At 43.8% G+C, this 144,179-nt stretch overlaps 1 protein-coding gene across 5 annotated transcripts; it reads left to right on the top strand.

Annotated features, from left to right (window-relative positions):
* The first annotated feature begins 34,167 nt into the window (after positions 1–34,167).
* B4GALT5 (beta-1,4-galactosyltransferase 5) lies at positions 34,168–99,719 on the top strand. 5 transcript variants are annotated; one of them, XM_077832626.1, is made up of 11 exons: positions 52,939–54,704; positions 55,191–55,403; positions 55,584–55,667; positions 78,410–78,544; positions 87,391–87,504; positions 88,798–88,922; positions 89,915–90,031; positions 90,612–90,799; positions 91,213–91,335; positions 92,248–92,349; positions 96,593–99,719. In XM_077832626.1, the coding sequence occupies exons 3-11, from the start codon at positions 55,661–55,663 to the stop codon at positions 96,738–96,740; spliced, it is 1,059 nt and encodes a 352-aa protein (XP_077688752.1). In that variant the 5' UTR covers positions 52,939–54,704; positions 55,191–55,403; positions 55,584–55,660; the 3' UTR covers positions 96,741–99,719. The 5 variants fall into 5 exon arrangements, with proteins under 5 accessions (XP_077688751.1, XP_077688756.1, XP_077688752.1 ...); XM_077832627.1 differs by having other exon boundaries at positions 55,587–55,667; XM_077832629.1 differs by lacking the exon at positions 55,584–55,667 and having other exon boundaries at positions 52,943–54,704.
* The last annotated feature ends 44,460 nt before the right edge of the window (positions 99,720–144,179 follow it).

A 144,179-nucleotide genomic window follows, 5' to 3' on the forward strand; every position in this document is an offset into this window, starting at 1 on the left:
TATTTATAACTGCAACATTGTTTTAAGAGCGAAAGAGCTTACTCAAACCAGCCAGGCCTGAATTCTATTAAGGGGGGTTGAGAAGAAGCCCTTAGGCCTTCAGCAGGGAGACCTCGACCCTTATGGCCTTCCATCCCCTCAACTTAACTAGTGGCCATTCCCTGGGGTCTCCAACATCACCCTTCTACATGGGAGTCGAGCTCGTGGTGTAACCACACAGCTGGGGCTGTAAGAACGCACTCAGTCTCTTCAGCCTCACCCTACAATTGCAAGTGCTGGCAAGCAGCGCCGCGTCAGCTGACGGTGTGATGGTGCAGCCGGGCCAGCGTGCTGTGCCCTCACACCGCATCTACAGGTAGTGCTGCTGCCTAAAAAGACATTTCTGCCTTGGCAGGTCTTCTTATGCTGTGACCCGATTCAACGATTCCGAAACGCCATGTGGCTGGAAGTGTGGCCATGTCTCATTTTTGACTGATCACGGTGACATTTTGATGTAGTGATTGGTTCGGAAGCACCACTGAAATTATCTCGATGTTATCCAGGCTTGACAAAGCCCTGGCTGGGATGATTTAGTTGGGGTTGCCCCTGCTTTGAGCAGGGGGTTGGACTAGGTGACCTCCTGAGGTCTCTTCCAACCCTCATCTTCTATGATTCGGTCACTGACATGTGATAATCCATTATTTCAAAATGTCTTCATGTTGTGTCAGAATGGTTCTTTCATCCTGATGCTAAACCAAAATGCAATTGTCTCCAAATAGTATTGTATCAAACTACCCTCAAGCTGAATCAGAATGCTGTGTCTCAAAATCAGTGTCAAAACATACTTGGATGAAAATGTCTTTAACTCATAAAAATATCACCAAATTGTGCCCCAAGAAAGGGAAAGGACAACTGAATGGGAAAGGCATAAGCCTGGGACTTGGGAAATGCAGTTTCAGTTCTCTGCTCTCCCACACACTTCCTGTGTGACCTGGGTCATTTAGCTTCTCTGTGCCACAGTTCTACATCTGTAAAACAGAGATGATAGTGCTTTGGTGTTGTGAGGATAAATACATTAAAAATTGTAAGGAGGTGAGATACTACAGTGTAAGTACTAAAATAGATAGCCATGTTATTCCATTGTAAGGCTTTTTTTCAGCCCCTGCAAGGAATCTAAGAACCTGTCACTTTCCAATATGAGTGCCTCAAGAAAATGAGTGGGTTTGTGCATACAGGCATACGTGCCTGCATATTTTGGGTGCATTTTTGGAGGCCCTTTTGAACTTGTAACCCAAGTTTAATAATTGGGATTATTATTCATTATGCACATAGTAATGTGTTAGGGTTTTTGCAGACACTTACATACTCACTTTGTATATGTGTTTGTGAATGTTATGCTAACTTGCATCAAAATGTAGGTGTGTTTAAAAAAAAACGTTAAAACTGGAGGAGCTGCTATTCCTCCCTCCCCCATATTAGGACCATGCTTGCAATTTATAGAAGGGTCATGTTTGTGATATGTCAAGCTTCCTGTCTTTTTCTGGTCAGATAAACAGCCACAACTCTTCCTGTAGATTCAACTTTGGGTGGCTATGTGGTAATATACTTCTCTAAAGCTGATGGATACGATCAGTGGAAGAGTTAGAGACACCATAAGGGTTCATATGCTACCCACCCCAGAACCTTGTGCAGTAAGCATACCCAGAGAAAAGGGGACATGGGTAGGGCTGTTGTGTGCCCTGGTGATGTGCCTTAGCTGCTGGAATGGTCCTTGGGAGCCATGGGCAGCTGGCCCAGCATAAAGCATCTTTCAGTCATCCAGTGGCCCTAGGATTGGTGTGGAACAAAGGTATCTTATAGCCACTTGTGCCCCTTCCCCCTCCCTGCCACCTGAGCTGTGCCTGGTACAAAAGGACAGAGTCTTGGACCTAACCATGGTAGTCTGAAGATTTAGCTGGAATTTACTTTTTTATGATGCTTTTTTTAGGGTTATTATATTTCCTGACTGGTGTGATCTAGTCCAGTAGCTCTGAACCTTTCCAGACTACTATACCCCTTTCAGGAGTCTGATTTGTCTTGCATACCCCAAAGTTTTACCTCACTTAAAAACTACTTGCTTAAAATATCAGACATAAAAATACAAATGTGTCATAGCCACTATTACCGAAAAATTGCTTACTTTCTCATTTTTACCATATCATTATAAAATACATAAATTGGAATATAAATATTGTACTTACATTTCAGTCTATAGTATATAGAGCAGTATAAACAAGTCATTGTCAGTATGAAATGTTAGTTTGTACTGACTTCGCTAGTTTTTTTTATATAGCCTGTTGTAAAACTAGGCAAATATCTAGATGAGTTGATGTACCCCCGCCCACTCGTAAGACCTCTGCATACTCCCAGGGGATACTTGTACCCCTGGTTGAGAACCACTGATCTAGAAGCTCCACATTTATTTGTTGGCTTTGCTGAAGAAATGAGCCTTTAATAAAAAGGGGATTGTAATGTGTCTAAGGTTCAAGGCCAGTAATAGAACGGTTTATAATATAGAAGGTCAGTTTAACTCTAGCTGCTTGACTCAGCTGGGGCAGAAGTGGGGAACGGATTGTGGGGCAGGGAACCAGAGGAAATGTATTGGTTCAAGAATTTGGGAAGGGGAATAAAGGGGAGGGGAGTTGGGGGACCTGGACTGAGAATAGAGAATCGGAGACACATAGAAGGGTGGCATGGAGCCATGCTCCCAGCCTTGGTATGGGTGGACTCTGAAGGAAGCTGAAGGAGGCGATGCATTGGAGGAGGGCAGGGTGTTGATGTGGAATGAAAAGAGGGTTACAATGTGGGCAGGGGACCCCAGGAGCATAGGAAAGAAGGGCAAGGAATGTGGGCAAGGGAGATGGACCTGGAAGGGGGTACAGAGAACCAGGGGAGGCATATAGGTGTTTGTGTATGGGAACTGAGGAGACATAGATGGAGATAGGGAAATGCAGAGAGTTTATAGTTTCCAGGGCAGAACTTGAGCAGTGTAAATTATTATAGCTCCATTGAAATCAAGTCTCAGCCTTCAAATCTATAGACTGCTAGCATAGTTATCTCAGGTGATTTCATTGGTACATCTCTCAGACAGCCAGGACCCAAACCATATAGGGTTACAAACTATATAATGCTCCGTGACGATGGTGGGAACAATCCTCATTTCCTGTCCTTGATTCATAGACGGAACATACCACAGTGCTTGACATTTTGACCTAGAGACATCACTGAAGGAAACAAAAAACAAACTTACTGTCAGTGACACTCAGTAACTGAACCAAATACTAGGCTGGCATAATTGCACAGATGGGCTCTTCACGGTCTGAGAGCACTAGCACAACACAAACTGATCATTTTTTGCAGGAAGACTTTCTGCAGACTTTTCATTTGTGGTTTTTTGATGTGTGTCTAATGAGCATCTGCTGGCAAATGTGTGTTGAAATGTTTCTTTTAAAAGATCCCAGGAATTTCATAATTGTTTAAAATTCATCCAAAATGTTGTGGCTGTAGGTATCATTGTATATAATCTTATTTCTTAAATAATACAGAGTAGCCTAAATAAATAATTATGATTATAATTAAGAGCAGACACACATGAGTAACTGACTATATGTTACCCGTGTACGGGAAACTTGGGAGAAATAATTAATCTTCAGGTCTAAGGCAAATTCTCTTCTCAGTTATACAAGTGTAAATGTGTAGGTAACTAGCTGCAGTCAGTAGTTACTTTAGATTTACTCTTGAAGAAAGAAAGGATGGTCCAGTGGTTAGGGTAGCAGCCTTGGGCTTAGAAAACCTGGGGTCAAGTTCCTGCTGTGCCACAAACTTCCTAGGTGACCTTGGCCAAATCACTTGGTCTTTCATGGCTCAATTTTCCATCTGTAGGATGGAGAAAATAGTACTTCTCTACCTCACAGGGAGTTGTGTAGATAAATACATTAAAGATTGTGGTAATTGGGGGCTATAGAAGAACCTGAGATACGCTTACATCAGTGAAACTAATAACTGAAGTTGGGCCTTTTTATCTAATATGTTTATAAGATGTTCTTTACCATGGTATCTTGGCTCTGCAATGGGAAAAAATAAGTGAAAGGAATTACTTTCTTTGAGTGAAGATAAGACAGGGATCAAATTTTTAGCTGACCTCAAGTCAGCTTCTGATTTTGGGTGCCCACTTTTGCACATGCAGGACAATGGCTGGCTGTTGGAGCTGCATGTGAAAAATGGGATGCAGGCCCACTTTGCAGGCAAAATCAGTTGTGTGTTCTAAAGAGGATATGTAATATCAGAACCTAAATGCACCTAAGATGGTCCATGTCCCTTGCTTGCATGTTTGTGAGTTTATAGAAGGATTATACCAGCAGTGCTCTAGCATCCGTCCTGTTGATATAACGCCTTCATCTCAGAGGTGCTCAGTGCCCCAAGATGTGTTCAACATTTCTCAGGATCAGGCTCACAGCAGCTCCTCAAATGCTGTCAGATCCATGCCAGACACAGTGGATGCCAATAAACTGTTGTGAAATTACCTGTTTGTCAGAAGATCATCTGCTTGCGGTCCCTTATTTTATTTCCCCTCTACACTTCAGAATGGAGTTGAGGAGAGAGAACTCATTGTACACTGAGTGGACTGATGATAAATGACCTTTGCTGTCAAACTCAGGATATGTATTAATTATAGAGAGGAAGGCTAAGCATGCTACTGAAAGGGAGAGGAAGAGACAGCCATGTAAAATACTTGCTTTAGGGCAGATGGGGAGGATTCTCTCAGGCTGACTGATAAAATACTGAAAATTATTTCAACCCCTTCACATAACAGATTTGTTTTTAGATCTTCTTAATATGTCTTAATCTTAATAAAATATATTTGGAAAGATCTGAGTGTGAGCCATCAGCAGATAACACCTCTCCTGCCCCCTTTTTATTAGTTACTTGGAAATTTTTAGGTACCTTGGAATCCAGTAGTGTATTTGCTTTTCATTTAATATTTGTATATTTTAAAGTGATAAATCCTGAGTTTATACAGGACAGTTGTAGATGTAAATAAATCACACCTTATGGGTTGTGGGCAGTGCTGGGCAGAGTCAACACTTTGACTGTTATCAGTCATAAAAAAATAAAGAAACTGACACAGACCCAGCCCAAAAGGGAGGGGACATTGTTCAGGGATACTGTCATATCACTCCCTTGCTGGCAGGCTCAGCAGAATGGCCAAGGACAGTGGGCCATGCAGCGTGAACTTCCCTCTGACCATGGTCAGGGTTGAGGCACGTTAATTAAAAAGGGGATAGTATAGGGAAGAGTTTATTGGTAGTTGGCTGATGGAATGCTGCATAATCCATGTCTTCAGCAGCCTTTTCCCATCTTCAGTTGGAGTGCAGGTCTGATTGACCCACTAAGGGATTTCACAGGCTCATTTCCTCAGTCTCCATTGTAAATACCAACTATTAATAATAATAAAGTATATACTTATAATGCGGTAGAACCTAGGAGCCCCACTCAATGGTGAAAGCTCCATTGTGCCAGATACTCTACAGCCAGTGTATAGAACCCAGGTTTTCTGCCTCCCAGGCCAGCGCCGCATCCACTGGACCGCACTGCCTCTGCTAGTTGAGCATTGTTACAAATGGAGTTAGGTCACTTATGTCACGGTGACACAGCAGGTCAGTGGCAGAGCTAGGAATAAGAACCTCAGTATGTTGACTCTTGCTCTAACTACTAAACCACACACTCTCTCCCAATTCCTTTTTTATTAGAGGACTTTTTTCCCCCAGGGCACATCTCTGAAGCTTTCACCAGTAGAATGTCCTGCTTCTTAGGCATACAAATCACTTCTAATACGCTACACACAGGTCCTATTTTACATTTAGAGACATCACTTCCCAACACTGTGTGGCCTTTCTTGCCCTAAATAAAGGTCTAGAATAGGGTTCTTGCTTTCTGGAGCTGAGATAGAGGGAAACATGCAGATTTAAGGGACACACAGATTGAAATCCAGAGTGATAAAGGCTTAGCACTAGCAATAGGCAGAGGCCACTCATGACAATCTGACATCCTAGGCAAAACTTCAGTATGCTACCCCCTCCAGCTCTCTAGAACAGAGATTTGCAGAGGTTGGACTTACCAGGGGCTCGGGATGGGGAGGAGGGGTGCAGTGAGCCTTCTGATGGCTCAGTGCTTGTGGTAGGGATGCAAGGGGGGAGGGGGTCAAGTTGCAGGTTGTAGCACCACTTACTCAGGGTTGGTCAAGCTCCCCCTCTGTCATGACAGTGGGCAACCAGGCAAAAATTGAGTGAGTGGCATTCTGACCTGGCAAATGGGGTTGCAGCACCACTCAGGTTTGGCCCAGCTGCCCTAGTCACCCTATGCAGAATCTGCCACCCTAGCTAGCTGCGTAGTTTGCCTATAGGTAGAGCAGCCCTGATCATAGGTCACAGTTGATTTAATGAAACCAATAAACATGATGAATTAAAATGGAATAGAAACTATGTAGCTAGGCATTCCAAAGCTGAGATATTGTGTAGAGGTGATACATTCATGGGGGACTTTTAAGAAAGAGGAAGGGTTGAGGTTATCCAGTTATAGGACTATTTCCTTGGCCAGATGAGGGGATCCTCCTTGCATTCCTTTCTTCTGAGGGAGAAGTGGTGTCAACTAGTCTCATTTGTTTTCACCTCTGTAGTGTAAAAAATGAGCCCTCAGTTGGGATCTTCCAGCAACCACTCCTTTTCTTTTTGCCAAAGCCTGAGTTCCTGCCTCAGGGCCTGATTCTGATCTCACCCCCTCATCTCTGAAGTAACTAGTTAGGAGTCAATGGAATTGTGTCTATGGGAAGCTAGTGTAAGTGACTGCAGAATCAGGCCCTGGGTCTTTACTGAGGCAGCCTTCCATTGACTTCAATGGGAGTTTGTCAGAGAAAGGACTGAGCAAAATCCGAGTCAGTCTCAGGATTTGGCCTGGTGTTAGAAGTTTCATTCCCCTCTGCTTCACAGGATTACTATTAGTTTTAAGTTACTGCAAACCTAAGAAATCTGCAGTGTCACCAAGACATAGACTTAAATGTGTTTGGTCAGCTTAAAATGTCCTTGTAAACTTGATAGTTTAAGCATAGATCATGTACTATAAAAGTAACATTCAGAGTTTATTCCTGTAATTGCACATTGGAAAGGAAAATCTAGTTTGCATTGTAACAAGGCACTGTATTTAGTGAACTCTAGCCTTTAGCAACATTCAGCAGCTGTGAAGAACAAATTAATTATACTTAAGACTATAAGAATCCATGCACCTTGGTATGCAAGCTGTGGTGCTAATGCTCTTCCTTTTGAATTGTTACTGAACCAGTGGCTCACCATGACCTTTGGAGGTGACCACTTATAGATTCATAGATGTTAAGGCCAGAAGGGACCATTATATTAGGGTTATCATATTTCAGCAAGGGACACTGCTGGAGGGAAGAGAAGCTGGAGAGGAGGTACATTTGGGCAGTGATGGAGGGGTGTGTGTGCTGGGAGAGGGCATTTAGGGAATGCTGGAGGGATGTGTGTTAAGAGGAGGTATTTGGGGGGTACTGGAGGGGTGTGTGTGTACTGGTAGGGGGTATTTGGGGGGTGCTGGAGGGGTGTGTGTGTACTGGTAGGGGGTATTTGGGGGGTGCTGGAGGGGTGAGTGTACTGAAAGGGGGTATTTAGGCGGTGCTGGAGGGGATACCTGTGGCATCACACTTGAGGTGGGGGACAGTGTCATAGACCCTGTCACGGTGGTAGGGCAGCTGGCGCAGGCCCAGGACGCAGCGCCAACCCATTAGTTAATGCCTCCCTGTGGGCTTCTCCCCCTCCCCAGGGTGGGGAGCCGGGGCCTGGCTTTGTCGCCCCTCCAGGCCAGACTCTGAGGCCCCGCAGTGGGGCAGACAGCCTGGCCAAGAGGCATTTGGCAGCTCCGCTTACCTGGTGGGCTGGGCGGGGTTGGCACGGGTGCAATCCGGCAGCTGTGGATGCAGGATCAATCAGGGCATGAAGATGGCTCTTTCTGAGCTGCAATGTCTGGAGCAGAAAAATTCCAAACATTTCCATTCTTTTCAAATACCTGCTCAGATGGAGGGAGGAGGAGGACGAAAAAAAAAAATAAAATCATGTTTGGCAAAACCCAGATGTTTGATAACTACATTATATCATCTAGTCTGACCTCTGGTATGTCATGTTAACTCTCATCCAGTTATCTTTTTATTGAGCTTAATACCTTGGATCCAGGGGTGAAAGTAACTTAAGGGACTTATCGGTCCGCAGGGTGGCTGGGGTCCTGAGCAAGGTGGAGGGCTCAACCAGAAGGGGCAGGCAGAAGGGGCAAGGCTTTGGCCAGACTCCCCCAGCCAGCCCTTCACCATGGCCTGGCAGCGATTTAAAGGTCCCAGGGCTCCCTGCCACCAACCCAGCACTACGCTGGGGCTCCGGCAGCGATTTACAGGGCTGGAGCCCTGGGCCCTTTAAATCACCTCCGGAGCCCCATGGTAACAATAGGGGCAGCCAGGAGCCCTGGGGCTCTGGCGGCGATTTAAAGAGCCAGGGCTCCGGCTGCTGCCGGGAGCCGCAGGCCCTTTTAAATTGTTAGGCCCCGGGGAACCTGCCCCTTTTGGCCCCTCTCATCAGTGGCCCTGCCGGTACATACTGGCTTACTTTCACTTCTGCTTGGATCGGACTAAAATATAATTTGTGATTGGTTAAAGCATATCTTCCAAAAAGGCATTCTGTCTTAATCTGAAAACGTCAAGAGATGTAGAATCCACCACTTCCCTTGGTAGTTTGTGCCAGTGGTTAATCATCATCACTGTTAACAATGTGTGCATAAATTTAATTTGAATTTGTCTGGCTTCAGCTTCCAGCTGTTGGTTCTTGCTGTGCCTTGTGTCCATTCAAGATCACATGGCACTTGTGATAACTGTCAGAATGTTAGCTATGGTGTCTTGACCAAATTCCAATATGGATGATCACACTCTGCCTCCCTAAAACTCCCAATGAGTTTTTAATTGGCAAATGATATTCCACATATCCTGTCCCATCTTTTGTACTATTGCTGTGTGTTCTTCTGAGTACAGGGTGTCAAATACAATGGTGACAAGAGCAACATAATGGATAAGATGGGTAGGTGGATAGATAGGCTAAACATCCACAACCCCTATTGACTTCATTTGGAATTGAGGGTACTTAGCCTCTCACAGGAAGTGCTTTACATCTTGCAAGTTCCTGAAGAGCTGACCGTATTTCAGTAACAAATCAGTTTTAAGGTGCCTTGAGCTCCTTGCATAGGAAGATGTTATATAAATATAAGATCATTATCATACCAGATTAGACCACATGGTAGGTTCATGTGGTCCAGACTCCTGTCTCTATCAATACCTGATGCTTCTAAGCATTAGGTTTTCTGTTTTTGTAAAACTTAGCAATTTGGCAGGGGGATTCTTAGTGTTTCAATAAAAAGTATTAGGCCAGAATACAGTGGCCGGTGCTGTATAAATATCCAAGACAACTGGAAAGATATGCTGGCCTTGGGCCAGTGATGAGCTGCCAAAAGCTAAAGAACCAGTTCCTTCACTCGCTCTGGGTCTTCGGCAGCACGTCCTTCACTTGCTCTGAGTCTTCAGCAGCACGTCCTTCACTTGCTCTGGATCTTCAGCGGCACTGAAGGACCTGCCGCCGAAGACCCGGAACGAGTGAAGGACACACCGCCGAAGCGCCGCCGGGTGAGTAAAAATTGCCTAAAGTTAACCATGTGCTTAAGTGTTTTCTTGTTACAGCATTCGAAAGCTTTCTAGTTGCCTCACAGCACACTGTCTGGTTCCTTGTATTCTTTAACAACCGGTTCTAAACCGGCTTCAAAATTTAACTATCAGTTCGTGCGAACCGGCTCCAGTTCACCACTGCCTTGGGCCACATATAAAAGTTCTATTAAAGGAAAAGGGAGTTGTTTGCATGGATCAGACAACACAGAACTAAAAATCTCCTTGTAGTAAAATCTGCATACTAATAAACATGGGGAATATATTCAACAATAAACATCAAGAAAGATGGGATCTATGTAGTAGCTTGATTGTAAAGTATTGCAATGAACTGGAGTGTGAGAGTGTATATGCTCTCTCTCTCTCTCTGCTGGAAAGAATCAGAACTGATTAGCTGTGTGTCACAGGCCCTATATTGATATACTAACTAATAAAGTTTCTCGGACTCAAGTGCGTGAATCCTATGTTTTTGAAATAAGAGGACCTGGGTTCTATTCCCATTGCTATAAAATTCAGAATGGTGGTTGTGAAGCCCTAAGTCGCTAATGGTTTGTTACAGTATCATATATATTGTTTATAGCTTGGTAGTCTGAGTAAGTATTTTATTTGTTACATGTAACCCTACATCCAAACTGAATGGGTCTGGTTTTAGTTATGTTTCATGCTGGGAAATTTCTGGTGGTTAATTTTTCTGATGGATATGTGAAGCTGACTAATCCATTAGAACAATCTTAGTCTGCCTGAGCATGCAGCCTTGGATGGAGTTACACATTTTATGTTCTAGAAAATGTATTTTATGTTCTAGAAAATTGCAAATAGCTTTTTGAAAACATTCTCATCACCATCCACATTAAAAGCAATTAACTTCCCTCATAGTGACACTTCCATGCAAAAAATATTACACAGTATGTCACCAAAACCTGAGTGCAGCCAAGTAAATCATTAGCGACAATAACTCTGGGTTTTGAACCGTAGTTCTCCAGATGAGGTAAAAATCATTTCAAATACAAGCAACCGTAGCAGCTGTGTTCAGAGCAGGGCAAAGATCTCTCTAGCTTAACATCACCTTTTCCACTCTGTTATGCTTTCTCCTGCAAAGATTTTGGAATTTGATATTTATAGAACAGCAAAAAAAAAAAAAAAAACCACCTCCTCCGCCCCTGCTAATATGAACAATACTGAGCAAAGGAGGAAAATAAGCAGGATTCACTTGTAATAAACTAAATATAGAAAGAAAAGGAGGACTTGTGGCACCTTAGAGACGAACCAATTTATTTGAGCATGAGCTTTCGTGAGCTACAGCTCACTTCATCCTGAAGTGAAAGCTTATGCTCAAATAAATTGGTTCGTCTCTAAGGTGCCACAAGTCCTCCTTTTCTTTTTGCGAATACAGACTAACACGGCTGCTACTCAGAAACCTAAATATAGAAAGAGGAGGTAAAATCTCCCTTTTGGAAAAAAGTAAAAATGCAAATGGTACTTAATGCTGGGAATAGATAGGAATTAAAGGTAGAAGAAAGAACCAAAAAATTACCCTTAGGGCTTTTCTACGCCAGAAATGCTGTCGGGCAGGGGTGGCCAACCTGTGTCTCCGGAGCCACGTGCGGCTCTTCAGAAGTTAACATGCGGCTCCTTGTCTAGGCACCGACTCCGGGGCTGGAGCTACAGGCGCCACTTTCCAATGCACCCAGGGATGCTCACTGCTCTGCCCCAGGCCCTGCCCCCACTCCACCCCTTCCTGTGCCCTCCCCTGAGCCTGCCAAGCCCTTACTCCTCCTTCTCCCCACCCCACCCCCCAGAGCCTCCTTCATGCCCGGAAACAGCTGATTGGGAGGTGTGGGGAGGGCTGCTGGTGGGTGGGAGGCACTGGGAGCAGGGTTGGGGGAGCTGATGGGGGGGCTGCTGACATATTACTGTGGCTCTTTGGCTCTGTACATTGGTAAATTCTGGCTCCTTCTCAGCACTGCAGCTGTGCCCCAGTGGTGCTTCAGTGTAGATACTACCTACATCGATGGGAGGGGTTCTCCCATCAGCATAGGTAATACACCTTCCTGAGACACAGTGGCTAGGTTGACGGAATTCTTCCACTGACTTAGTGCTGTCTACACCAGGAGTTAGGTCGGCTTAAGTATGTCATTCAGGGGTATGGATTTTTCACCTAGATTTTAGTGTAGACCAGACTTTAGGTTTGCAGTAGTCCACATTGGGGATAATCAGCACTCTTAATTGCTAATTCATCAAAGCAAAGCATTTAAATCCCACTAAAGTCAATGGGTATGTCTACACAGCCCACAGCAGCGATGCTTGGCTTGTGTCAGCATCAGATTATAGCTGTGTGTAGACAGTGGTATGCTTCCACTAAAGCCCCAATTCAACAAAGCTCTTAAACCCATGTTTAGGACCCATTGTGTATATCTTCACAGTCCATGGCAGTGAGCCTCCTAGCCCAGGTCGAAAGACTCTGGCTTGTGGGGCTCACGCTAATGCTCTAAAAATAGCTGTGTAGACAACACTTTGAAGTTGTGTCCCCAGGCTGGAGCTTCAGTTCTCAACTTAAGAGCATAAGAACGGCCATACAGTCCAATGTTCCATCTACCCCAGTATCCTGTCTTTTAACAGTGGCTGGTGCCAGATGCTTCAGAAGTAATGAACAGGCCAAGACAATCATTGAGTGATCCATCCCCTGTTGTCCAGTCCAAGCATCTGGCAGTCAGAGGATTAGAATGCCCAGAACATGGGGTTGCATCCCTGACCATCTTAGCTAATAGCCACTGATGAAACTATTCTCCATGAACTTATCTAAATTATTTTTTGAACGCAATTATACTTTTGGTCTTTACAACATCCTCTGGCAATGAGTTAAACAGGATGACTGTGCATTGTGTGAAGAAATACTTCCTTTTGTTTCAGAGTAGCAGCCGTGTTAGTCTGTATTCGCAAAAAGAAAAGGAGTACTTGTGGCACCTTAGAGACTAACAAATTTATTTGAGCATAAGCTTTCGTGAGCTACAGCTCACTTCATCGGATTTGTTAGTCTCTAAGGTGCCACAAGTACTCCTTTTCCTTTTGTTTGTTTTCAACCTGCTGTCTTTTAATTTCATTGGTGAGCCCTGGTTTGTGTGTCATGTGAAGGGGTAAATAACACTTCCTTATTCACTTTCTCTCCACCATTCATGATTTTATAGACATCTATCATATCCCCCTTAGTCATATATTTTCCAAGCAGAACAGTCCTAGTTTTTTTAATCTCTCCTCATACAGAATTAGTTCTATACCCCTAATCATTTTGTTGCTCTTCTGTGTACCTTTTCCAATTCTAATATATCTTTTTTGAGACAGGGCAACTGGAACTGCACAAAGTATTGAAGGTTTGGGCATACCATGGCTTTAAATAGTTGCATTATGATATTTACTGTCGTATTATCTATCCCTTTCCTTTTGGTTCTAACATTCATAGAATCATAGAATATCAGGGTTGGAAGGGAACTCAGGAGGTCATCTAGTCCAACCCCCTGCTCAAAAGCAGGACCAATCCCCAACTAAATCATCCCAGCCAGGGCTTTGTCAAGCCGGGCCTTAAAAACTTCTAAGGAAGGAGATTCCACCACCTCCCTAGGCAACGCATTCCAGTGTTTCACCACCCTCCTAGTGAAAAGTTTTTCCTAATATCCACCTAAACCTCCCCCACTGCAACTTGAGACCATTGCTCCTTGTTCTATCATCTGCTACCACTGAGAACAGTCTAGATCCATCCTCTTTGGAACCCCCTTTCAGGTAGTTGAAAGCAGCTATCAAATCCCTCCTCCTTCTTCTCTTCTGCAGACTAAACAATCCCAGTTCCCTGAGCCTCTTCTCATAAGTCATGTGTTCCAGACCCCTAATCATTTTTGTTGCCCTCCGTTGGACGTTTTCCAATTTTTCCACATCCTTCTTGTAATGTGGGACCCAAAACTGGACACAGTACTCCAGAGAGGCCTCACCAATGGCGAATAGAGGGGAACGATCACGTCCTTCGATCTGCAGGCAATGCTCCTACTTATACAGCCCAAAATGCCATTGGCCTTCTTGGCAACAAGGGCACACTGTTGACTCATATCCAGCTTCTCGTCCACCGTAACTCCTAGGTCCTTTTCTGCAGAACTGCTACCTAGCCATTCGGTCCCTAGTCTGCAGCAGTGCATGGGATTCTTCCCTCCTAATGAAGGACATAAATCCACACCGTGTAGAGGTCAAGAACAGGAGTTTATTACGTACAGCGCTGATGGTGTGTCACCTCGCTTATTAGGCTCAGAGACACTGTCAATCAATTGATTACAATGGAATACATGGATTTTCCATGGGCAGGGGAAAGTGAAGGGGTAGGCAGTCCCACACCCCCGGATTGGTTTAGCTGCAACGCATGATAGCACAGTAGCCAATGGTCAAAAGGTTACGTAATGTCTCCGCCCATGATCTCAAGTTAACAAATTAACATTTAGCATTTAATTAGTACTTTAATAAAATGTATTAGTATAAAATATGTTGAATTCTGATTTGGGGTCCATAGGAATGATGTAGCTCCTTTGATTGTCCAACAGATAGTCACCCAGTTTTGTGTTCTTATGAGAGGTTCTGGTGACCTTAGTGAGAGAGTGTAAGAGACCCTGTCAGCTATAGACTATCGTTCCTTTCTTTTGCATGTTAGCACCATCTCCTTCCCCATGCTTAAAGATGCAGGAACTCACCTACAGTCCAGTGTGGGAGGAAGGCAGCTGCCAAATGTGGGAGACTTACCAGCAGAGATGGGCTCAGGCTCAAACCAAACTCCAGATCATACTCCAAAACTTTAATGGTTCCCTATATTGCACCAGTTTTCCACAGGTTAACTACATTGACTTCAGGGCTAACTGAACATCCCAAATCCAAACCCACCAGATTAGAGTTTTGCAGCTAAATCCGTCTCTGTAGGTCAACATCAGAACGCCTGGAAAATGAAATATCTAATGCATATGCTAATGCATATTTATTAACCCCCCATGTATAAAAAAAAGGTGGGGGTTCATCTGAATAATTTGAAATCTTCTCTGCCCAAAGTGCTTTTGAAAGTCTTATAGTTACTTAATTGAACTACTTAATTACTTAATTAAATTAATTGTGATCTGTTAAGAGCTGATATTGTGCTTCTTGTACAAGACATGTTAAGAAAATATCCCAGGACAGTGTTACACCCAAATATGCAAATGTATTTGTATATCTAACTTGTAAACACAAATGACCAACTAGCAAAACTGTATGAAGTGTTCATTAGAAATAATTAATTTGGCAGATTTAGACCTTCTTAATGCTTTATTTGTTATTTAATTAATAGAGTTTAGGAACCATGTTTGAGCGTGTTGGCTTTTTGCTAACTATTCATACTGAGTATTCAGAGTTTACTGTTCGAGCTAGGTGACTGGCCTGCAAAGTTACATGATATGGTTTCTGCCTTCTGACTGGGTGACCCCAGGTGAACAGAGAGTACTCTTGATTATTAACAGCTACCTGTATTCACACAAATAACACCCCCCCCCCCCCCCGCTATAAGTGTTTATGCAGACACAACACAGCTGCGTAATGTTAGTAGAAAAGCAGACAAAAAATGGTCTGATTGTAGCTGGATCAAACTGAGCTCTGGATTTAGTGAGCATACTAATAAATATTTCTGCCTATTGTTCTCAAACTCTGGTTCTGTGTAGAACACAGTCCTCTGTGCTAATATGGTTAATGCTGTAAGCAACAGCTTATCAGATGCAGTTAAGCTCTTTATTTTTTGTACTTGATTCTTGAAATCTATTATGCACATTCTTCTGCTTAAAGCCTGACAAGGTGGTTGCTGTATAAATGACACCTATATATTTGGAAGACTTCAGATTTCTGACGACAAATTCATTTAATCCTTTTAATATTCTGGCCCATTTGGGGAGTTAATTAACAGGATGAATGTAAAAAGAAAAGGAGTACTTGTGGCACCTTAGAAACTAACCAATTTATTTGAGCATGAGCTTTCGTGAGCTACAGCTCACTTCATCGGATGAATGTGGACTCAATTTTTCTATTTCATGTGTATCCAAACAGGAACTTTCTTTTATTATAAGAGTGCCCACTAGCACTGCTGTATTTTAAGGTTTTTTTTACCAGTTCTGTGATAGAAACCTCATATTTCAGCATTTGTTGCTAGCCCATAAAAAACACTCAAGATTTAAAACTTGATGTGAAAAATAATAATAATCCAAGTCTTTGTTTTCAAGTCACAGGAGAGCAAAAGCAATGAGTTGCCGAGTTCAGGTGTTTCTTTTATGCCACTATTACTCAAAAATGATTTTGTCATTTAAGCTGATATGGCAGAGTCCTGTCATTTATAATGCACGAGTCCCTGGGGCTATTTTTTGCAGGAGGGGAAAGTGGCAGAGTTTATTTTGTCTAGAAGGGTGGGTCATTACCTGGCCCAAATCCTGTTTGATTTATTTGCATAAATAAATGTGTGCTATTGGGCCTAATCCTGCTCTGTTTGAAACCCATAGGGTTGGGTTATGATTGTGTACTACAATTCATAGCAAATGCAGTACTAGCCCATACAGAGATAGCATGGCCTGTTGGAGTGAGCCCAGCACTGAGAACAAGAAACACCTGCTCTCTAATCCCAGTGCTGACAGTGACCCCCTCTGTGGCTACGGGCAAATCACTTAACATCTCTGTGCCTCATGAAGAAAAGGAGTACCTGTGGCACCTTAGAGACTAGCCAATTTATTTGAGCATAAGCTTTCGTGAGCTACAGCTCACTTCATCAGATGCATACTGTGGAAAGTGTAGAAGATCTTTTTATACACACAAAGCCTGAAGTGAGCTGTAGCTCACGAAAGCTTATGCTCAAATAAATTGGTTAGTCTCTAAGGTGCCACAAGTACTCCTTTTCTTTTTGCGAATACAGACTAACATGGCTGTTACTCTGAAATCTGCGCCTCATGTTGCTCATCTGTAGTTATATTGCAGGGTGTAGTGAGGATTTGTTTTTGATGGTGAAGAGCACTACACAAGTGCTAAGGATCTCATCCCACACCCACTTTCCACTGCCTAGCTCCACCCAGTGCTTCCTTTTGACTGTTCCCTCCTCCCACACCCAACTCCATGCTTTCTTTCGTGCACGCCTGTATGCCTGGAATAGCCTCCTAATTAATGCTTGCAAGTGTCCTCCCAGTCCCATGAAGGCCTACCTAGTGTCACGGAGTCACCAGGCTGATGCTCTGGAACTACTCCATACGAAGCCAGTCAGGACTGGTGTAGCATGCATCCTCTCTCTTTGTCACCAGGGCAAGAAACTTTTGTCACCAGGGCAAGAAACTTACCTGGCTTTGACCTTCCTGGATCTGACCTCAGAGCATTCAGCATCCCCTTCCTCAGAAAGGCACTGCTAGCAAGTTTGGATCATAATGTTAGAAGTCCAAACCTTGGGCTATGCCCAAAGAATATACAATGCAACTCAGGAGGAGGTGTGCAAAGTGGCTTTATGTCACCTTTGTACTCCTCTGGTCCTGGGCCAGCTGTTCACCTAAACTCCGCTCTAATTTGTGCCAGATGACCAAAGATAGTGGTCAGGTGGGTGTAAGGGTGGCCCAGCCATACCTCTTTGCCTTTGGCCACATCCTCTACATTGTATGTAAAGGCCGGGGAAGAGTGGTGTGTTCTGAGTTTGTACACCACCTAGCACAATAGGGCCCTGGTCTGTGACTGTGGCTCTTAAGCATCAATGCAATACTACTAATCATAAAACAATAGAAACTGTGTAAACCTGTGGAGGATCCATCTATGCTGGAGTGATCTCCCTAAGGCTGTCTATAATGGCTTTAGAGTCACTTTGAGCCTGTGGAGTTGTGCAAAGTGGCCACAGCTCAGCCCAGGATCAGGGGTTATTAAAAAAACAAACCAAATATTACCAGAAATGTTTTGGTTTTTAAATTCAAATAAAAACATTTAAATGTAGATGTTTCCCTGCTGTGTTTTTTCAGTCCAGCTTCTGTCATGTTGCACTAAAGGGCTTGAGAACTGCAAAGTGAAAGTGATTAGAAATAAAACTGAGGAATCTAGTTTAACCATACCAGCTCAGTGAAAACAGCCCGCAGGCTAAGATAAGAGGAAATTGCATTTTAATCATTATTTCCATTTGAAGCGCTAAATGACATGGTTCTCACTTTTTTGTGCTGTGGGCCACTTCCTAAGTTTCAGACCATTTTTATTCCCAGCCCCCATTCTTGACACTATACCTTCTGTGTGACAAGTGGGGAGTTCAGTTACATGAATAAAGACTATGAGCACAGAGTTAAGGAGACAAGATGAAAATGAATTCACTTCAACACAAGGGGTGCAGGAGCTTGGTTACATCTAAAGACAGGCCTGAGGTGTGAAATTCAGAACTGGATTCCAATTCCCACATAGTTTGAGACTGTTCTGATATGGGAAGTGATATGCTGCCAACAGTTAAACAAAAGACTTCCTTCCACAAATATTTCCCCCACTAGCCTGTATTTAACGCCTTGCTTCAGAGGTGAATGATCTCACAGGGACAAGACATGAGTGTTCACAGAGTCTAGTTATTTGCCTTTCCAATTAAATAAAACCACTTTCCTAGAATCATAGCCAAGGAAGGAAATGTCTATACTTTGCTCCTGAGAAGTAGGAGTATATTAATAGAATAAATCAGAGTTCAACTGTGGACAGGAGTGAAAAACTTATTGAAATATAGGAATTACCATATCAGATCAGACCAGTGGTACATTTAGTCTAATAACCTCTCTCTATCACTAGCCAAAACCAGGTGCTTCAGAGAAAGATGTTAAGAGCCTCTTAATAGACAGCTATAGAAGTTAGTGTGTAATCTGTGCCATGAAGGATTTATATCCCATATTTTTTTAAAAAAATCTTATCTAATGTAACAGTGAATATTCTCATTATCCATACAAATGTCTGATCTTCTTTTAAATCCTACAAAGCTCTTTGAAACTAAGAGCTCCACAAATTAACTTATTCCCCCGGAATAGCCTCTTGGTCATATATTATAGAAGGTAAATAGGAGTGCCTGATTTATTAGGTCTATTCAATTCATTATATTGTTTACCTCTATCGTGTCCCCTCTTATTCATCTCCTCTTTAAACTAAAGAGCTCCAATCTTTTCATGTCTCTGACAGTTTCTATTGCCTATCTTTGGACCGTTTCTATTTTTTGCTATATATGTGCATATATATTTAGCTAGGTTGACAGGAATGGAGCATTCTAGGTGAGGGCATATAATTGATTTATATAATGGCATTTTAATATTGACACGATTATTTTTCAATCACATTTTTTATACACTCCAACACTTAGCTAGTTTTGACTTCCACTGCTTACCAAGCAGAGGTTTCCATTAAGCTTGTCATACTTACAGGGTATGGTGAAATCCTGAAATTACCAGTAAATGGGAGTTTTGCCATTGAGTTCAATGGCGCCAGAATTTCACCTCTGGTCTTATTCCAAGTTGTTAATTTAAAATCCAGCAGCAATCTGAGTTGTCCAAATTTTTTCCTTCCAGTGTACATTGACTTACATGATTCAACACTGAGGGATTGTCTACACTTACCTCCGGAGCGATCGATCCGGGGGGGGGGGTCAATTTATCATGTCTAGTGAAGATGCGATAAATCAACTGCCGAGTGCTCGCCTGTCAACTCTGGTATGCCACTGGAGCGAGAGGCACAGGCAGAGTCGATGGAGGAGCATCAGCTATCGACCTACTGCAGTAAGTGGATCTAAGTATGTGGACTTCAGCTATGTTATTCATGGAGCTGAAGTTGCATAACTTAAGTCAATCCCCCCCACCCCCACCAGCGTAGACCAGGCCTGAGTGTTATCTACCACTGTGTTGCCTATTCACCTAGCTGTGTGAGGTCCCTCTGAAGTTCCTCACAATCTTTCATAGGCTTCACTATCCTAAGGAATTTTGTGTCACTTGTAGTTTTTGCCACCTTACTGTTCACCCCCTGTAAAGGTTCAGATTTACCCAGCAGCACCTCCTGCTGGTAGTCATCGGGAATTAACTTGCCCAGCCACTGGAGCGCCCTCTGCAGGCCGGTGATCCACCTTACCGCCAGCCCCCATGTCCCTCTCAGGACCCAGAGCTCCTTTCCCTGGGGTGCCACCCCCCCCAGGACTACCCCCAAACTCTAAGGTTCTGGGTCTCCCCACCCAGGGGAACCCCCACCCTCTAACCCCACCTCACCTCAGTCTGGGCTACTGCCAGTCCCCACTTAGCCCCTTATATCAGGGGCTGACTGCAGTTATACGCCACTCATCACAGGCAAGGGGGTTTTGGACCTGCTGCCTCTGCATACGCATGGGCTGTCCCCCTGCACCTATTCAGCCTACAGCCTGAGGCTTTCCAGGCTGGAGCTCTCAGCTCCTCTGGCCCTTCCCCAGCCCTGCTCCAATCTAGGTGTCCTGCTCAGTACCTTACAGCCAGGCCCTTCTCCCTCACAGCCTCTTATATGGGCTAGCTGGGCCTGACTGAACTGGCCACAGCTGCAGCTGCTCCCTTAATCAGCTCCCTTAATTACCCACAGCCCCAGCTCTCTCCCAGGGCTGGAGTGGGTGATCACCCCGCTACACCCCCTTTCAGAGATCATTAATAAATATATTAAACAATACTACTCCTAGTACAGAACCATCTAGCACTCCACTGTTAAGCTTTTGCCATGTTGAAAATTGACCATTTTTCCTAATCTTTCTTTTTCTATTAGCCAATTTCAAATCCATGACAGTACATTACTTCTCATGCCATGACCACTTCGTTATTTAATAGCTTCTTGTGAGGGCTTTGTCAAATGCTTTTTGAAAATCCAAATAAACTATAACCACTGGATTTCCTTTATCCACTATCTAGGAGAGCCTGGAGTGTTTTCCCTTGGAAAATGTTTGAAAATACCTGCCATCTGGTACAATCTGATGCAGTCCACAGACAAGAGATTTTGCTCCTCTGAGGCATTTTTATGAGCTTCAGGGTAAGTCATCTCTTGTAGGGATAAATTAGCAGTATCCAGAGAGGGGCTAACACCATCAGAGACAGGCAGTACTGATATGTTTTCACAGCAAAAAAAACCCCTGCCTCAGTGAGTCTTAGAGTCCAGGTCTGCAGATGCCAAAAAATAGCCGTGTAGACATTCGAGCTCAGGCTCTGAAGCCCAAGAAGGTAGGTGGATTTCAGAGCCCAAGCTCCAGCCCAAGCCTGAATGTCTACACAGCTCTTTTAGTGCCATAGTTTGAGCCCAAGTCTGTAGACTCGCTGCCACAGGTTTTTTGTTTTTGTTTTTATTTTGTTTTTTGCTGTGTAGACATACTCAGAGAAAGCACCTCAACCTTTTGAAAAGGTCAGCAACAAACTCTTAATATTTTGACCTATCATTCCACAGCTAATTACTTCAAGGTGAAAATGTGTCTCTTTCAAAACATTTTGACTAGTATTGTCGTCTTGGGGGGGGGAGGGGGTGGAATGTGACACCCGTGGCAACTCAGAAAAAGCCAGCTCTCCGACACTCCTTGGGAAGTACATGGTATAAGAGTCATCAATTAACCAATGCCCATTTCTGCCAGACCTGAAGAAGAGTTCTGCATAGCTTGAAAGCTTGTCTCTTTCACCAACACAAGTTGGTACAGTAAAAGATATTACCTCACCCACCTTGTCTCTCTTCTGTTGATGTCAGTCCTGATCTTTCAAAGGCACCTTAAATTTATACATGTGACTAATCCCATTGACTTCAGTGGGATGGCTCACATTCCTTAAATTAAGCACGTGCATAAATTCCATCAGGATCAGGGCCTTAATAGTCTCGGTAGAAAGCTTAGCAGGTGGAGTAGTCAGAAAACAGGTCTGAACCAGTTCCTCCTGCAAAGAGAACATTTCAACTCTGATGTTCTTGCTGTTGAATTATTAAAACATCTTAATAAATACTTACGTGCTTCCAGTGTCTTAACTATTACTCCAGACACAACAACATTAAATAAATTAGCAGTACACCTAAGTGCTAGTCCATACCCAGCCTTTAGTCTCATGCTACCTAGGTGTGATCTTAGTATGAAATTAAGCACACACCCTGTTGTGTCTTTTATAAAACTTGTAAAGTTAGATTCATGGCTGCATCAATAATTATTTTTCAATGGTCCTGCATGAAGAGCCATATGCTATATATTTATGCTGTGCACTGTGTGTATATGTGGCTGTGTTGGTTTAAAATGTATACATTGCTACCACACACATATCCTTATGGGCCAATCCTGCTGCTACTGAAGCCAATTATAATACTTCCACTGACTTTAAATGGAGCATGATCAGACCTATATGTTGCAAAACTGAGTATTTGAAAAATGGGAAAAAATCATTAAGTTTTTTTGACTGAGGTTGCAAAATAAAGTGATCAGCTGTAACTCTCAGTCACTCCCTGCATGGCACAGCTATTATCACCTACCATATCTCTTAAATACAATATTTGAGAGCGAACATAGGAAGAACTGCAGGGAAAATGAAAGTGCAAACTAACTAGTACTGAATAACAAAGGGTCTGATGCTGAGAGATACTGACCAACACCAGCCTTACAGGGGAAGTGCTCTCTACACGCACAGGATTGGACCACTAGTTAGTCTCCTCTTTGACACCTGAATTGAAAGTGCCAGGCTCTACAAAGATACTGGTAAAACTCATAAAATGATAGCTGGACTTTTAATGTCCTGGCACCATTCTGTAATTTGTAGAAGCTGGCAGAACAAATATCATCCCCCTAATCTGGGTACCAGTTCCATGCTAGGGGTCTGTAGAAACAGTCAGAGGCAGACTTTGATAAATTTCCAGCTGATCAGAGATTGGACTGTCATTTAATGAGTACTTCCAAAAAGTGCTGTTAATTTTTTTGCAGGGGTGAAGGAGTGCTCTGAGAATTCTACCTTTTTTCTTCTATTTCTTTATGGCCACACTATACTATCCTTACTCATGTTTGGTAGCATCTTACTTTGCAAATAGTCCCAACTGACTTTTATAAAACTTCACATGGTGTCAGATTCTCCTCAATGTCCTTGTCTTTATTAGGAAAAAAAGGTGTGTTCTTAACTTAATGTTGCTTACTTGAGGTAACTTACTTGAGGTCAAATTCTAGTGAAGCTAAAGCAGTTTGTAGTTTTCACATGAGTTAGCAGAGTTACTGTATCGCAATTTGGCTTTCAAATTTTTAGCCCCAAATTCTAAGAATTACCCACGAAAAAATATGCTTGCACAATTGCATGACTAATCTGCATTGGCAGTTGTTGCAGTTGTGTGCATATAGTGATGGTTACTGTGCAGGTAAACATCCAGTGAGAAATCTAAACTGTCATTTGCCTGCATTTAGCACAACAGAGTAAAAAACTGCAGAAGTCCCATGTTTGGTCACGCTCACACTTTTTCATGAGCAATTGTGTAGGTGCAGTTCTGAAAATTGTGCCCCTAACTCTTGTCTATGTTGTCTACAAACTTTATTTTTGTTCCTTATCTTTTCTATCCCTGTACATGCAGTCTACAGCCTCAATTATACACCCTTCAGATCTGGACTGTAACAAGTCAATATATTTGTATGCAGTTTGTGGAACTGACTGACAGAGTCAAAAGGCAAATTTGTTATCCCTTTCATTGCATTGTCTTTTATTCATAAATGATTGCACTTTCTTACACATTTTACGGGAGGCAACATGTGGGAATATTGTGCCGAGTTCACCTCTGTATAGTTCTATGCTGCTAGCTGCTTCCTCATGCTCCAAAATGTCAATCTGTTCTGGATTTGCACTCTACATTCACCAGTTTATCATTAAACCTGTGTGTTTACTGACACAATAGAGTACATTAAGGGCTGTTTGTTCAGGGCTGTTACCACCAAACTAGCTGGTACCCCATCCACTGTGGGCTAGGTGCACACAATCAGACAAGTTTCAGAGTGGTAGCCGTGTTAGTCTGTATCAGCAAAAACAAGGAAAAGTCCTTGTGGCATGTTGTTTTTACAATCAAACAAGGCTATTAAGCAGGGATGCTATTTATTTTGATAAGGACAGACAGCGTCTGTTTCGGCAGGCAGTGATCCAATTGAAAAAAGACATCAGGACTTCCTGCAGAAGATGAGGCTACCCAGGGCTACCTGCAGAATCTGCACCTACCTGGCAGACATAAGATTGCTAAGCTGGCCTGGAACAGACACAGGTGCAAGATGAGAGACAAGCGTAGCAGCTCCCCGTAAAGTAGGGTTTCTCAAACTTCATTGCACCATGACTTCCTTCGGACAACAAAAATTACTATATGACCCCAGAAGGGGGACCGAAGCTTGAGCCCACCTGAGCCCCACTGCCCTGGGTGGGTGGGGCGGAAGCTGAAGCCCTCGTGCTTCGGATTCAGCCCAGGCGGTGGGGCTCGGGCTTCATGCCCGGGCCCCATCAAGTCTAAGCCAGCCTTGACAACCCCATTAAAATGGGGTCACAACCCACTTTGGGTTCCCAACCCACAGTTGGAGAACCACTGCAGAGGTATCTGAGGAAGAGAAAAGAAACAAAGGGCCCTTCTCCTTGGACCCTGAAGTCCTAGCCTTTCCCCATTTCCTCCAGCATTCACCACCTCTGAGATGTCAGCTCTTTCTAGCTGACAATTCTCCAAGCTCTGCTAAATAGCAGGAAATGTCCTACTGTTGCCCCAAAAGATGCAGAGCTGAAGAAGGGGAAATCACAGTGCAAGAGGAATTGAGTGGGAGCAGCAGAGCGTAGGAGAGGAAGGCAGGGCTGCCAGCAGGATGTCTTGCTCACTGGACATTAAAATTCGTATTCTCTCTGCTTCACCTAGGTGAAACTCCCTCATCTCTCTGCCTTCCTCCTTCTCCATTCCTCCAAACCCCTTTTCTGTCCCCCTCTCTGCACTTGCTCTTCACCTTTCCTTCTCATTTCCGTATCACCAGAACACTCCTGCTTTCTGCCTTCCCCTTTCCATCCATCAAGCAACAAAATAAAAGGAACAGATTAAGAGCATTGTGTACCTTGTAATGTGCTTCTCCCCCTCTTCATGGAGTGCTGCCCCCTCTCCTTAGAGTATTTTGAGTGTGCTGCTGGTGGCTGTCCTTCATAAGCACTTGCTGAACAGCGTTGCACCACTGCTCCTCCTATTATGTGCAGTGTAAGAGCAGAGAAAGACAGAGCAAAGTGGAGGAACAGCAGCACTGCAGGACAGGCCTATATCACTGATGGGGTCTTAGCAGCACTGAGTCATAAACATTGAGAGGGGCAAGAGACATAATTTCAATCAGTAAATACTTTCAATTTATATTATACCTTCCAACCAAGTTTCTCAAAGGAAAGGTAAAGATTATTATTGTCCATTTACAGATTAGTTTGTGACTCATAGGGTTATTCTTAGTGTGGAAGTCTCCAGACTAAATATAATTATTTTTATTTATTTTTTATTTATTTGTATTCCTGTCACCCCAGGAACTCCACCTGAGATCAGGACTGAATAAAGGCTTGCCTACACTTAAACGTTTTGCTATTCTTACAATACCGATATAGTTAAAGTGCCAGATTCCACCCCCTAGTGTGGATGCAGTTATGTGGTATGAAAGTGCTTATACTAGTATAGTTTACTCTGGCTCAGGAAGGCCATCTCTGCACTAGAAACAAATGACCGGTATAGGAATACCAGGGTACTATATTGACAAAGCATTCCTGCCTACAGCTGCAAAACTGCATGTAGTAAATCTACCCCTCATGAGCAAAACAAGCTATACCAGGCATAAAAGCACAGCTTTGCTGATGTAACTACATCTACATTAGGGGCTTCTGCCAGCACAGCTATGTCAGTCAGAGATCACACCTCTTTATACCCCAGAACAACACTGCTATGCCAGCAGAAGTCTGTAGTGTAGGCATAGCCTAAATGAGAAAAGCTATACCAGTATAAGGCACTTTTATACTGGTATAAATATATTTACACTAGGGCTTTTACCAGCATCGCTATCCTGGCAAAAAAATTACACCCTTACCCAACGTAGTGGTTCTGGTAAAACTTTTTAAGTGTAGACAAGCCCTGAGAGATTGTCACTGCCCCAAAGAGGTTACAGTCTAATTAGACAGTGTGTAACATACAAGCCGGGTAATCAGGATGACAGTTTGCAAACATCATGTTTGTGTCATCATGTTTTTGTTGGTTGGCTTCATTCTTTTTCGAATTATTTGGATGGAGTTTTGCTGGGGGGAGGTAGGATTAGCTAACCACACAGGCAAAGGGCAGGAGAAGGGACATTGAAGAAGGCCTAAAGAAATGGAGGGAAGGGTTGACTGAATAGACTGGGAAGTGAATAGACTGGAAAGGCTAGGGCAAGAGGGAGCTCAAGGAAATAGCCAATCAGCAAAAAGGAAAGAATGTCCAGAGTGAAATCTGTAATAAGCAGCTGGGCTTTGGTGACAACATCAGTGTCTGACCAACCCTACTACAGCTGTTGTTTCTTCTCCTACTGGCTGTTTCTTTCCCAATTAAACATATATGCAGGCTAGAAAATTGGTGGCAACAGTGTATCACTTTTGACCTTTCCCCAGGCTCATCTGGACCTGGCAAGAAAGTAAGGAAATACAGTAACAGGAAAGAGGTCCCAGATTTGTTCTCAGGCTCTGGCACATGATTCACCTGGTTGGCAGGGCTCACTCTGTTCTGCTCCAGGAATTAGACAAAGGATGTCTTGAAAGTGCTGACTAGATGAGAGTTTATATAGTTTTTTTTCTAAGCTCAGCTGGAGTGAATTGTCTAATACCTTGCTGTTTCAGACTTTTAAATTGGGGTGGGATTTGGGCCTCTGGGTTGATATTTTTTTTTAGGGAATTTAGTGCTTGATTGATAGCCCTGGAGACTAAAGGCCCCTGTTGATCCTCACAACAAGTGTAGCATGGGCAGTAGTAATGCCAGCTTCCTTATACTGACTTACCCATGTGCCCCAGCCCTGACCTGAAGGCCCCTCTGGAGTCTGGTCTACACTAGGAAAATGAGTTCAATTTTCCATTCTGTTTTGATTAGAAACTTCCATTTTTCTATGAAATTATTTTTACCTTATCCTCCCACACTCCCTTGCCTGTTTGTCTTTTTCATCCACCTATCGCATCCTGTCTGACACCTAGATCGTTAGCATTCTGGGACAGGGACTGTTTTCTCTGGTATTTGTTTGTACAGCACCTAGCATAAGGGGACCCTGATCCTTGAGTGGGCTTCCTAGGAGCTGCTGTCATACAAACTAAATAAATAATAACTTTATTACCGTGCCTGCTCAAGACAACAATGGCATGCAACCTGCTGTGACCACTGGCTCCGTTCTTGGTTTAGCTCCTGTGCAGCTCCACTATGGCTGTAATACAGGCACTATGGGCTAGATAACGCATTAATAAGAGCACCAATGCTTCATGTACTATGGAACTCCTTCCATTGCTACCAGTAGAGAACCTCCATTGGTGCTACTACAGTGAAAGGAGAACCTTAATAAACAGCCTAACAGACACCACCTGATGAACGCATCCAGCACATTTTTCCAGAAGACTCACATCAACTGCCTGTCTATTTTATGTTTGTTATGGGTACCCTAATCTGTTCCCTTTTTCAGATGTGCTGTTGGCCTGTTAACCCAGCCTTGCAGAAAAACATCTCCACACAAACTAAAGATATGACTTGTCCCTTCCATTCACTCTCTGAGCTGAGAATACTGCTCCCCTCATCCCCATTTTTCTCAGTGAAATATGAATTGCACAGAGCACACACACGTAAACTAATCAAGGAATCCATTTGCAACCTGAACAGTTTTATGATTTAGGTCCAATCCACTCTGCAACTTAGTGTATATCTGTGTTGTAACCTAGTCCCCTAGCCCAGCTTTATGTAGTGTAGAAGGGGTCTTTTCTCTTTTTCTCATGTAGTGCCCTTTCCCCCCACCCCCAAATCTGGATGCTCCCTGGATGCCATGAAGTGCTTGTTTACATGGGGATTTATAATAGTTATTCCTGATTAGTGTGGATGCTTTTATATGGTGACATGCCACCAAGCACCCTTGCTTTCAGACCCTGCACACTATTGTAATAATATTTGACAGAATATGCCTTGTGAGGTATCATTTGAAAACTAACTCACTGATAATTAATGTTCTTTTGTGATGTATATACATTATGTGTATTAAGAATTATGAATATATGCTGGAATTTTGACTAAAGTATGGTATGTCAGTGGACAAGGGGTATCAGAGGGTTAGCCATGTTAGTCTGTATCCACAAAAACAATGAGGAGTCTGGTGGCACCTCAAAGACTAACAGATTTATTTGGGCATAAGCTTTCGTGGGTAAAAACCACTTCTTCAGATGCATGGAGTGAAAATTACAAATACAAGCATAAATATACTGGCACATGAAGAGAAGGAAGTTACCTTACAAGTGGAGAACCAGTGATGACAAGCCCAATTCAATCAGGGTGGATGTGATCCACTCCCAATAATTGATGAGGAGGTGTCAATACCAAGGGAAGAATTCCACCTGGATTTCAACAATTTCTACCCCACCATCAACCTCAGCCTGGACCAGTCCACACAAGAGATCCACTTCCTGGACACTACAGTGCAAATAAGTGATGGTCACATAAACACCACCCTATACCGGAAACCTACGGACTGCTATTCTTACCTACATGCCTCCAGCTTCCATCCAGGACACATCACACAATCTGTCGTCTACAGCCAAGTTCTAAGATACAGCCATATTTGCTCCAATCCCTCAGACAGAGACAAACACTTACAAGATCTTTATCAACCATTCTTAAAACTACAGTACCACCTGGAGAAGTGAGGAAACAGGTAGACAGAGCAAGACAGGTACCTAGAAGTCACCTACTACAGGACAGACCCAACAAGGAAAATAACAGAACACCACTGGCCATCAGGTATAACCCCCAGCTAAAATCTCTCCAGCACATCATCAACGATCTACAACCTATCCTGGAAAATGATCCCTCATTCTCACAGACCTTGGGAGACAGGCCAGTCCTCGCTTGCAGACAGCCCTCCAACCTGAAGCAAATACTCAGCACTGTAGGGGCAGAATTTTAGACTTACACTGTAGGAATTGATGTATAATTTGATTTCATCCTGCTAGTCACCCCATTTGAATAGCAGAAAGGAATGACCCTCTGGGACTATGAGATTCTGTTTTCCCATATGCATTACAAATTGGTCCCTCTTTAGTTCTTTATTTTAAGGTTTAGTTAGTAAGAGACAGGATTCTGTATTGTGTCTATGTTAAGTAGATTAGAGGAACACTGAAGGCCTGGGTCTCAATGTAAATTGTCTTGGTTATTGATTGTAAAACTTAGCAAGGTTTAATTTGCAATGCCTTTTTGCGCGATATAAAATACTACTGTGTGTATTCTCAAAGTCTCTGTAAAAGACTGTTTGGTCTCTGTAAGAGACTGCTTGTGTGAATGAGGAATGCATGCATCAGGAAAAGATAAGGTGTGAAGGCCATCGTTAACCAGATGGTCAAGAAAGGAGGAGCGAAGACAGTTATCGAGATTCGTTGACGCCAAAGAACCATCAACACGTATCCATGATTGAGGAAGGGCAAATTGACAACCCTGAGGTGAAGGCTGGCACCTCTAAAGACAATTAATTCAATTGAAACCAGGACAGGATGACACTCTCAGAGGTGTTTTGGAATGCTAACACCAATCAAGGAGTAACCGGTCAGAAACTGACCCAGCAAAATCTATAGACTTCAACAGAGAAAAAGGACTATAAGAATAAGATGCTTTGGCATGGGACTTTGGGTTCATCTTGCCACACTCCAGGAGCATCGGATCGCGACTGACAAAGCCCTGCTCCCCTCTGCAACCGATCTGGCTGGCCACTAGATTGATCCAGACTCTGGACTGGTAACTATAAACATCAACTGGCAGGACCCTGTGTGTGTGTGTGTGAGATTGAAAAGCATATGCTAACTGCTGTATTCTCAATAAATGCGGCGTGCTACCTTCTTCCCTATAAAGATCCCGTGTGCTTCTTATAAGTATAAGATTTTTGGTGGAAAATTGCCAAAGGGGGAAGAGTATATGTGCTGTAATTATTGACAATACTGCTAAGTGATTGATCATTCAGGTGTGCACACCCCTGGTCATAGAGATACCGGGCAGTGAAAAGGGAACCAGGTGTGGTTAATATTGTATTCACTGTTGGTATTTTATGAACTGAGAATTTGTATGATTAAGATGTATACACACCCTCGGTCATAGAAGGGCTGAGAGACAGGAGAGAGGTTTAGCATCCCTCCCTCCACCCCGACTGCTGGGGGGAAATAATTGGAGGTGGGTATACCCCCGGTCGTAGAAGTGCCGGGCAATAGGGGGAGGATTAGAGTCCTTGCTCCGGCCCATCTGTCAGGGAAAACTATAAAAACCATAGGTGCATACACCCTCGGCCGTAGCAAGACTGAGCATAAGAGGAGAATTTAGGGTTTCTTGCTCTGCCCCTGGGAGGGATTTTTATATTTGGTGTATGAACTCTCGGTGGTAGAAGGCCAAGCAATACAGAGGGGGACTTAGCGTTTCTCCCTCTGGCCCAGAGTGGGTTAAGATAATAAGCCCCGGCACTGGCACGGGCAACAGGGTGAAGAAAGGAATTTGTAAGCCCCGGCACTGGCACAGGCAAACATAAGATCTTAATTAAGGTAATTAGAAATAACAACCAAACACCTTAGATCCAAAATGTTCAGATGAAAAGAGTCCCATAAGGAGAATACTCAGGCAGAACTAAAAAAGCTGCCGGGTGTGCAAGAGATCATTCCTTTTAAACAAATCTTGCAGAAATTTGGCCACAGCCCATGGACAGAACAAGCAATAGCCAATTTCCACACAATAGCCGACTTAGAAGATAAACTGGCAAATATTTGTTGATTTATAAACCTTTAAATCCAGCAAAATTAAAAACCCTTTTTTATATACTTAACACCATTATAAATGCTGGAGGCAAAGCGGGGTTTGGGGTGGAGGCTGACAGCTCACGACCCCCCATGTAATGACCTTGCGACCCCCTGAGCGGTCCCGACCCCCAGTTTGAGAACCCCTGTACTAATGTGATATATGCCATCATATGCCAGTAATGCCCCTCTGCCAAGTACATTGGCCAAACCGGACAGTCTCTATGTAAAAGAAAAAATAGACACAAATCAGACATCAGGAATGGTAACATATGAAAGCCAGTAGGAGAATACTTCAATCTCTCTGGATATTCAATAACAGATTTAAAAGTAGCCATCCTGCAACAAAAAAAACCTTCAAAAACAGACCTCAAAGAGAAACTGCAGAAATGCAATTCATTTGCAAACTTAACACCATTAATTTGGACTTGAATAGGGACTGGGAGTGGCTGGCTCACTACAAAAGCTATTTTCCCTCCCTTGGTATTGACATCTCCTCATCAATTATTGGGAGTGGACTACATCCACCCTGATTGAATTGGCCTTGTCATCATTGATTCTCCACTTGTAAGGTAACTCCCTTCTCTTCATGTGCCAGTATATTTATGCTTGTACCTGTAATTTTCACTTCATGCATCTGAAGAAGTGGTTTTTTACCCATGAAAGCTTATGCCCAAATAAATCTGGTCATCTTTAAGGTGCCACCATACTCCTTGTTGTTTATGTCAGGGGAATTGTTAAACAGGTCTATCAAAGGAATGTGTATTTGATTTTCTGACAAGCCCAATATTCAGACGAAGATAATGAAGGTCCATTTTAACACATAAGCAGTAGACAGACCATCAAGACAGCAGGGGGAGAAGATGGCAGGAAACAGAACAATTTGCATTTCAGCAAACACAAGGAGGGGAAAAAAGAGCATGGAACTTCCTTCACCGCCAGACTCCATGTTGTCTTCCTCACTGCTTGAATAAACTTTACTTTGAGGGGTAACTCTCAGAAGAATCCATTTCAAAGGTTCACTGGTCTAAAAAGATATGGGATCTGAATCTCAAGTGATAAGCAACTGAATCAACTGATTGTATACTATGTTATGGTATTATAAGAATGAGGTCTCTTCTGAAAGCTAATGACACATTGGTGATTAATATAATTGTGAAATGTATGTAATAACACTATGTAAGGATTATGTATAGCAATGGATATTAGGCTGTACAATCTGCCCAGACAGGTGGGAATGTCAAAGCTATCTACCTGTCTCTTATGTAAATTAAGCATGGTGGAATGAGAAACAATGGAAGCCCCATTTACACAGAAATCATACAGCAGGATGGGAAGCTCACAGAAAGGGAAGAACAGCATGAGTTCATCCTGCCACTTGAAAGAACTGAACTTTGGAAGATATAAGCCAGAAGAGAAGCCATCTTGGGCATCCATCACTAGACAGACAGAAGAGGCCAGAGCTCTTGCAAGCTGAGAAAGATGGATCCTTCAAAGAAGGGGGGAGGAGAGAAGCTGAACTCTCTGGAACTGAATATAGGTGAGAAATTGGCTTAGGGAAAGATCTTTCGTCTGCAAAGACCAGGGAAACCAACCCCATTTGCTTTGTGGAAGGTCCTGACTGACGGAAAGTCAGCCATGGCTGAGAAGAAGAATGACTAGTGAGAGAAACCATCTTGAACAAAGCCTTTATCTTGCTAGATTAAGTATTAGACTTTTAGATGTGTGTTTTCATTTTTATCTGCTTGTAACTATTTCTAACTTTAATCCTTTTATGTAACATCACTGTCTCCACCTATGTCTTATTGTTAATAAATTTGTTTTATTTTACTATAATCCAACTCAGTGCTGTGTTTAAAGGGAAGGGTGTATTTACCCATTTAAGTTAATAAGCTGAGATGTGATTTTATCTCTTTACAGGAGAAATGAATCTTATTATTTCTTTGAGCTGTTCAGGAGACGGCTGGATACTTCAGAACACATGGTTTGGGGGAAATTTGGGACTCAGAGCATGTTGGGGCCATCTTGCTAGTTGTTACCAAGGCTGGTAGAAGGCAGAATGAGGCTGTGGGGCTGTAGACAGGCTGCTGAAGTCAGAGTTACTGGACCAGGCTGTTGAGCCCACAGAAACTCAGGGTGTGACCTGCATTCTTGTAGACTGATTGTGAGTGGCTGAGGCTGGGAGCTCCACTTCAGCAGCAAAGCACTGTTAGGCATGCAGGGTTGCAGGACAAGTGGTGACACAGAATCACAGAATATCAGGGTTGGAAGGGACCTCAGGAGATCATCTAGTCCAACCCCCTGCTCAAAGCAGGACCAATCCCCATTTTCTGTTCCAGATCAACTTAACAGCCCCCTCAAGGATTGAACTCACAACCCTGGCACAACCCCTCACTGCTCTGGATTGCATCCCTGGACCCTGACCGGACAGTGAAAGGAGGTAATCGGGAATAGCTAATAGTTAATCTGCTTTAAATTCACATCCTACTTTATTCTGAATTAATTTTCATGTTTACACAAACCAATGTAATACGAAGGCAAAGAGCGCACTTCTATAGTGTGAGTAGAATTGAAGTGTAATTTGAAGATGCTGCAGTGCGAGAGGGTAATTTTCAGCCACTGTAGTGTGAGTGGGAGAGAAGGGTAGTTTGTATATGTTTGTAGACATACCATGGGCGTAACAGTGTAAAGGCCAAGAGGAGCGGACACGTGCATGCAGAAATGTGAGGGAAAGAAGAGAAGGATACTTTTCAGAGGCTCCCTGGGTGCTGTATTGTGAGTGGGAACAGAAGAGAAATGACAGAGGGTACCTCGGTACTGCAGTGGGACTGGGAGGGGTGGGTAAATTGCAGGTAATTCCTGAGTGCTGTAGTGTGAGCATAGGATAATGTGTAGACTCTCTCTAGGAGCTGCAGCACAAGTGGGGGGAACTGTATGGGGCTCGCTGGATGCTGGAGTGAGAGTGGAGGAAACTTAGCAGATGCCTCTGTAGCTCAGTGATAAGTGCTGCAAAGTGATTCCCCCCCCCTCCCCCGTTTTCAAACTATAATACTCCCAGAGTGCTACAGAGTGAGTAGAAGGGTGTTTTCAGGGAGTCCCTGAGTTCTGCAGTGTAAACTGAGACTAGTTTGTGGACACCAGCTGGGTGTTTCAGTATGAAACAAGGGGTGTTTGCAAGTGGTTCCCAGTACTGCAGTGTAGTTAGAAAGGACTTTGCAGATGGTCCCTCTTCCTTCTGCAGAGTGGGTGGAGGGGCGCTTGCGGCGGGTCCCTGTTCTGCAGTGTAGCCGGAGCGGAGTTTGCAGACGGCCCCTGCTCCGCCTCCTCCCCTCGGGCCCCGCCCGCCCCGCGCGCTGGCCGTTCCGCGGGGGGAGCGCAGCCGGCTCCTCATTCATGCGGCGGGGCTGGGAGCTGGCCGCGGCGGATCGCCCGTAGAGCGCGGAGCCCCCCCCCCTCCCCGCCTGTGAGCGGCCCCGGCGGCGCTGGCCTCGGGCGGGCGGATCGGATCGGGGGCCATGCGGTGGCTCCGGGGGGCCCGCGGGGCCTGGCGGCTGCTGCCGCGGCGCTCGCTGGTGGCCCTGCTCTTCCTCTTCTCGCTCTCCTCCTCCTTCCTCTACTTCGTCTATGTGGCGCCCGGCATCGGTGAGAGGCCGCGGGGGGCTCCGGGGGATGCGCCGGCTCCCTCAGCCGCGGGGCGCGCGGGCGGCCGGGCGCGGCCCCTCGACGCGCCGGGCCGGGCCGGGCCGGGCTGGGCTGGGTGGGGGTTCGCGTATGGCCCTGCCCCTCCCCCGCTCTTGGGGGCGGGAGCGGCGGGCGGAACCGGTGCCAGGCCCGCGGGATCCGCGCCAGCCAGAAACTTCCAGAGAGCCCGGCCCGTGCCGCTGGCCAGCGAGGCTCGTTCCCCCTCGGAGGCCGTGAACCCTCCTCCTCCTCCGGCCAGGTTCCGAGGCCGCCCGGCGCTGGGCTGGCCGGCACCTGGCGCCGCCGGGGGTGGGGGCGCGTAGGGGACACGGCTAAACAGGCGGCTTCAGGAGCGGGGATTGCCCCCGTAGTCTCCAGACGTCGTAGGGAAAGACCGCAGAAGCGGGTGGTTTCTGCTCGTACAGTTTTAGCCAGGGTTAGCTAATGGGGTGACAACGCCGGGAGAGCAGGAAATGCTCCGTAATACGCCCGAGAGCTTGAGGTGGGTGTTTTGGTTTTTTTTCCCCCCAAAATAGAAAAATGACACAATCTCTATGTCCGGTGTAGTCCCTCGTGCCAAGGGGCAGGGGAGAGCATTGGAAGAGGAAGCAAGTTTGTAAAGCTGATGAGCAATGACACCATTTTCCCTTTCAAACTGCGGTCAACCAAATAGCTATTCGCTTTAGAGGCACCTAGGCTATGCAGTTAGACTATTACTAATTCAGTCTGGTGACTGAGGGTCTTACTGCTAACTGCTGAGTTATGAAAATGGTAACTGTTTTTAAAAAATCAAGAATGCTGTATTATCAGATGTTCTCCAGTTGATTAGTTGGACAAGTTTAGTTTCTAATCCAGTACATGGTATACTAGGTATATTTTATGAAAGAGTTAACTTGTTTTTTCAGAGACTGCACCACATCCTGATAAGCCTTTTCTGAGAAAAGGAATCTGGGCAGTTTTCTTGGGTTAGAGCAGGGGACCCCTCAGGCGAGATTATTGTATGGGGGATCGTGAGCTGTCAGCCTCCACCCCAAACTCTGCTTTGTCTCCAGCATTTATAATGGTGTTAAATATATAAAAAACTGTTTTTAATTTATTGGGGGTGGGGGGTCCACACTCAGAGGCTTGCTTTGTGAAAGGGGTCAGCCGTACAAAAGTTTGTGAACTACTGGGTTAGAGTTATCCTGTTTGTGCATAAGCTAGTTCCACTGTCTAGTGCAAACTGTTGATCTGAAACTGAAAATTCATGGTGTGGGTTGCACCTTCTAATGTTAACAGCTTGAAATCATGTTAGAAATGAAATGCAACCAGTGTGCTTAACTAGCAGTTCTGAGAGTGTCCTGGGTTGATGGTCAAGCTTGCTATAGAGATTAGTTATATAATGTTAGTATTTTCATCACCTTCAGCATACTTTAGAACACCCACTATTTCTAACACGCAGAACTGATCCGTTTAGGTTCTGTTGGTATAATATGAAAACTGGAAGGAGGGAGATATGTTCCCTATGTGTATTACATTTAGTAGCTGTAAATTAAGTCTTGGAGACTTCAGGTGCCTAATACAGCATAGATTCACATGAACATAAATTTGTATAATTAATCCATTATTTTCTTTTTTGGTTAAAATGCAGTTTGGTTTCAGCGATTAAAAATATTTCTTGAATTGGTTTATGAGTAGATCATGAACTTTTTGGTAACAGAATATGGAAATCAAAAAAAGCCCATGTATATATAAAAACCTGTAATGCGAAGTATGTGTCATGCATTATTCCAGCCTTGCAAAATTCTACTTTTTCCTCTGATCTAGGACAAATATTTCTGAATTCAGAAAATGTTCAGAAAAAATTTAGAATATGTTCACTTACCATCAATCCACCTTACTAAAGGATGGGCTGGTAAATACACAATTTTCCAAGACTGCATTACTTCTGTTCCAGTTTCTGAACTCTAGTTGAGTCTGGGCCCTCATTTATGGCCTGCTATGTGTTCAATTCTGAAGCCACTAATTTCCTGATTATTGGAGAGTTCATTGTAAATGAGTTAAGGTTTATCAAAAAAGCGTTAATGATTTAAACTCCTTCCAACAGAAACCTTCTCCTCATTCTTAGAATGTCTCAGTGTGAAGTTTCAGAGCTACAGCTCACGAAAGCTTATGCTCAAATAAATTTGTTAGTCTCTAAGACTAACACAAGTACTCCTTTTCTTTCAGTGTGAAGTGTATACTGTCCTTTAAGGAGCTAAAACTTCCCTCTTGCTAGTCAACCATAGTGCACCACATGCATGCATGGTGGAATGGGCAGCCACATGCCAAAATGCAATGGCGAGTAAAGTACACCCAAAATGTTGTCTGAGTTCCGTCAGAATCCTTTAATCTCCTGCCTTTTTCTACAACCTTATTCTTACCCAGGGCTTGGGTAGTAATGGTGGCCTATCTCTGTATTGTATCCACTGTAGACATCTGCAGTGCTATCTGAAAGTTTGGTATGCACATTTACCAGCATGGCTTTATTGACTTGGCAGCGAGAGCTAATGCTCTGAGGGAGGGGAGTTCTGCAATCCTTGACAAATTATAACATTCCAAAGTGACAATGTGGAAGCAATAGAGAAGTACTGTCTAGCTCTTATTTGGGGAGAGTCTGAAGTGATGAGGAAGGGCTTGGGGAAAGTTAAGATTGCTGTGTCTCTAGTTCTTAAGTAACTGTGCTGTAGTTCTTAATAGCTCTGCTGAATGGGGAGTGAGGTGGAACTGTAGTAAACATTTTTATTCTGAATGCATCCGATGAAGTGAGCTGTAGCTCACAAAAGCTTATGCTCAAATAAATGTGTTAGTCTCTAAGGTGCCACAAGTCCTCCTTTTCTTTTTGTGAATACAGACTAACACGGCTGCTACTCTGAAACCTGTCATTTTTATTCTGTAACTCTAGCAATGTTTGAACTATCTGAGGCTTTCTTTAGCAAAGCAATGAGCTCGGTCTGTTTTTTCTTACTCTGTGAAGAACCTGGAGAAGTCTCTGTCCTAGTTCTAGCCCCTGTTGGATGCCTCAGTCAGGAGAGGTTGAAAGAGATCTTTCAGCCAGTCAGCTATAGAATATAAAAGGTGGGGCTGATCTGCTGAACGTTTAATCCAATACACCTTTGTATCATTTTGTATTGTTGTAGTCTGTATTTGAATAAAAATATAAGAGTAGAGTAACCTGCAGTCTTGACCACAAATTCTAGATGGCTGGTGAATGCAGATCCTTTTAGGGAAGGAAGCGTTCTGTTTCTCTTGTTCTTGCTGTCTTTTCTGAAATGAATCAACGTTTTCTGCAGATGTTTCCAGGTTGTTTATTATGAGTGTTCAGGCTTGGATTCCCAGTTTTCAGCTAGGGAAAAAGAGAGCAACCCTGCTCTTCGGACAGAACTCCAGGTTCATTTTTATTATCTTTTCTTCAGAGGAAGTGGAGAAACTCCCACTTCTAGGGGGTGACTTCTGGGTTCTACTCAGTGTGTACATTCACTATCTGCATCTATAAACAGGATTTTAAGCGTACAATGTTGCACATACAGTACTTGTGCTTCTAAACTCCTTTGTTTGAAGTGCCAGCCATCTGTTTACATTGGACCATAGTTTTCTTCTAATGAGACCTATTATTGCAACATAGCCTTAAAACCCCAAATCTTCAGCCCAATCCAACTTCCCTTGCAATTCTGAAGACTCTGTCCTTAGAGTTGCTTTGATTTGTGGAGGGAAGCATATTCAGTGGTTCCAGTCTAAACACTGCAAGAAATGTTCAGATCTAACATCCACTATAGCTATCTCCCAACTGGCAATTTGTAATTCAACAATACTAACTATATGCTAGTGGCTGTAGACAGAACTTGAGCTTCTTTACCTGCTCAGAGTGACAGTAGTAAAAATACCAGCATCCAGTCTACACTGGTGCTTTCACTGTTAAACACCAAAGGAAATTTTTTTAAAATTGTGAGGTGTACAAGGCCTTACAGGATCAGGTCCAAATAGCCCACTTCTCTGCTGCTGAGAACCAGTAATTCCCCTTGACCTCAAAGAGAGTCATGGGTTCTTAACTCCTCACAAACTAAGTCGTCTTGTCTGTGCAGATTTAGTACTGATCTATTTCAGTTGGGCAGGGTGTGATTTTTGTAACTGAAATAATTAAATCTGTACAATTCTATGTGTCGATAAATTTATACCTGTGCAGTTATCTTATGCTACTTTAGCTTATTTCCCTAAATTTACAGGAATAAGCTACATCAGTATAAGGGTACTTATAACTGCATCTTTCCTGGGGAAAGGGATGTGGTTGTGTGTTTACCCTGGTTTTAAGCCAGTATAAGTAAACAGTACAAAAACTATGTAAACTCATGATCTGATCCTGCATCATCGTTGTTGACTGGACCTGCTGGCCTCAACTGATCAAAACTGCAAACCTCTTACACTTCTTGAACCTGAGAGTTAAGTTTTAAAAACAAGAATTAACTGTACAGGAACTGCTCACTTAAAGTCGTCCCAGTTAACGTTGTTTCATTTCTACTTTGCTGATCAATTAGAGAACATGCTCATTTAAAGTTGTGCAGTGCTCCCTTCTAATGTCGTTTGGCAGCCGCCTGCTTTGTCCACTGCTTGCAGGAAGAGCAGCCCGTTGCAGCTAGCTGGTGGGTGGTTGGAACCAGGGTGTACCGGCAGCCCCCCCATCAGCTCCCCGCTCCCCTGAGTTCCGAAGGGGGTCACTAAGGGCAATTGAGGGTGTCACAAGGCATTAAAAATTGTATTGAATCTAAAGCAAAGAAAATTTTATTTCCCCTCTCCCTCATGCACTGACCCTTCAAGATCAAGTATTTCTGTCAACCTTTTGAAACATGCACACAGATTAATTGTACAGGCTTATTATTTATACATTTTTGACTTGTACAGTAAATGTGAGGGGTCCACACAAATATTGGACTTTGTATAAAGGGCTGCCAACCTAGAAAGTGTGAAAAACACTGTTCTAGATTAATTCCAAAATCTTGAGACAAAAAGAATAATTCATTGGCACTAATGAGGCTAATAACCGACTAGCATCCTCAGCTACTGGACCAAGTTTTGTAGAAAACAACAAAATTCTGCAATTTGCCTACATTAAAGCAACACTTAACAGTTGATCACATTTTAAAACCACGGGTAAGGATATGCCTAATTCTATAGGAGATGTAAGCCCATGTGAGGGGAGGGGGGCAGTATTGTCAATGCCAGGGTCAAAAACCAGAAAGCAGTCTTTTGGGTAGGAGAGGTTTTTTGCCCATAAGCTGAGTGCTCCCCCCCCATATTTTAAGATTTTATTCGGTCACCTATCACCATAGTATCTAATAACATTCAAGGTAATATCAGCAGAAATAGTGAAGTTCCTGAGGTGTCTTCTCTTCCTCTTTCTCCCTTTTTGGAGTGACAATGGGGGAGTCCACTTATTTGTCGTCATCAACATCATATGTGTGCAGGGAAGAGTTTTGAGACTTTCTTCTCCAGTTGGTCTGGGTGGGGAGTCCTGCCTGGCAGCAAGATAAAACTGTTAATGTAGTCTCTTGCTGTTTTGCTGTAGCATGAGCTGAGGACCCCACCTCTGACAATGTGTGACCTCCCCCCCCCCACCCCCGAAACATCTCAGTATTTGTGGGATCACCCTCATGCATCTGGGATACTAGGTGAATGGGTGCTTTAGAAATAAAGGTAAACCCATCCTGTCTCCCCTGCAACTAAATAGTCACTGTCTGAGATGCAAGAATTACTTGAGAGAATTTGGTAGGATTTGAACCCTTCTCACCCTCAGTGCAAGGAGACACGATCCAGGAGGTACACTTCTCTGCTTTCTCCAACCCTTCATCTCTTCCATCCCCAACCATATTCTTTTCTTGCATGTTACTTGGCTTCCTATAACTCGCTCTCCTGGTTGTCCCCTGGGATCCCTCTGGGTGTTGCTGCCCTCAGTGCCCATTCTTCAGGCCTCCGCCTTTTCCAATTGCCAGAGAATCTTAAGATCTCAGTGTTGTAACCCCCATCTGTTAAACAGGTATCAGCCAACATTCTGTTTATGCTATGGCTAGCAGGAGGGCAGGATTAAACTGTAAATCCTCCAGCTAGCACCAGTATACATGCAAATTAGGTGCACAGCTGTGCATATGTTAATGCAGGAAAGTTGTTGAAAATTTCACCATTTAGCCTTAACTGCTCTAAAGAATTCTAATGAAAAATGTCCACTATTGTCGCTAGTACAGCTGCACTGGTGTGAGCCACACTGTGGGACTTGGTGTAGATGGGCTGCTAGTACAATGTCAGTTAGATTTGCTCTGATTAGATTTAATTGAGACAATGGTGAAAAAACTAGGGCTGTCCAACTATTGAAAAAGATAATCACAATTAATCATGAGATTAAAGAAATAGTTGCTATTAATCACAGTTTTAATCACACAGTTAAACAATAATAGAATACCAATTTAAATTTATTATAAATGTTTTTGAATATTTTTGAAACTTTCAAATATTGATTTCAATTACAACAGAATACAAAGTGTACAGTGTTCACTTCATATTTTTATTACAAATATTTGCACTGTAGAAAAAGTGCAAGCTATAAGTCAAAGCATGAAGGGGCATACGAGTGTTTAACATATCTGGCATGTAAATACCTTGCAACTGTGCTGCGTGAACATCTGTTCTCCCTTTCAAGTGACATTGTAAATAAGAAGGGACAGGAGTGTCTCCTGTAAATGTAAACAAACTTGTTTCTCTGAGTGGTAGGCTGAACAAGAAGTAGGACTGAGTGGACTTGTAGGCTGTAATGTTTTACATTGTTTTGTTTTTGAGTGCAGTTATGTAACAAAAATTCTACATTTGTAAGTTGCACTTTCACAATAAAGAGATTTCACTACAGTACTTGTATGAGGTGAATTTAAAAACACTAATTTTGTTTTTTAAAGTGCAAATATTTGTAATAAAAAGAATATTAAGGAAGCACTGTACACTTTGTATTCTGTGTTGTAATTGAAATCAAAATATTTGAAAATGTAGAAAATATATATAATTTAAATTGGTATTCTATATTGTTTAACAGTGCAATTAAAACTGTGATTAACTAGATTTTAAAAAGTCACGATTAATTTGTTTTGTATTAATTGCTTGAGTTAACTGCAGTTAATTGACAGCCCTAGAATAAACTATTGCTTGTAAAATTTCCCTGGGCCTAGAGCAGACAAGGCTTCAGTTGGCATGTTCATTGACATTCTCCTGAATTGATAGGACAAGTCACACTTCTTTGGTGCTATTTAAGCTTGTTGGTGTGTTTGCACATTGACAGTTTCCATCACAACCAGAAGAGCTAGATAACTGTCTTTAGCATTGTCCTTTCCTTAAGCTATTTTGGAAATATCTCACTGGTACTGCTCAACCAATGGGAGTAACTGTGGGAGTGAATTTCAAGTGACTGCCACCATTTTAGGCAGTGTCTAACCCCTCTCTGAACAGATCTACACAACCATGGTTGTCTATAGTGATAGACTCAAGGAACTCAATCTATTTAGCTTAACAAAGAGAAGGTTAAAGGGTGACTTGATTACAGCTGATGACATGGGGGAACAAATATTTGATACTGGGCTCTTCAGTCTAGCACAGGGGCAGGCAAACTTTTTGCCCTGAGGGCCACATCTGGTTTCTCAAATTGAATGGAGAGCTGGTTAGGGGTGGCTGTGCCTCCCCAAACAGCCAGGCATGACCCAGCCACTGCCCCGTATCCGACCCCCCACCCACTTCTTGCCCCCGATGGCCCGCCCGGGGACCCCTGCCCCATCCCCACACACCCCTGGTCTTGGTCTCCTGACTGCCCCCGGACTCCCCACCCCTAACTACCCCCCGTTGCCCCATCCAACCCCCACTCCTTCCTGACTGCCCTGGACCCCTCGCCCCTAACTGCGTCCTGCCCCTAACTGCCCTCCCCCCAGGGCGACTGCCCCTCCCCCCCGTTCACTGTCCCCTGACCGCCCTAACCCCTATCCATGCCCCTGACCACCCCCCAAACTCCCCTGCCCTCTATCCAACTCCCCTTGCCACGTTACCGTGCTGCCTGGAGCACTGGTGGATGGCAGCGCGGCTGCACCAGGACATGCAGCCGCGCAGCACAGAGCCCGGCCTGACCTGGTGCTCTGCAGCCCCGCCGCCAAGCGCTGTGGGGAAGAGGGGTCAGGAGCGCAGGGACTGGGCAGGACAGTCCTGCGGGCTGTAGTTTGCCCACCTCTGGTCTAGCAGATAAATGTATAATGTGATCCAGTGGCAAGAAGTTGAAGCCAGGCAAATTCAGACTGGAAGTAAGGTGTAAATTTGTAACAGCAAGTGTAATTAACCATTGCAGCAATTGATGAAGGGTCGTGGTGGATTTCTCTGTCAGTGAATTTTTTAAATCAGGGTTGGATGTTTTTCTAAAATGGATGATCTAGAAATTATTTTGGGGAAGATCTATGACCTGTGTTATACAGGAGGTCATACTAGATTATCACAATGGTCCTTTCTGGCCTTGGAATCTATGAATGTGATTTAAATGCTGACAGCTTGGCTAGCACGTACAGTTTTGCTGTAATAGTGGGAAATCCTTAAAAGAACTTCAAGCTGATATTGTAGGCAAAGCCTAGGGAAATTAAAGGTCAAATCCTGTAGGAAACAGCCAAACTTGTCAGGTATCCATGGGGAACCTGAAGTTCTTGGGATTTGGGTTTGACCCCATTTTTCTTCTCTGAACCATAGGTAGCCCCACCCTTTCCTGTTTTTGACAAAACATCCTTGCTCGTGAAACTATCTACTCTCCTTAGCATCCTGCAAGCTAGAGCCTGCACAGAGTGAAAGAATGAATGTAAACACACCCAACCTCTAATTCTCCTTGGTACTTGAACAAAATACTCCTCTGTGCGTGAGCACACGTGTTGAAATAAAGTCTGCCTTCCCGGCCCACGTAAGAACTATTTACTTCTGCTGATTGCATAAATGCAGTGGGTTTCCCTCCGACCCCAACAAGCCTGTGAATTTTTATGTTGTTCAGTGCTTCCTGATTTCACTGTCTTGTTTCTGGTTTGGAAAGGGTTATTAGAGAGAATATCACACAACCATTAATTGCCATTGTGCATTATGCCTCATGGTAAACTGAGTGGCACTCTTAACATGGATTGGTTGTTAAAGACAGAGTTTCAAAGGCCCAAAGAGCTGCCATTTCATATCTGGGCTCCTTACTGAAACAGCAGTCTGTTTTTATTGACTTATGGTAAAACTACTCAGGACAACAAATAGGTTAAAGCAGTGGTCCCCAACCTTTCTGTTGTGATAGCATATTCATATTCCCAGAAGAGTGTGGCAGGCACTGGACGACCAGCCTCCGAAATGCCCTCGAGAAGCAGCATCATCAAGAAGCGCCGCCGCCGAGAAGCAGCGGCATTTCAGTGGCAACACTTCTTGGTGGCGTTTTGGCAGCGGGTTGTCCGGTGGCCACGCTCCCTTGTCAGTAGGCAGGCGCACATAAATGCCCCGGTGGGCGCCATGGCACCCGCGGGCACCGCGTTGGGGACCACTGGGTTAAAGGGATGCTATTGAGAATCATAGGACGTTTTTGGTTACTTTCTTAGAACATGTCTTATTTCAGGGTCTTGCTGATAACTTCAGTAAGGGCCATAAAGCAAATGTGGTTTAAATCACAAAATGGAACTGCACTGGCTTTAACTGTGCAATAAACAAAAGAACCACTCATCCATGTCCTTCAGTCTGTTCCCAAAGTTCTGAAAATAGGGTTTTCCAGCTTTGTTTCCAAGTCTATGCTTGCGTCCTCCAATTAAGAATAGTGCACAGTTTCACAAGGACACATGTCCAGAAGTGAATTTGCATAAATTGCATACATACACAGAAGCCAACACTGAAGCAGGGAGTTGTAAATCTACACAGAAACAACTCAGAAGCACATAGCTTTAGTTTGAGCTAAACAGTTTCATTTTAAGTTTTAATCTATATTGCCCTGGGCGTTCCTTAACTATCACATTTTTGGTAGCTTGTTGAGCCATTGCTGTAGAAATCTGTGTGGTTTTTATGCTATAGTCATAGTGGCTAGTTTAGCTCTCCTAAAAATGTAGTCCTCTTGCAAATGCAATTTTGAAACAGGAATTAGGGAGTAACATCCAACTTTTTATCTCAGTTCAAAATAATAGCTGTGCTTTCGCAAATTGATTGTGGAGTCAGTTACTGTTCATTTTGACCATTTTCACTTAGGAATCTCCAGCAACTTGTTTTTGGTTCTCTTTCAGGATTGTTGCTACATTGACTTTAATACTTAGGAAACGGAGGCCTTCACACCGGAATTGTGGAGTGCCTTCTGTATTCCAGAAGTGTTTTTCTTCAGATTTTACCTTTGACAGGAGGTTTTTTCTTTAAACCTGGGCTTGCATTGGGAGTCTCATTTGGCTGAACCTGGAAATGCAGAGAAGCTAAATCATTGGGTAAAAAAAGCCCTTCTGTCTAGTAGAGTTGTAATTCACTTTGGTTTTACTTCCCCAAATTGTTAGTGGATAATAGATGCCTGTTCCCAACTCATCAGTGGGGACTCTGGTTATGGTAAAATAACAAGAAACTTGGTTTTGACATGGTAGCAAAATTCTTGAATGCATCTTCTCTTCTCTCCCCAGTGCTTAGACATTTTCTCTCAATAAACAGCAGTGCAATAAAAGGGAATCTAAAATGACACAACTGCTACTAATGTGTCATTCTACATATTGCTCTTAACCTGTTGTCCTTCCCTGTAAAATGTCTCACTTGTTGTCAAATGTGATTGATACAGTTTAATTGTATAATGTATCATTTTGACAAATCTCAAATGCTTAGCAGTTAGTGGTGGAAATGTTACCATAAGGTGGTGAGGGAAGCTGGGCATAGCTGAGAAGACTTGGAGGGTTGTGATGGTAAGCATTGACATTGGAAACAGCTCAAGAGCTATTAGCAGTGGGCAGTGTGGAAAAGAAAAGGAGTACTTGTGGCACCTTAGAGACTAACCAATTTATTTGAGCATGAGCTTTCGTGAGCTACAGCTCACTTCATCAGATGTGGAAAAGGTGGATTGTAATTTGAGCTCTGTTTCACAATGGAAGACAGTAAGGTGGGCGGAGTCCTACAGAGAGGTGGTCAGGTTCAGCCCCTTCAGAGATAAGTGAAGGTGTGAAAGAAGAATACCAGAATTACTGCAGCAGAGAGAGGGATTGCAGAGGGAAGGGCCTCAGACATCAGTGATTTTTTTCCCTCCAAGTGAGAAGCAATCTCCAGGAAATATATACGAGGCAAAATAAGTAATGAAGACACAAGCAACGCTTGAGCATCCTTTGCCCCATGGGCATCTGCCACTCAGTCAGTAATTTTGTGTTAGTTTATTCTTCTGATTTGCCATGGTCACAAATGTAGATCCTGATTAGCTGACTCCCAGCAGGTATCTTTGATCACTACCTGCCTCTCTGAAAAGAGTTAAAATAAATAAGACCCCGAGCAAATCAAACAAAAAGCAGTGTACCCCAAACAGTTTTTATAACCTGATAAAGGAACAGAGCTAGATTTCCATGAACTCCACTGGGGATCTTACTATTGCCAGATGTTACTGTAATGGGCAACAGTATAAAACTCTTAGAATGCTTGAGTAGTTTTAAATGTTTGGTTTACCTAAGCGCGCTGCTCAGTGGTAGAATTAGATCTACTGTGTTAAGCATGGCATAAGACTGATAATAAACATGATGAATAATCCTGTTAGCTTTTTGTCTCAGAGATTAATTTTAGGACTAAAGATTCTCTGCTCTTAAAGGAATATGCAACTAAGGAGACCCACTTCAGCCATCTCTTACTGTGTGGTCCGAGAATTGTCTACACTACAGCCATATTTACACACAGTTTTTACAAGCATTACTTCTGCAGTCAGTGTCTAATACCCAAGTGACAGAGGATGTCAGGGCTACAGCTCGCTCTCTCTCTTTCTTAACATGCATTAGTTGAGAGCATTCTTTTTGGCAAGGCTAAAGACTTGCATGTTTGGATACCATTCTCAGTAAAAATGTAAGTTACTGTTTTTTATATGCCTGTTAGGTATCAGTTATGTTGAACAGTTATCTGACTGGGATTGCTGGTTTTAGTTATTTCTGTTGGGTGCTCAGTATTGTAGGTTTAAACAGTTTAAAAATAGATATTCATTATAGACAACTAAATATTGACAGATTTTATATGTGCTTGTATACAAATGCTAGAAGTCTAAATACTAAGGTGGGTGAACTTGAGAGCGTGGTATTATATGAAGATATTGCTATAATAGGCATCACAGAAACTGGATGGAATGATGATAATCAGTGAACAGTATGATACCAATGTACAGAATATATGGGAATGACAGAGTAGGTCACGCTGGTATGGGAGTGGCACAATATGTGTAGGAAAGAAGAGTCAAATATAATAAAAATCTAAATGAATCAAACTGTACCATAGAATCTCTATGGATAGAAATCCCATTCTTGAATAATAAGTGTATAGCAGTAAGAATATAGTACCGATGACCTGATCAGGATGGTAACTGATTGTGAAATGCTCAGGGAGATTAGAGGGGCTACAAAACCAGAAAACCCTGTAATAATGGGGTCTAAATTAGCTGTTATCACTCAGGAAAGAGATCTTGGAGTCATTGTGGATAGTTCATTTCAATGTGCAGTGACAGTCAAAAAAAACTAACAGTGTTATGAACCATTAGGAAAGGGATAGATGATAAAGCAGAAAATATAATGCCACTATATAATTCCATGGTACACCCATGCCTTGAATACTGTGTGTAGTTCTGATTGCCCCATCTCAAAAAAAAAAAAATAAAAAAAAAAATTAGAAAAGGTACACAGAAGGGCAAAAAAATGATTAGGGGTATGGAACTGCTTCCATATGAGGAGAGATTAGAAATGCAGGGACAGTTCATTTTGGAAAAGAGATACAAAAGGGGGATATGATAAAGGACTATACAACCATGAATGGTGGAGAGAAAATGAGTAAGGAAGTGTTATTTACCCCATACACAAAACACAAGAGCCATGGGTCCCCCAATGAAGACAGTAGGATTAAAACAAATATAAGGAAGTACTACTTCACACAATGCACAGTCACACTCTGGAACTCATTGCCAGGGGATGTTGTGAAGGCCAAAAGTATATCTGGGTTCAAAACAGAATTAGGTAAGTTCATAGAGGATAGATCCATCATTGACTTTTAACCTAGATGGTCAGAGGTGCAGCCACATACTCTGGGTGTTCCTAAACCTCTGACTTGAAGAAGCTGGGACTGGAGGACAGAGGATGGATAATTCAATAAATTGCTCTGTTCTGTTCATTCCCTCTGAAGCATCTGGCACTGGCCACTGTTGGAAGATGGAATACTGGGCTAGATGAACCATTGCTCTGACCCAGTATGGCCATTCTTATGTTGTTCTTTGCTGTATTCTCTCCATGAGGTGGAATTTGTGCAGGCTAATAGAGAAAGCCACAATAACTTCCTGTTTGGTGGTTTTTCTTGTAAATCAGTTAAGTGGATCAAAGCCTTATCACAACAATATGCAGTGGGCAAAGCCTTATATGACACAAACATTGCTACGATCCAACCAGTTGTAGGGTTGTGCTTGGCTCTCTGGTAGTTGCAAAATGAATGAATAATCCAGTAGAAAATGTCATGATGTCAAAACAGTGGTTGAATCCATCATACCATCCAGGGATACATGCCGAAATCAAATTAGCAACATGCCAAATCACTCTCCAACCAAACTAAACAAACATGGATTACTTTTCTTCTTGAATGCTGCCAGTTTTTGTCTCTAGTGGATTGAGAAATCAACTTTCTGTATCCTCCATGAACAGCCTATCACAAGTAGTTCAACTCTGGAGATTGATCATAGGCACTAACTCCATGGGTGCTACGGGGCTTGAGCTCCCATGGGGAAAAAAAATAGTGGGTGCTCAGCACCCACCAGCCACAGCTGATTGGAGGTGTTGCTAAACAGCTGATTGGAGGATCCCAGACAACTCAGGTGGCTACAATTGTGGAGACAAAGGGTCTGGCAGCTGCTGACTTGTTTCCTGAGCCCATTGTCTGTCTTTTTCAGGTGGACTAATTATTGTTAACTCAGACAGCATCTGAAGCAAACACTGCCTAGAGACTAGGTCAGAAGGGAAAGGGAGATGAAAATATATAGGGATCTGTATGTGTGTTGCAACTTTTCCCATGTCAGTGCTGTAATGTAGGCAAAGTTTAACTTCCAAACACAGCATGAATCTTTAAGAGCTAAGCAGTCTGAAATTGCTGAGGGTGTCAGTTGCTGAATATGGAAGTGAGTGGGTGCGATTTTTGAGGTGGGAAGGCCACACATGCCCACATGTCAATAGTAACACATTTACATGCATTTTGATCCAGCGGATGTTTTATGGAATCTCTTATGGGTTATTCCTCCAAGCACAGTGCTTACACAGGTATTCTGATAGAGGAATAGGGTTGCTAAGGGCAAGATAAAAATAATTGTCACTGAACAATTTTACTCATAAAAGGCCACTGTGTGTAGAACTAACTTCCTGATTAGACTGAGCTCCTTGGAAAGAGATGTTTCTGTACCAGGTTTTCCATCTGGCTAGTATATTTTGAACAGTGAAGCATTTGTGTGGTGATAATACTTGAACATCTTCCATATAAAGAGCTCAAAGTATTTTATGAATGGTAAATTTCAGAGTAACAGCCGTGTTAGTCTGTATTCGCAAAAAGAAAAGGAGTACTTGTGGCACCTTAGAGACTAACCAATTTATTTGAGCATAAGCTTTCGTGAGCTATAGCTCACTTCATCGGATGCATGAATGGTAAAGTAATTCCTTCCTTAGAGACATCCTGAAACTTATCTTTATTTTTACAGTAGGCTATTGAAACACAAAAAGATAAATTGAGTTTACCAAGAGCACATATGGTAGAGTGGAGAATAAACTCCACAAGTTCTGACTGGGGTCAAGATGGTGATGTTGTCTATATGGTTCCTTTTTTGGACCTGTTGAACTAGCACACTTTACATGAAAGCTATAGTTCCAAGAAATTATAGGATTCCTGGATCTTTCTCGAATTGTTTTATTTTGTAGGTAAAAACAGTCTGCCCCTGCTAGCTTTTGGGTCTGTCTTTTTGGTCTGTTTTCTAGTGCCTAGCATAATGGGATTCTGGTTATTTACATGGGCTCTTAGACACTATGATGATGCAAATAATAATTTAAGTGTGATGTAACTTCCCAACCAAGGTATCCCTGGAGATACACATATGCATCATAATCTGTTACTGGAATAGTCCCAGAAGCAATGAAAGGATTGTACATGTAATCAGTCCCCATAGGAAATGCCTCTGGAGTGTGTAGTTCCTGCATAGCATTCAAAAGGCAGAGAGACTGTGGCCTAACTTCAGTTGTAGTGGAGAATTTCCAGTTTTTTCTTTTTGTGGTCATTTAAATTTAAGCTGAAAACACATGTTCCAATGCCCTGGTGGGATGTGTCTTAGAGGTCTAAGTCTGTCTAAAAACACCTACAATCTGTGTGAAATAAGAGTCAAATCTTGCCATGATTATCTTTAGTGTTTCATCTTTCTGAGGTAGATAAGCTGCCTGGAACTGATGTGCCCTTTTTCCAATGGCACTTTAAGATGAGGATGTGTGGATGTTAAAGATCTGTCCTTAGCTGCAGCCTGTCAGGATTATGTTATTTCCTTGAGTTAATTTGTGTAGTGTTGGATCTCTGAGCATTGTGGAAGTGGTAATCAGGTTCATGAGGGTCTTGCTGCGCTTTAAAACCTTCCATTAGGCAGCCTACAGTTGGGGAAGTTTAACATGATCCTTTCAAAGCTGAGAGAGCCACCTTTAGAATCACTCTGGAATGCTGTTCTCTAGATTTTTTGCTTCATGGCAGCAGCTTCAGTATGCATGGTGCACATACTTTAGGTTTCAGGGTTTGGGTGATGCTGCAGTACACATCATAAGCCTAAGGTGTTGCTATGGACTCCTGCAGGCCTTCCAAAGGTGGTGTCAGAATTCCACCTTAATAAATCATCCTGCTAAGCTTTTGCTGCACCTGCATGCCCATCCACAAACACAGCTTCTAAAAAAACCTTAACTTTTTTTCATCTGGAGAGGATTAAAGATCTGAGAACATCCATCCAGCTCTTGAGTAATTTGATAATAGTGCAGTAGGTCAAGCAATCTCCAAGAAAACCATGTTTAAATAGCTACCTGCTTTCATCTCCTTGGTAGGTCTACAACTCCAAGCTCATGTTAAAGCTTATTGAGTCAGAGGAATGTCAGCTTCCCCAGCTAGCCTTTTGGAAAGGAACAAGGGCATCTGCGTAACTTTCAAAATACTATATTGCTTGGACTGACCAAATCTACATTTTGCTCATCGCAATCTGTGTTAAGTTACAAGTTCCCCAACATTCCCAGGTCTGTGAAATCAGGGGGTTCCAATTGTGGTGATGGGGAGTTTGAGATATTTTGTATGTTGTGCTAAACTGTTCTCACTTTTCACCCCTTTTTTGACTTGCTTATTGAAGTTTGTGGAGGTCACTTTTGTTCCCTACTTGCTTGCACAGAGTGGTTTTCTCTGGATTTTTGTTAGCTACTAGCTGTGTAAATCTGTTAATTTCTGAGCTGAAAACAGTGCTGGGGAATGATTAAATTGATCTATTTTGATTGAAATTTTAAAAAATACAAATTATAGGAATTTGTAAACATCCTCTCAAAACAAAGGCCTAAATTACCAAACAATACAATGGAATGAAAGCTACGGGACAATTTTAGGATGACTGAAAATTTTATACTGAATTCCTCTCTGGAGGTTGTGATTCCAAACTACATAATAAATGCCTCTTCTGGGAGGACTGTTCTTCCTTCTTCAGGTGCAGATTGTGTATGTACAAAGGTCTTGAAGTGTGGCTCTTTCTTTATGTGGGTGGGGAACTTCCTGGCAAGTGGTTGAGCAGTTGTGATTTGGATTATGGAGCCCCTAGTATACAACTATAATTTATCATGTGCTACCGAAACAGATTTTTGGGGGATACTGGTGTTGCATTACACCCCCATCTGTTTGCTGTTGCCAGTGTCATGGCTTTGTAGCTTAGGATATGTCTACACTACAAATAAAAAACTGGCTGGCCCATGCCAACTGAGTTTGGGGACTCTGTGTGGGGGGAGGGTTAAGAGAGCCTGAGCCCAAACGTCAACACCACGATTAAACAGCTCTTTACTCCAAACCCCATGAGCCCGAGTCAGCTGGCACAGACCATCCGCAAGTGTCTAATTACAGTATAGCCATCCGCACAGTATGTTCTTGACCCTTCTGTTGAATGTTTAAATCTGTCAATAGGCAGCTGAATTTCTTTCCTTACAAGAAGAGATTTTTGGGCCCCTATGAAAATTAGGAAGACTCAGTGGCTTACATAGACATTGCAATGACAACTTTGTATCCGCATTGAATTAGTTGTCTTCATTGCTTCTTGTGTTAACCTGCTGTAGTGTTGCTGTGTGTCAGTACCTGTCATGCTAAATGTCTAGGTGTAGGGTGAAGCAAGAAAAGTGTGTGTGTTAACACACAGCACTTAGGAAAAAGGTACAAGACCTACAGAAGAACAAAAACAATAAAAACCCTAACTGCGGTCACTGGGTAGTCAAGTGGTTATTGTGTCCTGCTTATGCACCCTGTGTGTGAGGGGAGCACCTGTATGTACTTCAGCACCTGCTATTTCATTAGGGCCTTTTGGCTGAGATTATCGTCCTCTTGCATGTGAATAATGTACAGATGATGTATTTTGCTCATCTCTTTGGTAATGTTGATAATCTGCCATCTATTGTGATGACATGCCTGTGGATTTTTAGGATCTAGAGAGAACTGAAAGCAAAATCAAGATTGGTGGTTTTTTGTTTGTTTGATATTTTTTCTTCCACAGCTGAGGGTATTGAACTGGCCAATAACAAACCAACTTTCTGGTATTTTTGTCTAATATTTTATTGCCAATTCTAAACTTGGGGCTGACCTGCATTATTTCTTCCACAAGTTCCTGTAGTTTTCAGTGGCAGTCTTGCATATGTTGCATAGCATCCGGTGAAGTGAGCTGTAGCTCACAAAAGCTTATGCTCAAATAAATTTGTTAGTCTCTAAGGTGCCACAAGTACTCCTTTTCTTTTTACGGATACAGACTAAACAGCTGCTACTCTGAAATGTGTGACCTTGAAGAAGAAAATGTGATTTTCTTCTATAAACTGTCTACTACTCCGTATATAAAACTAGTCAGTGTTCAAAACAGAGCTGTCTGCAGTGTGGCTAAAGCAGTGCTTCAAGCTCATGACATAATGGGCTTCTTGGGCAGGATTGGGAGGGAGAGCTGGGGGTCATGAGCCTGGAAGGGGATTTAGTAGTGGAATAGAAGGCAAATTAAGGAAAATAACTGTATGGTGCCCCAGGCTGACACATAATGCAGTTAAAAATAGTCAAAACCGACATAAATCAAAATGGGAAAAGCCCAAATCAAAGCAGCATGACTCCACATGTAAGGAGTGGGCCATACCCAGTGCCAACTCCTGTGTTTTCAGTTTCGAGGCTGAGCCAGATAATCTAGGGGAAATAAAGTACTACGGTCCCTCACAGCAAAGGTGCAGTCACCTGCTGATCAGAGGCACTGTGACAGAAACTCTAAAAGCTGGGTGATATAAGTATGTGTCCCTTTCCCCTGGGGGTGTGACTCCAGACTGAAGTATCTAATATATAGCCACATTCCGAATGGGAAATATAAACAGGATGGTGTGAAATGCTTAAATGGATGTAGCTTTGTCATCTTGTTCTGCAGTCATATGTTTTCTTCAGTGTTTTTCCAACTCACGCCTTGCTGCCAGAGTCAGTATTAATAATGCATGACTTTTTTTTTTTTTTGGTGCTTCCTTCCCAGCGTCCCTTTCAGCTACTGAGTCAGAGAAGTCTGTTATAGCAGCAGTCTCCAAAGCAGTGAAATCCCTCTGCAGTGCTAAAGTGCAGTCATTTATCATGCAGGGTTAGTCTGCAGGAAGCCCTTCCCTAGATACTCCAGCTGGAGATACAAATGCCGAAGGTACATTGCTGTCTCTCCAGCGGATGGTTAGAGAGCCCCGCATACTGTGTAGGCGAGTGTATTCAAGAAGAACCGCTATGGTGTATCTGATTAAAAGATACAAGTTGTCTCCTTCTTTGTTTTAAAATTGTCCTTTGAAGTTTTTCTTTACGCCTATCTGTAGGATTGTTCGTCAGTTTCTGGGCTCTTCAAGGTCATTGAGATAACAAAACCCACATAATATACTAAGTTTGTTAAATAAATTTAAATCCTTTCAGTAGCTGTCAGTGTCTGGCTGACAGCATTAACCAGCATCAGTACTGATAATGCTGCATAGAAGCTTGGATTTATTTCCATTTCCCAGCTCACATGATTAGACTCAGGTTAACTGGGTGTGGTTACTGCAACGTGGGAGCAGTATTTATGTAGCTGCAATATTTACACTTGGAAAACTGTTTGAGAAGCAGGGAGGAGTATGACTCTTCAGGACCTCAGATTTCAAAGTACCTCAGACTTCAAAGTGTGTCTTCCATTCAAAACACTTCACTGCAAAAATACCTAGCATGCAGTTACATTCCTGAGGGCAAGTCTACACTACAAAATTAAGTCGACCTAAGTAACTTTGACTTACAGCTACCACAGTAATTAAACTTGCTTTGCATGTCCACGCTACGCTCCATGTGTCAACTGTTCATGTCCTCACCAGGAGTGCTTGCATCTATTTAACTATCAGTTTGGGGCATTGTGGGATGGCTTCTGAAAGGCAACAACAGTCAATGTAAGCAATGCAGTATCTACACTGACATTGCGTTGACCTAACTACGTTGACTTAAGCACTATGCCTCTTGTGGAGGGGAATTAAGTAAGTGTAGTGGGTGAGTTACATCGATGAGAGCTGCATTTTAGTGTAGAGACTTAGGGTATGTCTATACTACCCACCCACCGGATCGGCAGGCAGCAATTGACCCCCGAGCGCTCTCCCATCGACTCTGGCTCTCCATCTCGGTGAGAGGCGCAGGCGGAGTTGACAGGGGAGCGGCAGCAGTCGACTCGCTGCGGTGAAGACACCATGGTGAGTAAATCTAAGTACATCGACTTCAGCTACGTTATTCATGTAGCTGAAGTTACGTATCTTAGATCGATTTGTCGTGTCCCCGTTCCCCCCTCCCCCAGTGTTGACCAGGCCTTAGAGTTAGGTTGACATAAGGCAGCTTGCAAACTCTGTAGTGGAGACTGAAGGCTAAGAACAGATGCCTTATATACAACATTTTGGTGCAAAAGCAATTTCCTTTTAAATAGGCCTATTCTGAGAATAGAGCCTTCTTTTGGATGGGAAACTTACACTTCATTTATCTGAGGCCTCAAAAAATATAGTGTGCTTATTTTGAAAGTATTTAATTCTCTATGTGCCTGTTTAGCTACTTTCAGACTTTAATTTATAAACAAATTTGTACCTTTATCAACAGATCTGTTAGGTACTGATGCATGCGTCAATACATTATCTGCTGACTTAGTGCAACATTGTTGTGAGTCATTATCTTTTTATTATTTCTGCTAGTTCTTCTGAGCCAACACAACTGTCAGTGAACTGGATTTTGCCCCTTCTTCTGCATGATCAATAGAGTTGGTTGTTAATTTCCACTCAATTATAGCTTGTGCAGCCCCAATGAAGATATTAGCTTTATGTGACAAATAGAGAGGACATAATTTGGCCTGCAGAACCTTTGCTGGTGAAGAGTGAGAAGAAAAGACCCCAGCTTGGTTCTTGAAGGTAAACTGAGTTCATTGTTGCAGAAATTACTGAAGCATGGAGCTCTCTTCAGAATAGAATTGTACTGTAAGAACAGAGATGCTAAAAACATGTTAAGTGACCTGCAGGGGGGAAAAAGAGGGGTTGTGCCGTATTTCTTTAGAAGCTTAAAAAGAGAGAATTTGCGATTATTTTTACCAGTAGAAACCCATCTTGTCCAGTTTGGAAGACCCTAACTGGTGCACTGTTGAAAGGATGACCTCACAAGAGCCAAAGAAATGAAGGGTAAGCAACTGAGAGGGCGAGGGATTTTAGTCAGATTGCTTAAAACAGACTTCTATGAGTTTGTGTTTTATCATTTATTTAATGTCCGTGACTGACATTGGAATCCCCAGAGTGGACTGTCTCCCTGCTCCTCAGCCTGTATGCACCTCACAACATGGAAGAGGAGCTAAGAGTCAGCTAACTCTGCTTGCACACCAGCATCCCTGGGGTTTCTGGTAAATGCGGTAGAAGAGAAAGACTTAGGCATTGTCCACACTAGAAAGCTGAACTGCTTTAACTGTACCAAGATAGCCGTACGCTTCTCCTAGTGTGAACACAGTCCTTGGGATGAAGGTGTTTTACACATCATAGCTATTTATGTACAGGAAGGGGAATGTTGCACTGGTATAAAGCATCTTTATACTGGTTCAACTGTGTCCATACCAGGGCTTTTAGTGATATGACCATTTTGATTAAAAAAAATCATGCCCCTAACCAACATAGTTTTTACCAGTACAGCTTTTACGTGGAGAACAGGCCTTACTGATGATTATCTTAAAAATGCATAATTTTTGCTTTCAGTTTTCCCCTCTATTAAATACCAGCTGCTTTCTGTATTGATTAGTTTATACTTGGAAAGAGAACAGTATCAGGCTGAAAGTTACATGCCCATAAAAATCCCATTCTTTATCAATAAAATTGTGGTCCCCCTTTGCCCCTCATTGTATTCAGTGAATCGGTTGGAAATCCTAACTAAGAGGTAAACAATGGAATCCCTAATGTTGACCAAGCTAAGAGACACCAAAGAGCCATTGAGACCCGAGTCACTGAAGGAAGTAGTCTATAGGCAATCTATGTTGCCTGTGCTGAGATGAATCTGAATCTTTTCATTGACTGCTGTCTCTTGCAGACATAGATCATATTTTGTAGGATTATAAAAGAAATCCACAATCTAAACCTCCTTGGAGCAGATGCACTGAATTGTGGTGTTTTAGTAAACGTTGAAACCTCTGCTCAGAATTGTTTGCTCAGCACTTCCTCCTTTGCAGTAATATGCAGGTGACTTTCTCAGGTGTAGTTTCAAGTAGTAAGATGGCTTCCGTGCTTTCCTGGCAGCAAAATAAAACACCACCTATGACTAGCAAGACGATTGACTTGCTTCTCAGCTAACAAGATTTTGGTGGATTATGCTATGTATTTAATCAAGGGATAAGCTCATTGCCTTATTTGAAATGGATCAAATCCCTGAAAATGCCAGCTCTGAGACTAGCTATCAAGCTAAAGTATTTGACTGCATTTTAGCAAAGGGAGTAACTGGGGACAGCCTTCCTTTGTTTTTAAGTATAGTACTAGAGCATCAAGGTTGCATCTTTCTCCTGTTATAGCAGTTGCAGCAGTTTTGTTAGAGTTGCAGTCTTTAATAATGTCAGACAATAAGAATTCCTCTGAAATCTTATGCAGCATCTGGGTACTTTGTATGATTTTTGTAACTGCATTGGGACACAATCATTTGATTTTAAATCTAGAAGTAACTTAGTCTGTTAACCTCAATACATTGTTAAATGCGTTTTTTGTTTTGAAGCCAAACTTTTTTTTTAAACTTTCCATAAGTATAGTGGACCTTGCTTACAGGAAAATCTGCTGTAGTGAAGTAGACCAGAAGTCTGAAATTGTTTTGGGTCATAGGTTTACTCTGCAGTTTTAGTTCTGATGTTCTGTGGGGAATGTCTTCCCAACAGGAAGTTTCTATTAGATTGTGAAAAATAAGTGACCCATTTTTTTGACAAGGGGCACCAAGCTGTTGGCACAATCATCCATGTGATTAAAAAATAAAATAAATCCTTCAAAAAATTAGAAGTGGTGTGAATCCAACAGTGAAACTTTTTTTAACAAATTTCAAGCTGGAGGACTGAAAAGGTTTAGAAAAAAAATGCATATTGAAATGTCACTTTTATTTTTCACCGTGACAGGTTTCAGGGTAGTAGCCGTGTTAGTCTGTATCCGTAAAAAGAAAAGGAGTACTTGTTGCACCTTAGAGACTAACAAATTTATTAGAGCATAAGCTTTCGTGAGCTACAGCTCACTTTACTGCATCTAATGAAGTGAGCTGTAGCTCACCAAAGCTTATGCTCTAATGAATTTGTTAGTCTCTGAGGTACCACAAGTACTCCTTTTCATTTTTCACCATGTTTCACAATGACTAAAGTAAATAAGGGGAGGATGAGTCATTAGGTGCAGTTAAGATAAACAAAGTTAAAGTCCCATTACCATAAAGGAGCCTTGAAGCTATACTAAGGTTTACTAGGTTAATTGCATCTGCCTTGAAATCAGAATCTTATATGAAATTTTGAGCTCCATGCCACAGTTGGGTCTCAACTCTTTAGCCCCAGTATGAGGGTTTGACACTTTGGAAGGAGATTTTTTTGTTTAGATTTTTATATTGCTTTTAGGGAATAAACATGTTTCTGTGAAATAGGAATAGTGTTGTTACTGCATATGAACCACAACATAAGAATATAAGAACAGCCATACTGGGTCAGACCAGAGGTCCATCTAGCCAAGTATCCTGTCTTCTGACAGTGGCCAATGCCAGGTGCCCCAGAGGGAATGAACAGAAGGGGTAATCAAGTGATTCATCCCCTGTTGCCCTTTCCCAGCGTCTGGCAAATAGAGGCTAGGGACACCATCCCTGCCCATCCTGGCTAATAGCCATTGATGGACCTATTCTCCATGAATTTATCTAGTTCGTTGTTGAACCGTTATAGTCGTGGACTTCACAACATCCTCTGGCAAGGAGTTCCACAGGTGGACTGCGTGTTGTGTGTTTAAAAAATACTTCCTTTTTTTGTTTTAAACCTGCTGCCTATTAATTTTGTTTGGTGGCCCCTAGCTCTTGTGTTATGAGAGAGTAAATAACACTTCCTTATTTACTTTCTCCACACCAGTCATGATTTTATAGACCTCTATCATATCCCCCCTTAGTCTCTAAGATGCCACAAGTACTCCTGTTCTTTTTGCAGATACACACTAACACGGCTGCTACTCTGAAACCTTAGTCATCTGTTTTACAAGCAGAAAAGTCCCAGTCTTATTTATCTCTCCTCATACAGCAGCTGTTCCATACTCCTAAGCATTTTTGTTGCCCTTTTCTGAACCTTTTCCAAATCCAATATACCATTTTTGAGATGGAGCGACCACATCTGCGCACAGTTTTCAAGATGTGGGCATACCATGGATTTATATACAGGCAATATGCTATTTTCTGTCGTCTTATCTATCCTTTTCTTAATGATTTCCAACCTTCTGTTCGCTTTTTTGACTGCTGCTGCACTTTGAGTGGATGTTGAAGTTAGAGGCTGAATCTCAAATTTTCTTCAATTTTGCCACACTGAAGGCAAACAATGCAACCCTCCAAGCTGTGTGCACTGTCTCACAATCCCTTTTGGCTTTGGCACAGAATTTTTCAACCCAAGTTTTGGAGATGGAAAGAATATTCAAATATTTTTACGGCCTGGTTCTACTCTTAAAAATGTCATTGTGAGGTCCCATGTGTGTTTCAGTGACTGTAGAGCAAATATGTTCAATTTCCATGTTTTTTTAAAAAAAAATAACGGCAAGACTTGCACTTGAACTGGAGAATTTAGGGTGTGTGCTTTCCTTTTGCATTATTAACTTTAACATTCTTGCATGAGACTTGAATGTTAATCAGTTAAGTCTATACTTTTCTCATTAGGTAAAGGAACTTAATCAGAATTTGAATTAAACATAGACGCCTGATGGGGCAAGACACCTATTATCTAACTACAGACCAGAAACACAAATATTTGGCCTCCATAAGAATAGTTCAGTTGCAGCCACAGCTCCTACTTTGTTGTGCTAACATCTTAGATTCATTTAATCTTCACCAGTAGTGAATTGAAACTGCACTGCTGAGAAGTATATCAAGTATCTTACTCCTGTCTGAGAAATGTGGAATGTCCCAAATTAGTGCATGCCATACACTGTTGTGGTTGGGGTGCTAAAACTTGGTTAGAAAGCTAGGATTGGATTGTATGGTAGGGCTTTATTTAATCCACCAAACCAGATAAACCCATTAGTCTGCTAAAATCTTCCAGGCTAAAAATAATTTGTAATCTCTCCTGGGCATAGATAATCTTTTTCTAATTTAAAGGACTAACAAGTCCAAATGCTATTTTTCTTTAAATTGAATGTGATATAGATAGTGGCTTAATTTTTTTAAAAAATTATTTCTGTTGTCTGTTCTTCCCTGAATGTAGCAGCCTGCTCCAGAGTGTCTGAATTTTGGGCCTGCAAAGGTCAACACAGCTAGAAACACCATGTGAATAAATGTAGTGGTTTTATTTTGAAGAAGTGCAGAAAATAGCTCAAATTTAGCTTCCCCTCCTGTATGATTTTCTTGGTATCTGGAACTTGAAGGTGAAACTGAAAGACTGTCTAAAAACATGATGCTTGCTTGTTTGGGGGAGGGGAATGAATGATGTTCTACATACACCCTCCCCTGGTCCAGGAGTTCAGGAGACCCCTTCTTAGATCTATTGAGGCTGACTGGATTGACCTGAGCATTCCTTTAGTGGCATTTGGTGCTCTCTTAAAAGGTTTTTGCCTCAGTGGCACTCTTGCCACCACCTGGCCTGAGGAATGGGGTGGTAGCTGGAACTAACTAGATGGACCTCTTGCATTTAATGGAGAACATGGATCCCTCCTTTTCTCCCCAGAACTTGTTTACTGTGATTGTTTGGCTCACAGAAACCCCTTGGGACTGCCACCTGGTGTGCCAAGACTACTTCTGCCCTTGCTTTCCCTACCAGCTTAGGACTCCAGCACCCTGTCTTGCTGAGCCAGACATGCCAGTCTGCTCCAACACTGACCCAGGGTCTGAACCACGTGCCCCAAAAGCTGCAGACTTAGCTGAAAGCAAGTTAAGAAGTGTTCCTGTCTTTAACACTCAGAAGCCCAACTCCCAATGGGGTCCAAACCCTAAATATATCCGTTTTACCCTGTATAAAGCTTATACGGGGTAAACTCCTAAATTGTTCGCCCTCTATAACATGATAGAGATGCACAGCTGTTCTCTCCTCCCCCTCCCCCCCCCGGTATTAATACATACTCTGGGTTAGTTAATAACTAAAAAGTGATTTTATTAATTACAGAAAGTAGGGTTTAAGTGGTTCTAGGTAGTAACAGACCGAACAAAGTGAATTACTAAGCAAAATAAAATAAAACACACAAGTCTGTCTAATACCTGTATTTAGTTTTATTACTGTAAAAACTCACCCTTAGAGATGTTTCAATAAGTTTCTTTCACAGACTGGACACCTTCCTAGTCTGGGCACAATCCTTTCCCCTGGTACAGCCCTTATTCCAGCTCAGATGGTAGCTAGCCTCATGATGTCCGCCCTTTTTTTTTTTTCTGATCTACCCACTTATATATCTTTTGCATAAGGCGGGATTCCTTTGTCCCTCTGGGTTCCAACCCTCCTTCTCAATGGAAAAGCACTAGGTTAAAGATGGATTCCAGTTCAGGTGACATGATCACATGTCACTGTAAGACTTCCATTACCCACTTGCCAGCACACATGTATACAGGAAGACTTACAAGTAAAACAGAAAAGAAGTACTTGTGGCACGTTAGACTAACAAATTTATTAGAGCATAAGCTTTCGTGAGCTACAGCTCACTTCATTGGATGCCATCTACAGTCAATAATCCTGGTTAATGGAAGCCATCAAGATTCCAAACCACCATTAATGGTCCACACTTTGCATAACTACAGCAGACCCTCAGAGTTATATTTCATATTTCTAGTTTCAGGTACAAGAATGATACAGTCATACAAATAGGATGGGTTTCAGAGTAACAGCCATGTTAGTCTGTATTCGCAAAAAGAAAAGGAGTACTTGTGGCACCTTAGAGACTAACCAATTTATTTGAGCATAAGCTTTCGTGAGCTACAGCTCACTTCATCGGATGGATACTGTAGTGAGCTGTAGCTCACGAAAGCTTATGCTCAAATAAATTGGTTAGTCTCTAAGGTGCCACAAGTTCTCCTTTTCTTTTTACAAATAGGATGACCACACTCAGTAGATTATAAGCTTTGTAATGATACCTTACAAGAGACCTTTTGCATGAAGCACATTCCAGTTACATTATATTCACACTCATTAGCATATTTTTATAAAATCACATAGACTGCAACATCACAGGAACTAACTAGCTGGATCTCTTGCATTTAATGAATAGCATGGATCCCTCCTTTTCTCCCCAGAAACTTGTTTATTGAAAGCAGATGGCTCTGTAAATTAAGTAAAGATCCCACTTTGCCTAAGGATAGTGAGGAATCAGTGCTCAGTGAATGACCAGGATTTATAAAGGTCTTAAAAAGTAAAAGCAGTTCTGAGGTGGTGGTTGGGACTCTGGCATGGCTCTTGCTGTTGTTTCCTGCATGCTGAACTGTAAGCATTTGCTAGGGTTCAGGTTCTCAACAGGTCTGTAGGTGATGCCCCGTTAAGAAGAGATAAGGTGTTGGTTACTGATATTGGTACTCGGCTCATTGAAGAGAAAGTCTGTAGCATTATAGACTTAACTGTGTAATGCCCATAAGTCCTAATCCGCAGCTAATGTATTCCTTCCTCTTAGAGACAGTGTTACTGGCCCTGGGGAAAGAGAGTCCCTAGCAAGAAGTTAGTCTGGTTTCTTAACTCTCTCCTTGATTGATTACAGTAAATGGAGAGACAATGACATCTGCATAGTTGTGAAGCGGGAGGGAAGGAATGTAAACAAGAGACAGGCTAATGTGGAATTGCATCTCTTCATGAGCTCTAATTACTTTAAAATAAGAGAATCAGAATCTTGCTAGGAAGGGTAATCATTAATTTAGGCAAATGTTTGATGTGCTCCATATTTTTATTCTCCCAGGCGTGTCACTTTTTGTGAGAAAAGGTTTAGTAATTACAGCAGGAGACTGGGAATCAGGACTGGATTTTATTTCTGACTGGCTTGGTAGTGACAGTAGACAAGTTGTTTAAATCATGTGCCTTTGTCATTCAGAAAATGACAGTATTCACTTCACTACTAATATGTTAAACACAGCAACCTTACACCTTCATAGCACTGTATGATCATACTAATTTATGGCAAGGAGCTGTTATTCCTTCATCTTGTAGATGGAAGATCCAGGACATAGTTTACCCTTGGGGGGATTACTTACCTGGGGTCACACATCAAGTATGTACCAGAGCTAGGATTAGAATTCTGGCTCCCAGTTTATATGTTTAATCATAAAACAACTCAGCTACATCAGAGAGGTTGAGATTTAGTGTATGCAACTTTGAGGTCCATGGATGAAAGGTACACGCAAATGAACAGTATGTATTTTAGAAGCTAGTTCTCTTGAAGTTAAATCATCCCGGTTAACCACTGGAATAATTTACTGTGGGTTGTAGTACATTCTTCATCGCTTGAAGATTGTAAACCAAGAATGGAAGTCTTTGGTTTAAAAACAAAAACAAAAGGCTGTAACTCAACCAGAAGGTATAGGCTGGATGCAGGAATTCCTGTGTGACATTCTATGGTCTCAGGTTTCAGAGTGGCAGTCCTGTTAGTCTGAATCTGCAAAAACAACAAGGAGTCCTTGTGGCACCTTAGAGACTAATTTGTTAGTCTCTAAGGTGCCACAAGGATGCCTAGTTGTTTTTATTCTAAGGCCTGTGTTTTGCAGGACATCAGTCTACATGATCATAATGGTCCCTTCTAGTCTTAAAATCTACAAATCCTCCTCTTTTGAAGCCTCAAAATAATTTCACATTTCTGAGATAGTATATAGAGAGAAACACTCAATACTCAATTTCTGGTTAAGCGATACTTTATAATGTCTAATCTTTCTCCAGTCAATCCAGGCATGTGCAGTTGGAAAACTTGCCAGTTCTGGGTAAATGTTTTGTAATTGTGTGTGGTGCCTCTGCACTGTTAATTTTTAGCCTAGCTAGTGCTACAAATAGTTCAGCAAGGAATAACTTATTAATAAATGGTAGATAAAGGTAAATACCAATGGTACCACATTTAAGAATAAGCATTTGTTCTCTAATATAAATTCAAGACCCATAAAACTGCATGTTTTTGCAGTCTGCGTAGTTGGGGAATACTTTTTTCTTACCTAAATTAGGTAGAGGGCCAGTAGAATTGCTGGTGTATCTTTGCATGTACAATATGGGGAGGGAAAATGTGTAAAAAAAAAAAAAAAAAAAAAAAAAAAAAAAAAAAATCCAGCCTCCCTATTGCTCAGTGCCTGCTTTGTGCTCTTGGTAGCCTAACAGTCATAGGAATTTCAGAGTTATTTAAGGCTTTGTCTGTGCTGAGCTTTGGTAAAAGCTCTCACCACAGCAACCCCCAGTGGAGCTGCACTGGGGGTAGAATGTTGCTGGAAGAGTTTAACAAAAGATTCGCTGTAGAGAAGGCTCTGGTTATTACATCCGTTTGTCTCTCTTAAGCCACATTGCAAGGTCTTTGCAGCAGGGAACATGCCTATCTGTACTAGTCAGTGTACAGAAACAACGGTGTCCTGATCATGATTGGAGCTTCTATGCTACTGTAATACACATTAGTATTAATAAAACTAATTATTTAAGAGATTTGTTTTTCACATTCTTTAGCATATTGCATGTGTACTGCTGAGTGCAATATTTGCTGTAATATTTTCAGCTATGCATTATTTCCAAAAGCTGTGTTCAATCTTTGTACTGCGGTAGTGCCAAGGAGCCACAGTGATGGATCAGGGTCCTGTTGTGCTAGAAGCTTGACAAACATGTAAGAAAAAGATGGCCCTTGCCCTGAAGAGCGTATACTCTTAGGGTCAATAATTTCTGGAGCTTGCTCTCAGACTTGTCCCTAGATGACAGTTGGGATTGGTCACCAATTACATTCTGGAAGGCAGGTGAATAGCATTCCGTAAACCCTAGTTTTCCTGAAAAAGTTAACATAGCTTGATTAGAATATTTTTTGTTAATTCAGAAGTGGTCCATATGCATAAACAAGGCTTTCAGGCCTACTTACAAATCAGAAAGAATGTCAGATACTGTAGAAACAGAGGTTGGTATGAGAGCCCCTAAACCATACTGCATGCTTTTATGTGGTGGTGGTTTGGGGTTTTTTTAATAATAGTCTAGGAAGATTGTCTTATCAGGAAACATCGGGCCCCAGTGCTCCAAGCTGATAACTGTTTCTGTAGTGTGTGAACCTACCTCTTTGATTCTCTCAGGTTGCTGTCTGTTAACTTGAATTCCCCAGCCCCTCCTGGCTGTTGTCTAGCAGTTCCTGCTGTATCTTTATCTTCATACCGTCTGCTGCTGAGTGCATTAATAAAACAGACTAGATGTTCTTGCTGTTTCCTCCAACAATGATACACTAAAGGAAGCATTTCTTTCGTCTTCCTATTTCAGGAACATGCTAACAGACAGTGACTGTCACTGGACTCTTATCCCTTCTTGCATAGACTGGTTAGCAGGAATAGTTGTTCAGGACCTCTTCCTAATAAGCCTCTGAACTGGAAAGTTACCTGCTGTTGGCATATCATTACAGTGAAGTTAAATTCATTTCCCATGAGAAGTTATTCTATTTCTTTGTTAGAAGGGCTACTAAAATGACAACTGAAAAGTTATTAAAGGCAGCCTGCAGCATTGACTATGTAATTGGGCTTTGACTCACGGTTAAAGCTATTCCTATCCATCTTTAGTTTCATAGCAAAAACTTGTGTCTGTAGTTCTGAGGCCATAGCCATTCTTTCCTTTTGTTATAAGCTTTTAAGGCGGTCTCTCTCTGAGATCTACCATACTGTCACATCTCAAGAGTGGTTTCAGAGTAGCAGCCGTGTTAGTCTGTATTCGCAAAAAGAAAAGGAGTACTGGTGGCATCTTAGAGACTAACCAATTTGAGCATAAGCTTTCGTGAGCTACAGCTCACTTCATCGGAGTGGGAATTTCGAACTGCAGTTGGATACCTTAAATGGTGTCAAGACTAAAGTTTGATAAATCTGGATCCATATTTATAAATCCCAGACAAGTTGGCCCTTCAGCCTAGTAACTTGGTAAACTGAGATCCATGGACAGCAAAAGATCCCTAGCAATAGTTATAAAAGTGGGGGCTGCTGACCTTAGCTAGCATCTCTCTCCCTCCATTTTCATGCAACATGTTGTATGTCAGTTGTTTGCCACCTTTGGTATAAGTATAGCTTGTAAATTACTTAGTGCTGCTATGAGATGAAAAGCACTCTGCAAACATAATTTAATAATAATAATCCTGCATAATCCATTAGATCAGGGATAGTCAGTAATTTTTTGTCACGGTCCAAATTTCTAGGACGGGTATAGTCAATGTCCAGACTTGAGAAAATAATAAAACAACCACAATGATAATAAGTAAATAATATTTCAGAGTCCATTCAGAAGCATCTAGTGATCTCGATTTGGCCCATGGGGGTCTGCCTATTTTAGACTACCGCTGCATTAGGTCAACAAGATCTCGTTTCAAGAAGAATTACTGCACAGCTGAAGCATAGTTCAACCTGAACAAGCGCACTGCAACTGCATGTGTACATACGTGCATTCTTTTGTAGACAAAACAGCAACAGGATATTTGGTATCTTGAGTTCTTCTGCTGATCATAGCTGTGACAATTTTGCATGGAGAGAAACAGTCTGTAAGTAGAAAAGTCCCAAATTACTCAACATTTTATAGGTCAAAACCAATAACTTTGAAACTCTGCTTGGAAGCTAATAACTTCTATTGGGGGAAGTTTGAGTGCAGTTCAAGAATTCCTTATTGAAGACTTAAACATGGCTACCTTTGGGCTTGCTCACGACATGCAGAGCAACCATGACTCCCATTGAAGTTGTTTAAGAGCTTTATATGTATAAAGACTGCAGTGCTTAATATGGCTTCCTGTAATCTGACTCCATGATTAGCTGAACAGATCGCATGTCCCGGTTTTGGATAATTTTAAGGTCCCTAATAATGGCAGCATTTTGAATGGTGATGAGTCATTTTCAGTATTGGCATTGAGATGCTGAAAAGTAGGCTGTCTTCCCATAAGATCAGGTGGTGGTAACCATTGTGGCTTCTCTTTGCATTTAGCATGTTGGCATTACAGCCTGTTCTCTGGACAGGTATCTCGCTAATCATTTTACCAAAGGGGTTAATATCTGAAATGACAATCAGCCATCTCAGATTTGAACAAACTTGTTTTTCTTACTTCAGTTTTCCATGAGATGGTAGCTGCTGGGACAGTCTTAAGGATTCTTGCTGCAATCTCATGAAAGTCAACAGTGTCTTATCTTGCAGCTTCTACTAGGTTATGCATCATCTAACCCAGGGGTCAGCAACATTTCAGAAGTGGTGTGCGGAGTCTTCATTTATTCACTTTAAGATTTCGCGTGCCAGTCATACATTTTAACGTTTTTTAGAAGGTCTCTCTATAAGTCTATATATTCTATAACTAAACTATTGTTGTACATAAAGTAAACAAGGTTTTCAAAATGTTTAAGAAGCTTCATTTAAAATTAAATTAAAATGCTGATCTTATGCCGCCGGCCCGCTCAGCTCAGTGCCTGCCTGAGGTGCCATTCACCTAGGCTGGCAGCAAGCTGAGCAGGGCCTGCAGCCAGTGCCCCGGCTGGCAAGGAGCTGGCAGCCAGAACCCCAGACCGGCAGCGGGCTGAGCGGGCCGGCGGCCGGGACCCCAGGCCGGCGGTGGGCTGAGCAGCTCAGCCCGCTGCTGGTCTGGGATCCTGGCCCTGCCTGCATAGAGTGGGTACCTACCTTCTCCCTGGTTCTAGCCCATTCTCTTCCCCTCTCTCTGCACTGAGCTGAGGGTGGGAGTGCACTGAGCACAGGGCTGGGGGTGAAGGATCAGGCTGGGGGCTGGGGTGTAGGAGGTTTGGGTGTGGAGTGCTTACCAGGGCAGCTCCCATTTGATGTAAGGAGTGTGGGCGGGGAGGGGGGCAGGAGCTCCCATTTGGTGCGAGGGGTGGGGGGTGGGAATGTGGGGGGTGCACGAGTCAGGGCATGGGGTGTGAGGGGCCTGGGTATGTGTGGGGGGTGCAGGAGTCTGGGAAGGGGGCTGCGGATGTATGAGGGTGCAGGAGTTAGGGCTTGGGGGGGCTGGGTATGTGGGGGGAGTGCAGGAGTCAGGGCTGGGGGTGTGTGAGGCGGGTGCAGGGGTCAGGGCAGAGGGGTGGGGGTGGGCTAAGGTCATGGGGGTGCTCCCAGCGCCGTGCCCAGAGCGACTTACGGCAGGGGGCTGGAGGGGATATGCCCTGATTCCACCCCACCCCCCCCCGTCCCCACAGCCCCGTCCACACCTCTTCTCTGCTTCCTCCCCAAAGCAGCGAGTGGGTTGCAGCTCCGCTCCTCCCCCTCCCCCGCAAGGGCCATCAGCTGATGGGTGGCAGGGAGGGAGAGGAGGTGGGGCAGGAACCCCGCATGCTGGGGGAAGAGGCGAGGGAGGGTGAGCTCTCCTGCCCTGCAATAGCAGCTGGCAGGACCAAGCTTCTTCACCCTGCCCCCGCAGGAGGGGTGGGGGTGCGGAGAAGAGCAGGCTGGGGCGGGCAGGATTTTTAATGGCATGCTGCTGCCTGCCGGGGTCCCGGCCTGGGTTCGGCAGCTGGCTGGGACCCGGCAGGCAGCAGCGTGTCATTAAAAATCGGCTCGTGTGCTGTCTTTGGCACGCGTGCCATAGGTTGCCGACCCCTCATCTAACCTATTAAATGGAACAGGGAAAAAACAGAATACTCAATAAACTGGACAAGCCTCTGTGTTTTAAGCAGGAAGTAGACATTGGGTCCTATGCTTATTTGTTCTTACTACTCACGAAACCTGATGGAACTATTTCCAGTGAGTATGGCATACTGAAATAAAGGCTCTCTTAATCATTTGTTCAGAATCAACAAATAGCATGGTGCTGTACAAGTCACAGAACTGTTCCTATCTCCTAATGCTTCTAAACTAAAAACTGCACAAAAAGAGGTATATCTAAAACCCACCTTCTACGACTTTGAGCATGATGCGGATAAGTATCTTAAACTGAGTAAAAGAAAGAGTACTTGTGGCACCTTAGAGACTAATTGGTTAGTCTCTAAGGTGCCACAAGTACTCCTTTTCTTTTTGCGAATACAGACTAACACGGCTGTTACTCTGAAACTGAGTAGTTAGCATGCTGCCTGTTGTGTGCTTCCTATGAAAGGGAAGAGAAGGAACCACAGTACTTCACTTCCCTAATGTTCAGTCTGCTTTGATGTTTTGCACCTGAAAGTGGAACTGTCACTAATGTCCACCACCTACCATTTTGCCACCAAAATCACTGAGGTGAAGGGTTGCAGCTTTACCGTACTGAACAGAGCCCCCAGGTCACAGATCTGTAAAGGGAAATCAGTTACACATCCTTTTGTATGATGCACCTCTAAGGCCTGGGAAACTCTTTTAGTCTCTTGTCAGTGATTTTCAATGCACAACAAATTTTCCCTAACAAAAGGAATTAGAAGCACCTACAAATCCCTGAATACCAGAGGCATTCGGACCTATGACTCAAAAAGTATGTGGGTCAGATGGTAGGGGGAGTGAGTATGATCTGATTTTAAAGATGCTCTGGAGTTGGCACATCGGCCTTCTAATCCCAGCTCTGCTTTGCTGTGTGACTTTGGAGAAATTACTTATTCTCTGTGTACGTCATCTTCACCCTGTATAAATCAGAGATAATGTCATCTCCCAGTGCTCAGCAAATGTTTTTAAATGTATCCTTTGACAGGTGGGCAAAGTATTATTACAAATGCTTCCTTAAAAACAGTAAGCCCCAAATATCCTTAATTTTAACAATACATTAGAATGTAAATAGCTAAATTTTAAAGTTTCACAATTGCAGACTAATGTTCAGGGAAATCAGTTCTGCTTGACTTTTTTTTAATACAAATTGTATTGCAACCAAATGTAGACCTAGTCTTCCTATATTTAATTTTTCTTGCATGTTAAGACCAAGCCTATGGAAGCCATTCTTTAGTTGTTGTAGTACTACCTATCCTTCCTTATAGCCTCAATGATGGTCCTGTTGCACTGCTTGCTCCTCTTGCTCACCAGACTTGTGAGCTGTAGCTCATGAAAGCTTATGCTCAAATAAATTTGTTAGTCTCTAAGGTGCCACAAGTACTCCTTTTCTTTTTGTGGATACAGACTAACACGGCTGCTACTCTGAAACCAGACTTTTAAGGCTTACCGTACCTGTATAACAAAGCTTTTTATGGACTCTAGAATCTATTTGTAGCAAGAGAGAATAAAATCTTAGTTAAGAGCTATTGAAATCATACTGAATAGTTATGATAGGTCCATCAATGGTTATTAGCCAGGTTGGACAGGGATGCAAATCGTGCTCTGAAGTGTCCCTAGCCTCTGTTTGCCAGAAGCTGGGAATGTGCGACAGGGAATGGATGACTTGATGATTACCTGTTCTGTTCATTCTCCCTGGGGCACCTGGCATTAGCCACTATATTGGCTGCAGGATTGGCGCCCTGGCCCCAGCAGGGTGGCTGAGGAGGCAGTCCCAGAATCCTCATGCAGCATAATAAAGCAAAATCTTTGTTGCCAAACCCTGCAACCAGGGGTCCAGCGGCAGCGCTGGGGAGGCAGATTCTCTCCTGGCCTATTATACCTGCTGCCCATGGTTTTAGTCATGCGTATTTTTAATAAGTCATGGACAGGTCACAGGCAGTAAACAAAAATTCACAGCCTCTGACCTGTCCATGATTTGTACTAATTACCCCTGACTAAATCTTGGGGGGGGGGGCAGGGGGAGCAGCCTGGGGGGCACCGCAGGTGCTCGTGGGGTGTGTGTGTCGTGGTCTGGGGACGGACGGACGGACACCCACCTCCCCGGTAGCGGTGACATCCCTCTCTCTCAGCTCCTTGGCAGAGGTGTGGCTGGGCAGCATTGGCTCCACAGCTCCCCTTGGCCAGGAACTGCGGCCAATAGGAGCTGCGGGAGTGGTGGCTGCAGGCGGAGGCAGTGTTCAGAGCTGCCTGGCCATGCCTCCGCCTAGGAGCTGAGGAGTGGGATGTCACTGCTTCTGAGGAGCCCCCCCAAGGTAAGCGCCACCCAGAGCCCTCACGTCCTCCTGTGCCCCAGCCCTGAGCCCCCTCCCACACCCAAACTCCTGCTGCTGGAGGCAGGGGGGGCGGGCACAGTGGCCTGAGACTTTGTGGCCAATGCGACTGGCTCGGGCTGCTTGAGCTACTCAGGCAGCCCCCACGCCAGGCGCACCGGCTGCTGCAGAAGTCATGGAAAGTCAGGGAATCCATGATCTCTGTGACAAACTCAGCCTTACCGACGTGACCATTATTAGGTCGACCTAACCCCCACTGTAGACGCAGCTAGGTTGATGGAAGAATTGTGCCATCAACTAACTACCATCTCTTGAGGGGTACAGTGGTGTAGTTTCAGTGCTGTAGCTGGGCCATTGTAGTGCTTGCAGTGTAGATATATCCTCAATTTAGAACTTTGTATTAGGGAATGTGGGTGCAGTTCCCTAGTGCCTGGAAGTACACTGAGGTCTTCTGGGGGTATGTCAACTCCTCTAGATGTTTACCTGTTTTTATGGCAGGCTACATAAAAAGCATTAGTGACGTCCGTACAAACTAAAATGTTATATAATGACTTGTTAATGCTGCTCTGAATTGTATGTACAGTATTTATATTCCAATCAATGTATTTTATAATTATATGGTAAAATTGAAAAAGTAAGCATTTTTTCCATAATAAGTGAACGCTGTGACACTTTTGTATTTTTGTCTGATTTTTGTAAGCTAGTAGTTTGAGGTGAAACTTGGGGGTATGCAGGACAAATCAGACTCAGAAAGGGCACAGTAGAACCACTGCCCTAGAGTAACCTTTCTAACCTGAGCTCTCAGTGACTGAGTGCGTGCATAATAAGCTTTGGAGCTTCCTGGTATGAGCCAACCTTTGTTTTCCAAGTTAAGCCTTTGTGCTGTATGTTGCTATTAGAAAGCCAATTGCTTGTTACAAAAATGTATGGTCTTCAATCCTTGTCCTTTGGTTCAGAGGTATTTTGTTGGTTTACTGCTCACCCTTATGCTGAGGGCCTCCTTTTTAATGAATGATGCTATGACACTGCACCTGTCAAAGTTTGACTCAGACTCACAATTTATCAGACCACTCTGTTTTATTAGCAAAGCTGCTCTGCTAATACATTTAGAAGTGAGCCCCCCGAGTGGGGCTTGTCTTCTAATTTATACAGTTTTTTGGAGAACAAGTTACAGAGAAGTTACAGACAAAAGAAGAAAAAGATTTTAGTCACCACCCTTCGAGATCCCCGAGACCAGTCACGTGTCTTCAATTACCTGCCACCCTTAACAATTTCCTTTAACAGCTTCCAGTTAACTTAACTAATTGCCCTTCACACCTTCCATTCTGATGCCTGCTTCTTAGATGTGCTGGCTCTATCTTAATTGCTTCTCCATTCAAAAGCTAACTGTCCCTACGTGTGCTCCCTCAGATACTTTGTAACATGTTTTGGCATGCCCTCTCATATACAATGTATCCAGCATGTCCCCTCATACAACGTTATACTTATACGTTATACTTCCACACACCCCATAAGGCTTTATGGAAATATGCTTATGAATGTATATATGACATAACTGGAATATGTTTTATGCTACATATGCCATGTGACACATCTCTGTAAAGGTTATGATCTACTGAATCTATTAATCCCATTTGTATGCATGTATCATTTTTGTATTCGAAGTTATGAATATTGGGTGTGTACTGGCTTGATTTTTAAATAGCCTTTGTAAAACATTTGGTCAGCTTCTTGAGAAAGGAATGTGCAAATTAAGTGCCCAGTCAAGAAACACTTAACAAACAATGGATCTTGGAATGCTCAAATCCACATAGGAAGTCTACTTGTGGATGTTCAAGGTAGCATGTGACCCATGGCTGCTACCTGTAAGTTCTGAGTCATGCATGGACATGTGACTGGCCCTTGTGACTCCAAAACTCCATATTGTAGCTGGGATCTACACAGGGGGAGTGAGGGGTGTCCACCCACCAGAGAAAGTCTATTTAAACCCTGAGGAGACCCCTCCATTTTGTCTTCAGCTGGCTAAAGAGAGAGCCTCTCCACCTCCAAAGATACCTGAAAGAAACTGGAACAAAGGACAGTAACTACAGGGGGTGTGAGTGACTGCTGGACCCAGACTATAAGGAGACTAGTCTGTAAAAGGAAGTTTACTAGAATTCCTCTAAGGATGAAGTTTTTAATCTGTATTCAGTTTCTTACCACATTAGACATAGACTTGCGAATTCTATTTTATTTTACTTGATAATTCACTTTGTTCTGTCTGTTACTACTTGGAACCCCTTAAATTCTAGTTTCTGTATTTAATAAAATCACTTTTTACTTTTTACTAATTAACCCAGAGTATGTATTAATACCTGAGCGGGGGGGGTGGGGAGGGAACAACTGTGCATACCTCTCTATCAGTGTTAGAGGGCAAACAATTTATGAGTTTACCCTGTATAAGCTTTGTACAGGGTAAAACGGATTCATTTGGGGTTTGGATCCCCATCGGGAGTTGGGCATCTGAGTGTTAAAGACAGGAACGCTTAAGTTGCTTTCAGTTAAGTCAGCAGCTTTGGGGCATGTGGTTCAGACTTTGGGTCAGTGTTGGAGCAGACTGGCATGTCTGGCTCAGCGAGATAAGGTGCTGGAGTCCCAAGCTGGCAGAGAAAGCAAGGGCAGAAGTAGTCTTGGCACATCAGTTGCCAGCCCCAAGTGGGTTTCTGTGATCCAACCCATCGCAGATGCCATCTTTGCTTAACGTGTTAGTATTTTCATCTGTCCTTATAGCTTTTCCCATTTCACTGCCTCAGGAAGCCTTGTATCACTTTTAAATACTCTTGTTTAAATCATTTACCTGTGTTGGGTTAATTTGACCTGCATTTTTCCTCTACTTCCAAACAGTCTAAGTTTTTTTTCCTCTATTCAAGCTCCAAAAATGAATACAAACATTTTAAATCTCATTAGAATTGTGATGCAAACTGGCAAAAGGGAACTGAAGATCTGACAATGAAAAGACTAATGAAAATGAATTTTTCTTGTAGCCCGCAAGAAACCTGATTAAAGGGTTGGAGGATATAATGACAAATACATAGTATTTGCATAATGCTTCACCCTCAAAATACTATACATCTTACCTGAGGTGAAAAGGGGTGATTGTCCTCTGGGGCAGAGGTAAAGTAGAGTAATGATCTTAGACATCGGGAACATTCCAGTCACAGAGGAAGACACTTATCACTCAGGGCTCCTAGGCTATAAGGAAAACAGCCTCTTGAAATAAGGGTGTGAGCATCCTCAGAAGAGCTGAGAAATAGAATTCTGCTCAAGGCAAAGCTTGGGACTGCATGGTTTAGAGCAGTGATACTCAGGGTTTGTCTACATTGGCAATTTACAGCACTGCAACTTTCTCACTTGGGGGTGTGAAAAAACACCCCCCTGAGCGTAGAAAGTTTCAGCGCTGTAAAGCACCAGTGTAAACAGTGCACCAACGCTGGGAGCTACGCCCCTCCCAGCACTCAAGCTCTCCCAGCGCTCTGCCATGACGCCATAAGACATGTTGAAGTGCTGCCGCTGCAGAGGTGCTTGTGTAGACTAGCCCTCAGACCTCAGTAGTTCAGGAGCTAAATTAATGATCAACATTACCCAAAAGAGCCACAGTAGTGCAAATTCATTGTTTCATTTATCCGTAGTGTTACGGATTTTTATATTATATTCTCACAGCAAATAAGTTAATAACTTATTGCAAGTTGATAACTTAATTGGTTAGTATAGTAAAAGATTAGTTAATATTTAAATTAGTGTTTTAATTAGGGCTGTCAAGCAATTTAAAAAACTAATTGCGATTAAACAATAATATACCATTTATTTAAATGTTTTTGGATGTTTTCTGCATTTTCAAATATATTGTTCCAATTACAACACAGAATACCAAGTGTACAGTGCTCACTTTATATTTATTTTTGATTACAAGTATTTGTACTGTAAAAAACAGAAGTATTTTTCAATTCACCTAATACAAGTACTGTAGTTCAATCTCTTTATCATGAAAGTTGAACTTACAAATGTAGAATTATGTACAAAAAACCTGCATTCAAAAATAAGTGTAAAATTTTAGAGCCTGCAAGACCACTCAGTTCTACTTGTTGTTCAGCCAATCACTGACAAGTTTGTTTACATTTGCAGGAGATAATGCAGCCCAGTTCTTCGTTACAATGTCACCTGAAAGTGAGAACAGGTGTTCTCATGGCACTGTTGTAGCTGACGTCGCAAGGTAACTACGTGCCAGATGCGCTAAAGTTTCATATGCGCCTTCATGCTTCAACCACAATTCCAGGGGACGTGCGTCCATGCTAATGATGGGTTCTGCTCGATAGCAATCCAAAGCAGTGCGGACTCATGGATGCTCATTTTCATTATCTGAGTCAGATGCCACCAGCAGAAGATTGATTTTCTTTTTCGGTGGTTTGGGTTCTGTAGTTTTCGCATCGGAGTGTTGCTCTTTTAAGACTTCTGAAAGCATGCTCCACGCTTTGTCCCTCTTAGATTTTGGAAGGCACTTCAGATGCTTAAACTTTGGGTCGAGTGCTGTAGCTATCTTTAGAAATCTCACATTGGTTCCTTCTTTGCGTTTTGTCCAATCTCGAGTGAAAGTGTTCTTAAAATGAACATCATGTGCTGGGTCATCATCTGAGACTGCTAGAACAGGAAATATAGGGCAGAGGGCGGGTAAAACAGAGCAGGGGACATACAATTTTTCCCCCAAGGAGATCAGTCCCAAATTTAATTCACGCACTATTTTTTTTAACAAACGTCATCAACATGGAAGCATGTCCTCTGGAATGGTGGCTGAAGCAAGAAGGGGCGCACAAATGTTTGGCATATCTGGCATGTAAATAGTTTTCAATGCTGGCAACAAAAGTGCCATGCCAAATGCCTGTTCTCACTTTGTTGACATCGTAAATAAGAAGAGGGCAGCGTTATCTCCTGTAAATGTAAACAACCATGTTTGTCTTAACAATTTGGCTGAACAAGAAATAGGGCTGAGTGGATTTGTAGCCTCTGAAATTTTACATTGTTTTGTTTTTAAGTGCAGTTATGTAACCAAAAAAAAAATCTACATTTGTAAGTTGCGCTTTCATGACAGAGTTTGCACTACAGTACTTGTATACCTTTTTTACAGTGAAAATATTTGTAATAAAAATATACACTTCGATTTCAATTACAACACAATACAATATGTATGAAAATGTAGAAAAACATCCAAAATATTTAATAAATTTCAATTGGTATTCTGTTTAACAGTGCAATTAAAACTGCGATTAACTCAAAAAAATTAGTCACGTGAGTTAACTGCAATTAATCGACAGCCCTAGTTTTAATGCATGCTGCAAAGAGCCATAGGAGGCACGTTAAAGAGCCACTTGCAGCTCGTGAGCCTAGTCTGAGTACCACTGGTTTAGAGACTCTTCCCCCAACCTCTCTACTCTCATGTACGCTGAGGAAAGCTTTTATGTGCCAAGGCTGACACTTGAGTCATTGTACCCTCTTCTCTGAGTTGTCCAAAAGAGTTTTTACAACGTGCAGAAAGTAAAAAGGCGTCTCCCTCCATAAACTGTCATTATCCAAATGGCAGAAACCCCTGCTTCTCCTAGGACAGGGGAAGGCAACCTATGACACACATGTCAAAGGGGGCACGCGAGCTGATTTTTCAGTGGCACTCACACTGCCCAGGTCCTGACCACCAGTCTGGGGGGCTCTGCATTTTAATTTTAAATGAAGCTGCTTAAACATTTTTAAAACCTTATTTACTTTACATACAATAGTTTAGTTATATATTAGATGTCTAGAAAAAGACTTTCTAAAAACATTAAAATGTATTACTGGCATGTGAAACCTTAAATTAGAGTGAATAAATGCACACCACTTCTGACAGGTTGCCGACCCCCATCCTAGAAACTTGCCAAAAATCATGCCTCATCAGCTGAGCCATCAGAAGGTATTCTTTAATACATTACCTTTTGCAGAATTGTATGTCAGAATATTAAATCACATCACATTTGCCTGAGCCAACCCACAGTCTTTTGTGGAATTATTCATTGTAGCATATTAAAATGTAAATGAAAGATAAAACCAGAAGGAGCATGTATGTAGACTTTTTACAGAACCTATGTAAATTTGTCAGTGAGCCTTATTTATCTTTTAATTTTGGACCAGGTATAAAATTTCCTCTTTCTACACAATTCTTTTAGCAATTTTCTTTAAAAATAGTTAGAAATCCCCTTACAGAATATTACATTCCTATTCTTTATTCCATTTTCCCTTATTCCATTCCACATGGCTAACCCCCTCCTTGTGGTAGGGATTTCTGCCATCAGGCTAGTGGCAGTCTATGGGGTGAGATGCTCTGCTCTTTTCTGTGTTTTTAAAAAACTCTCTTGGACAACTTTGAAAGGTGGCCGTAGAACAACTCGTCCATATACAATGTAACTTGCTTCTAGGATACATCTTCTTTATCGTTAATAATCGGTGGCCTTGGTGCAGTTCAGATGGACTTTTTATAATTATAAATTGACGAAGGCTGTGTATACACTAGCACTTTTGTTGGTATAACTTCTGTTGCTCCGGGGTTTGAAAAAGCACCGTGCTGAGAGACCTAAGTTACACCGACAGAAGCACCAATGTGGACAGCGCTATGTCGGCATGAGCCTCTCCTGCCAACATACCTACCACTGCTTGTTGGGGATGGTTTAATTGTGTCGATGGGAGAGCTCTCCCATTGGGATAGAGTGGCTAGATGGGAGATCTTACAGCCGCGCAGCTGCATCAGTACAGCTGTGCCGCTGTAAGCTCTCCCTGTATGTTCCTCTTAAAACCAGGAAAGGCATGCCGTCTGTTTATTAGTAATGCTACCAGTAAGGGTAAATATATTTTTAAAAGATCCTTTTTTGTCCAAAATCGCTGGTGGCACAAAAATGCGTATGTCCAAACATGAAACATAGGGGCTTTGGAAAAGGCATAAGGGGACCAGACAAAAGGCAACAGGGACTTAGCAACATGTAAAAAGATACAAGATGAGTAAAGGTAGAGTTGTTATTACTTACTAGTCTAGTTCTAAGCACCCCAACAGACAGGCTTTCTTAGTATACTGACTAAAGGTGAGATTCAAGGCTAATGAAAATGGAATAAATTCCATATTTATGTGCCAATTTCTGTTACTAAGCAGGCTGTAGTGCACCATCAGCACCAAAACCCTTAATTCATTCTTATTAAAGTCCCCCACTTACAAAATCCTGTATTTCCTGGTTTACTAAAAACATGTCTCAGTGGTATCAGGGTTTAGTAGGAATGTAGCCTCTAACTATAAAATCCAGGACTGGATTTTAGGACTAAATAGTTTAAATTCCTTTTATTGTTCCAGATATATTTTGAAATATGCCTTAGATGTAGTCTTGCGAAATTGTATGATCTTTCCATCCCACATCAGGTAACTTGGGCCTGTGTCCCCCAAAGAGCTTCCTGACACAAGGAAACTGAGGTGAAGCAGAATGGTTCCAAAAAGGGTTAAATATTTGAGTTTCTCCTACCTATAAAATTTGCTGCTAATTTAATCTCTGGTTATTTCTTGCAGTGAACACCTACCTCTTCATGATGCAAGCCCAAGGCATCATGATTCGTGAGAACATGAGAACAATAGGAGCTCAGGTTTATGAGCAGGTGGTCCGCAGTGCCTATGCCAAGAGGAACAGCAGCATGAATGACTCAGGTATATTTTTAGTAATTAAGTCAATTTGATTAGAATTCCTGTTACCACTGGAAAGTGACTCAGTCTAAACAGTTATTCTTGAAGAGAATAAATGCATGGGTAGACACAGGAGAGGAGCGTTTGCTTTTAGATCACCCTCTATAATATAATATAGAGCAGGGGTTGGCAACCTTTCAGAAGTGGGGTGCCAAGTCTTCATTTATTCACTGTAATATAAGGTTTTGCGTGCCAGTAATACGTTTTAACGTTTTTAGAAGGTCTCTTTCTATAAGTCTATAATATATAACTAAAGTTGTATGTAAAGTAAATAAGGTTTTTAAAATATTTAAGAAGTTTCATTCAAAATTAAATTAAAATGCAGAGCGCCCCCCCCCCCCCCCCCCCGGACCGGTGGCTAGGACCTGGGCAGTGTGAGTGCCACTGAAAATCAGCTCTTGTGCCGCAGGTTGCCTACCCTGATATAGAGGGTGATCTAAATATAATAGTCTGTATGGCCCGCTCCTCAGATGCCTCTAGTAACTTTGAGGTATTTACAAAACAAGACAAGAATGGGTTCAGGGCTGCATCCTTTTTCTTCCATCTGCTTTCTAGAGATGCAGTGAGTGACATCTGTGAAATCGCATTTTGTTTTCTTGAAGGGGTAACACATTAACACACATCCTTATGAGCCTCACTCTTCACATGCAAGAAAGGACCTGAAGTTTCCGTAAATTGTCTGTCTGTTTCAGAAGTGGGAGTAGATACAGGGGTTCCGACTACAGGCCCCACAACTATTTTTTTTTTTTTAAACTGCTTACGCTGTATTCCCTCGAATGTAATACTGGTTTGACATCTTTGGACATACCACCTTTGTGTATTAGTGATCCATCTGAACCAAATTGCTCTTCACACATGCCCATCTTCTGCCTCCAAAAGTGGTCTACCATGTAAATCTCCCACAAGAAATTTCCCTGCCACTTCTCTTAATCTGGTCTTCATCTTCTTATCTTTTTTTCTTTAGACAAGTAGTGCAATTTTATGTCATGCTCCTAGGACACGCACAACAAAACTTGCAGCCCAGAAGAGGGAATTTAGGTGCCTGTCACCTCTTGCACCATCCCAGTTGTGTTTTAATTTAGGTAGTCCAAGCCAAACTGATAAGTGCCATTTAAAATTGCTGTAGTTGTGTCTGCTGTGCAGAAGTGGATTAAGATTTATTGGGGCCCTGGGCACAAGAACATTTGCGTCCCTACAACTCTCCCTCACCATAGGGCCCCCTGCACCTCCCCTTCCACCCCCCCCCCCCCAAGGCCCCGTCCCTGGCTAGGCCAGAAGCCGGAGCCAGGCCGTGCTAGGAGCTGCCCAGGGATCCTGTGCCATTTTGAGGAGCCCCAGACCCTCCACCTGCTCTGGGCGGCGCACCCCAGGGGGCAGGGACCTGGGCTGGGGTTGCTCTTGGGCACCTGGCACCCTGCACAGGGCAGGTGGAGGATCTGGAGCTCACCATAGCTGCCCGGGCTATCTGGGAAGCTCTTACCACAGCCGAGGGTGATCATATGGCCCATTTTGGCTGGGACAGTCCCCTTTTTAAGCCCTGCCCCAGATATGCCAACTTTTTTTGGCAAAACTGTGCATTTGTCCTGTTTGCTCTTGCCAACTGATGATCAGTTGGCAAGAGCAAATGGGACATATGCCCAGTTTTGCTAAAAAGGGGCTCGGGGGGATGAGCAACGGAGCTATGGGAGTTGAGAGGGGCTCGGTCCAGCTCCACATGGTGTGGGAGGAAAGGAAGGTTTGGGCAAGCCCCACATGGTGTTCGATTTTCCTTTTAGGAAGTGTGCTCATCTTACCACAGTGACTACAGACACAAAGAAAGGGGGTGCAATCAAATAAGTTTGAGAACCACTGTTCTAGGTCAGTGGTTCTCAATCAGGGGTACACAGAGGTGTTCTACGGGGTACATCAACTCATCTAGATATTTGCCTAGCTTTACAACAGTCTACATAAAAAGCACTAGCAAAATCGGTACAAACTAAAATTTCATACAGACAGACTTGTTTATACTGTTCTGTATACATACACTGAAATGTAAATACCATATTTATATTCCAATTGATTTATTTTGTAATTATATGGTAAAAATGAGAAAGTAAGCAATTTGTCAGTAATCGTGTACTGTGACACTTTTGTATTTTTGTCTGATTTTGTAAACAACTAGTTTGTAAGTGAGGAGAAACTTGGGGTATGCAAGATAAATCAGACTCCTGAAAGGAGCACAGTAGCCTGGAAAGATTGAGAGCCACTGGTCTAGGTAATACATAGTGTGTCTTTCTCTTCTAGCTACATAAATAATTCAAACTTAGGACTTTTACGAGCATAGCTAATTTGCAGACAGACACACCATGCTTAACCAACCTAGTTGTGCCAGCAAAATCCCTACTAGAAATACAGTTATACCGGCAAACCCCCCCCCCCCCCCGTTGTTTCTATAGCTTATTTTGTTTGAGGGAAATGGTATAAGCTATACCAGCAAACCCTTTCTAAACGTAAGTGGTTACTTACAGTGTTCTCACAGAACAAGCAAGTCACTGTTGCAAAAGTCTCAACCTACCTTCATGCAGTATCAGGCTGGAATGATGTCAGTGAGTTTCAGACAAGCACGACACCTAGTGAGGGCGAATCCCTGCTGTGTCACTAGGTTTCAATAGTGAGAACAAATGGGAGAGGAGTGTTACAAGATAACTGTTACTTTTATGAATAAAATCCAGGATCCTCACCTTTGTAAATATGGAATGGGAGTTGCTGTGGTGTTTGATAGGTCACACCCTTTCTTAAGCTTTTCTGCCATAAAGTTAGATTGTTGACCATTTGGTATTAATGCATTCTCAAATTACCCAAGCAACAGGTAACATATTGCTCACCACATACTTAGTCTTCACTACCTGATTAAAAAACTAGAATTTCCACTGGATTTGGCAACTCAGTTCAGTCTATTTTAATATGTGAAAATAGATTAAAACAGATTTTTTCCAAACTTCTGAAAGCTAAGCCCACACATTAAGGAAAAAGAAACCAATTGAATCCCTTCCTTCCTCTACTGCTCCATGTGGTGGTAAGTCTTTTATACATCTTTTATACATCCGTTGTGCCCCTCCCCAGCTAGTTCTTTGGGCCCCTCCTGGTTTGTGAGATCTGCAGTTTGTGAAAGTCTGGTTTGCCACCCACTGAAATGAATGGGATTGTTCACACCTCAGAGCTCTAGTGTCAGGGCTAGTCTACACTGGCAACGCTAAAGTGATGCAACGTGGCTAATGTGGTCGCTGCGCAGCCCTGGGAGAGAGCTCTCCCAGAGCTCTTAAAAACAAAAAAACCATCCACGAGGGGCGTAACTACCAGCGCTGGGAGCACTGTCTACACTGGTGCTTTACAGCACTGAAACTTGCGCTCAGAGAGGGTGTGTTTTCACATCCCTGAGTCCAAAAGTTTCAGCACTGTAAATGGCCAGTGTAGACAAGCCCTCAGGCTCTCTGCAAACTCAGGTAGATCTCTCTCTGTGACACTTGTTTCATGCTTTGAAGGTTTTCTTCACAACCATAACAATGAGAAACTATTTTTAAATGAATGTGGAGATTCTGGAGAACAATGGAGCTCCATCTGTACCCCTCACCTAATTCTTTGCACTCCCCAGAATGGGGCATGCCTACCACCTTTTGTTCCAAGGCACATCTCTTTTTGATCTTGCCTTTGGTAGTGTAAACATACATCATTAATGTACATATAATGAAAAGAAGAAAAATGTGATTGTCCCCTGAGAAGAGGAAGGGAGAAAGAGGGATGACAGATGCTAGTCACATCCATACACATCTGGAAGGCAAGTGAATACTATGGTGATGAACGCTGTGTGTAGGAACTTGAATAGCATAGGGAGTAGGATCCTAACAATTCTGTAGAACATAGCTTCATTTTTTAGAATATTAAAGAAAATGGATCTCTCTAGAATAGACTTCAAACCAGACATCTGTTTTTTTTTGAGTTGCTACAAATCCACTATATTAACAGTCTGTCTTTGCTAACATAATTGTTTGCATTGTTTTGTAGACATCTTGGTCCCAGGATGTTAGAGAGACAAGGAAAGGGTGGTAATATCTTTTATTGGACTATCTTCTGTTGGTGAAAGACAAGCTTTTGCACTACACAACAGAAGTTGGTCAAATCAATTCAGCGCCTTGTTTCCCTAACACAACACTTTTAGTGGTGCAATTGTAGAACAAAGTTGTTATGAAACAACCTGGCATGGTAACAGGTTCCTGTATAACAGTGGTCTCCAACCTTTTTACTCACAAGATCACTTTTTGAATTTAAGTGCAACCCAGGATCTACTCCACCCTGCTCACTACTCCCTCCCTCCCTCCCTCCTTCGCTTGCTCTCCCCCACCCTCACTCACTTTAACCAGGCTGGGACAGGGGGTAGGGGTTCGGGATGGGGTGTGGGCTCAGGGCTTGGGCTGTAGGAGGAGGTATGGGGTGCTGGCTCCAGGAGGGAGCTCAGGGTTGGGGTGTGGGCTCCCATCGAGTGGCACTTACCTCAGGCTGCTCCCGGTCAGCGGTGCACCTGGGCTAAGGCAGTCTCCTTGCCTGCCCCAGCCCCACGCCACTCCCAGAATGGGCCAGTGTGGCCCCTTGAGGGGCAGGGGGGCATGTGGCGCTGCACGCTGCCCCCTCTGCAGGCACCACCCCTGCAGCTCCCACTGGCCACAGTTCCCCTTTCCCAGCCAATGGGAGCAGTGCTTGTAGGCAGGAGCAGCGCGCAGAGACCCCTGGCGCCCCCCTCCTCCTCCCAGGCCGCAGGGAGTGCTGGCCGCTTCTGGGAGCAGCGTGGGGCCAGGGCAGGCAGGGAGCCTGCCTTAGTGGCAATGCCGCTGGACTTTTAGTGGCTGGAGATCGCGATCTACTGGGAGAGTCTCCAGGATTGACCAGTCAATCACGATCTACGGGTTAGTGACCACTACTGTAGAATGCAAACAGTTTTTAGCTATTAAACAGGAGACCTTGGTTGGCTTTGTGTTCAGTGGCGTATACCAGTGGTTTTTAGTCTCTGGTCCGCAGACCCCTGGAGGTCTGCAGACTATGTCTAAGGAGTGTGCGAAAGGTGTCTATGAAAATAAAATTTCAGATCCCCGAAAAAGATTTCTGTTTTTCTGATCAATCAAAAGTATGTAAATATCCCACCCCCCCAGATCAAAACCCAGAAGTGTTGTCACCATAGAAGCCCACCATTTAGCGCCTTTTTTCAAAATGCATCAAATGCCATGCTGAGTACGTGCAGCAGGATTTATAGTTGAATTCTGTTCAGTCATATTTCAGTCTAAGGCTCCTATAATAGGGGTCCACAGACCACAGATTGAATTTCTAAAGGGGTCCACACCTCTATTCAAAATTTTTTAGGGGTCCACAAATTAAAAAAGGTTGAAAACCATTGGCATATACTGGATATCATTACTCTTGAGAGCATTCTGCACAAAAATAAATATATATTTATTTTCTGCGCATAATATTTTAAAATTAAGGAAATTTTATTTGTCAAATAAATGTGGAGGCTCTAGCATGGCATTGGGGAGCACAGGCCACTGGCTGCACAGAAGTGGGAGATCACTATGCAGCTCCCCCCCAGGACATGGACTCAGCAGTGAGGCTGCATCCAACCCTGACACAAAGCAAGGACAGGGCCTGCCCCAGAAACACCCCAGGGCCCTGCCCCTCTGTGCAGGCAGGCAGGCTGACTCAACAAGGCAGGATCCAAGTGTGGGGGGATCCAGGTGTGGGTTGAGAGGATTCTGTGTGGGGCAATCTGGGTGCAGGAGGCTCAGTGGGGGTTCTGGGTGCACAAGAGCTTGTTGAGGGGTTCTGGGTACAATAGTAATGGGACTCTGCAAGGGGGTCCAGGTGAAGGTGGTTGAGGCTCAGCATGGGAGGTCTGGATATGTGGGGGACAGAGCTCGGTAGGGGGGTCTGGGTGTGAAGAGCTCAGTGTGGGGTTCAGATGCTGGGAGAGTGGGGCTCAGTGGGGTGGGGATCCAGGTGAGGTGAGGATCCGAGTGGCTCATTGGAGTGGTCCAGGTTCAGGGGGAGTGGGGCTCATTCGGGTGGGGGGTTCTGAGTGTGGGGTGGGATGAGGCTCGGTGAGAGGTTCTGGGTATGAGGGGCTCTGGAGCCACGGGGGGAGGGAGGTGGGGGTGGGTCCATGGGGGAGCAGCTACCTGTACAGGGATCCCTCCCCCTGCAACTGAGGAGTGGGGAGTAGAGGGAGTTTGCAGAGCTTCCTCCAGCTGGGGGAGAAATCTGGGAGTGATCCGGCCCTGGATGCTGTGCGGGGAAGAGGAAGTCCCGTCCTCCCCAGCCCAGCTGGGACTAGCAGCTGAACCTGGTGCAGGGGCGGAGCCACCAGCCAGGTCTTCCCCATTCCCACCTCCTGCCCCACAGTGATTTACTTCTCTGCCAGCTGCCTTAGTTACCCAAAACATACTGCTGGGGAGGGTAGTATGGCCGCTCTTGTGGTTTCCCTTTGCTTTCCCATTAGAAAATCATTTTTCTGTGGGGAAGCAAAGAAATGTGCGGGGGAGATAAATTCTGCATATGTGCAATGGCGCAGAATTCCTCCAGGAGTAATTCATTCTCGCTGCCTTTTGGAATGGGCTGGCATATTTTGCCCTTCATTCAGCTATGTACCTTTATTGACACTGCTTAAGCAAGCTACAATTTGAGTAACTGTTGGTCATAAACAATCTTTAACAAGTGCCTATTTAATGAACTTGAACTTTTAAGATGTTTCCCTCTTGCATTTTGGCAAACACCAAAGGCAATACCTACGCATTCCAGGTATAAAGAAAAGGAGTTGAGTCTCTTCATGCATCAGTACAAGATACTGTCTATAGAGACCTGATCAAAATGTTGCAAGATATAGAGCAGGGGTTGCCAAGCTTAGCGGGCCCTTAGTGGCCCAGTTGGTTTTTCAACTTTAAATGAAATAGTCCAGATGAAGAAAATAGTCTCTCTACACCTGCTAGCTTGACTGAACCAAATGTAATTAAGGCAAAAGCTTTTTACACAACAAACTGAAAGCACTTGCTTTGGAAAAATGTAAATACCAGCATTTGCTCCATTATAATGACTGAAAAGAATATAGGTACTTAATATAGTGCATGGCACTGAGATGTTATTTAAGGCTTGAGTTGACATAAAAAAATGGTTTCCCCTTGATTGTTGTATATAATATTATTTAAAAGCCGCTCTCTTTAATTAAAATTTGAGGGTTCATTGACTCAGCATGATGATCATTTATTTAAATTATTTTAATAGATTATAATTTAGGTATTAACACCGGTTAATTTCAAATGGGATTTATTTTAAAAAACAAATTAAATTAAAAAATCCCTGATTTATAAAATAGTTATCTAGACTGATTTAGTGTCCAGCAAGAATATCAGTTCTGGCCACAAGATGTTACATTGCACATACAAGTACATTGTATGACTTATTATTTGTATGGCCTCCGTTTAAACTGTAAACTCTTTGGGAGCAGGAACTGTCTTTTTGTTCTGTTTGCACTTAACACAGTTTGGGAACTGTTGCCTCCCGAGTTAGGCAAAGAGGTGTTAAATGACTTGTCCATAACTCTTAAGTGGGGAAAGGAGGCATAAAACCAGTCCCCTTGCTTTTTCCCTTTTGTAAAGTGAGATGACATTTGACTCAAAAGTAGGACCAGACAGCAAATGTGAAAAATCGGGATGGGATGGAATGGGGGTAATAGGAGCCTATATAAGAAAAAGACCTTAAAATTGGGACATCTGGTCACCCCACTCAAAAGGCAGATTCTGCAGAGAATGTCTTGACCCTCAGATCCTTAACTTATGAGAGGTACAGTATCGTGATTTAGGTTTCTTGTTTGATACAGATAATTTAGAAGTTTCTCCTAATGTTTGAAAGCAATTGTAACTTCCCCTTTGATCTCAGGAGTTGCCTAAAGTGGCTATTTGTGATACTTACTTTGGAAAAGAATGGAGCATGCATTGTCCGTAGAAAACAAATACACTTCTTGGAGGCCCAAACCTTTTAAAAATAAATGTATTTACGCTTAATTGAGAAATAAGTGTAAACGTTCTCTTCAGATACTGTCATGGCCTGCTGAAATGTCAGCCTCACTTGTCTTTTATTTTTAGTTTAACTGAATAAAAGGCTGCACCTAAAGCTGGATTTTTATTTGTGGTACATTAAGAGAATGAAAAGTAGAATTATGCAAGATATGCAATCTTTTATTCATGAGAGAAGTTGCCAGGCTTGGAGGATAGGTCTGGAGATGGAGTTGGCATGTGTGCCCTTAGGAAAGGAGTGACCCAAGCAGTGCTTGCTTCTCTTCACCCAACCTATTGCTTTAGTCTGATTTTTTTCTAATAAGAGAAGTTGCAACTCAAATAATTCATAGGTTGCAAAACCGGAAGGGATCGTTATGATAGTCTAATCTAACCTTCTGCATAACTTGGCCCATATGCTTGTCTTGTGGTCCTTTCAGCCTCAGCTGTTCTGCCTAGCAGAAATGTTGGGAAGGTTTTTAAATGTCCACCTGTTGCCATGTACACACTGTCTGTTGAAATGGCCAGGCCAAGATACTCTAGACTGATGATCATGACATATCAAGGAATAAAGCTGTGTGGAAATGCCTGCAGTTCAGGATGCATCAGTACATTGTAGTTAAAGTTCCATCAATACACTGTAGTTGTGAAATAAGTCCGCTAAATGGCTTTGTTAGTAATACAATATTGGAGAATGGAAAAACCTGTAGCTCAAGTAGTTTTTTCTTTTCCCCTCCCTAGATTATCCTCTTGATTTGAACCACAGTGAAACCTTTCTGCAAACCACAACTTTTCTTCCTGAAGATTTTACCTACTTTCCAAACCATACCTGTCCCGAGAGACTCCCTTCTATGAGTGAGTAGTGCTGTGACTCGTTATCTTCCTCTCCTCTCCCTATGCTCCATCTCCATGCTGCCCCCTCCTTCCAGATTACAACCTATAAAACCTATTTCCTGTGGGAATGGGAGGAGGTAGGAAGAGCTTACTGTTTTATTACAGGTTCTGCACCATCCCAGTGTTGTGTACACTGCAGTCTTTGGGAGATCAGCAGCTATGCTGGTAACCGCTAGAATATCCTCAAACCCTCACATGTGGGTTTCTGGGAGATCTTCACCGTTTTACCTAACTGCTCCAGAGTCCTTGTCTGTTCCTGCATGTTTTTGGATGGTGTGTTCTAGTACCATTTGTCTACCTCCTGACTTATGTACTGCACCTTCTTTTATTTAGCCATGTTACGTGGATGGGGAATGAATAGAAATGCTGTTCTGCAAGCACAAATGCTGTAAATCATTGTTTACCAGACTCCCAGAACTAATCAATCTCTTTGTTTGAGACTCATCTTTTTTTTTTAGGGAATGATAGAAGTGCTTGCTCCTTACCTCTTCACGGGGCTTACTGCAATATTTGCCAACCTGGACTAGTTCTAGAAACAGAGCAATGGAATACAATGAATTGGACCACCAAACTATCCTCTAAAAAATCCTATTTTGAATTTCACTGGGCAAGTCTCTCTTCCTTGACCTATGGTCAGAAAATAGTGACTAAGCGGGGTGTTGGGAAGCCAAATGCTAGTGAGGAAAGAAGACACTAAAAAAATTTTGTGAACTGTTTTAAATTGAAAATTGGCTTTTGACAAAACAAAACTTTTCTGCTGAAGATTGATTTTTTTCATTGAATCTCATTATTTTGATTTGGAAATGCTGCCACAGTGCCTTATCCTCCCATTCGCTTCTAAAGGCTGGGCTCCCTGGGCAGACAACAACTCCTATTATGCATCACAACCAGAGTCTCCCATGATGCACTGCCTCTCTTCAAGAGGGAAGACCATGATGCGTCATGGGAGATGTAGTCTGACCAGGGAGCCCAAGCTATAAAGGAGAATGAGATCATGAGGTACTGTGGCAGCATTGTCTAATCAGTTTTTTACTGGATAGTTTTTTTTACTGGATCCAGTTTTTTACTGGATACTTGACAGGAAAAGACCCATTTTGCAATCAGCCCTAATAATAAGTGTATGAAAAGTGAAGTGGGCAGAAGCATGCACACTGATGAGGTAGGACCATGAGACTGAAGTGTGTGAGAAGCCTGAGATGCACCTTCTCTTGCTGGGACTGGAATATTGACCTCTTCTTTCCATTGTGTACACAGAGGGCCCAATTGATGTAAATATGAGTGAAATCAGAATAGAGGATATCCATCAATTATTCTCTAAAGACCTGTCTATCAAGCTAGGAGGCCATTGGAAACCTGATGACTGCCTGCCTCGCTGGAAGGTAAACTGTAGCCTCAAAACAGCCACAAGTTACATTAAAATGTGATGCCATTGTTCAGTACAAAGGAGTGCAAACAATGGCATTGGCAAGAACTGGGCTATAGTTACATTTTGCCATTCTAAAGAAAAATATCTTGTGTTACATCACAGATAATGTAGGGATGCCTGTAACATAGGTGTTTCTTGTCTGGCTTTATACCTGTAGCTTCAGGAGCCTCTTACCTAGTGACAGATGGGTCAACACTTCATTTCTTTTATAAGAAAGTTTTGGAGAGGGGTGTGTGTTGCTAATGGGATGTGGAGCCTGTCAGCTCAGCTATCGTTCAAATCCAGCTCAGCTGATAGTGTCTGAAATGTGTTGCATGCAGATGGCCGTTTACTGGTTTGTGTAATGAATTAGTTCCTAGCTGACAGGTATCCAGATCACCAAAATTACCTCTCTTTTTGAGCAAGAATTAGCCCAGAAAGACCAAGGGTAACATGGACCTTGGAGACAATGACTTTATCTTTGCTACAGAGGTTCCCTGCTTGTAAGGGTGGAGACGCATTAACAGCATGGTGTAGGAGAATCATGCTCTACCTTTTCAGCTGGTAGAAGATTTAAGTCTCCAGCGCAGTCTCTCTCCCCTGACCGAGCATGAAATTGTTAATGTTTGAAAGAAACGTCGTCTCTCCCAAGTAGTAGTATATTTTAAAAAGCTAGAGTAACCGAAATGCACAAAATAAAGGAGGCATGAGAGTGAATGGCCAACACACGATTGTGTGCTCCATGTTGTATGTTGCATGAAGGAAAAAATCCATCACGGCAGCCCCAGGAAATGGGTTAGATCTGTTAGTCCTTTTCCATCAACATTGTCTATGGTCCTGTGATTGTAAACACATACACATGGCTTCAGGCATACCCGATGCTCTGAGCTGAAGGTTTGTGGGCTGCCAAAGTGAAAGCTGGTTTCCAAATATAGTAATAACTACCTGATGTCTTCCATCTCTTAGGTGGCAATCCTGATACCATTCCGCAATCGTTATGAGCATCTTCCAGTTCTCTTTAGGCACCTTATTCCAATGCTGCAGCGCCAACGTTTACAGTTCGCATTTTATGTCATTGAGCAAGTGAGTCACTTTCCATGTATATGCAATGTATTTTTCTGAGCTAATCCATCACCAGTGGGAGTAACCACTGGAACATGAAACTTGCTATTGTGTGACTGATTGCTGCCCGATGCATCCCACATATGAAAGGCTATTTACTACCTTCTGCCCCCCGTTATTGCACAATAATGGCAAATCTCCAAGTGTGTCCTGTGTGTTTTTATCAGCCAGAGTACATATCATAGGCTTTCAAAGGTTACTGCTTAGCGTTGATGTGTGTACAATACCTAGCTTCTCATAATATGCCATTCACCTGAATGTTATGTTGGACACAGGCACTTTCTGAAAGCTTCTGGGAAATTAAGTCTCTTAGAATAAATTAGGCTTGTTTAGCACATATATCTGTTAAACCAGGGCAAGAGGGTTACAAAAACAGGAATTTAAGGGTTTTTTTTCCCCCCTTGAGTTTGTGTAGGAGGCCATGAGAAGAGTGACTGACTTCCAAACTTGTACTTGGTGTACATAGAGTTTGTGTGTGTGTGTATGTATATAATATGAATTGTATATTGAGCTTCTTCTGAGAAATAGCTCTACTTCCTAGGCTGGTAACCAACCATTTAACCGTGCCATGCTCTTCAATATTGGCTTTCGGGAAGCAATGAAGGACTTGGACTGGGATTGTCTGATCTTTCATGATGTGGACCATATACCAGAAAATGACCATAACTATTATGGATGTGGACAGATGCCAAGACACTTTGCAGCCAAGCTGGATAAATATATGTATCTGTAAGCACCTATATTCCCCCTTCATGGATAAAAAGTCAATAGCTAGATTTTAAAAAGATTAATTTCAGTTTGGTTTCCAGGTTTTGTGCAAGTAAACATAGCAGAAATAGAAGCAAACCTGCCAATAGCTCAAGGCTTAATTCAGCTGCATCCAGGAGAATGGCTGCTCTGACGGGGGAGGGATAGCTCAGTGGTTTGAGCATTGGCCTGCTAAACCCAGGGTTGTGAGTTCAATCCTTGAGGGGGCCATTTGGGGACTGGTCCTGCTTTGAGCAGGGGCTTGGACTAGATGACCTCCTGAGGTTCCTTCCATCCCTGATATTCTGTGACAGGCTGTGAACAGGCAATTGCATCAGCCCTGACCTGAGACACTGTTCACAACAGGTGTGACTAATGCGCTCTTTTTTATTTAGGCTTCCTTATAATGAGTTCTTTGGTGGAGTGAGTGGCTTAACGGTGGAACAGTTTCGGAAGATCAATGGCTTTCCTAATGCGTTCTGGGGCTGGGGCGGAGAGGATGATGATCTTTGGAACAGGTACTGATGTGTGTCTTGACTTGAGTCTACTTCCCAAAGATAGGGGGATGGACAGGCTTCCATGCAGACTTTCCTATGGTGTGACTCTTCTGCTCATTGATGAGTTCTTGTAACAGCATCTAACTCGTGACACCTGATGCATGTTGTACAAACTGTCATCATTGATGATACAGTAGTGGCTGGCCTGGTAAAAGAATGTGCTGCCACAGGGGTTGGGGATATATTTCCTCAGGCATACAGTGCACGCACCCGGCTTCTTGGCAGTGGACGCTCCTCAGGGCTCTGAGTGAAATAAAGCCTGGGTATTTTACCTGCTGCTGTGAACTGGTTCTAAGCCTGCCCCCTGAAAGCCTTAATTTGGTTGAGCAGCTTTCAGACATCTCCATCCTTGCCATTGCATGGAAAGGGGCTTTATACAACATGTGGAGGGAAGCTGCCCCTCCCCACCCAGGCAGTGTGGATTGGCTCTGGAGCTATTCCATACCCTCTTCACATGGGTGGAGGAGTGGGGAGACTATCACGCCTTTTAGGGTATCCTGATAAATGGAAAGATTGGGCTTTGATTCCATTCTACTAAAGCAAATTGGATTGGAAGCTCATAACTAACAGAGAATGAGGAAATATAGTTCTTGCCATAGGGAACTTTATGAAATTGTTGGCCTTGGGCATTATTTCTCATGTTGATGTTCATCTGAAGATCAGTTTGACTACTCAATTAAAACGTAATGTACTGAAAGCAGCTTAGTTTGCCCAAAGCCTGAACTGGTTGAAATCTTCTCACTTCATTTAGCTATCTAATGGAAACTTGTACTTACTACAGACGACAAGTCTGTTGTGGCTTATGATTGTTCAGCCTTGGCAAGTATTGAATTGGGAGCAAATGCAACAGTCAGTCCTATCTTTGTAATACAGGGTTCAGTATGCAGGCTACTCAGTGACTCGGCCACGAGGAGTCACCGGGAAATACAAGTCAATTCCACACCATCATCGAGGTGAAGTGCAGTTCCTGGGAAGGCAAGTGAGATTTTTATTATTGAAGATTTATGTTTCATTCTGAAGGATTCCAAAATCATCGTGCCACTATATAAATCCATGATGCGCCCACACTTTGAATACTGAGTCCAGTTCTGGTTACCACATCTCAAAAAGGGTATAGTGAAACTGGTAGAATTTCAGAAAAAGGTGGCAAAATTGATCAAGGGTATGGAACAGCTTCCATACGAGACGAGAGTAAGACAACTGGGGCTGTTCATCTTAAAAAAGAGATGACTAAGGGGGGATATTACAGAGATCTATAACAGTGGTTCTCAAACTTTTGTACTGGTGACTCCTTTCACATAACAAGCCTCTGAGTGCTACCCCCCCCCCCATAAATTAAAAACACTTTTTAATATATTTAACACCATTATAAATGCTGGAGGCAAAGCAGGGTTTGGGGTCGAGGCTGACAGCTTGCGACCCCCCATGTAATAACCTTGCGACCCCCTGAGGGGCCCTAACCCCCAGTTTGAGAACCCCGATCTATAAAATCATAACTGATGTGAAGAAAGTGAATTGAGAGGTGTTATTTACCTTTTCAGACAATAGAAAAATCAGGGGTCACCCGATTAAATTAATAAGTTGCAGGTTTAATACAAACAAGAGGAAGTACTTTTTCACACAATGCACAACTAACCTGTGGAACTCATTGCCGTGGGATGTTGTGAGGGCCGAAAGTATAACTGGATTCAAAAAAGAACTGGGTAGTAAGTTTATGGAGGATAGATCCATCAATAATTGTTAGCCAAGATGGTCCGGGACACAACCATATGCTTGGGGTGACCCTAAGCTTCTACCAGAAGCTGGGAGTAGTAGACAGGGGTACTTCACTCCAAAATTTCCCTGTTCAGTACACTCCCTGTGAAGCTTTGGTATGGGCCACTGTCAGAGACAGGATACTGGGCAAGATGGACCATGGTCTGACCCCTTGTGGCAGCTTGTATGTTCTAACGTTATGTACTAAAGCACTTCACAAATTAGCATTCATACTGTATAAGAGGGTAATTACCCTGAAGGGTAATATGTGGCAGCAGTCAAGCAATGCACAGAGTTTCTTCACAACAGTGTTAGGACAGGAAGGGAATAATCAGAAGTGCAGGGAGACAAGATGTAATAACCCAAACTGGCATGGTTAATACCCTGGACCCTTTATTCTAAGGTCCTGTTTAGTGATTGTTGCTTTTCCAAAAGAGTGGATTTTAGCAGCATAGAACCTTTTGGCAACAGGCTGCGGCCCTGGCTCTGTACTCTGAAGAAAGTGAGCCTCTCGTGGAGTAGTCAGCACCACATACTGAAGCAACGTTTGTTTCCTTGAAGGTTCTCATCTGAACATTGAACCAGGCCAGCCCTGCTTAACCTGTAAGAGGGATTGTAGCAGGATCCACAGCCTTGGGTGTTATAGTTTCTAGAACAGCCTCTGTCCCTGTTTCTATTAGACCTTGTTTATGAGGAAGTTCAAACTCTCCTGTATCTGAATCGTGCAGGTAGCTTCAATTGCAAAAGTAATATGTCAGTCGTGCTTCATAGCAGTTTTGCTCCATTTTTGTTTGAGGTGAAATAACACCTCAATCGGCTTCCTTTTCATTTTTTCTAGTGTAAAACACAGCTGCAATAGGAAAAAATATATTTTGCCATAATTTTAAAGTGAGCAAGATTTTGCATTCAGCTAACTCTGACTTTTATTTTTATTTTACAATAGAGCCTTGGAATGCCAACCAAAGATCAGGGCTCCATTATGCTAAGAATGTAAAGATAAGTAACAAAACAGTGCCTTGCTCCACAAAGCTTATAGTCTAGGTGAAACAGTATGCTGAGTCACCAGGAAAAGCTCCACATCATTAGGTTTTGTTCCTGTTTGAGAGAATGTAAAGAGTTAGATTGTGTATCAGGATTGGCATTCCAACAGGACCCAGAGAGCTGTTTCCGGAAGCATAAATGGACACATGCTGTCCCCTATTTTCCAGGGGGAACCCCAGGAAGAGTATGAGTGAGCAGTATGCAATGGTGCGAAAGAGCTTGTTTAACAGAACCAGTGGGAATGATTTATTTGTGAACAATTACATGACTTAGCACCTCACAAGCTACAACTGTTTGTTTAGAATGGCAATTAGATGTAAATTGTATTATCCACTACTAATACCAGAACAGGAACTGCTAGGAGAGCTCTAGAAGAGAAACTCACAAAGCTCACCCTGCTAATACTTTTTGAATTAACTGCAAATTCAAGCAGGGAATAAACCTGCAGTTCATTAAGCTCTGGGCCTCTTTCTGGCATCAACTTTCCTGTTCTCCGAGCTTCTGTTTGACAGAGATAAAAATCTTTTTCCTCTCTATATCTGGATTTCATTTTGCTACCAAACAGATTATGGTGAGGAAAAGAAGTTTCTACCATTTCAATTCTCTGTAGCTGAACCAAGGAAGTCAATTTCAGGGGAAAAATGTCACACTTGTTCCGTTTCTCTGAAGTATCAAAGGGCTACAATGCAGTGGAAATGAGAGCTTTAGATTTGCCTCCTTTATTTCATCAGATCTGGAATTTTGTAGGCTGATGGTCAGGGTGCATCCAGTGAACTGCTGTCACTTATTTGGCAAGAGTCACTTGAGGTGCGTTGCTACCTGAAGGTATGTTTCAGAGGGTTCTGAAGCGGTCTGTTTATCTTTTAAGCCATTCAGCTTGCTAGCTGGAGGTATTACAAATCAGAGCATAACATCGTAGCCCGCCACTGACTGTAAAGCTTGCAGTGACTAAGGACTACCTGACTTAGTTCAAAGCCTTTGAACTAACGCTTTCTTTATTACCCTTTTTTCTGTAACTAGGGCTTTGTCTAGTATGGGGTCTGGTTAGAGCCACCAGTGTATTTACTCAAGAGTGCTCCCTAGTGTAGATGGGCCAAAGCTGGTATTTGCTCCGGTGCATCTTAGCCCTGCTTTATATTGATGTCATTGGTGTAAACAGCTTTGCCTGACTGCTCCTGTAATGTCAGAGCCCTGTGCTGATGAATCTCCAGCCTCCTCACATCTCCTCCTGGATCCCACTGTTTCTCACTTTAATTGATCAAATGGAACTTCACTTCCCTGTATACTGTTCTTACTGACACACTCATAGTCTGTTCACTCAAACCTTGAGCTGATTGTCAATTTCCCCACACCCAATCTCTTGCCAGATCTGCGCTGCTACTTCTCCCTCTGCTGTGTCCTTTCCACCCCACTGCTAAAACTGTATCATATGCCACTGTTTTTCTCTTGCTTGGGCTACTGTAATCTCCTCCATTCTGGACTCACTCCTTCCCCCTCTTCAATCTATCCAGCACGCTGCAGATAAATCTTTTCCTGCTGCTCCTGTAACATTAACTACTTCACCTCTGTGTTCCTTTACTGATTTAATATTTCACTGGACCAAGTTCAAAGGCTTCATGCTCTACTTTAACACCCCCTCTGGAAAAGCACTAAAGATTGTGAAACATGTAGATACTACAGTATTGAGGCTGTGCAAGTACCAAAGAACCTGACCCTGCCTATATGTATCCACCTGTTCCCTCTCACACCTTGTGCTGTCTCTTGTACCTCTGTGACTCTTTTCCATGGGCCCCCAACTCTGAAATGAGGTGCCAAGAATCTTTGTTCTCCCCCTCCTCAAAGTCAGTTCTTCTGGTTTCTGTTCACCCCCAGCCTCTAGTCCAATGCCATTTGCTCCTGCTCTTTTGAGTGGTTTTATTTTGTCATCCATCCTTCCCCTCATTTACTCTGTCTCACTTAGATGGTAAATTCTGTGGGATGGAGGCCATGTCTTATTTTTGTATGGGGTACACAGAAAACGCCTGGAGTCATTCAGCTGCTTTGTGAGCATGATCTACATTTTTGGGGAAGGAAGTTATCAATTCTTATTTCTGTGCATATTGACAGTTTGACAAAACTGTGCCAGCTGGACACACAGAAAACATACTAGCCTAAAAAAATAACACTGATCTGATTCTGGTCTGTGTTATGCAATGTTCCAGAGAGTGGATCAAAATTTTATTTCTGCAAAGTATTAAATATTTGTGTCTAAATTCTGGAGTTGTCTCTTATACATACATCTTAAGGGGTCTGTGTTCAGGAGGATTTTCTCATGTTAGCTTTTTCTTGTTGGGACTGTGTGTAGTAGCTCTCAGCCTAAATTTCTGCAGCCTTGAGCAGTGTTGGGAGTGGATACATCCATCTTTTGTTCTCTTTTAAACAGGTATGCGTTGCTGAGGAAGTCAAAAGAGAGGCAAGTCCTGGACGGCCTCAGTAACTTGAACTACTTTCCAAACGTTACGTATGACGCCTTGTATAAAAACATAACTGTTAACCTGACACCAGAGCTGGCTCTGGTAAATGAATACTGAGAGGAGAAAATAAGTTTGCTTTGCCCTTCACCAAGAAAGCAACACGTTAGACATACTTTTATAGGGTTACCAAGGACAAGAAACACATTGTCTAATGAAGGATCACAGTATTTCGAAGAATAAAATTGAAAATGCACGCACAAATCGTCTGGCCCAATCCGATTGTTTGTGCAGCAAGCTCGGGGAATTCACTCGCTTTCTGGTTTTATGAACAATGGTGTGACCTGCTGCTCTCATCTCTGCATTCCGTCTCCTCCAACAATCTCAGATATCACAACAGTGATCTGACGTGCTTTCTTCTCACGGAACCAGTTTGGCTGAATGACTCTGTTGGCTTCTTGAGTTTGGATGCCAGAAGCAATCCAGTAGGCAACTGCCCTAATAGGAGATCAAATGAAACTTAAGATGATACCATTCTTCTACATTTATGTGTTGTTTTTTTTAATGACCTGCTTAAACTATATACAACAGAATCGCTTCTTAAAGAAGTGTAAGTGTAAATAAGCTGTGTAAAATGCCTTTTTTATTTTCTTTTACAATTAAAACTCAAGCGAAAGGTTTACATATTAAGGTCACTCATTTAGACCCTATCCTGCAAACATATACATAATGTTACTCCTAAGCAAGTCCCTCTACTCATGTGAGTAGTCCCAGTGATGTAAAGTTAAGCTTAAGTGTTTACAGGATAGGGGCCTTAGTTGGTAGGATGCTGGGGTTCAGAAATATGGAGCCACATCATTGCTTATTACAGAAATGGCGTGGGCTTTTTGGGAGAAGGGAGGGAGAAGGGAAACTTCATGAAAGAACAAATATCCAGCTCATATCATTGTGCAGTAGATAATGTGTAAATTATAGTTCATATGGAGTTTTTCCATTTTATTTCTCTTGGGTTTTCATTGTCCATTACCCTCTATTCCACAGTGGTGGCAAGTGCAAGCTTAGATTCTAGACTTATTCAAACACATCCCTCCTCTTCTCCTCTCTCTCGCCCCCTTACAAAATTCACCAGTAGGCCTGTGTGGTTTCCATGCACAAATCCCAAAAATCTTACCTTCCCTCCTCAGTCACTGTCTTTAGGTTTGGGCAGTCAGCTGCAGTTTATTAAATCTGCCTCTAAATTAACAACGTTCTACAGTGATTCCTCTAATGTAACATTTTTGTTTCATAAATGGTATTTTGATATATTTATTGTGTAAATTGAACAGAACACTGAACTAATTACATTCTAACAGTAGGTAGAATCCTTGGTTATGATCCTTAGCCAGGGAATGCATTCCACAAGTTCAAATAGTGAGCTAGATTTATCCACCGATGTAAAATCATAATGAGAAAAAATGAAGGGCATTCTAATTAGTTCAGGAAAACATAAGTATCCAGAACTGAAGTGCTTGGTTGATATCCCCATACAGTTTTACAGGTTTAGGTTTTTTTCTGAACTGTTCTCCTTGGGTTGTGCCTGTTTTGGGATTGTTTTTTTCTGGTTTAAAACCAATCCATCACTTACACAGTATGTACAAACTCACTTTTACTTGACTTCTATATGGTAAAAGTGCTTTGGGTTGCTTTTTTATATATCTATATATAGAGATTGTGAGTATTTAAACTCAGAAGTACTTTAACTTTCTTTTATTGCATTGTTTGCCTTCTGTTTCCTTAACTCTTATGGTTTACGTTGTTTTCTCGGTTCCATGGACATATGATCCCCATACACATCTGCTGTGGGTGTGATTGACCAGGGCTCTTTTTGGTCTCTCGAGAATAACTTAGGTTTAGAAAATATGGAGTTCTTGTTGTGTAGACCTTATCAGCCTGCATGAAAGGACAGTGCATCTGGCCTTGAAAGTGCTGGTAAGTTTGTAATTTAGGTTTAAAGTCTTGGAATACATGTGCTTTAAAATTGTTTCTTGAAGGTTATTTATAGTTTGGTTTTTATGGCACATATAGCAATAAAGACTCTCTTGCTTCTGATCCTTGATCTCTGTAATTCTTGTGGACCCTTTTCAAATGCTGAACCTTTACTCTCCCCCTCATTTCTTTAATCTTGAAATGTTGCTAGCAACTGATGTCTTTAATGGTGCTTCAAACAAGGAATGTATTTCAAATGGTCTAAATTCACCACTACGTGAATTGTGCATGCATGTGTGAGTAGATGTTAGGCTGTATTTTAGTTTGAATCCTCAGTCTTTAATGTATATTTTACCATCTCTTACACCCTATGTTTTGAACAAAAAAGGCATTCCCTCTACTCAGAAATGTACTCATTTAAGGTTGGCCTGAAAGTGCCCATTTCACACCTAATCAGTGTCACTCTTTGCAATTTTTTTTGTCAATCAGGTTGGGTTTTTCCCTCTCTCTAAAATGTGGAATATCTTAAAATGTGCACTGTTAATCTTATCAGCTAAGTCAAATATTGTGTAGAAATGTAATTGTTAAAACATTTTGTCAAGCGCATGTGCTGTTATGGTGTAAAAATTCTCATAGTAAAAAGAACTGTACATATTCTGGCAGCTGAAATTCAACAAGGCCACTTGTGCACCCCTTGTATGTCAACATTGTCTACTAACCTTGCTGGGAGTCAGGGCGTGTTCAGTGCTGATTTTTTTTAACAAGCCATGTGGGGTTTTATTTGCTAAAATATTTATTTAAAGTTCATTATTTTTTTAAAGATCCTCTTCTATAAGGAATTTACCAACTGAGCAAGAGTCACACACTTCTAGTCACCCACTGTCTGAGGTGGAGTTAAACCATAGGTCGTATCCGTCCATCATCATGGCTTTTGAACTTACTCTTACATTTTTAAGAGGTGCCAGGGTACATGTTTGCACTGAAATGTAGTGTTTTAAGAGAGACACACACACACACTTTTTTCAGCAGAGCAATCCTTTGTATCATTACATTTATTTACCCATGTGTTTGTACATTTTTGTATTTAATTTATGAATGATTTTTCAGTAAAATACATATTCAAGAACCAAGAAATTGCAGTGGAGTCTCTTATGTTGTGTGTTCTTTTGGGGAGGAAGGGGAGGCTTGTGGCTTCTATCTGTTGAGGAAGGGAAGAGGAGGTCTCTGTACCTTAAATGGTAAGTCTTTAGAACAGAGCAAAATGTCAACAAACAGGAAAAAAAAAGAGTGCTTGAGGGTCCACCCAGTCTTCTGCTCTTGGGTATGGAGTCCAACATTGTTTTTATTGCAGCAGCATGGAGAGACATCATTCTGAGATCAGGGTCCAATTGTGCTAGGCACTGTGCAAACACAATCAAGATGGTCATTGCCCTGGAGAACTTAAATATAAGTGACGGATCAGACAGCAGGTGGATGCAACAAACATGGGGGAAGCACAGGTAGCAGTGAAATAACTAATAGTCCAGCACATCAGCTGCTTAGCATTCCCACAGGCATTCACTCCTTTGCTAAGCCGCTATAGACCTTCTCTTGAGCAACTGTGCAAAGGGAAGGGAAAACCACGCTGCTCAGGCTCCAAAGAAGAATAGGAGATTCTTTGCCTTTTTGCTATTCAAATGCAGCAATTGCATGTGGGAAAGACTCGTGCATGCCAGGTTGCCAGTCAGAAGGTTAGCAGTCTGGATTAGATTTGGTCGATGTTGCCACCACCAATTTCATGGTTGGCTGATGACCTAGTGAAATGAGTATTTAGTGATTTGTGGGCAGGTGGCTACGTCAACTGCCTACCACCACCCAAATTGCACTGGCACAAGGCAACTGTCTGAAGTCCCCGCCTCCTTCGGAGAGGTAGCTGTGATAGAATAGGACTGACTTGGTGGGGGACACTATGGGGCAGCTTCTCATGTAGTCTATGTATGGAAGAGATCCTTCAAAACTCTCATGAGCATCCAGTTTTCTCTAATATTAAAGAGGAAGCTCCTCAAGATGGATTTTGCCCACCCCATGTTGGAACTGGATTCACCAAGATCTTTATTTACTGCTGCAAAAGGTCCCAGAGACTGCCCATCTAAACCTTTTTGTCTACTCACTCCCATAGTGGTCAGCTGTCTGTAATCTCTAGGAAAAGAGCAGAGTATGTTTGACAGAGATGGCATCTCTATAATGTATCTTCCCGAGAAAGCTTATATTAAAGGCTAATTATGCATCTCATGCACTCTTGGAAGGAACTTTGAAGGCAGAGTTGAAGTGACATGGCAAAAGCTACAGATGAACTGTCCCAGAGCTGGGGGTCATACTTGCAGTTCCTATCTCTGTCCTGTGCTTTCTTTATGCTCTGGCTCTGATACACAGTGTGCACAGATGGTCTGGGCAGGTCCTTGGGTGTGTAATACATAAGGAGTTTGCCTAATCAGATTATCTAGTCATAAGAGGTGTTATAAAGATTGTGGGTGTTATGAAGATCGGAACTGTGTGGTTTGATTGCCTTTCTCATGACATGCTGTTGTCCATCTGCTCAGGGGGATGTGGCCTACAGCATTTGGGGGGAGGGATAGCTCAGTGGTTTGAGCATTGGCCTGCTAAACCCAGGGTTGTGAGTTCAATCCTTGAGGGGGCCATTTAGGGATCTGGGGCAAAAATTGGGGATTGGTCCTGCTTTGAGCAGGGGGTTGGACTAGATGACCTCCTGAGGTCCCTTCCAACCCTGATATTCTATGACTCATTAGCAGAGTTAATTAAACATTATCCTTTGACATGCACACATGAGTTCTTTAAGACTGAATCTCTTGGGCTGAAACTGAAGTTGACCTCTGACTGCTTTGGATGAGAACTGCTTTGCTCTGGATGGGTTCTTGCCATAGTGTCCTAATTTTTCTGTTGGATTTTAGTGCACCAGTGCTCTCCCCATTCTTTATACTGGCTTCAGTCATCTGTTTTCAGAGAGAAAGGAGAGATCAGTTTTGATTAGCAAACCAGGACAAATTTACCTACTGTGGCTTTAACTCTTCTTTCAGGCCTCAAGTGCCAACACACTAGAATAAACAGCTGACATCCTAGTTTCAAGCCAGAATCCTGCCTTCTCCTTTAAACAATTTTGTGTGCGTGCATTCTGCTAGAGGTGTATGTGTGTCCAATGCACTAGATAGCTTCCTGGCATAGTTGAGACTATCCTCCTATGGAATCTCTGCATATGTCACAATGTTTCCTCAGAGGCCTTCCGCTTTCCAGGAGTGAGGAACACACTTGTGGGTTCTCTCAGCAGGGTTGTCACTCTCCTTCAGATTTTCCACTGCTGGGGGTGTCCAGCAATACACTGTTCACAACCAACCCTGAACAATGAGTGCATGAGATTTTGCTTCAGGGTGGGCTGCAGCTTGGGTTCCACCACATTCTCCCTTGGTCCAGTCATCATCTTATTTGCATTCCAAGGGGTCTCAGGAAATGGAAAAGAGATAAAACAACATTAATCCTTACTGAACTGGTGTGGTCTAAACAGTATTGGTTCACAGACCTACATCAATTCTCCCATCTGGTCACCAATATCTTTACCACTAGTCAAGGATCTCCTGTGTCAAAACCAAGGCAAGCCTCAACATCCCAACTCCCAGTGTCTCCACCTCACAGCCTAGGCAGCCTCTTGTGCTCCCAAGAGGTTCAGAAATGAAATCCACTAGAGCCGCATACATAGCAAAGTGAAGAGATTTTCAGTTTGGGAATAATGTTTATCACCCCATCACACTGAGGTTACAGATGTGCTAGACTATCTGTTGCACCTGAAATCCCCAGGCCATTTGATTAGTTCAGTGAGAGTCCACCTGGCTTCCATTTTTCCACTATATCCACAAGTAGATGGGTTTTTCCATTTTCTCTCATGCTCTTTTGTTGAGTAGCCTTTTTAAGAATCCTAAAACATTATTCTTGTGTGTCTGTACCTGTATGGGATCTCAAATCTAGTCATCTCCAAACTCATAAGACCCCTCTTTGAACCCATGGCTACATCATTACCTTTGTCTAATGAAGATGGCATTTCTGGTTGCAAGTAGGGTTTCAGAAGTTCAGGCTCTCCTGGCTGACCCTCCTTTCATGGTCTTCCAAGACGACAAGGTGTCACTTAGGCCAGTTGTTCTCAACCAGGTGTACGCATATCCCATGGGGGTATGCAGTGGTCTTCCAAGGGGTACATCAAATCATCTAGATATTTGCCTAGTTTTACAACAGGCTGCATAAAAAGCACTAGCAAAGTCAGTACAAACTAAAATTTCATACAGGCAGTGACTTGTTTATTCTGCTCTATCTACTATACACTAAAATGTAATTATAATATTTATATTCCAATTGTTTTGTTTTAGAATTCTATGGTCAAAAGGAAGTAGGCAAATTTTCAGAAATAGTGGCTGTGACACTTGTATTTTTGTCTGATTTTGTAAGCAAGTAGTTTTTAAGTGAGGTGAAACTTGGGGTATGCAAGACAAATCAGACCCTGGAAAGGTTGAGAGTCACTGCCTTAGGCCTCCTTCTAAATTTATGCTTAAGGCAGTGTCAGCTTTCTACCTGAACCAAATTATTAATTTGCTAGTGGGGGGGTTTTCCTGAAACCCATTCGCCTAAAGCCGAAGAAACACTTCATATCTTGGGTAGTCGTAGAGGTTTGGCATTCTACCTGGATTGCACAAGGACTTCTCCAAGGCTTTTGGTAGCCTATGCTGAGAGAGTAGACCGGGGTGGGCAAACTACGGCCTGCGGGACTGTCCCCCATGGTGCCCCAGGCCCCCTGTGGTGCCACAGGCCCTGCGCTGCTCTCAGAAGCGGCCGGCACCACATCCCTGGGTCCTGGAGATGGGGTGGGAGGGGGGCCAGAGGGCTCTGTGCGTTGCCCCTGCCTCTGGGCACCGCCTCCCGCAGCTCCCATTGGCCAGGAACGGGGAACCGCGGCCAATGGGAGCTTCGGGGGAGGTACCTGGAGGCGCGGCAAGAGCAGTGCGCGGAGCCCTGTGCCCCCCCTCACCCAGGGGACACGCAGGGAAGTGGTGCTGGCCACTTCCCGGAGCGGCGCGGTGTGGGGCCGGGGCAGGCAGGCAGGGAGCCTGCACTGGCTCAGGTGCGTGCTGCTGCTACCCCGGAGCTGCTTTAGGTAAGTGACACCAGGCCGGAGCCCGAACCCCTCCTGCACCCTGCCCCACAGCTCCCTGCCCTAAGCCCCCTGCCTGCACCTCGCACCCCTCTTGCACCCCAGCCCCCTGCCTCACCCCGTACCCCAGCCCCCTGCCCTGAGCCCCCTGCTGCACCCCGTGCATCCAACCCCCTGCCCTGAGCTCCCTCCCGCAGTCCACAGCCCTCCTGCACCCCAACCCCCTGCCCAAGTCCCCTGCCTCACCCCGTACCCCAGCCCCCTGCCCTGAGCCCCCTGCTGTACCCGTGCATCCAACCCCCTGCCCTGAGCTCCCTCCCACAGTCCACAGCCCTCCTGCACCCCAACCCCCTTCCTGAGCCACCTCATATACCCCGCACCCCTCCTCTGCCCAGATCCCTTGCCCTGAGCCCGTTCCTGCACACTGCACCTCTCCTCCCCCCGCACTCCTTCCCGCACCCCAACCCCTTGCCTGGCCCTACATGCAATTTCCCCACCCAGATGTGGCCCTCGGCCCAAAAAGTTTGCCCACCCCTGGAGTAGACTGTCAACCAGTGTCAGTTTGGGAAATCTCACACTGGATGATGGCCAGATTAAGCTCTGCTGAAGTCTTGGTCAAGTCTCTCTTCCATCAAGAATAACAGATCAGTTCATTTCATCAACCTTTCCGAGTCGTGTTCCGGAAGCTGGTATCTGCAAGGCAGCTGTGTATTTTTTCCACTCGTGCCATCGCTCGAGCCTTGTGCTGATGCCAACTTTTACAAGCTGGTGTTACAATCTCTGTTCAGATGATCCTAAATCCCTCCATCTGTAAGGGCCCTGCTGATGAGCCTCCTGCCATGGAATGTGTATGTGGCCAATCACTCAAAGGAGGACAAAACGGTTCTTTTACCCGCACAAGAACTGTTGTTGGAGGTGCTGTGGAATGAATATGTGCACAATCCTCCCACCTTCTCTGCTGCTTCAGATGTTAGTCAGTGGTGGATTACTGCATGGGCCGATCAGGCCTATGCCCTGGAGCCCCGGCCAATTTGGGGGCCCCCACAGGAGCACCAGCCCCAACCCCTGCTGCTCCTCCCCCCACCTCAGCTCTGCTCCTCTTCTTCCCCCTGAGGCCCCAGCCAGGCCAGAAGACGGAGCCTGTGTAGAGTGAGTATATTCCCCCGCACACTCCCCCACATGGAACTGGCTGAGCCCCCTCTCACTTTATCCCTCCGCCCCCCACATGGAGCTGCCTCGAGCCACCTTTCCCTTCCACCCCCAGTCCCCCTGCACAGAGCTGGCCCAAGACCCCTCCGTGGGTGTGGGACCAGGGTGCCCAAGAGCAGCCCCCGACCTGTGTCCCTGCCCCAGGATGCTGCCACCCAGGGCAGATGAGGGGGTCCAGAGTTCCCCTCACCTGGGTTCCATGGGCAGCTCTTATGATGGCCCCAGCTTTGGGGGTGGGGCCCTGGGGGAAGGGGAGGTGCAGAGGACAGGGTTCCATGGTTGGAAGCAATGTGGGGAGCCCAAATGTTTTGTGCACAGGGCCCCAGTAAATCTTAACCCACCTCTGGTTACAGAGATGAGAAGTTAGAGGGGGAGGAAGCAAACATGCCCCACTTACCTTCACCTGAGAGCAAAAGGGGAGCAGGGGCTCATGCGCCACCTAGAGGTACTGCTGGCAAAAGTCTCCGACTCAAGTGCACTGGGCACATACACCTAGGGGAAGGTTTGTGTGCACAACACCTCCTGAAGAACAGTTACTGGACAGATAATTACCTGGGGGTTTTTGCTTTCACTCCCTTTCCTTCACTGCAGTTTCCTCCCACTCATTGAATCATAGAATCATAGAATATCAGGGTTGGAAGGGACCCCTGAAGGTCATCTAGTCCAACCCCCTGCTCGAAGCAGGACCAATTCCCAGTTAAATCATCCCAGCCAGGGCTTTGTCAAGCCTGACCTTAAAAACTTCCAAGGAAGGAGATTCCACCACCTCCCTAGGCAACGCATTCCAGTGTTTCACCACCCTCTTAGTGAAAAAGTTTTTCCTAATATCCAATCTAAACCTCCCCCACTGCAACTTGAGGCCATTACTCCTCGTTCTGTCATCTGCTACCATTGAGAACAGTCTAGAGCCATCCTCTTTGGAACCCCCTTTCAGGTAGTTGAAAGCAGCTATCAAATCCCCCCTCATTCTTCTCTTCTGCAGGCTAAACAATCCCAGCTCCCTCAGCCTCTCCTCATAAGTCATGTGTTCTAGACCCCTAATCATTTTTGTTGCCCTTCGCTGGACTCTCTCCAATTTATCCACATCCTTCTTGTAGTGTGGGGCCCAAAACTGGACACAGTACTCCAGATGAGGCCTCACCAATGTCGAATAGAGGGGGACGATCACGTCCCTCGATCTGCTCGCTATGCCCCTACGTATACATCCCAAAATGCCATTGGCCTTCTTGGCAACAAGGGCACACTGCTGACTCATATCCAGCTTCTCGTCCACTGTCACCCCTAGGTCCTTTTCCGCAGAACTGCTGCCTAGCCATTCGGTCCCTAGTCTGTAGCGGTGCATTGGATTCTTCCGTCCTAAGTGCAGGACCCTGCACTTATCCTTATTGAACCTCATCAGATTTCTTTTGGCCCAATCCTCCAATTTGTCTAGGTCCTTCTGTATCCTATCCCTCCCCTCCAGCGTATCTACCACTCCTCCCAGTTTAGTATCGTCCGCAAATTTGCTGAGAGTGCAATCCACACCATCCTCCAGATCATTTATGAAGATATTGAACAAAACCGGCCCCAGGACCGACCCCTGGGGCACTCCACTTGACACCGGCTGCCAACTAGACATGGAGCCATTGATCACTACCCGTTGAGCCCGACAATCTAGCCAGCTTTCTACCCACCCTATAGTGCATTCATCCAGCCCATACTTCCTTAACTTGCTGACAAGAATACTGTGGGAGACCGTGTCAAAAGCTTTGCTAAAGTCAAGAAACAATACATCCACTGCTTTCCCTTCATCCACAGAACCAGTAATCTCATGATAAAAGGCGATTAGATTAGTCAGGCATTGTGCATGTAACTCTTGGCTATGGGGTAATGTGCTGCTTCAAGCTTACGGTAACTTTAATGCTGTTCTTGAAAGTGATGCTTTTAACGTTACTGAGTCAGATTAGGAGTATGTTTTGTTATCCACCCACGTCATGTTTTTGCTGGCCTGCTCCATGGAACCAGTCTCTCAAGGGTTTTATTCAGTTTTAATGATCTGATTAAGGGTAGTTTTGAAACTACATTCTCTGTTCTCCACTGAGCTTCTGACAGTGATCCCATGGGACTGGTGTAGTAATGGAAATGTTCTCCCTCTGTGCCTTAATCTCTCGGTATCTTGGTATCCGTTTCTACTTATTTCAAGTGGAATTGAGCAGGTGAGGTAATTGATCATTCCTAGGCATTGACTAGTCTGGTTGTGGTGAAAGCTTTTTATCGGCATAACATCAGAGAAGGGAGAAAGTTAGTTGGAAGAGAGAGACTAGTGATGCAAGGATGCAGTCTATCACCCTCCATCACCTCTTCCAACTAGGGCCTAAGTCAGGAAGGTGCCAGCTGGCTGAGCATGTGGGTCTCAGTCCAGTTCTCAGTGAACAAGTGTCCATATCCCAAAAACTATACCAACAGGTGTCACTCATCAGCCTCTTGGTTGGCAGTCTCAGGGAAACCAAGGCTTGGATGGGCCATGGAGATGGAGAGCAGGGTGGAAGAAGAGCATATACAAGGAAGCTGCTGCTGCCCGGGGTGTATATGGTCTGTCGCTAAAGAGGGTCCAGGGTTGCCCATCCAGCACCTTTCATGTGCACAACATACAACTTTAAACCTGTGGGAGGATACACAACAGAGAGGCCATTCTGGCCTCTCTCAGAGCAGGGCCTGTCCTACTGATTCATCACTGAGTCACGAATAACAATTTGTTCACTGGCCTAGCAAAGTGAACCTCCTTTTGCTCCACCAAAGGAAACGTGATCTCCTGGGAAAACTCAAGAGGTTTCATTGATCCTACAGAAGACTAACCAGCTTAGTAGTGAAGCCTTGGGCCCACATCCTGCCTACCTCCTTGGCGTCAATAGCCAGAATATTAGAAGAAAGGTACAGTGCCCAGGTACTTGAGGCTGGTTATGCCACTCAGTGAGGCATTTGTACCTGGCAGTATCTTTCTCCTCCTTGTCATCAGGATTGGACATGAGGAAATCCAAGAAGGTGTGAGGTAGATTGAAATGTGATTCGGTGCCTGCTCAACTCAGCTGGCAAAGTTCTACAAGAGATGTTGCTTCTGGCTGATTATATCTTTATTTATTCATCAGATCACATGGGAAGTCATGGGGCAGCGCTCTCTGTGTATGTGCTTCTCTGTCTGCCCGTCGCAAAGTCCAGGAAGCATTCCATTCAGAAGCTGCTGACAGCGCAACCAGATAATCTGGACTAAACTGCCTTTCTGTTAGGGCCAGGGTTATTGCCTCTGATTATCTGCACTGTGATTCTTCCATTTACATCTTCAAAGGGTTTTGCATGAAAGGGGGGAAAAAGTATCTTGGTGCTGATTAATCGTAGAGCAGGACAAGCATATGAATAGCTCTCTTCTGGACAGAGGGACCCAAACAGTGAATTTCAGTCCTGATTCCCCTGTACTCCTGCCACTCCCAAAGCAAAGTTTCATCTCTGAGGCTGTCTTATGTCTATCTCTGAAACAAGAGAGATGCAGAATCTCTCAAGTGAGCTTCCTGTTAGTAACACCGGGCTCGTTTGGGTGAGATTTTTGCATCCTGACACGTCTTCCATAAATGTTGGGTTATTTTTCCTTCTACAAAAAGTCTAAAATTGTCCAGCTTTCCCCTGAATGGCCCTAAATAAAATGCCCTTGAAGACTGCAGCATCTCTGAGTTCCTGTCGTATTTCATCAAGTTTGGGGTACCTTGCTTTTTCTATGCAGCACAGTAAACCATACTCTAATGGCCTTGTCTTGCTATGCCTGATTCCTTACATGTGCAGACTAGCCCTGGGAGCAGTTTTCTGAGATGAGCCTTGATTAGCTGTGTAGAGATACTTAGAAAATAGTCACAAATGGGGGACTTGTAATGAAAATATTGTAAAGAAAATGCAGAAATTGGTGTATATTTTCATGGTGTATCTGCTTTTGCAGGAGGGGGAAATCTCTGCTGTGTTTTAAAGTCTTATCAAAGAATTGTTAGGCTGGGTTTTATCACAAACACAAACGAAGACACAGGAATGGTGCAGGGCAGGAGGACGTCTTCTCTGTACGGTCAGAAGAGCTGTACTAATCAAGTGGCGGTAATGCTTAGTGAATAATCTCTGGCTCCTGCCCTTTGCAATGTGTACGCTAGAAATTAGACTCCCCTAACAACTAGTATCTCACAAAATTGTAATGGCTTTCTTCTCTAAGACAGCTGGAGCTTAACTACGTCCTGCCATGGGTGGCTCACCATGGATTTCTGATTCAGCTGGTGAATGCTCCATTTGTAACCCAGGAAAAATTGGGACATTTCTGTGCCTTAAAAGAGCATAGGGAAACTGAAAAGAAACATGCAGCTCCCACCAGTAAAGGAGAAGAGATTAGAAATACCCCAGGCTCTGTAATCCAGAAGGTAGAGAGAGATGGCATGTGAATTCTCCCCTAGCTATCACATCCTACAGCTGACGGTGTTTCTTGTATTGCTGCCTAGAGTAGCACCTTCAACAGTACAGAAGTGATGCTTCCCGAAGGAGGTACCATCCTAAATCACTGGAGTTAGACAAGGGCTTTGCACCTACTAGTCCTCATCCCCACCCAGCAGCGGCAGAGCTACAACTGTAACCCAGTCTTGTGCTCTAATCTCTAGGCCATACTCGCTTTTAAGGAAGCCAGATCTTGTGCTATTTACTAATTGTCTGCAAGTTCCAGTACAGTTTCCTAGATCTTGATTTACACAATGGCCACGTTATAAAGCCACCATTGCAATTGGCGTCCATCTTGGAAGGCTCAATGGAGAGTTGTCTGTCTTGACTGTGAGCTCTGCAAGGTAGGGGCTGTCTTTTCCTGGGGGTGGGAGGGGTGTGCTCAGTGCCTAGTGGGGGGCTGCTGCGAAGCGCCTAACACAATGGAGCTGGGAGCTCTGTTGGAAGGGAATCTCTAAGTACTGTCACCATACAAACTGATGTGACAAATGTGTATAGTGTCTTTCAGTCCAAAGATCCCAAAGCACTTCACAAGCTGTACGGGCCAGATTTTCAAAGACTGCAGGTGTTCTGCTACCATGCCTGGATGTGCCAGGGCTCAGTTCTCATCACTGGCACACAATTACCTGATTTGTACGTCCAAGCACTGTAACTATGCATGCCAAAAACTGTAAATCCTACAATCTATGAATATCTGAATATGAAAGAGTCCATTCGTCCCTCCACCACTGAAATGCAACCAAGTTGGGGGTGAATTATAGCAGCTATTTCACCGCAGGGCTAGAGAATAGTTTAGGACAGAAAGCTGACGATGGGACCACATCCTTGGCAGCAGCTCAAAGGGCATAGAGAGCAGCCCACATGCAGCAGCTGGGGTTTCTTGTTGCATTGGGAGAACCCTGGGTGATGTAAAGCTTGTACAGACGGCTCTATACTACCTGCTCCTGGCCCTCCAATATAGCTGTGAGTGCCAGGGTGGGGCTGGAGTGTATTGTGCTCTAGCAATTCTGGCCTTTTAGGAAAGCCCCTAAGGAACTGTTCAAGATGGTGCTAGTGAGAGCAGCCTTGAGGCTGCTCTAATTTGAGCTGAGGACAAACTGCCCCCAGGATAGGGAAGGAATAGGAAAGTAATGGAAAGTCTCCTTTGATTCAAGCTTTCCTCAGGTGGCCCTCCTCCCCAGCACAGGTTAGGTGCACCTGAGAATCTGACTCAGAGACTGATAACATTTATCTGGCCTTTAAAGCTGTACTATTTTAGAAGCAATAACTGGGCTCACAGAAACTGCAGACATCCTTGTTCACCAGCTTTCAGACAATAGCAGAAGGTTTGCACTTAATTGCTTTTGGCTTAGGGGAAAAAAAAGAAAAGGAGCAAAACCAATAACCCTCCCCAGCTCAGCTTGGTGAACTGAGAACAAATGATACCTAGCAGCTCATGGAGAACAGAGCTATTCATTTACCAGTATCGACATGCTAAGTGCAATTTCCTCAAATCTACAAAGCCACATCAATTTCATTATACTTGAAATTTAGGAAAACTATGAATCCTTGATCTGTGGGTGGATGTGTGTGTGCAGAGACAGCTATGGCAAACACACATATCCGGTCTGCCTCTGATTACTGAAGGACGCATTGAAATATGGCTGGGAAATAAACCCTTCAAAATCCCTCCCAAGTTATTAAAGGAATATGGGTGTAGCTTCAAAGGAGATGAATTTCAAAGGTTGGACATGTAACTACGCACCCCAAGATGCATGTCCATTTAGTGTAGCTGCATGCCCAAAAGTGACAATTTGCCTGTAAAAATGAGACTGCAAAACTGCTCCTCTATGCATGGAAATGCAAATCTCATTGTGGTAACTGCACAGCTATGCCAGTTGTGTGTGTGATTGCACACACCCTCAGATGGTAAAGTGATACAGAGCAATATAAAACCATTAGAAGATAGACTTGTGGTGTTTTATGCACTGTTGCCCTCTGATGGTTTTAGTAATACCATATAGGCCACATCCTGGCTCCCAGTATGGTGTATGCTGGAATACTGGCTTAAATAGCTTGCTAAAGTCAAACTGCTTCAAGTGGATAGTTCCCAGCATAGGGGATGTGCTTGAGGGCTAGGAGTGGGGGCATAGCCAGCTGTCCCTGTGCTCTGATGATTCTCAGCTGATGTAACAGCCCCTTGGGGGCTAGTTACCAGCCAATGCAAATTAGAACAGCCTTGAAGCTGGTCACAGTATGGGGGGGGTTGTATAAAGGGTGTATAAAGCCATGTCTACTTGCCCTTTGGGGCTTGTGCTGAGCAGAGCTCAGCTCCCCCAAGCAGTGGGCCCTCAAACCAGACGTCTTCAGATTGTCCCTGATGTCTGAGCAGCCCTGAGTAGGCACTGGTTCTTTGCCTATATTACTTCTTTTTAAATGGTTTCATGTGAAAGTACAGAGGAGAAAATGCACATAAATCATCAGGGGCACATGATACGCAGCAGAAAAGGTCACATGTGGTGTGAACTGAATTGATTGATCGGCCATATCTGCATCAAGTAATCCGCAGCCACTCTTTCCGGTAACAGCCCTGACCTGCAGATGACAGGCCCCAAGGGAAGCATGAAAATAACCCTAACATGTAGCCAGCTTCCTTTGTTTTGCACTAGAAGTCACTGCTGATGCTGAGTGGCTGAGTGTGCTGGATGCATGTGTAACCCACACACTTCCTGGGGGTGGTGTTCTGTCCCATCTAGTGGCACCAAAACCACTTGGAGAGAGAGAGAGAAAATGAGTCTGCTCTACAGCCTTAGCATGCAGTAGCAGCTCATGCACTAAGCTCCAGAGGTCCCCGGTTCAATCCTGCCTGCTGACGACCCGGGGTCTGTCGCATTACGCATGCTTTGCCTTTATTGTAATCCAGTGCTCTTCCCTCACTCTGATTGAATTAAGCAGCTAATCTTGTTAGCTGTGTGATCACCAGGGGACCAGTCCCAGAGGGCATGCACATGGGAGGGCTCTGTTGTCAATAACAGTGTCTCAGTTCTAACTGAGTCCTAATCCTCTGCTATTAGCTGAGATTCATTGCATCCTTCTTTTCTCTCTGTCATTCACAACTTGGAACTTCCTCATTAGTTAGATGGCCACTTTCTATAGCCAGTGATTGAAGGATCCAATAATGCCTGTGTCCAAAGCAATCAGTGCAAAGAAAGGCGGGTGATGGAGGCTATGTTTAATAGAAAGCATTTCTGTTCCGAAGGTTTTGATCAGATTTAAAAGGATGGGCAGACTAACCGGTGACTGAATTCATGGAAGCCTCGCTAATCCAAAAGAAGCGCTGAACCATCAGTAACTCCTCTGTTCACTTGCCATGACCGGAGTACAAGAGCCTGTCTCTCTTCTGCTGCAGTTTGGAAGGAGTGTTCAGATAAGTGGGAGCTAAATCCAAACCGGCTTTGCTTTTGCAAAAACTGATTCCCCCTCCTAAAATCCTCCCTTTGCTTTAGAGCCTGAGCATGTTGTTCCAATGAAATCAGGAGCAACGTCCCTCCTCCTCCCTCTGACTTCAGTGGATGCAGGATTGGGCCTTTAACTATTATGCCAGTGAGGGATCAGGGAGTCCTGCACATATAGTGCTTGCAGGTTTAGGCTTAAGCCAATGCTGGAGAGATGTTGTTCTTGCCAGGTCAGCTCAGTTCATCTGCAAATGTACAGTTTTTCAGGTGCAAGAGGGCTGTGCCCCCACCACCATGTGACTCCCCAGAGCACCTATGTTTAAACATATGGCCCTGCAGCTCTTTGTGCAAATCCGTACTATACTTTGCTCTTATACAGCAGCACCTGCCATGGGAGGAGGATTTACAAAGTGATTTACAAAGGGAGGCGAGCTTGTTCTCTCCATTTTACACTCTGGGGAGCTGAGGCAGGAAGACTTTAAGGGGCAGGGTCACACAGCGAGTCGGTGGTCTCAGTCCCCTTTGCTAACCGTTCCCCCCTGTCACATTCCATTTGAAATCAAACCCAGTTCCCAGTGTTTATTACAGACTGCTCCGTGCTGGTTTGGAGACAGGCGAGAGCTCATGCACAGCAGTACCGTGTGCTGGGGAAAGAACCACTGAGAGATGGGTTCCCTCCAAATACACCTTCTGGGTCATTTGTATTCCCCGTGGCTCAGTGGCAGCCTCACTTATAGGGAGCTTCTGCATATTGTCAGGAAGCTTTAGTTAAACAGCAAGAGCTTTAACACTCAAGGAGGGCTCTGAAGAGATGCCTTTTGAAGCTCTTGGGGCATGCAACAGGGGGAAAAGCTTAGTGCCTGATGAGGGACTTGAACCCTGGACCCTCAGATTAAAAGTCTGATGCTTTACTGACGACTTCTTCAACGCTTAGCCAGACAGTCAGCCTGTACAACCTCAAAGGCTTGATGGCCTGAGAGTTCAATATCAGAACAGACTTGATGAACCCATGTAATAGGGGTTCTGTCTCTGGGGTGCCTCCACCCCTCAGTTGGTGGAATTTTATCCCAGATGTTAAAAGCCACCAGGAGAATGGCATTTGCTGGAACGTCTTTTGGCTTCCTTGCATCATGTCCAAAAAGCATAAGATGCCACCTGCGGACAATGGACCCAGTAGTCTGTAGACCCGAGTGACCATAAACATCTGCATTACAGATGAAGTCATTCCACTTTATGCCCAATATACGACTTTGACATTTTGTGTGGAAAGCCTCCAGCTTTGTCCAGTCTGTGTGGCGTAGTGTCCATGTTTCGCAGCTGTACAACACTATGGGAAGGATAGAGCACAAATAAATCCTGAACCTGGTTGTCCTACTAAGATGATGTTGATTCCATATCTGTTGTAAATGGCCCGTGGCAGATGCTGTGATGCCAATCTGATGGAGAACCTCCGTGTGAGAATGTGGGGAGCTGGTAAGTATAGAACCCAGATAGCAAAACCTGGAAACTGATTTGACGGTTTCTTTATACAAAGGGATTGGAGTTGCAGGTGGACCTGGTTCTAGATATTGCAGTTTTGTCTTTGATCATGAAAGTTGGAGACCAATCTTAGCTGACTCCTCCATATGCAGGAGTGCCTCACAAAACCTGTTGGGGCTCTGTACTAAAAGAACAACGTCATCAGTGTGGTCAAGGTCTGTGAACTAGAGATCACCGATCTCAATGCATGTGGACCTGATGGAATGCTGCATTATGAAATCCATGGCCCGACAAAGGAGTGCAGGGGCCAGAGCCCAGCCCTGCCTAAGACCAGACACTGATTTAAAAGGCATTGACATCCCCAGATAAACACGGGCAGTGGTTCCATTATGCAGCTCTCTAATCAAGTCCAGCAGAGTAGTAGGGACACCTACGCCCTTTAAGGCCTTGCATAATGTGACAAGATCTACTGAGTCAAATGCAGCCTTAAGATCAACATATGCTACGTGCAGGGGCTTCCTGACCTCGCGATGCATCTCCAACAACAAGCGAAGGGCCAAAATGGCATCTAATGTGGACCTGTTCCTCGTAAAGCCTGCCTGTTGGGGACGACGTTTCTGGTGTAGCAAAGGCTCCAGGCATGCCAGCAAAACATGAGCAAACACCTTGCCTGGAATAGAGAGCTACCTTTAGCACTGATGGAAAAATAGGCCTGCCTAGTCTTAAACAAAACCAGTCTCCCCAGCTGCCTTCTCCCAGGATCCTACTAGCCAGATCCCGGCTAATCTCTGATCTCCTACCTGGCACTGCTTTTAGCTCCTGCCTTAGCTAGTGAGAAGCCCTGCCCAGTATCACATCTGCAGCCTATGGGGATGTGTACACTGTAGCTGGGAGCAGGCCTCCCAGCCCACATAGACAGACCCATGCTAGCTCTGCTGCTGGAGCTAGCGTGCTACAGCAGTGTAGACATTGCAACATGGGGGTGGCTCCGGGCAAGTCCAAGGCTGCCTGGCTGGCCAGGTCCCTGTTCAGGTGGCTAGCCTCTACAGCCACCCCTTTAGCACATTAGCTCAAGCTGAGCTAGCGAGCATCTGTCTCCAGGCTGGGAGGCCCACTCTCAGTTGCAGTATTGACATCTCCTAAACCTTTCTACCTGCCTGTGTGTGAAATGGGAACTCACTGCTGGTGCTAATCACTGGCTTACAGACCAGACCATGGACAATGAGCCCTTCCAATAGCCAGCCGCAAGTGGGCAACATCCAAGGCCTTTGTCAAATGGCCACTGAGACCTACAAGTTGTTTGATCCTCTCAGCCAAAGAAATGGCTAGAACCCTCCACAATAAGGATTTGTAGGGTTTGTACCCGCTTTTAATTGCTACAGTAGTTTCTCACCCACACATTCCTCCTATGCAACTAGGTGTGGTCCCCTATCTGCGTAAAAGTGGAAATTAGAGATAATAAAAGTTACGCTCTGGGGAGTGCCTAATACAATAAAATCTCCACAGAGCCTCTTTCTTGAAAAGAAAAGGAATACTTGTGGCACCTTAGAGACTAACCAGTTTTTTTTTTGCGAATACATAATAACATGGCTGCTACTCTGAAACCTGTCATTATGCAAGGCACTGCATTTAGCCGTATGGAGTGGAAATCCATCAACTGCATGTTTTATTTTTTAAATTGGTTAGCCTCTAAGGTGCTACAAGTACTCCTTTTCTTTTTGCAAATACAGACTAACACGGCTGCTACTCTGAAACCTTTCTTGAAAAGGTTGTTTCCGGCCCCTCCCCCCGGACTATGGCACAAGAAAGAGATTAGGCTATCAAACATAAGAATACCTAGCTCTAATACAGTGCTTTTCAGCACTTCAGTCTTTAATGTGTTTATCTTCACAACCCACATCGTATCCCTACAGTAAGGAGGAGGTGCTGGTGAGTATGTAGAGCTGGAGACTGGCAGGCAAGACTTCTGGGTTCTATTCCTGCCTCCAGCACCAACCCACTTTCTGACCTCGCACAATTCACATCACCTGACTGTCTGTCAGTTTCCCTAGCCGTTAAAGGGGGTTAATGATGCTTCCCTATCGTGCAGGGTGTTGCCAGGTGTAATTATTTATTTACGGCTGGCAAGGCCTTTTAAACCCTCAAAGGGAAGTATTAGCCCTATAGAAAAGGATCAGTGGGGGTTTCCTGTTCTTGAGGTACCTTATGCTGTTATCAGATGCCATTATTGAGCACCGTTGGGGTACATAGGTGGCCTGCTCCTGTGAGAGTCAAGTGTCCCCATTGGAGTTAGGGGGGATTGAGAATGGCCAAGGCTGTGATGTCTTTGGGGCAGCCCTGCTAAGGTTTGGCCTGCTAGAGTGGCACAAAGGGATCTGAAACCAGCTCTAAGAGGCCGCCGAGGCTTCCTGCTGTTCTGCAGAATCTCTACCTTGCATAAAGCTGCTTTTGTCACCTACTTCCCCACCTGTCATAGGGGGCATGTAGAGTGCAGGGAGCAGCTGGGTAGGTACATTGCAGTTTGTAGAGCAAGTCAGGAAGGGGAGCACAATGTATTCCAGTCATTCCTTAGATGACAGTGTGTGTCCTATGGGACCACTCTCACCAATGTAATTTAGAGCAGCCCTTAGGCCGCTTCAAATTATGCAGGGGCTTTTTATGCACCATGAAACTGTCCTCCACAGCAGTTGGGCTCCATAACCAGAAATCAGCCTGACAGCTAAGCTTGCAAAGGGATGTGCCGTCTGACAATGTGAGTATATTGGGAACAGAAAATAAATTCTGATGGAATTCCCTAAGCACAAGTGACTCATGTTCTCAGGTACTGAAAAGCATCTAGTATTTCACTGAGAAATCTACAGGTAACCACACTGAGCTGTCCTGTTCTGAAATAATCCCCACATCTTGGGCAGAACATTAATTCAAAGGGTCCTGTTTTTCAAACGAGTCAGGTGTGCAACTGTGTGAGCCCAATTTGTGTCTAATTAATGCACATGGTTATCAGGATGAGTGCACAGCCAATTCAGGCAACTGCTTGTGTGAGGGGTTCGTTGGGCAGATTTACACAACTATCTGCCTTGCACTCACAAACACACAATATACATGTGTGCACTTAACTATTTTGAAAATCTGGTCCAAAGTCTATAGTCAAACTAGGCATTGATAAAGGAAAAGAGATTTTGGTGGGGACAGAGGAGGGGAGCAGAGATTTGAAGTATGCCTAATGTAGATAGCTATATACAGCTTCCCACGTTAAAAAGCGAGAGGATCCTGATGAGAACCCTGAGGCCAGATACCCACACGTGGGGGCATATTCCCAATCTTGTTGCACAGAGAGGTTGCAAGTACCGAGATAAGACTGTCTTCTTCATAATTAACAAAACATTGAGTCCAAATAACAGGTATTCGAATTCAGTGATGCATCGCAATTTAAAACGTTGCCTCTTACCCATGTCTCTTAGACCGTAAGCTCATTGGGGCAGGGGAGTCCTATCTCTGCAGAGCTGCTCACTGGGACTACTAAATGATTGTGTCTTTTCAGCTGTGATTCTAAGAGGAGTAAATGAATTGGAATGCCATTCAAGATTTCTAATATCAGTCTTCAAAGGAGACTGACCGGTTCCTGTCCGTCCAAACCATTTAAAAAATGAGCAGTTCAGCATCTACTAGAACAACCATTGCAGCCACTAAAGTGCAGGGGACAGTGCTGTGCACAAATGGAGGGCAGCCTGGTGCTAAGGAAGCCCTGGGCGTGGGGACAGGAGCAGAGGGACATGAGGTCTCTGCGGAATGAGCCCCTGGAAGGCCTTGAAAACAGAGTCATTTGGAAGTGGATCCCCAAGTGAGCAGAGAGGGAGCAGAAGTGTTTGCTGAGAGTGAGGTGACCATGCTCCTTTGTTCAGGTGCAGGTGCCAGCTGGTATTTGAGTTATGTGAAATCTGGTCAGGAGCTGGATCAGGTGGGAGACTGGGCTGTCAGGACGGGGACGGACTATCGATTAGATGTGCCCATAGTGCATAAAGGCACTATGCAAAGGCCCTATGTTCTGTTCAGCACAGGAATGGAGAAGGGCTGGGCAAAGGTGCCTAAGACACCTCTGTGCCTCCTCTCATTCCTTGGGGGCCATCTGGGAGCCACTTTGGCCACTGGTGCTTCTTAGAGCAGCGTCCAGGCTGCTCTTTGTTGAGCCAGCTACGCACAGCTTCCCAGGGGGCTCATGTAGGCAGAGAATAGCTGGAGGGCACCAGGCTTTGCCCACACACTCTTCCTCAGCATGCCCCTTACGCTAGGAACAAAGGTGGCAGGGGGCAGAGAGCCATTCCCAGAGCTCTGTGCTGCCCAGGGAACCCTCTTAGTCTGAGATTATTCCCTGGAGGCCAGTTCCTCTAGCAATATGGATGCTGAATGCTGTCAGAGTGGCTAAAGGCACCGCAGTGAAGCATAGACTCTTGCCCAGAGTGCTCAGCTGTTTCCTGTTCAGAGCCTTGAGGAGGTGAAGGGGTAAGTTGGCAGGAAGGGCTCAGTTTCCTCGTTTGCACCATGAGGGGAATAGAAGCAACCAGCACAGAGTCTGCCACAAAGGAGGGAAGTAGCTGGAGATTTTCACTTTTGCCAGATTAATGGGAATGAGTTGGCCTTTGCAAACAGTGGAGTTGCCAGACTCACCTCCCACAATGAGTGGGCCAGGGATAATTTCTAAGAGAGTGGTGGGGATGGCGTGAGTCAGTTAAAGAGGGCAGAAGATCAGAGGCGAGGCTCTGTGCTGCATGTATCCCACTGGGCGTGATTCCATGAAGTTATGCTGACGTGTGCCAGCTGAGGATGTGGTCCTGAATATCTTTACAGCACTAGCAGCCTGTCAGCTTGATCCATGCCCTCCAGAAGAACGTAGAGTAAGCCCTCCCAGATGGCTTTCTTGGTGAGTAATGGATGATTCAACACCACCAAAATGCCTGGCTGACTTGCTCACTGATCACCAAGGAATTTCCCCCCATTGCCCATTGGCAGTGACCCTGGGAGGTTTTCACCATCCTCTGCCGCGTGTGGGTGTGGGTCACTTGCCAGGATTAGGTGGGTGTATCATATCTAATCATTTCCCGGCCATTCCTGGGGCACAAAACAGTCTAGTCTCCTTTGGGCTGTATTGCTTTGGTCTCCTTTGGGTTGCTGGGTTTAGTAGGAGGATCTGTGCAGTGTTGGTGGCCTTTGTATACAGCAAGTCAGACTAGATGATCTGGTGATCCCATCTGGCGTCAATCTCTATGAAAATCAGCCTGCAGGTGGGTTTGAATTCAGAGAGCTGGGAGGTTTCACACTTGTCAGGCTGCTATAAAGCAAGCAGCAGCAGGGGAGGTGGGAGGCTGAGCAGGGTGGTGTTGGCAGAGGATAAGGAGCAGTGGATTTGCAGCAGGTTCCCTGCCATTCTGAGCATCTTGAGAGTAGCAAGAGGCAAATCAGGGATGGTTGCAGTCGGACAAAACCGCAAGTTAGGGGGCCTGATTCTCCTCTTTCATGAGGGGTCCAGCCCCCGGGGTCACTCACCATATGCAGGGAAGTGCACTATCGGATGTCTACCCCAGCACAGTTATGAGAGGACTGGATTTACCACACACAATGGTCTGGTTTGAGTGCCCATCCACATAGCAAATGAGCTGCCTAATTGCTTATGGAAATGATCCATGTGGGCAACCTAGGCCTATGGCAAGAGCAGTGCATGGCTAGTTTTCACTGGTTTCTAACTGTGGGCTGTGTGGCCATGAACTGTGTTCAAAGCTAAACAAGCCCCACCCAGGAGAGCTAGCAAAGCTGGAATCTTTATCTTTCATCATGCAGCACAAGCTTCATAAAAACAGTTCGGAAGCACCACCTGCTGGCAAAGAAGTGCTATGGCAGCCTAGTAAAAACTGCATTAGAGAAGAAACAAAAACCTGCCAATATTATGCCTTGTACAAAGGAGGCTTGTTTTACTAGCTACTTGTAGGGTTACCACATGTCTGTATTTTCCTGGACACATGCGGCTTTTTGGTTCTTAAATTGCTGTCCGGGAGGAATTTTTAAATATCTAAAAACGTCCAGAATTTTGCCATTATTATTTTTCCCCAGAGTTGATCATTCAAGAAAGAGAGTGAATGTTGATCACTCCAAGAAAGTGAATGTTGATCACTCGAGAGAATGCCCGCTTTTCCCCCCTAGCTCCCAGTGCTTGTGCCGACGGCTGGGAGGGAGGGGGAAAGAGGGGGAAAGCGGCGCACTTAGGGGAGGAGGCGGAGCCAGGGCAGGGATTTGGGGAAGGGGTCCAATGGGGCACGGAGGGGGCGGAGTTGGGGCGGGGGCACATGAGCAAATAACCCCCCCCCCACCGTGTGGAGTGTCCTCTTTTTTCAATGTTCAAATACGGTAACCCTAGCTACCTGGGGATTCCCCCAGCATGTGGGAATCCCTGGAGAATGTAGAACTAGAAAGACCTGCTTCGGGTTCCCTCAAGATCATAAGAATGGACATCCTGAGTCAGAACAATGGTCCATCTTGCCCAGTACCCTGTCTTCTGACAATGGTTGGTGCCAGATGCTTCAGAGGGAATGAACAGAAGAGGGAAATCATCATGTGATCTGTCTCCTGTCATCCACTCCCATTTTCTGGCACTCAGAGGTTCAGGGATACCCAGAGCATGGAGTTGCATCCCTGACCATCTTGGCTAACAGCCACTGATGGATCTATTCTCCATGAATTTAGCTAATTCTTTTTTTAACCCGCTTACACTTTTGGCCTGTTATGTGAAGGGATAAATAACACTTCCCTATTCATTTTTTCTACACCCGTCATGACTTTATACACCTCTATCAGATCCCCCCTTAGTTGTTTCTTTGTTTAAGCTGAACACTGCCAATCTTTTTAATCTCTGTTTGTATGGAAGCTGTTCATCCCCCCTATCATTCTCGTTGCCCTTCTCTGTATCTTTTCCCATTCTAATATCTTTTTTGGAGATGGGGAGACCAGAACTGCATGCAGAGCTACACCCGCCTTTCTTGCCCTTTGTGTGAGGGGTGTGACCAGGAGAAATGTGGTCAGAGCACCAGTACACTTTAGTGATCACTGGTTCATGAGTCAGTTGCATAGGGGCGATAGCCAGCCTGCATAGTTTAGTGCAGCCCAAAGGCTGTTCTAAAGCTATTCCAGGAACCAGTGCATACTAGATGCAGCTAAGACTCTGGGCGAGAAACTTTACGGAAAGAATCCAAACGCTTGCGTGGTGTAGCTCTGCGGTATTTGGGAACCTCATGGTGTTGCCCATCATTGCCAACACTCATGATTTTACTGAAAGTCTTACAATAGCCAGGATGAATAGTGCCTTAGTCACTTATTCTCCAGGTCTCCAAAAGCCAATGGGACTTAAGGTCCTAAATCACTTTTGACAATGTTCTTCGACTCTGAAATCACCGAGGTGCTTTTGAAAATGTTACCTGGGGTGGTTTTCTTCAAGCCCCAGTTTTGTGATGACAAGACCACTTTCATTTTTTTAAAAGTAAGTTTCCAGCCCTCCTGACTGTGGAGAAAAGAAACTGAAAACGATGCCATGTTCCGTAGGGCAGACCAAGAAATGGTCCGATTACAAGCAGCTGGTGTTATTGAGCCTGCCCAGTTCTCAGACTAGGCTGCTCCTATTGTTCTATTGTTGAAATCAGACAGTGGAGTAAGCATAGGCAGGGACTACAAGGTCAGGGTCAACAGTGTAGCATACTGATCTTCTGTCTGCTCCCAGGATAAAAGACCTGTATATACGCTACCATATCTGGGGGAAAACTTTCACAAACATTGATTTAAGTGGAGCATTATTCTGAGTTTCAGACCCAATGGCAGTAATTCCATGTTAACTGTACATCTAATTGTGTATGTTTTTTCTGAAAACGTAGCTCCTATCCCTAATATTTAGAGACCTGGATTTTCAGAATTGCACAGTCAAAAAGGTTCACAATGAATTTGTAAGCACAGATACTTCAATTACATCTACCAAAGTATCTGTATGTGCAATGGCTAGCTATCCATTTTACCATAATTGATGCTAGTTTGAAATATGGCCCATAATTATGCTGTTTGTAGTACACAATGCCTGAGTTTTCAGAAAGGTATACCCACAGTTACCAGAACTCCACATCCACATTGTATATCAGTGCTGGCCATTCTGACTAACTGGTCAATTGCATGCACAGTTACCAGTTTGCAAGTGTAATCCTGGAATTGGTAGGTGAGCAATTGCACACACATTTAGGTCATAATAAAAACGATATCCATCCATCAAAGATGACCAAAACATTTTGGTCTACATTTATGCCTTAAGAATATTGCGATAATCTACATTGCCACTCAGCCTTTCATTCCTTTTAGTAGACCAAACAGGTTTTGGGGGGGTTAGAAAGTACTCTTGAAAAGCATTTGGAGCTTATAAATTCCAAGCTGTTATTGAATAAACCCAACAGAAGATGGAGACATTAGATAGCCCTGGAGCTGGGAGAAATAATTAGCAGCTGTAAAGTACAGCGTCTTGGTTCTGTTTCTCCATCCAGCTTCTCTTATAAAATCCTGCCCATCTTTTACAAAGGGGGGAAGAATGAGAAGCTAGAAATCAATGGGAATTAGGTGCCTAAATACCTCTCAGTAGCTGGGCCTTCCTCACACATTGCCAATGACTTGCACATACTATTGTGCAGGTTAAACTATGCAGCTCTAATTGGTTTGTCCTGTTGGCCTAGATTGATTTGCTATACACAGAAAGTTGGGAATTAGCGCATTCTGTGAAAATGTTGCTGCCACATGAGCATCAACCAAACTGCCTGTGGAGTAGCAAAGGAAAACTCTAATCATTCCCTGGGGGAGGGATTCCAGGGGAGCCTGGAGGAAATACAAAATACTGAGGAATATTGGTTTGAATTTGTAAATGAATTCCCTTCTCTTGAGTTCAGGCTCCTTTGGGGTTTGATCTTGACAAACATCTTGAGATTGATGGGTCCCACATTTCACCAGCAGTGAGTGCAATTGCTGGCAGGAATGTTTTGCAGAAACAGTGAAATTAAAGTGACTCTGGCAGAATCTGTGGAGAAAGTGACCGATGAATTTGTAATCATGAGGATTCACTCTGGGAACCTAGTTCTAAGAGTTATGGCTCATCCCATCAGCGAGTAGAAACAAAACCATTGAGTTGTGTCCAATCAAAATGGCTGTTTTGGAGTAATGACAATAATCCACTTGTGAATGAGCAACAGGCCACAAATCATTCACCAATAAATCTGAGAAAAATCACAGTCTGTCCCTAGACAATCAGCAATCAGAGAATGACATGACCATCACTGGGGATGTGACTTGTTCAGAGTGATTTGCCAACCTCTTCTCAGGGGATTGCACAGAAGGCAGGTCACCACCTACACATATGTGCGCATATGGTGTTGCAGGTAAGATGCTGGACCAAGGCTCAGAAGATCTGAGGTCAGTTTCCAGCTCTGACACAGATGTACTGTGTGACAATGGGTAGGTCACTTAATCTCTCTGTGCCTCAGTTCGCCAGCTGTACAATGGGATTAATGATACTTTCTTTTCCTCACCCTTTGTCTCTCTGATCTCTTTAGACTGTAAATGCTAGGGGTGGGAATGTCTTTTGCTATGTGTGTGTGTTCGGCACCTAGCACAATTGAGTCCTGATCTCAGTTAGAGTCTCTAGGTGTTATTGCAATACAAATCAATAATAATAATAAAGGACTTCCTCCCTTATCCTCATCCAGCCACCCGGAGCTACGCTCTAACCATGTTGTGATAAGCACTAACCGGGTCAGATCCTGCCTCTGCTGGAGTCAATAGCCAAACTCCCCGTCCCCCCATGGGGAGTGGGATTGGTCCTCATGTACCATGAATCATGTTTTTAATGGGCTGGGAATTTCACATATGTTTCTAAGTCTGGCCACTTCCTCTCCCCCCCCCACCCCAACAAAGGATCTGTTTGTGAATAGGGAGTCCCTTTTCTCTCAGCACAATGAGGAAGTCTCCAGAGATCATGAGCTGGGTCCAAGACTCTCCTAAGGAAGAGGATGCCCAAAAGCTGCAGTCTCCTTTCTCCACTGAGGTGGGGTTACAGCAGATGCTGTAGTACGAAGTTGGGACAGTGCATGGATTGCTTTACGGAATTTGGAGTGGGAAGACAGGGCTGGTGATTGCTTCGTGCTAGAGACTCGCCTGTGTGGACACACTGGAGCTTTGAAGAAGTTTGCCTCTCTCCCAGGGTTTGAAGCTGGACATTATCCACGCTGAACCAAAACCCATTTGTAAATTGAAGACTGTGTTTGCAACTTGAGGCTTGGCCCTGTCTCTGATTCCATGTCTCCAAAGTGAGACCTTGGGTGTGTCTACACTGCAGTCCTGGGAGGTGATTTGCAGCATGTGTAGATGCACACAAGCAAGTTTTAAAGTGGCCATGGATAACAGTGATGCTGCAGCAGCATCAGCGCAGGACCGGCTCGCTGCCTGAGTAAGGCGTACACAAGCTGTGCTGAGACCCATGTAGCTGCGGCTTCACTACTCTTGTTGCCCAAGCCAGGTAGTTTACAGCTAGCTGGGGTGTGACAGTCATGTACCACCACTGCAGTGGAGACGTACCGGAAGATTTCCATCAGAAAAATAATGTGAACTCAAGTAACAATGCACAGCACAGAGGTACTGAGCCGAGTAATGAGCCTGAGCATCGGGAATTCCAGTCTGAAGGCTTCATCTCCATGAGGTTTTTATCCTGGGTATGATTCGACGCTGATGCCAAAAGTCTCCAGTGGCAGGAGAATTCTAGGGCTTTGCAGAATGGCCAGGACTGGACATGGCAACAGAGCAATGGTTTTAAAACATTCCTCACGTAAAGTCAGGAGGTCCGAGCCTGACTGCTGCAACTGGTGGTCCCCATATAGAAGTGGGCTTGAACCAAACTTCAGCCTCCTGGGCTTTGGGGAATTCAGAATCTGACCCTGGATCCAGAGCTGAGCTTGACAGCTGGCTCCTAGCTCTAGAACGGGCCAAACCATTATCTGGATCCAGATACCTCCAAAGTGGGGCTTGAAAACTGGATCTGAATTTAGCAGCTGGGCCCCATCACTAGCTTAAAGGCAAAATGTACAGGGGGAAAAATATGCAGCCAGGCTGACCCTGATCCTGGCACAAAAAATGCACCTGCTAATGAAATATAGATGCTAATTTTAATATCTGGATATCTAATGACCTGAACTGAGCCCATTATCAGACAGTTAGATACCAAGGGCCTGACTGACACATGGGGTGAGACCCACAACTATTAGCAAGGTCAGTGGGAACTGGAAGTGCTCAGCAGCTCTGATAACTGGACCTCTAACTGCCAAAGCTTGTGCCAGCAGGAGGGAAGTTGAACCATGGAAAATCTGTCCCAAAGAGAGGAAGTGACTCCAAGGGAAGAAGAGGGAGGGTGTTCCAGACACAAATGCAGAGGTGTGAGGTGCTGGGAAGTGGAGAAAGGCCAGGGCTAGAAGAATACCATGAGTGGGCGGAGAGGCGGTCATGGGGAAAGTAGATTTGAAAACCAGGCCACAATGAGGGTGGAGAGGAAGCCAGTGACGGTGCCAGGGGAAGTGAGTGATACGCTTCATCTTCAGCTTTGAACAGTGAAAGCTGAGACTGGCCAAGGGATTTTGAACTCCCTGGCAGTTACAGACTAGGAGATGCTGAAAGGAGGAGATGGGAAGTGATTGAAACATGAATAAGGAGTTCTGCAGACGTTTGTTCAGGATTAGCTGTGGCAAGTGCCCAGAGACAGAGAGAGAGGCCCAGCTTTTCAAAGATATATATATAGGTGCCTACAGTGATTTTCAAAAGAGTCTAAGCAAGCCAGACACCGAACTCCCATCAAAATCAATAAGAATTAGGGGCCCATCTGCATCTTTAGGTGCCTAAATATCTTTTAAAATCTGGCCCAAGGACCCCAGTCAGACTTGCTGGGCCAGGAGGAAGAGGTAGGCGAACAAGAGACATTGCTGCGGTGTTTTCCCAGGATGATGCTGTCCTCTTTCCCCCTACCAATTTTTTTCTGGTTTCATACACAGACTTGGTGCTTGTGAGAGGGAGAGTATTGCCTAGGAAGGATGCCCAGGGAGGGTATGTCATGATCTCAGAAATTTGGAGGCCAGGGGCTTAAGTAGCTGGCGTTTTAGTTTTTAGAGAGCTACTTGAACAGGCCCCTTATAGCAGCCATGAACCCTCTTGCAGAAAGGTTACAACAGTAAGGTGTTCTTATCCCACAAAACGGGGTGGAGTCCCCAGGAAGATCAAGGCGATTTAGGAGAAGAGTTGGGCAAATCTGGCCAGTTTCTGCCTAGTAGTCCTGCATATTGCCCCAGGACCTGAGTGCCAAGCTGGGATCAGGTGCAATCCTCTTCGGGAATAGTCTATATTTAGAAATTAGTTACAAATTCTGAACAGAATCCAGCTGCCTCCCCAGAGCAATGGTGGTTCTGTAAAGCTAGCATGAGAGGAAAATGATAAAAGTGTCTTTGTCAGGAAAATAAGATGATTTGACCCTAAAGAGACAGGGAGAAGATCTGCTAACTGGGAGGTGCCATGTTTACAGTTTCTTTTCTGTCCACACAGAAGAGCAATAATTCTGCTCTCAATGAAATGTGCGTATGACCCATTGTCTTTATCCGAGTTACTCTGGCTTAAGCTTCCAAAATAACTAGTGATTTTTGGTTTCCTCGATTTCTGATTGCTCAGCTTGAGACACTCTGAGGCCTGTTTTTTTGGAAAAATCCGAGCCTCCTCCCTCATGAAATCCAGGTCCCTCTATGGTGTCTTAAGTTGGCACCCAAAATGTGAGGCACCCAAAACCATTAGTTACTTTTGAAAACATAGGTCTCTGTATTTGTACCACTGCATCATTATGTCGTGGGCTTGGGCAGGAGACCACATGCTGCGAACGATGGTCCCAACATTTTTCCTCATAAGTTATTTTCATTGTGGCTTTAGAAGCCCATGGAATCGAGACAGGAAAGCATATAGGCTGCGTTCAGATGGTGCCATGAAACTCACTGCCTGAGTTCTGAAAAGCATCAAAAGCTGTGGGAAAGAAGCAGGAGACTGAGCCTAATGAGTTGGTAGCTAATGAGCTTTGTTTACTTGCCTGGTGATGTGGTCTTGCTCGTGAGCCATTTCCTGAACTACTTTGGCTTCTTGAACATTTTGTTGGCCAGCTTGTTTCTGCTCTTGAGGACTTTGCTGGGTACCAAGAATGAACAGTGAGAGGATTGGTTTATTTGTTTGCTTTAAAAAAAACCCACACACAATGTATTTGCTTTCGTATGAATGGTGTTCTGTAATGGAAAGCTCCATTTGGGCAGAATTCCTCTTCCATTCTGACATGACCATGAAAGGTGCTGAATGCCTACGATTCTCAAGAATACAATGAGCTCCCACATCTCTCAAGATCAGAGTCCTAGTCAAGCCCGTATCCTCAATCTCTGGTGTATTCCCGTGCTGACTGCAGGACTGTTTATGTCTATGTAATAGAAACCTGGTCATGAAGGGGCGTGTAAAGGGGCTAGCCGGGGCTCGACCCTCTCCAGGGCAGCGGGGAGCTACACTGGCTCACTACACAGCTGAGGATTGGGGAATTAGTTTGGCCGTGGAAGTCTTCCCTGGCGACACTTGTGGAGGCAGAAAATAAGTACAGTTATGCCAGGGCCCAAGGTCAGGGCAGGGCAGTAATGACTCAGGCCCTCAGGCAGGGCTGAGCAGTAACAGTACAAACAGTTGTGAGCCCAGGCCCTAGGTCAGGGCAGGGCGGTAATGAGTAAGGAGCTCAGGCCCTCAGGCAGGGCTGAGCAGTAACGGTACAAACAGTAGGCCCAAGCCTCCACACGGTTTGCGAGCGGGGGAGACGGCCACCCGCGAGGTGGGTGGCAGGGGGGACGCAGGCCCTCCCACTCCACTGCGTCCCAGCCTGGGGCCCTAGCAGCAGTAGAAGACCCGCTGCTGTGTCAGTGGGGATCCTGGCCGCAACACACTGACACGGGCTCTGGAAGTGCTACAGCCAGACTAGGTCGGCTGTCCCCAGGCTACTTCCTGACTCCCCCCTGGTGGTACCTGAGTCCCGGTGGAGTCCTCCGGGGGGTCCAGCACCATGGGTTCCTTGGGGTACCGGGCAAGCGGCAAGCCCTGCAACTCCTCCGGGTAGCGGGTACAGGGCAAGTCAGGCCAGTCCTGGCGTGCACCTTGGGCCGCAGGGGCTTCCCAGTCATGGACTAAGCTGGAGGCGGCTGGCCCTCTAGTGAGCTCTGAGGGCGAGGCTTTATACTTCCGGGTCACTGCCTGACCCTCTGAGGGGCGGGCTCAGAGCTCCCTAGCTCCGCCCACCCTGGCCTCCGGATGAGCCACGCCCCTCTCAATGGAAATGATCCACCATTAGGAATTCACATGACCGCTCTCAGTGTTGTTTTTGTGGTATCCCGTACCCCTAAATACCTGTGATCTTTCAGTGCTACATATGCTTTTTTAAAACTTCCTGAATAGATAATCTTGCGCATATCAGAGAGCGTACCATTTGAATGGCCATAGTATGGAAATTCCGGGTCACATTCCCAGCAGGTTTAAATGGATCCATTGACTTCAGCATCAGCTTACTCCAGTTAAGGATCTGATTCTGTCATTCCTTCTTCAAGATGGTGCCAAATGGTCCGTTACAAATTCCCTGCAGATAACATCCTGCATCTGATTTCATCCCATACTTTTCTGTGCTGGGTCTGTCTCCTCAACTGAAGTTTTGTAAAATGCTCGTTTTTCAAGAGATGGCGTTTCAGAAATTCTAGTTTGAGAAACCTGAGCAATAAGCATTTCAACAGACTTTAAAATGGTGTTTTATTGGCTTAAAATGATATTTTATGGTCTTAAAAAGTAATTCACTTCAAATATCTAAAGCATGGTACTTTGTAATCTGAAACTTTGTTGCTAATCCATAGCAGATGTAGTTATTTAAGAGCACAGAACCTTTTCTGATCTCGTTTGGCAAAGAGACAAGCCCATTTCCTCCAGCGCTGTATAGTTTTTAATAATGACACTTGGCATGTTTCATCTGAGGATTTCCAGACACTTTGGAAACTTGAAATCAGCTCTCTCAATACTTCACTGAGGTAGGTATTATGATGTCCACTTTTTACAGCTGGATAACCTGGGGCACAGAACAGTGAAGTTACTTTCCCACCTGTTACAGCTGGGATTAGAACCTAGGAATATGTCTACACTGCAGTAAAAGATCCGCAGCTGGCCTGAGTCAACTGACCTGGGCTCAGGCTGTAAGGCTATAAAGTTGCCATAGATTTGTTTGGGCTCCGGTTGCAGCCTGGGCTCTGAGACCCTGGCCCCAAATTGCTATTTTTAGCCCTGCACCTGAGCCCTGCTAGCCTGAGTCAGCTGACCCAGACTCGGTGCCGTGAGTTTTTTGTTGCAATGTATACATACCCTAGTAGTCCTGATTCCTGGTCCTAGTCTAGGCGCCATCCCTCCATGCACTGATTTCTTTGCCATCTAAGCTTCCTTCTGCATAGCTAGTTCAAGCCAGACCTTTGGCATTGAACAACAGTGTCTCCACTGAACAGAACCTTTGGCTGATGGCATTGTCTGTACAACTGAAATAAATCAGCAAACAAACCCAAAGTGTACGGTGAGCACGGATCTAGCAAGGAGATGCACCATATTTATCGTTCGGCAAACTATGGTGGCTTTTTTCCCTTCCTCCACTTAAGTCTAATGCGACAGAAAGGAAAAATACTCATAGTGGGAGGAATAGAGCCTGCCTGCTACACAGAATATACCCAATGTTGTTTGTTACTGATGCCCACATAAAAGACCGAAATCTTTCTTTGGGTTTTGTAGCATGCTGTGATCCACAAGATGCATTCACATTGTCTGTTTAACTGATAACTGGAGTCTGTGCAAGTCACATTGAATGACATCTACTGAAATGCAAAAAGAAAAGGAGAATTAGAAGTGAGCTCTAGCTCACGAAAGCTTATGCTCAAATAAATTGGTTAGTCTCTAAGGTGCCACTAGTACTCCTTTTCTTTTTGCGAATACCGACTAACACAGCTGCTACTCTGAAATCTACTGAAATGTTGCCCTAAAAGGGTCAATGTGAAATAGATACATAGATTTAATGAGTAGGGACTTCTTAGGACTGGTGCCTTTTCTTTCTCTTTTTTTAAAATCATTGTAGGTTTCAGTGTCCACTCTAGGATGCTCGAAGATGCTCCACTCTAGGATGCTCATAACCATCGTGATGATCTGGATTGGCTAATGCTTGTTTTGTGATGTTTACATTGGCTTCTGTACATGTATAGGCATGAATATGTCTATCCATCTGTGCAGGGTCATTGCATTATATCTGGCTGCTGGGTATCATACTTACTCCACCTAAAGCATGCCGTGCCTCTTATGCTGGATGAGATTTTCGTAGCAATACAGAGTGGTTTCCATATTTGTGGTGTTAATAGCACCCCTGTTTGGCTGGGGCAAGCCCCCTTTATAGATTCCTTGGAGGCAATGCTTGTGTTGTACATAGGCTGCAGAAACCCTTATTTAAACATTGAAAACATCTGCATAAATCACATTTCTATACTGTTCCTGAGCTAAGTTATTGTCATTTTGTGTGCTTTCTCAGATCTGTCTACCAATGTGATGGGACAGTTTTTCCCTTAAATAAACTGGCTTGTCCTGGGAGTTCCTGTAGTGGGTTCAGTTGGGGGCATTCTTTCTTTCTGTATGCAAGTAAATTGTACCAGCCAGTTTGAATTTGATAAGGCATGTTAGGGCCTGGGCTAAACTAGGCCTCATCAAGGGAATCAAGGCTTTTTCTTTAAACTTCCCTGCAATTGCTAGTGGCAAGTTAAGTTGTTAATGGTGTCTTTGATGTTCATTGCAACCCCTTCAATGATGATAAACTATTGGACTCAGTAGTGATACAAGCAGCGAGCACATTGCCATGTTATATCTATGAATGTACATGCACGTCAATTAAACAGCCTATCCCTTCCTTAGCTTTCTGATGGAAACTTTCGCAGGGTAAAGTGGAAGCAGATATACTCTGACCCGTATCAAGTTGGCCTTAACTTGCCATCATACTGAATCACGTTGAATAGCACACTTAAGCAGCTGAAGCAATGACATAAACAATTCTTTAGGTAACTGCAGAGTGGGAGACATGATGTAATGCTGGTTATAATGAGAAATGGGTCAGAAAAAAGATCAGAAGTTCAGGAACAGAAAGAACACGCTGATCTGGAGAAGTTCTTTAATAAACTGCTTTCTTCAAGGAGTTAGGGAGTTCCTGTGAGTCAGTGTCATATTCTGTGCTCTTTTATATTAAGTGGTGGATTGTTTTCATGTCACATCACCAGATTATAGATATTTGGGTATGACATTGCTCACTAATGTTGTTTATATTAGGTCATTGTTGGTCATTAATGTTTCTGGTGCTGCCAAAAGATTAATAGTGCAATACAATAGAAAATGTTGTGTTTTTATTCAAATGAAAGAAAAAATGTGAAATGGCCATTTCTGTGTTTATAAAGATTGAAAGAGAAAATATAACTCCAAAAAAGACTTAGATGGGGGAGTGTAGTCTCTTTTTCATTGATGTGTGAAATAAAGTAGAGTTTGCTGCCTAAATTAAAATAATTTGCAATATTTATAGAGACTGTAAGCTCAGAAAGTCGGGGCTCGCCTCTTTGTTCTGTGTTTGTACCGTACCCAGCACAATGAGGTCCCGATCCCTGTTCGGGGCCTGTAGGTGTTACTGCAATATGAATATGATAAATATAAGAATCACAATTTAAAATATATTGCTATGTGGATGGAAAAAGAAACTTATTTTTGTCATAATTCATCTTTCATGTTATATTGCTACTAGTGGAAGAACATGTTTATCTTTATTGAGTTGTCTACACATCCTCATAAATATTATATTATATACATGGTTGTGTGTGTTTAAAGTTAGTCGATAAGTCTATTGACTGAATAGGGACCTCATGATTTGCCCCTCTTTATATTAGTACGGCAGGTGATGCTATTACAAGCCTTCCTAGTTCTTTTTTATGAGTATGCAAGCAAGTGTTAAGTCTTGGGACGACATGCTATGTGTTTTGTTATGAAAGGTTGTGGTGAAGGGTAAGCTGTGTGATCAGCAAGAGAGATTGGTCTCTGACTGGAATTAGTTCTTGGGGCCTGGACACTGATGTTGCGTTGAGATCCTGGAAAGCGGGGATTGCCTGCATTCTGTTTGTGACCACCTCTGTTCAAGGACTGGTGTATTTGTATAAATAAAACAAGTTACATTTAAATATACCCAGACTCCATGTCACTGATTTCTCCTCCACTGGGAAGCTGATCTGCAAGACACTACTCGGAAGCAAGTTGACACTTGTGTCAGAATGGCACACTTGTGTTGGAAGTGAGGACGACATCATTATTACACTACTGATCTCAACCCAAGCCCTGTTTGGAGTATAATGCTATACTAGAATCACAGCACCTTTCAGCTCAGGAATTCAAAATTGAATTACACCTCATAGAAAAGGAGGACAAACTAAGGCCCCTAGATATTAAGTGACTTGCTCAAGGTCCCACAGAAACTCTAGGTCCGTGTCCTGGAGTGGTTCTTTTCATGTATAATAGCAGCGTGATCTGGAGAAAACTGTCATGACTTTTATGCTGTCGAAGGCTCAACATTTCTGGATTTCTATTTCTTGTTAGCTGCCTTTGCAGGACAAACAGTGACCATCTTGTTATTGAACTGAGTCCGTGAGATGTTTTTATTCAGACAAAATCAAAATTCAAGTCTGAGTAAGAAACAGTCATTTCCTTGGCATGTGGGGCTAGACAAAGGTATTTGGACCTTAACAGCATAATAGATCTCCTTTTCATAGGACCTGATCCTGCCCTCATTAAAGTCACTGGCAAAACTCTCTGTGACTTCATTAGGGGCAAGATCAAGACTTGAGAAGCAAAATATCAGACACATCCATTGTGCCACATTGGGGAGAAAACTGACTCTGGTTTGTTTTCTGTAGTAGTCTAATCTGCCCCACTGCTATAAATGATCACCATGGCAGTATTTCTTAAGATGTGTGCACTTAGCAAAATTTCTCCCTTCATTACCATTGTTTGGATTTTGTAAATGCTGACACATGAACGATGCATTTTCCGTGGATTCTCTCCTATTTCCTGCTAACTAATCCTTCCAACACAGGAAAAAGAAATCCAAGTTTTGCTATTTTTTGATTATCATATTATACCAGACCTTGGGCCAGGTCCTTCCCTAGTATGTGACCCTACTGACCTCAGCGCTCTTCCAGCGGGGCTCACTTGGACTCAGGGTGACTAATAGACTAGGATTCTGTGGAGCTTTTCTGTAGGGGTGTGGTGACACCCAGGATCAAGTCTTTCCTTTTCAGTGAAGACACTGGGCCATACAGCCCCGCCATGCTTCAGCACCACTGAGGGCTTCAGCTTTTGCCTTCGCATTCTCTGTTGACCCTCTTTTGTGCCATAGAGGCAGAGGAAATGAAAGAGCCTGCAGTAAATCAGAAAATTTCACGGTGTTGTAATTGTAGGGACCCTTTGGACTTCAAGACTGTATGGGAAGGTTGTGCTAGTTCATCCTAGCTGAGTTCTAACCCCACTCACAGAGTGGGAGCCAGCTCTTTCCTTCCCTGGTGTTACATAGGAAGCTAACAGGCTGCTGGTTTTTTGATACATTTTCCTCCTTTAAGGGCCCCATCCTGGTCTCCCTGAAGTCACTGCCGAAGTTCTCATAAACTTGAGTGGGAACAGAATTGGGCCCTCCAGTTGGTATCTCCAGATAAACCATATAAATAGGGTTCTACCAAATTCATGCCCATGAAAAATGTGGCACACGCCATGAAATCTGGTGTCCCCCCCCCCGTGAAATCTGGTCTTTTGTGTGCTTTTACCCTATACTATACAGATTTCACTGGGGAGGCCAGTGTTTCTCAAACTGGGAGACCTGACCCAAAAGGAAGTTGCAGGGGGGTCGCAAGGTTATTTTAGGGGGGTCGTGGTATTGCCACCCTTACTTCTGCGCTGCAATCAGAGCTGTGCAGCCGGAGAGCGGCGGGCACCCAGCTCTGAAGGCAGCGCCCCGCCAGCAGCAGCACAGAAGTAAGGGTGGCGATGCCATACCATGCCACGCTTACTTCTGCACGGCTGCCTTCAGAGCTGGGCAGCCGGAGAGCGGCGGCTGCTGACTGAGGACCCAGCTCTGCAGGCAGCAACGCCCAAGTAAGGGTTGCAATACCACACCATGCCATCCTTACTTCTGTGCTGTGCGGGTGGTGGCGGTTCTGCCTTCAGAGCTGGGCTCCTGGCCAGCAGACGCCGCTCTCCAGCTGCCCAGCTCTGAAGGCAGCGCCGTCACCAGCCGCAGCATAGAAGTAGCAGTCCTGCAATCCCTCCCTACAATAACCTTGCAACTCCTCCCCCCCAACTCCTTTTTCGGTAAGGGTCCCTACAATTACAACACCGTGAAATTTCAGATTTAGATCACTGAAATAATGAAATTTATGATTTTTTAAATCCTGTGACCGTGAAATTGACCAAAATGGACCATGAATTTGGTAGGGCCCTACATATAAAACTAACAGCATTACAAGGGCTCCCTAGAATATCCCGTGGGCTTTAATGACCCAAATAAGCAGCTCAAGGTTTTAAGAGCATCTAGATGTGATACCAGAGCTGTCAAGTAACCATGCTGCAAAGTGCCTTGTCCTGCCAAGACTTATGAAGGGGGAAGGTGGGAGAGGAAAGAAAGTAGAGTTACGATGGGAATGGGAGGGAAGCGAATTTCCATACCCTGCACCTACCCCTTCAGTTGGAACAGACACATTTTGTAGCAATTCTGGTTCATTGAGGATTCCTTCCTAATGTTGTGGGTCATGTTTTTAAAGGGCCAGCTTCTGCTATCCTCACTTGTGTGGAGTAGTACCTTAAGCCATAAACAATACCACTGATTTCAGTACAGGTTCTTATGGCCTGAGGTGCTCCTTAATGTGAGTAAGGGGATCAGGATTTCACCCAAAGAGTTTGAGTGTGAAAAGCTTGTCTCATTTGCACTTGCCATGACTATGGTTGTGCTCACAAATCAGGTATGTACACATGAAGAGCTGGTTATTTGTCTGTGCAATTTCTTAATTTGCACATGTATCTGCAGTAACTCTGTGCACATGTTTGTGTACTTTAACTCTTTAGAAATCTGGCCCTTTAATTCTTGTTGGGATCTGGAAGAGAGATGTAACCTCTTTCAAGAGCCCATTGCAAACAAACCCCAGATCAAAGACTGCCGTTGTAACTATACATAGAATTTGCCGTTAGTTAATAAGAGTATCTTGTCTATGAATATATCTGTGGATCAACACTGAAAATCCCGTAGATGTAAATAAGAGAGAGAATGGTAATGAGACCTTTCAATAGCACGCAAGTCCCATTTTCAAAAGTGACTTAAGCACTGAGGAGTCCGTCTCATTGAAAGTCAATTAGGCCCCGTTCTTCAAACGCATTTAGGCACTTGAACTTCCAATGAGTTAGGCAGAAGCCAAGCAGGGGTTTTGAGGATCACAGTAGCATCTATATCTGGCACTTAGGCCCAGATCCACAAAGGAACACTTAGGCACCTAAGTGACTTGCCCAAGGTCACACAGGTGGTCTGTGGCAGAGGAAGGAAATTAACCCAGGTTTCCTGAGTTGCAGACTAATGTCCTTACTACTGGATTAATAAGACTGGGACTTCTCTGCTTGGAAAAGAGATGACTAAGGGGGAATATGATAGAGGTCTATAAAATCACGACTGATATGGAGAAAGTAAATAAGGAAGTGTTATTTACTCCTTCTCATAACACAAGAACGAGAAGTCACCAAATGAAACAATAGGCAGCAGGTTTAAAACAAACAGAAGGAAGTATTTTTTCACAAAACGCACAGTCAGTCTGTGGAACTCTTTGCCAGAGGATGTTGTGAGGACCAAGACTATAACAAGGTTCAAAAAAGAACTAGATACATTCATGAAGGATAGGTCCATCAATGGCTATTAGCCAGGATGGGTAGGGATGGTGTCCCTAGCCTCTGTTTGACAGAAGCTGGGAATGGGCGACACGGGATGGATCACTTGATGATTACCTGTTCTGCTCATTCCCCCTGGGGCACCTGTCATTGGCCACTGTCGGAAGAGAGGACACTGGGCTAGATGGACCTTTGGTCTGAACCAGTATGGCCGTTCTTATGTTCTTATGTTTATGTTGTTCTTATGAACATCCTTCTGTCCCCTTCTGGGTTCAAGGAGAATAGCAGGTGCTCAGCCCCTCTCAGGATCTGGTTATTAAAAGAACTAGAATAACTAATTCCCTAGATCATTAAAAATGCTGTCATTGTTTCAGTTCTGCTGTATGTTTGCTCAGAAGGACCCAGTATGAAAGGCCCACAAGTGAATGTTTATTCAGTGAGAAATCATTGTGAAGATTTCCAAAACAAGTATCTGCTCCAACAACCCATTCTCTTTGGAACTTGGGATGAAGTAATACTGGTCTGGGTAATATAAAATTTGGACTCCATGCAGAGCAAGGGGATCCCACCACTTTCTCTGAAGAAAGACACATTGTTTGAGGCCCTTTCAACTAAAGATTAGCAGATTGTCCGCACAGAGTCCTGCTCTGATATAACAATTGTGTTTATGAAGGAAACCAGCACTGGTTTGCTAGGCAAAGGTGGAAAAGCAGCCAAAATAAGCTGCCAGAAATAGACTAAAACCTCAATCTTTGCAAATGATTTAAACAAGTTTAAAGCTTCCCAACCAAAGCAGGATGTAGGAGGCGTTTGATAAAACCGAACTGCACATATATTTTGGCGATTGCTGTGGCCCAACGAATTAGAGTTTAAAACAAAGGCTCTGAAATAAAAAATTACTCTGGCTAAGGTCAAGACCTTGTCCTTTAGGAAAGTTGAGTGTGTGTAACTTCATTGTGGGGCTGTTTATAACCAAGGAGCTTTGTCCTTGGTGGTCTTGCAAAGATGCAGGCTTCTTCCATTTCCAAGAGTTTATTTTGGCTGCTGCTTTTCCTTTAGCAAAGAACTCACTCCCGGTTTGTGTCATTCGCAAAAGGCTTTTTCAAAACAATCCCCCTCAGATCCGTTGAAAGCAAAAATGGTGGGTACATGTTATTGTGTTTAGTGGAGTCCCTTATTTTCTTTCAGTACGTGGTTATACAAAGGGTGCAATACATCCCAGTGCAGGTGGTTGCTGCAGGGCTCTCTGTACTGCATAAGCCCCATTTTAGTTCTGAGGGGCAAATACTGTCCCCCTTTACAGGTGCAGTTCTACTACTCAAAAGGGAGGCAGGGTTTGAGGGGCAGAGGCAGGTATCATAGAGTAGCCCAGTTCACCCATCCTCCTGGTGGTCAGACATACACAGAACAAGCATTCATTACTAGAGTGCCTCGAAAATGGAATTTCCATCACATGGGAAATTCTGACAGTTTGAAATTTGTTTTGTCCCAAATCAAGACGAAACATGGAAATCTCAACATTTTCACAGAATATTCCAAAGTATTTCCTGTTGGAACAATTGGAATGACCTTATTGAAATGTTTCGTTCCGACTTTTTCCCTTCAACTTTTATATTCTAAGTCAAAATGAGAAAGTTAAAAGGAAACATTTCAGAACTTTTCCGTTAAAAATTTCATTGACAGCTACATGTTCCTGCGAAACATTTCAATCTCAACAAAACAGCATCTTCTGATGGAAAACTGTTCTGCTGAAAATTTTTTGACCAGCTCTCTTCATTACCCCATTCTCTTTTGCTTATGGTCATGGGTGAGGCTTGGCAATTAGGAGGATCAAAACTCAAGTTCTGTCCTTGGATTTGATGTTCTACACCTTGCTGGTTAAATTGCCATCAGACTCAGATTAGAAGACAAAGGCCTAATCTGCTGTCAACAGAACTTTCCCAGACTGGTTGCTAAAGGGAGGTGATCTACCTAGTAACAGGCAGTTGATCTGGATGGAGATAATATGGTAGTGAAGCCGGGTTGTTTTTTTTCTGTAGCGACAACAGGCAAATGTCTTCCTGAAGAAAGTTCCTCCTCCTTCTGCAGAATGGTGGAGGGCTTCTCTTGCAGTTGCATGCAGCATTGTCTACAGTGAAGGGCCTAAGGAAGGTCACAGCTTGACTCCCAGTGGGGAACAGCTGTCAACAGATTAACCTGGCTCATTTTCACTCTCTCTGGTAAGAGCAGCTGGTCAGGGTGGTGGCGGCAACCTGATTTCTCCATCCTCCTCTAAAAAGAGGTGGTGGAGGAGGAGGTGAGCCTGTTGGAATGTAACAGTTAATGTCTTTCTAGTAGATCTCTGACTGGTTATTCACAGATGTGTTTAGAGTGAATGAAGCCCTGGCTGTAGTAACCATGCAGGCAAATCAAGTGGGCAGATTTGTGTGATCTTGTACATACACAGCCCTAAAGTGCTCTGTGCCTCAGTTTCTTTATCTGTAAAAAGGATGATAATATTTATCTGGCAGCATGGTGTTGTGTGGGGTTAATTAAAGTTTGTAAAGGGCTTTGATGTCCATGAATGGAAGCTATTTTGGCAGGGCAGAGAACTTTTACCAAGCCACAAAAGACTAGTTTTCTCCAAGTTGGTTTTGCTTATTTAGTATCCAGATTCTCTCTAAATTTCTTGTTCGTACTTCCTGATACTATACTTAATTTTTCTTTAGCTACGCGTGATTCACATAGATCACTCGAATATTCCTGCGCTGTCCACTTCAAAATAATGATGAACTCTCGACATTTACTTAGATGAATTTAGCAGACTTTTAAGAAGCTTTGTAACTTACATTGATTTCCAGCACACCACTTCTGTCAAAGAGTATTAAAAAAGGGGAAGGCCAAGGGGCTAACTGTCTGGTCTGTATAACCTACAGCTTTGAGAAGATGAAATATCAGGTGTGTCTAGATGAAATGATGATCTGAACAAAAGTAGGGAAAATTGTTTTTTCAAAGACGTACATTCATCTGCCATAACCTATTGGCTATGGAAGGTCATAGGGCCCTTTCAGATCTGACACATTCATTCAGCAGTCATTTTGCTCACGGGATCTTTTCTGGTTCAACTTGATTAATCCAACTGGGACAAAGTGAAAGAGGGAGAAAAAGGAGTGGGCCCTAATCTAATCTGAAGCTAATCTATATAGAAGGGCTTGAAAAAGCAAATACATTTATAGATAGACCTGGTTTCGATTCTCTGCCTTACCGACTTTTGCTCAAACATGACCCCAGTCTGCCTAATAATCTTTGTCCCTAATTGATTAGCTTCAACCTGCAGCAGAATTGTGGCCTAGGCTGAAGAAGGATGGTGCTGTGGTTAAGCCGAAGGGGTAGGACTCTGACTCATGAGAACTAGATTGAGGGTCAGGTGTCCTGCATTCTACTCTGGCAGCTGGGCCTCGGTCTTTTAAAAAGTGAGCCCCCATGACAGCTCTATACCTCAGTTTCCCTTCTGCGTAGAGGGGACAATAATACCCAGCAGCCTAACAGGGGTGTTGTGAAGCTCATATTTATAAGACCCATTGCCTTTCTATAGCTTCTTCCATTAGAGAATGTATCTGGGGTGACGGGGTGGTGGTGAAGGAATTGTTTTTTTATCCAGTGTGCCTGTACAAACTTTCCCAGGAGTGAAAAAAACTTTTTTTTCCTTTTACTTAGGAAAGGAGGGAGAAGCACAATAGCAGGGGGAGTGAAAGGTCAGCTATTTATCTGCCTGAAGCAGCAAGCCTTCGCTGTCTGAATACAAGCTCTCCTACGCATGACAAGTAAAGTTGGGAGAGGGGACGGACTCCTGTACAGACAGCGTTATCAACAGACATACTCCCAAAATATTGCAAAATGGTAAAATTCCCTAGTTCTTCCTTCATTGAGAAGCATAGGTAACTCAGTGTCTACACTTGTGCTGTGTCAACCTCAGTACATTGACTATGGCTCAGCACAGCTTGGGGAGGGGGTGTTACTGAATTGCTATAACTTACATTGGTGGGAGACAAATTTGAGGGTAGACACATGAATGACTAGGTCAGTGCAGGGTGGCGTATGTTGACCGAACTTTGTAATGTAGACTTGGCCTAAGTGGCATATTTTCTGTATTGATTGGGCAATGCCACTCTGCCCTTTTTCCATTTTGTTTCATTGCCCTGAGATGATAGGAGGGAACTAACTGACAAGTGTTCCTCCTGACAATATTGAAACCCAGTTCATAGTCACAAGCCACCAGTCACGACAAGTATGAAATCCACTGCCTCCCTAATGTAGGTTTACATGATTTTAAGTTTTAGAGAGACCTATGGTTCAAATCCCAAGTGGTTATTTTTAAAGGAGTGTAAAATCTAATATTAATATCAGTTTTCAGAGTAGCAGCCGTGTTAGTCTGTATTCGCAAAAAGAACAGGAGTACTTGTGGCACCTTAGAGACTAACAGATTTATTTGAGCATAAGCTTTCGTGAGCTACAGCTCACTTCATCGGATGCATTACTTGTGGCACCTTAGAGACTAACAAATTTATTTGAGCATAAGCTTTCGTGAGCTACAGCTCACTTCATCGGATGCATTTGATGAAGTGAGCTGTAGCTCACGAAAGCTTATGCTCAAATAAATCTGTTAGTCTCTAAGGTGCCACAAGTACTCCTTTTTTATTAATATCAGTGTTTTCATAACTGTATTTTTCTCTAATTTCCATATATATGCAATATTATCTGTCAAATATGTTTGGATTTAAGTCTTTTCCTGCAATGTTCCAAACCCAAACATTGCAGCTTTGTGCTCATGCATGAGAACCACAAAGTGAAATTAGCTGGAAGCAGAAGTCATACTGACTAGTCAGTTTTTATTATCCTCCCAAGAGAAAGCACAGACCCTACAAGCAGCAAAAAATAAACCAGAGTGTTAAAATTCAGTGTGATTCAGGCAAGAAGTGAAGGTTTAGCCAAAGGAATTTTGTTTGGTCAGTAAAACACGGGGTCAGATCTTCAGCTCCTGCTAAGGTCCCTTAGTACCCCCAAAGCACTAAAGGGGCTGCTGAGAATCCCCTTGGCATAGGACTCATTCCAGGTGGCAGGAGAGGCACGTTGAGGAGTGGATACAGTGCACAGTGCAGTGTGACAACCTCTCCCGGTTTTCTGATGTGCCTTGTGATATTTGGTGGGTTTTTTTAAAGCCCCAGCTCCTAAAGTCATGTGATTACAGAAGAATCTCAGTTTTCATTTAAATAACAACACAAAGGTTCTAGCTCTAATAGTTGCAGAAAAAACTTGAAAACATAAGGTAAGTGAACCCCAAGTGTTCAAAAAGCAGAAGGCAAATAAAAAAAACTCCAAAATCATTATTTTTGGCTTAAAAATCATGAGATGTTTTTAATCTTGTGACTTTTGGAGGCCTAACTCGTGATTTTTGGACACATGGGGGAGCTGTGCTGATATTGTTCCTGCTGGTCCTTGGCCAGTTAGGTGCTGCCTAGTGGACTGCTCCAGCCAGCATCATTTAAAACACCCTGTAGCTCTAAAATCACAATTGTGGAAAGGTACAGTTGAGGATCCAGCCCACATGGCCTGATTCTCCTCTCATTTACACTAGTGCAAATCAGAAGTAACTTCCCTGAAGCTAATGGAAATACAGTGGTACAAAACCAGATGAGATAAAATGAGATCAGACTTGAGACTTGGATTTGTAATATGAGTGTGTCTCTTTAAAAGACCTGGTTTTGATTTTTGTCTTTGAATAGCAATGCTGGTGATGGGGAAAGTTTTGTTATGAAAGTAATTTTACAATTCTGGCAAGGGCAGCAAAAGGCTGAGGCAGCCCTTGTGGAGACCAGCTGCTAAAACAAACCCAAAAGATGTTTTCCCATGATTCCTAAAAGACTACTTAGATTGTCCTTGAACAAATAAAGATTAGGAAATATCAGGAGAGTTGCCAACAGTTCCTTCTTACAAGGGATGTCCTTTATTGTTTCATCTCTGTGCAACGAGATTGGGAATTGCTGAGTGCTGCAACGAGCAGCAAGAAATACCTCTGGCAAATGTAGATGATTACTGATTATTATTAATTATTATTTATTTAATAATATCAGAAGGAGAGTGGGGTAGGAGTGCTAAGAAAATGGTCCCTTATTTTTGAAATATAATGTTGGCAACCCTAGGTTGGGCCCAGAACTGCAATCTGCAACACAACATGGGTGTGCAGAAGGCGAACTGTGTTAATATTAGAAAGCATCACACCTTTTCCTTCCCTTTCAGTTTAAATAGCCATTAGAGGAGGAAATCAGGAGAAAAAAACAATATGTGGTATTGAACAGATCCTTAAAGAGAACCCCAGGGGATAATTTGTCCTCCTTTCCCTGGATTTGGACTTTAGATCTTGGGAGGGAGGGAAATAGTCAAAATAATAAGGGCTAAAAATAATACATATCTTTAAAGATTTAGGGTTAAAGCTTGCACCCACTGATGACAATGGCAAAGCTCCCATTGACTGGACTAGCAGCAGGATTAAGTCCATTGCCTGTGTTAATGTTTCTACCTAATCCTGAAGGACTTTCTATTTTACTATAGACCATTACCATAACTAGTATTTTACAAAGTATATGGGTCTTAATCACATGGGAGTGTTTATGGGCTGAATCCTGTTGTCTTTACTCAGAGAAACTGTCCATTAGTTTCAAAAGGCCTTTAGCCTGGCAGAGAACTCCTTAAGGGGTGCAGGATTTGTCCCGGTGGCGGGGGAGTGGTTAGGTTCCTCTCCCCAGGGATTTCCCTACACCCACCCTGAACTTCCCCAACACCTCCCCCCCAGTTTTGTGAACTAGTTACATGCAGTGTTGCCAATTTAATGATTGTTTGGAAATTTGAATTGAAATTGAAACATTAATACACACTTTAAAAGCATATAAAGTATATGATAAAATACGTGTATCTGAAAAAGTATAACAGATTTAAAAAGTATGAACATAGACTAGCTTCCTTATACAGCTGTTGTTTTTTATGACAATGTCAGTGCTTTCATTTCAATAATGTTGGCCAACCTAATAATTTCAAATTATGATTTGTAAGCAAAGTCTAAATGAGCTCTCCCTGATGAACTGGGGGGCTGGGGAGAAAGGCTTCAGGACCAGATTGTATTTACATTCACACCTAATCTATCTAGGTATCCAGCAAACAGAGCTGTGTTGCCCAAGTGATAGATTTTGGCTGGGGTTGGGTTACAAATCACTTGAATGTGTGTGCGTGTGTGTGTGTATGGGGTGGGGGTAATGAAATGTTCTTGTTCTTATTGTATGAGTAAAGGGTAGTAGAACTGTACTTAGCCTGTGCTGACTGAGGGCATCAAGAGAGAGGGTGGGGACAGGTGTTTTGCTTGATGGTCTGCCTGAGTCACAAGGTACTACCTGACCTGCCCCTCTCCTCTGTTTAAAGACAGAGCTGATTAGGCTCCATCGATAGTCTTTTGTTTTGTCAAGTGACCATTACAGCTGAAATCACTGATAATCAGGTCTAAGTGCTTAGACCTGCTGTGGGACAGTGTTTCTGTGGAAGAGACGGCCCAGTCTGCACTAGCAGTGAGGTTCCCCCACTGAGAGCTCAAGAGACCAATTTGCAGAGGTCACAGTGGCAGGTGGCAGCAGAAGGTGACAGCGCAGGGCC

Source organism: Eretmochelys imbricata, chromosome 13 (genome assembly GCF_965152235.1).
Source record: "Eretmochelys imbricata isolate rEreImb1 chromosome 13, rEreImb1.hap1, whole genome shotgun sequence".
Taxonomy (NCBI): Eukaryota; Metazoa; Chordata; order Testudines; family Cheloniidae; genus Eretmochelys; species Eretmochelys imbricata.

Excerpts from the sequence above, each read along its gene's own strand:
- B4GALT5 (XM_077832625.1), top strand. The coding sequence starts at position 34,323 with ATGCGGTGGCTCCGGGGGGCCCGCGGGGCCTGGCGGCTGCTGCCGCGG. Across the intron at positions 78,545-87,390 it reads CAGCAGCATGAATGACTCAG|ATTATCCTCTTGATTTGAAC; the intron begins GTATATTTTTAG and ends TCCCCTCCCTAG. Across the intron at positions 88,923-89,914 it reads ACTGCCTGCCTCGCTGGAAG|GTGGCAATCCTGATACCATT; the intron begins GTAAACTGTAGC and ends TCCATCTCTTAG.